This window comes from Nipponia nippon, unplaced genomic scaffold (genome assembly GCF_047370975.1).
Source record: "Nipponia nippon isolate SJK-2023a ecotype South Korea unplaced genomic scaffold, ASM4737097v1 scaffold_27, whole genome shotgun sequence".
NCBI lineage: Eukaryota > Metazoa > Chordata > Aves > Pelecaniformes > Threskiornithidae > Nipponia > Nipponia nippon.
Genome location: NW_028262344.1, coordinates 75577 through 202039, shown reverse-complemented (window position 1 = coordinate 202039; position 126463 = coordinate 75577). Strand labels below are relative to the sequence as shown.

Here is a 126463-nt window from a genome sequence, read left to right as displayed (position 1 = left end):
ATTGTGCTTTTAGGTTTACTCTTCCTTCCTGGAAATGTTCAGAGTGAAGTTTAAAGTCGTAGTGAACTTACCTTGACTGGGAGAATTTTCACTTTTCAGTTACCTATATTTAAATTATTTCTGTGGCTTAGTTATAGGTAGTTATTATAATGCCTCTATTATTTGATCAACTAAGATACTGTTTCTGCTGTAAAATTATGGCTGGGTTAGAGGTTGTTAACAAGACTGCTATTGCAACCATACTTTAATTTCTTTAAGTCCTCGTGCAGTGGTTTGAAAATGTAAAAATTCTAATATTTATTAGATCTGGTTCTCTTAAATACAGCATTTGTCTTGTAACATGCATGCCTGACCATGAGCCTTTGTAAGGGTTTTACCTTTTTTTTTTTTTCTTCTTCACCTGTTAGCCTTGTAAAAAATTTAACTGCCCCAGGGACAGCAACTGTTTTCCAATGGGTGAATACACTAGTAGGCCCTACTCCTACTCACATAGCATGTGACTAATTTTACTCAAATGACTATACTTGCTCATAGTTAAGGAAGCAACTTGTTGAGTGACGTTAATCATGTGTATAGGTGCTCACAGGATCGGGGCCAAGGTTTTTCCTTATCGCAAGGGCAAAGAGGTAATCAGACGCTGCTTTTGCATCAGAGCTGGTACGGTTCATCTCCATTTCGCGAAGAACGGTATAGGTTGAACGACTGCTATTTGGGGAAGATTGAGGGTCGTGGTGTCAAGACTGCTGCTCTTGTCTGTATCTGTATATCCCGAATGATGCACTGAATACCGGAACAGTTGCTTAGCACAGACACAAAAGGATGTGAAGACGACACAGGACTGAACAGGTAGATTTCACATAGAACAAAGTGCAGCCTCCTAGCAATACTACATTCAAGCGAAACTGCCTCTCGGACCTCAGCTGTGCATGTTGGGATGGATTCAGGGGTTTCAAAGCTAGTCCTGGGAAAGGTTTTTGGTTTTGTCAGTAGCGGTGATCCCTGGCGTGTCATCTGAGGTTTAATTTATCCTCACCAAAACCAGCTACTGACTTTGGTGTCATACTATCCAACTAGATAATTCTCTAAGCACACTGTCCATTGACATATGCTGTAAATCTTATATTTTATTAATAAAAGTATGCATAGAATACCTTTTGTCAGGTTGCTTTTTATCTTTCCTGTCCCTCTCCTTTTCTTTATTTACAGGTATTTTTGCAATTGCTGATCTCTATCCCTACCGCACATTGAACGACACCCCACTCTGCCAGCTTCTGCGTTGCGATTTCGGGGCCTTATCCTAGGCAGCCTGCCAGGCAGGGTGGCTGTTGGGGTAGTTCTGCCCTCCACCAACACACAGACTCACAGAAAAGCAGCCGCTCCGTTCCAGCGGTCTCTTCCAGTGCCCAGTGAAACCAATGCAAATTCTCAATTCTCAGTCCTCGAATGCTGGACTAAATACGCAAGAGGAGTTCTGTTCTCTCGTGTCTTGTCTTGAAGCCAGTGATGCTACCTAAATGCCAACAACCACCGCTTACGGGGTTAGTATCTGCCAAATTACAACGGTACTCTAAACCACAGCGATACTATTGCCAACAATTAATGTTCAGTGTAAGTTCGTTATCCGACCGGTACAATGCTGAGGTGTAGGCAAGTTCTGTGGCTGAAGGCCCTTCACCATTTTCCTGCTGAGAAGTGGCTGCTGCCTTGAAAACGTTGAATATGCAGCAACACCCTACTTGCCTCTCTTACTATTTAAATACATATTCTTTTATTCTCAGCCTAATTGGAAAAAGCTCAGTGCTGATAAGCAGAAACCTGTACTTTTCCCCCTCTTGGATGCTGGCATACTAATGTTTTTACATTTTCTTTTATTGGCAGCTCTGGAATTGGGTGGTGTTAGGCAGGACATCGCTAGGAAGTAATTTCCTGCGCACTGGTCTTCAGCTCTTCATCTCGGGCTGTAGAGAAGGTGTAGTCTCCCCGCTCACAATGTACACTTCTGACTGTAACTGAAGAAGAGGAGATGTTTCCTTTTGCCTGCCCTTTCCCATGTAATGGGCTGTTGTACGTGGAAGCACTGGTGTATTGAATCGGGGTGGGGAGAGGTGTGCTGGAAGTGAGGTTGCTGTGTAATGGCTATCGGCGTCTTGAGTGGTTTGTCTATGTTTGCTCTTCAACCTGGTATAGAAAGGTTTGGGCTCGTAAAAATGAGCGGTGGAAGAAAGCGATAGCAGTGGCTGGAATAAAAACAGTAAGCGTTTCTTTCTTCTGTGATACAGCCGAGAAACTAAGAAACAGCGTCAATTCCATTGCGCTACACAATTTACCCTTGAATTTTAATAATCTCAACCTTTTGCAAAAAATTCATCTTTTGCTTCTCTTCTAGAAGAGAACAGCACTCACAGTTTTTTCTGCCGCAGGTTTTTCTGTGTCGGTGCTCTCCACTAGGAGGCAAAATGTTACCAAAGAGAGGCGGGGGCTTCAGAAACGCAAGGGATCAAGGTTAGATGTGACTGTCCCTCGAAGTCCTCTTGGGAATCGCTAGTTGGCTGCAAGGACTGTGTGTTTGATCAGTTGTTGCTAAATACAAGATACAAGAAAAACATTTCCAGTACACATCATCACTACCTCCTGCATAAAGAAACCAACTGAGGTGCGTAGGGAAAAGACTGCCTTTGTGGGTGCTGGGGTGGCATCCATCTTAGCAACAGGTTAGCATTTTTTTCAGACTTGGGCCATAGAAGTACTAAATGAAGAAAAGTAATCGCAGCATATTTAAGATTTTAGGTCATCCTTTACTCGAATTGCTTCAAACATGAGAACACCTTGGAACCATGAGAATAAACCAGTGGGATTAGCTTGGTTCAGCTCTTTGACATAAATCGGGTGGCTTGTTACTTGTTTGATTTCAATCAACTTCAAGGCTTCCTATGACTTTCTAGAAGCAAAACCTTTTTAGTGCACTTCAGTACAAAAGGCCTTTCCCAGGAGTTTACAGCCATTGTTTCTCTTCTATTAACGTGGTTTTCTGTCCCTCCAACCTTGCTATTGTCATAGCATTTTCCATCCGACGATTCAAATTACTTTACTAACATTAATTACATCATTCAACTCCCTTAAGGAACCTGCGTAGTGGTTAGAGCACAGGGCTGAAAGTCAGGACTTGTGAATGCTATTTCTGGCTCTGCACTGACTCACTCTATAATCTTGATCAATTTATTTCTGACTCACAAATTTTAATAGTCCCACTTTACTGATAAATATTCATGCCACAAGTATTATGGCCAATGCTTCCTGAATGATGGAGGTGACAAATGCTCATGATGCTAGCCTGGGAGTGTTAGGGTTGCAAAGTAGGATAGGGTTTCCTAGGCAGGTTTTCTGTTCAAAATCATACGTAGCTCATTGTTCTGATTCCAGTCCAGAATGTATCTGCGGCCCTTCTACCTGTAAACAGCTATTTTATTAAATTATTGAAATTACTGCTTTCTTTTTACTACACGTAGCTAATTCTGTTCCAGTGATATCCGAGGGACATCCAGATTTTCCACAAGATTAGACGTTTGATACAGTCATGCAGGGTATGCAGTCAATTTGGTAGGAAAGGTCAGCGTTACAAAAGGCGCATTTCGAATGTCGGCGCTTCGGTATTTGGACACTTGTCAACATAGCAAAGATGAACAGAAGATTTCAAACTGGTATTCTAGTATGGGACGATTGTGACAGTTGTACGTACAGGCTTTTTCTCTAGCTAGAAATAGTTCTGACGCAAACAGAAAAAAAGCCGTTTCTTTGCATGTGTAATGGGGAGGTAACAAAAGAAAGAACACGAATGGTAATGTATCAGTGTGACTTCAGTCTCTGATGGTATTACTGTTACTGAACTCCTACTACGGGTACAGTAATGTGAAAAGTCACAATTTATATTCTCATGGCTGCTGATGGGAGGGGTTTATGATATAAAAGGCTCCTTTACTGCTGTTGGGAAACAGAATGCTTATATATATGAGATGGGACTTCAGTTACAAAGTTCCACCAAAAAGACTCTAGGCCTCAAAGTAAACCTCGAAGTTTAAGTCATGTCAGATGGAGTGAAGTTAGTAAAGTTGATTTCTCAAGCTGTGAAGGTGAATTAAATAATCATCTGTCAGGAAGTTAGTCTCGCTGGTTCTTTTTGTTAGAGAATGTCAGTGAAAAAGGAGATTAGGAACAGAAGAATCCTAGTAAAAGTTTTGCTGATAGCCATACCAAGTATCTATGAAAACTTGCTCTGCCTTGAGGAACTGGCTCGCTTGATTTTATCTTGAAATTACTGATTTAGAAGAACCTTATTTTCTAGATGTTATCATTTCAGGAAAGCTACTTAGAATAGATAATTGGTACAGAAGCTACTCATGTTACGACTGAAGAAACCTCAGCAGGGTAAGGCAGATGTCTGCATCTGCATCCCACTGCATTTGAAAGTCTCTTCCATGGAAATTCAGTGTTGCTCCCGTTCTCAGGACTGCAGTATGTGCATAAATAGCCTGAGGTTGCTTCTGCATTTTCATATGGAAAGGAAACTGTGGCGCACACTAATAATTTCACTTTTTATAGCTATGCTTTTGCGTCCCAGTTAAGAACGAGTCCAATTTTGTTGTAGATGCCATCTTCTCTAACTGTCTGCCAATAATTAAAAAAAATTGCCACGCACGAGGTTGGTTTGTTTGCTAAACACTATCATTTCAGACGGGTATTACTTTTAATCTTAAAAACCATTAGTTCTTTCAAAGTGTCTTAACGTGGACCTACTACTTGGCTTAAAATTATCTGAGGCAAAAACAAGACTGATGAGAGGGGAAAGAAGCGTTCAGAGACGCGCACCATTGCGCCATGCAGGTTTGACAGGTTGCCTCACACCCGTTGCGCTTAGGAAGGAGGATTTGCTGCAATGGCTCATGTGGAAACTCGTCTGAGCTGGAGGCTCGATGGGTACCGCGATATGGGTTTGACAGCACAGAGCTGTGAATGCCGATCTTGTTCGTCCTGGAAGCGGAACAGGATCCATGGCCTGGAAAACGGCTGCGGGCCCTGGGGCTGAGCCTCCAGGCAGGGCGAGGGAACGCGATCAGCTGTCTCTCCTGGGAGGGCGGTGATGTCGGACGGCTCCGGAGAGCCGCTGGGGAGGGCCGGGCCGCTGCAGCTCGCCTTTCCCGCCGGCTCCCGCGCCTTTCCCTCACAGCCCGCCCGGCCCCGGCGCAGGCGCGGCGGCAGCGGCGGGACGTGCGCGAGCCTGGTGAGCGCCATGGTGCGCGGCACGCGCCGCGGGGCGCGCGGCGCCTGCGCAGCGGCGGAGGGCGGGAGCGGCGCGGCCCGCGCCTGCGCAGTGCGAGGAGGCGGGGTGGCCGGGCCCGGAGCGGAGTCCGGGTTTGTTGTTGTTGTCCCAACCCCAGCGGCTCCTCAGTCGCCTCAGCCGCCGCTCCCGCGCCGCCATGTCCAGCCCTCAGGAGCCGCCGCAGCACAACAACAACAACAACCCGCCGGCTGAGGGGACGCACACCGAGCCGGGCCTCAACAGTGAGTGCGGCCGCCGACAGCGCGCGGAAGGGGGCGCAGATGGGGCGGGGGGGCCCGGGGGGGCCGCGACCCCCTTCCCCCCTTCTCTGGGCCGCGATTGGCGGAGGACGGGGCCGCGCGAGCCGCCGGGGGCCAATCGGCGGCGCCCGCCGGGGGGGGCTGTGAGGAAGAGGCGGGTGGTGAGGCCTGAGGGGGCCCGGGCGGGGGGAGGCAGCGCTTCGGCGGGGGCTGCGCGGCGGGAGCGGGGCCGGGAGAGGGGTGCCGGGGCGTCCGCGGAGCCCGGGGCGCTGAGGGCAGCGGGGGCCGCTGGATGCGGGGCTGGGAAGGCGGAGGGGGCTGCGGGGAAGGAAGGGGGGCTGCGCGCCAAAAGTGGGGCGAGCGCTCGGGGTGCTGCGGGGAGGGCCGTGGCCGGTGGGCTGCGGGGCCGGACTGCTCCTCACGGAGCGCTGGTGGCTGAGGCGGCAGCCGGCCCGGCTGAGGTGAATCGGCCGCGGCGAGCGCAGCCGGAGGAGGGAGGTAGCGCCGTGGCTCGCTGCGAGCCGTGGAGAGCAGGAGCGGGTTTGTGTCGTGGTTAAACTGAGTTTATTCGGTGGCTGGGCTTAACAGCTAAGATGGGGATACAGCAGGGTAGGGGGAGGAGCGTGACTGTGGGAATGAGTTTATTCAGTGGCTGAGTCAATACCACTGACGTGAGCTATTTTCCTCTATATCCGGCATCGATGTCAGCTGCTCTGCTGCATCCTTTTGTTCCTAGGATAACACTAGTAAGGCACGTCGGTGGTTTTTATGTAGGCTCTCGTACTTACTTGGCAGATGCTTTTCCCTCCTTTCAAACAGCTACTTCAATGTGTCCTTTCTTTTGTAATTATTAAGGATACTGCAGTTGAAGAAGTGAATAAATTGCATTAATCGTTAACTGTTACCTTCGTGGTTTACAATGAAGTCGAACTGACAACGAACTATATTGGTTGGTTGATCTCCTGTAATTCAATGTGAATTGTATTAAAGAAGAATAAACTATGCCCATTTCATAACACTGCTATTGTGTTACGGTAACATTACACCGTGTGATAACGATGGCAGTTTACGACAATATTCACCTGAGTCAAACAGGTATTTTAGCAAACTATTCAGGGCTGTTAGCGTACTTAAATAACAATTATGCTGTCTTGAAGTTGCGACATGCCTAGTACCTAACTCGATGCTTACTTTAGAAATTGCGATCTTTGATGCTTCTATGGTTTAATATTTCCTTTTTGTTTTCTGTTAGCATGTTAACTTACTCTGTGGGACACGTTGTAAGATAGGAGCAACAAGGGATGAGTGCACAGTAAGCCTGTGCAGGATCTGCCCACGTAGCTCTTATCGCTGGATCAGCACATAAAGGCTTAGCAAAATCAATGTGATTACTGAAGGTGGTGAGCACAAGGTATGAGAAGAAATGTTTGATGGTCTGTGCTCCGTGAACAAAACAAATGCAACCAATCAGCTCCACGTAGGCTTAGGACTGCATTCAGATGTTCAGCTGCTCCACAATGCTTTGGTGTTATAGGTACATTTTCTGCCATTATAGAAGCTTTTCAGTGAATCTTTTCAGGCTAATGAGCTTAGACACTTACTCATTTTGTTCTGTATGTCATTTGTGCATGTTTAGGGCCTTTCATTCAAAGATCCCTTAGCACTTGAATCAAAGGTCAGAAGACCTGAGAATAAAACTGGTAACTGAACCTATGCTTTGTTGGGTTCACAAAAAAAAAAAAGGCTTGCTTGCTTGCTCTGGGAATTCTCGATGCTTCCTATATTTTAATTATTATAAAGCTCTGTTACATATTGACAAAAAGAAGAAATCCCACCTTAGGCAGGAACACATCTAGCTCTGCCATGGAAAATCTCCTTAATAATTACCATTATGGGAATCTGAACAGCTTTCTTGTCTTCTCTCTCTTTTTATCTTTTTTTTTTTTTTTTTGGTTAATGGTGTACTTCGTTGTAAAAGTGATATTTCTTAGTTTATTCAAGTTGACCATGGCTCAGACTTTTTGTGAGCTACTAGTTTGGAGTATTTTTATATGTATAAAATGTATATATGTATATAATTTATGTATTGTCCTTGATATTTCCCCACCCAGCCACCCAAATGAAATCACAGAGTGAATAAATAAAATGAGACCCCTCTTCCCCCACATGTTTAGCTACCGTTGTTTAAACTAGTTATGGAAAAAAACATGTAATTAAAATCAGTGTATATCAGTTCATAGTGAAATAATTTGCCTTAGCACGTGGCCAATATTCAAACAGTTTTGGAGAAAAGTACCATTCATATAAACAGTTGTGGGTTTTGTTTTTTTCCCCCAAAGCGTGTGTTATGTGATTTGTGAAGGGAGGACAATTCTACCACTCTTAATTCTACCATATTTCCTGTTTTATTGTCAAATTGGAAATATGGTAAAATTAAAAGTTCTCATGTGGGTGATTAATGTAACTTCCTTAGTTTTGAAGAAAGCTTGGGGCAAAAAGCACTCTCTATTACTTGCGCAGTTTATTCTCAAATACATTCCTGTGCATCTTTTGAAAGAAGCAGAGCTTTACGTCCCTCTAATCGGTCTTTGAAACTACTAGGCCTCTCTGGCTCCCTCTCCCAAACCGACTGTGAGTGCCAGTGGGAGTAAGTAGCATGTTTTAGCTTGATGTCAGATTACGCTTCCTTGAATGTATTTTGACTCATTAAAAGTGAGGTCAGATGGAGAACGTGCTGCTTGTCATGTAAAGTATTGCTCGACTTGTTGGGACTCTTTACTCACAGTTTAATTTGAGTGTTCTTCCTAGTATGGCCACAACACGTTTTAGATAAACGGCAAGTTTTGTCAGTCCGGGATAAACATTAATAAAGATTTTATTTGTGCATAATCTTAAGTGCTGTGGAGGTGTGTTTAGTAGCTGCATACTAGAGCAACCAGTTCTGATCATCTTCCGCTGGGCTTTTCCCTGCCCGTGCCTGGTGTCAGAGGAAGACGTCCCCTTGCATCTTCGCCCTCTGTTCTTTTCACATTGTTTGTCACTCACTGCTGATTTTTTAATAATAGATGTCTTTGCAGATCCTGACCATTGTAATTCTCCCAATAGATGGTCTCTACTCCAAAATGGTTACTGGGGGACGTGTAGCTTTCTGGCCTAACTGTCTTCTAAATGCAGTTGCCGCGTGCTTTTCTGCAGGTGCGGCCTCTTGCTGTAAAGGTGTTGCTACAAGGCAAATCTACCTTCCTGATGTAGCGCTTACAATGTGACCTTTTTATTTTGAAATTTAGACGCCAACAGTCATAAATCCGAAATAATACAGTCTCTCTGTCTCATGCTGACTAGTCTGAGCAAAGGCTGCCTTTTCCCGGTTAACACTTCATTATCTGAAAAGCCCCGCATGTAGTACAGAGTTGGTGTCCATCGTGTGATTGTGCACAAGAGCTCTGTGCGCACCCTGAATTCCTTGTTTGTGAATACAGCTTGGGGAAACCAGACCGTAAGCCACCAGGACTCTTAAGAGTATGATGCTTACACGGTCATCAGTATAATGGCGTAGTTAATAATTGGTACTAAGGATAAACTCTGTTTCAGCTTCGCAAGATCAAGTTGAAAATAGGTGAACTCGTTATGACGTACATCCCTTCCTGTGTCACGGATACAGTTCCCAGAGCCAAAACTTCGCTGTAAAAATAAATAAGTGCAGGCACTCTGAGGTGCGTTTCAGAAGTCAAGAAATCAGTGTTAAAACTTAGAACCTGTACAAATAATGTTTAGAAAGTAGTTTTGGCTGTTGTATTTGTAACTTTAGGCTTTCTTTTCTTCAATATTTTTACCTCGGTGGTGAAGATGTCAAAACTTTAAAAAATAAAAAAAATCAATGAAACACAAAAAACCTGAAAGTGCTCACCTTCAGGTGTCATAAGTTAAATTACAAAGGAGTTGTGATGACATAATATACATGTGTGAAATCATTATCTGACTGATAATGGGAAATAATGTTGCATTGAAAACAGTACGTTTTTGAGAAATTGGAGATTTTTCCCTCCGTAATCATGGCTAATAAAGTAGCTGTATGGTCAAATGATTCTTCTTATATGTCTTAAGGAGAAGGCTGGAATTGCAATTGGATAGGGAATGTATTTGGAACACATAGATCGGTAGAAGTCTGTTCTATCTTTACCACTCAGGACATTAAAAGGTACGTTTATGAATTAAGAATATTTCCCAAACCTGTTTATTTCCAATTGTTTCCAGTTGAAACATGTCACTAATGAACATACCAGTAAATACTGGTTTGTATTTAGTTAATCTGCACATAAAGTACAAGTGAAGACATTTAAAAATAAAATAAAAATCCTCAACCTAACTACAGAGTATATGAACTTTTTAGCAGATGCTTTTATCATTCATGATACACTCTTGCTCTTTTGTCAAATCTCAGTGCACACGTGGATATCCCATAGGTATAACTACAAAAAAAAAGGGGGGGGGGAAACCAGTAAATCTCAACTTGTAGGCTATACAGCCTTCCCTGGCTAAGGAAAGAAAAAAAAGTGGGGGGGGAGAGGCCGAAGTGATGGCACTGAAATTATTAACTCATTACATGTGAGGACTCTGCATTTCTCATGCTACTTAGTTCTTTATTTTGGCTTATTAGCAGTGAAATCTTTTAATCTAACTGCAGCGAAATGTATGTTAACATGGTACTTCAGCCGTGTAAGGAAACATAATGCCTGCCTCAAGCCTCTGCTAGTTTGAATTGTGGTATGACCCATTAAGGTTATGGTGGGATAGGAGAGGTGGCAGATGGCGTCGAATGGGAGATGTTTGTTAGAGGGCCAGGGCAAAGAAAGTTGAATGAGGCCCGAGAATGGCAGCCTGCCTGATGTATATAAAAATCAGGGTTTGATTCGGGGCCTTTGGAAGTAGAGGGAAGAAGGAGAATATAAAATCACAGGTCGGGGAGTTGTGTAATAGAGGGCTAGGGGATGAAAATTTTGTTTCAAAAAGGATCGTAAAAGTAGAACAGGGAAGCGGAGTGACTAATTGCGTGATACATAGATAATTGAAGCTTCAAACTGCAGAGAGAAATGTGGCCTATTAAAGTACTAATAGTTGAAGAGAGAGGGGACACTTCATTTGACTAGTTTAGGAAGCAGGTAGCAACAAAACATATCTTTTCAGGGGTTTTTTTGTTGATGGAAGAGGAAGAAACATGTCACTCTTGTCTGCAGGACGTGTTTGTGAGCTTTCTCCCAGCAGCAGCATATGTTATCTGAATTCACCATATTCATGTTTTTTTTCTGTGTGTAATTGATAAACTTGAGATGGGTTTTAGTTCCACTCCTTTTAATGAAGTGACATCTGGCTGGCCCAACAGGTTCCTGGGTGGAGTTACAGATGAACGGCAATGGCAATAGCAATGATAATGGCAATGGGAAAAACGGAGGTCTGGAACATGTCCCTTCGTCATCCTCCATCCACAATGGAGACATGGAAAAAATTCTCCTGGACGCCCAGCACGAATCAGGACAGAGCAGTTCAAGAGGTAGTTCCCACTGTGACAGGTAAAGAAACGTTTGCTGTCCTGCACGCAATTTATTGCAGTTTTTATCCAATGTAGATGTTAACGGAGGGGTGAAGCTTTTTCTCAGGCTTAAGGTTGTCATGCTCCAGTATTTGGAGCACTTGCTGGCTCATGATAACTGGCTATCAAATAAGACAACTGACTTGAAAAATACATTGTTGCTACAGAAAGCGAAGGAATCCAGGAGCGGGAAAGTCGCATCAACACCGCAGTTAAATCTCACATTGTCATAAATCACATATGGTATAAAAATTTTCTAGTTTTACTGGTTCATTAATAATAATGTTATGTACATCTGCTTTATATTTAGTCAAGCATAATAAAATATATATCTGGACTTAACAGAAAAAAAGATTCTCAGAATTTGTACTCCTTGCTTTCAGTATTGTACTCTTTTTTTCTGTGAAGGCAAAATATTTCTTACCTAACAATATAATCCTTCGAGGCACATGTGAGCATTATGATATTCTTATGTGTTCATTATACCTTTTTTCTAGGAAGTTTTGGGGCAATTTTGGAAATACTTGAGCAGTTTCTATATATAATTTTAGCTGTCCTTCTTCTTATGCCTCCTTTGGTTTTGCTGGGTGAATGCTGTGTAACTGTTGTGTCTACTCTGTAGCTTATATAAGTGGTTGATTAGATATAAAAGCTATTTAAAATTAGTTAGGCCTGATCTAATTACTGAATGTAGTAGACTGTTTGAAAATAATCCATAGGAGTATTTCAAATAGAATGGTTACGTTTATAGAAAATAAAGTTTGTTACATCTATGTTGCTAAGAAACGAGCTGTCAGTAGTTCAGTACTTGCCAGTCTAACCAGAAATGTTTGCTAGGTGATGGTTGTCTAGTTTCTTTTACTAGCATACGATTATTTTAATAATTACCCACGTTTTAAGTGAATGAAGACAGGTTCCTCTTTTTTCTTTTATATTTTTTTTTTCTTTTAAACTTAATTTTTCACTTGTTAACTTTTTGGTAATTCTTTTCCCCTTTTGACAGTTGAAGTAACATACAAGAAAGGGGAGGTACTTTGATATTTTGTATTCTTTTCTAAAAGTTCTGAACAGTAAGTTGCTCTTAAATGTGGTGGTTTGGGGTTTTTTTGGATATTTCTAAAACATACCTTTTTCGTGAAAGCTTAAGGAACGTTAAAAAGATGCCCTTAGTGTTTTAATGAGAGACACCTGCGTTGGTACATCATACGGCATTTTGTATTGTTCCTGACTTATATTCTCTAGCATTTCCTTGGTTGAGGTGCGATAGTTGATTAATTTCTCAAGTAGATTACCAAATTTTTAATATTCAAAGTGAGGCTAACAAGGGGAATATGTATTCTTGCCCAGCATTAAAAGGTGTTTTGATGTGCAATGTTTCCACTTTTAATGATACAAAAAGAGGTATAATTCACAATACTGGCAGTGTTATCTAAAAGAAGGAAGGGATCTACGTCTTCTGTGTAGCAGTTGTAGTTTTGGGCAATGATTTCTTTGCTTCAGTGGGAGAACGGTCAACCCTGTTGAGAAAGGTAGGATTATAAATGGGGAAAAAATTGAAAAGATGAGGGGTTTTGGAAGACTGTTTTAATGGTATTTGTGATCTGAAGGGTAGCGTAGTCAGTAACTCATCTGAATAGTGTGCAGAAGTGCATGTGGAAATGATTCAGCTGAGATGCTATTTACACTAATGATTCTTTAGGTGACAGAGTGTAGTGTGACAAAATGACATAATGAAATCAATTTTTCTTTAGCCCTTCACCTCAAGAAGATGGACAGATAACATTTGATGTGGAAATGCACACAAGTAAAGACAGTAGTTCTCAGGTATTTTCTTCATTAACCTTTAAAATACATTAACTTTTAAAAAATATATTTTAAAGTTGTGGATATTGTATATAGATCATATATTTATATAGATCAGTACTGGGAGTACTTGAGGGGTAGAGCAAGCTCTCTGTCATGTCGAAAGGTCTAAAATGTTATGTATTTTACGTATCAAAAAAATTGCGTTAAACTACTGCTTGCTAGCCATTTTTTTTTTCATTCTGAGACCCCAAACTTGCCTGTTAGCTGCAGTACAAGCAAATGAATTCTATAAACCTTATTTATTCAAAATTTGGAGGTGTCCCTTAGTCATTTGGGTAAGGCTGCTTGCTTGTCTTGTACTTTGTTCTTGCAAGTTTTTACTCAATCTTTTTTATTAGAACTTTATATAGTACCTCCCTGTAAATAGGTACAGTGAATAATTTTTGTGCACTCAAGCTTATGTCAGTTTAACTAAATTATCTTTTCTTTTAAGGGGTTGTTTTCAGAATAAAGTTTTATTAAATGAAAACACATTCCAGAACAATTATTTTTTAACAACGAGGCAGGGTTAGTAAACTCTGTTTAGGCTTACATTCTGTATTAATTGAAATCTGACTTGTAGAGATTAATCGCTTTGGAGTGAGGGGAAAAATGAGGCCCCATCTCTAAAGCTGAGAAATGGCCTGTTTAGTAGCAGTCATATTATTGTTTAACACTCTGCTTGCACTGTGTGTGTCGAACCTGTTTTGTGTTTGAAATGTTTATATTTCTGCACAAGATTTCAGGGTGTTCAGTTTATTGCTCTACAGATAGTCAGCTCACATGATAGTGAGTAATCTCCATAATACAAACTGAGAGGAGACTAATGCTGAACTCTTAGTTTGATCATTTAATAGAATTTGCTGTCTTCAGCAGTATAAATAAAAAGCATTCCTGGAAGAATGAAACCTTGCATTTAATTTTGTCAAAGACCTGGCGGAACAGTAGGGCTGTTGCAGTTCTGCCCTATGGAGCCAGAATGATCTGAATGAAGTTGTTGGTTAGGTTTGCCGTCTCACTTTTGTTACTGTCCTATTTGATTACTTCTGGTTTTGGTATGGTTCCTACTTTAATGCTGTAAGTGGTTTATCTTATTTTACTAGGGGTTACGTAGGAAATTGTTTTAATACTAAGGAGGAGTTTGTACCAAAGTCAGTGGTGTTGTCTAGTCTTTCTATTTTGTTTTTTTCCTATATGGTAACATTTGCATCTAATGATGTAATGTTAAATCTTTGGATCAAGACAATTGTAGTGAGTGCTTGCCTTTCCCTACTGCATCTGGGACGCACCCAGTAGAAGCTTCTAGCTGCAAGTAATATAAATTTTAAATGACTAATAACACCTTTTAAAAAGTCAAAATACTGTTTTTGAAACCTTTTTATTTGGCTCTCTTTCCGTGCTTTAGCCAGATTCCGTACACTTTAAATCGAATGCCATCAACTTACTTTTTGCCGTTTGTAAAAAATTTGTTTAATATTTTTTTGCATAATGCTGGTTTATTACATTTAGGATTAAAATAGTCCTTTTTTTTGTTAGTTTTAAAAAACCAAACAAACAACTTGCAATGATGTGGAAGTCCTGGATATAGTAATAAAATTTGTGGTGTACTGAGTTCTGGAGATCCTCCTGTTAGCGTAATAAAATCTCTTCTCAATAGTCAGTAGGCCAAGAACACTCGCTCGTTTATCAGGTGCCACCATTCGGTGCTTATCTTTTTACCGCTGTTATTGTCGCTCTCAATTTAACACCATAAGGAGGAGCTAATTGAGTGTTATAAGGCTTGTCCCCTCTGTATTTTCAGTCTGAAGAAGAAGCAGTAGAAGGAGAGAAAGAGTTGGAAGTTTTGAAGAAAAGTGCTGACTGGGTGTCAGACTGGTCAAGTAGGCCCGAAAACATTCCTCCCAAGTGAGTTAAACTCTTTTTTTAATGAATATTCCTTTATGTGAAGGAGAGAAGAATCATAAGTCGCAGCTGCATGGAATTACTCTGGCTCTCCAAATAAGATCATCTTAGAAAAAGATAGATTTCTCTTTGGGGAGGCTACAAAAAGTCAAACCAATGAAGTATAAAAATCTTAACAGCAACAAAATTACCTTTTCATTGAAAGTAATATAAATCCACAGCAAGCAGATTACAAGGTTGCTTGACAAAATTATAATTATTGGGAGAGCTGGGTACTTGGAGCTGGGATTCATGGGATTTAGTTTTGGCTTATTGAATGGAATAGTGTTGAGCAAGTCTCCTAAATTCTCTGTACCTTTTTTTCTTTCTATGTAAAATATGTAATGTTCATCCACGGAAGGGGAAACGTTGAGATCCTTGAATGCAAAGCATTTTTATTAAAATAGAGGATGCTGTCTAAATCTGGCAGACTTCTGTATCTCTGTTTGGAACAAAAAATGAGGCTCTTGCTAACAAATCACATCCTGAAATTCCCTCTCTCGGACCTACCTCTCTCTTCAGCTACTGCTCCCTTTGTCTCTATACTGTCTGTGTAAGTGGTCTCTCCACAATACCTCCTATTATTCTCTTTGATTCCTTACTCTATGTAAGGGATCTTTTGCTTTGATCTCTAGCTCTTTGTACTTTTAAAAAAAAATGTTCCTACAGAGATCTGTGCATTTGTGTGGGGGAAAAAAAAAAAAGAAACCAAAAAATCTTGTTGAATTTTTCCCCCCTCCCCCTCTTCTTTCAGGGAATTTCATTTCAGACATCCTAAACGTTCAGTGTCTTTAAGTATGAGAAAAAGTGGAGCAATGAAAAAAGGTGGCATTTTCTCTGCAGAATTTCTTAAGGTTTTCATTCCATCTCTGTTCATATCTCATGTTTTGGCTTTGGGACTAGGGTAAGTATTAATCTAATTCTCACTTCAACTTTTGCATCTGGCTTTGCTTTTCCACTTTACTTGTGTGTCAGGTGCCTGTTGAAAAGGGCTTTATCTAGAATAACTAGAGTATTGTTGCACCTTGCCCAAGACGGACTTGGTGCACTTTTTGAAATGCAGGAGAACTTTGCAGCAATTCAAACTTTGCAGCCATTAATATGTTTTATTTCTAGAATAGATCAAGTTTCTTGTATTGAAAATGCATGGATTATAACGGATTTGCAAATAACCTTTGCAGTTATAACGTGTGCCATTTGATTATCCACGCCTTCTACTTAAATGCTTCAGGTTATAATGTAGGGAAAGTAAGAATAGGATAGGTGGAAAACTACTGTAACTTTTGCTAACCATTACAAAAACACATTGTACAAATAATGATGCTGAAGTTCTGTGTGTATGGCACATACTCTGTAATTTTCAATTTCTAATGCTGCAGTTGTGTGATATTACTGGAAGTCAAGGTTTGAATACTTAAAGAAAGATACATGAAATGCTGGATGTGTCCTGCAAGGTCAGCTACGACTGCTCAGCAATGTTTTCATTGCCGGCGTTATCCAACATAATCTGTCAGCTTGCTTAAGTCCTTCCTTACGTTATGTTTATCTATCTTACGTTCTTCTGTGATGGGGGCAAAGACATGTACTCAAAATATGTTTTTATTTAGCTTCGTATTTGTTTCTAGGGATGTAGTTCAAGTGTCTCTTTAAATTCTTGTAAACTATCAAGTAAATTAGGAGGATGGAATATATGAGAATATATTGTAAGATATTTGTACTATAGCAAAATTGTGTATTTCTGCAGCAAATTAAATCTTGTCTGGATTTATTTGTTAGAGGTCAGCGTTTGCGTAGATCCTCAATGCTCAGTGTTTTAAAGCTCACCCCCTCCCTTTATAGACAGTACTTTATTTGTTTTACCAGAATAATCTGGGAGTGTTGCTCGGCTGTTCAAGAGCCCCTGTGTCAGGTACTCTACAAACAACACAAAAGCTTTTGGACTGGGGTTTTCAAATGAGCTTGGGACCTGAAGAAACCCACTTTTACTGAACGTGGATAGCATCGGTCCTTCTAGGCTCATCTGAAAATCTCCCTCTTTAAGTAATTTTATAGAAGGAACGTGAAGTCCTTGGAAGAATCTCATCTGACTTACTTGAAAGACAAATTAGAATAGCTGAGTACGTGAGGACTGTTTGGAAAACAGGGAGTATTTCTGTGAAATACGATATGCCTTATACTTTTTATTTCAGCATCTACATTGGAAAACGACTGACCACACCTTCAGCCAGCACTTACTGAAAGATGGAGTGCAAAACCTGGAAATCCACGTGACCTGTGAAGGTGTTACTGTCTCATTTAGTACATTTGACTTGAGACCATTTTAAGCATGACCCTGACTTCACCCTTTCCTTCCATATCCAGGTTTTCGCTAACTCTGGAATTCAGTATTGTGTTGGAACTCTGTTGAGGTGTTTCGCTATCCACATTCTTTCCCTCTCTCCTCCCATTCCCCTGCCTCTTGGCCTGCAAGACACGTCAGAGTTGCTGAACGGAGTTTACAACTGTCTATATGTTGCAAGGGCTTCTCTCAATGCAAAACGCCACCAGCAAGTTTTAATTTTATCAGTGATGCTGTTGCCTCCTTAAGTGCAACCTGACTTAAATTGCAGTTGTGCATGGTATAAATGTTGACTGTATTATGGTGATAAAATTAACAGTCTCTTTGGAAGAAAATTATTGATTGGAGTAAAAATGAATTTTTCTTTTGAAAAACAAGCTGGTTGTGAAATAAAGTACGAAATCACTGGCAATAAAAAACACTTTAAATCAGCTTTTGGGGGACTTTACTTGGCCCCTTGTATTGGCTAACACCATTTGATTTGCAGGAGGCAAAGACTGCATAAATTTTAAAGTAAGATAACTAAATCCATCAGCATATTTTAATATTAGGTAACTGTTGTAATCTTGTCTTTTCTATGAAGTCAGCTCCTTATTCCTTGTAGGAAAACCTCTCTGATGCCTAGAAAATATTAGAAAAGTTGCATTGTTTGCATGTGAAGAAGCTTTTCTTTTCCTTACCTGTTTTCTTAAGGGAAAATTTTAAATGTGAAATTTTCCTCTTAAAAGTAGTTTTAAATTAAGGAAAAACCCAACAGCTGTAGGTGTAGTTAGACTCTGTATAAAAGGATGTGATTCTGTTTGTTGTGGAAGCATTTACACTTACGATGATACGGCAGTTTCAGAAAGTAAAGCGTTTGACTTATCTTTAAGGGGGACAATCTTGCAGGTGCGTAAAGATTCAGAAGTTGTAAAGCTCTGAAATGTCTTCTGCAAATGAGTTTTCAATATTCCTATCTCTCATTGTTTACTGTACAATCTCCTTTGGGGATACATGGAATCTGAAAGTCACTCGTGATGTCTCATGTTAGATAGACTTCTCACTAATGTTGTTGAACTTTTATCTTAGGGAACATTAAGCCTTGTCCTCCTTCAGTGACACTTCTTTTCAAAATGTGAAGCTTTAGTACCAAATTGTTACAAAGCATTGGGACAGTCATGTCCTTAAATAGATTTTATTGGATTTCAGAACATGTAGCATGACTCTGAAGGGTAGAATACTCTTTTTTTTATATATATATGAATATATAAAAAAAAATATGGTATAGATTTTAATACTAAGTATTTAGGGAACCAATGCTAATTTTAAGACTAGCAAAATCTCATTTAAATAAAAACTTTAGTCGGCTGGCTTGTAGAAAATGATAAGAAAATATAGTCAGCCAGTTTGGAGAGAACAGCTACCTATAGTTGTTTGCTTGCATCAGACTTTATAAAGTTGATTATTTGATACAGCAGTGATCGCTTGAAACAGTTGGTGCATAGAAGCTAAATCCCAATTGAGATTTGGTTTAAAAGAACTTACTTAGCTCCCAGAAAGTAAAAAAGTTAAGTATAAATTCACTGCTAAACTGTATTTATTTTTATTCTCTACTTCTGAATGCTGTTAGAGAATGCTTTCAGGGTGAAAGGGCAGTCTAACAAAAAATCCTCTTGAAGACATCTGCTTTTTTTCTTTTAGTTGTGAATACTAGTGGCACTTGAGTTGCCTACAACTGCATATTTGCTTCAAGCGTGGATATTGGGTTTCACCCAAAGGTGGGGGAGGGAAGGGGGAAGTGGTGAAGGGTGTTTTAGATAGTATCAAGTACATCATTTTACAGTCCTGAAAACTGAGGGGACGGGAGAAAGGCTGAAACACTTTCAGTTTTAATTACAGCACCTTGTTTTGTATGGAAATTGGAATAGTGGAAAAATAGATTTTTACTAAGTAGGGAGTACTTTTTTCAAAAAAAAAAAAAAATTACCCCTTTCTAAATTAGAAGGTAATTCTTCTTCAGAATATCTGATAAATAATATTGCAAGCTTGTGGCTAGAGTATCAACACAGCTTAAAATATTTCAAGGAGCCGGGAAATAAAAATTGTGAAAACTATAGATGAGGAATGGATACATGATCACTGTAACACTTGCTATGATACAATGCAGTATTTATTGATACCCTACTATAAGCTTTGGATGAAAGTCTACAACTTCTAGTTTTACAATGAACAGAAACAGATTGTTGTATAATTTGAAAAGGGGTTTCAACTATTGATAGTTGAAGTTTTGTTAAGATAAACGTTGTTTAAAAAGCTTTATACCTGTTTACAGTTTTGGAAAAAAAATGCAGGCTTCATTTTTCTTACATTCAGTGAAAACTGGCCTAGAATATTTGTAAATAGGATCAAGAAAAAAATGCATAAACTCGCACATTAAAAATGCAGCAGGCTAACTTAACTGCAGCAAATGCATATTTACTTACTGTTTTAAAAAGTGAAAGCTGAAGATTGTTAGAAATTCAAATTTTTAATTGACGTTTGTTGAAATATTGGAGTTAACTGAGCCAAAGTGATTATGCATTCTTCATAAATTAGTTAGCACTTTGTAACATATACAGTTTACAGTACATGTATAAGTTGTAGCTTATGAACATTTTGTGCCATTAAAGCTCTCACAAAACTGGTTGTCTGAAATTACTTCATGCTGCGTCTCTCTTTTCTTTTTCTTTCTTCCATTTTCTTTTTTTTACAGGACTGCTTTGTATAATGTTTTATGAAACTATTGTGAAACTATATGAATATTGAAGCTGCTGTTTATAGACTGGAATAATTTTTTGAAAGATTGCTTGTGGTTTTGGTTTTTTTTTTAGTGACTTGGGATCATCCACTTCTTTTCCTGAAGCACTTAATAAACGTATTTCCATTGTCAGCATTGTGTACCTGCGCCAAGTCCTCCAGCACCTTGTCAAGGAAAACTTTTAAAGCAAAGTAATGTAGTGGCATACGAAACACAAAGTAGAATTAATGAGATTTTGTATAATTGGTCAACTCTGTTGTACTCCTTGTATTTCTCTTCTGTTTCCTAATTCTGTTAAATTTGCAGATTAAAGAATAAGGGACATAAACCCTAATTGTTAATCTGCCTCCATATTCTTGGTTCAAGAGCACTGGTTATTTCTAGGAGTATCATGTGGAGAGTTGTTCATTCTAAGCGTGAAATGTCATCGTTCTGATACTGTTACTGCCCATTTTAGCTACTTGGTGAAAATGGGATTTATTTATTTTTTCGGAGGAATAAGATAAAATTATAAATCCTACTTTCAGAAAGTTTAGATGTCTGGGACTTACAGCAAAACTTGGGCTTGAAGCTTTGAATTACTACGACTTGGAAACTGCTTTGGAGAGCAGGGTTGTGAGGGTTTTGAGCAGATTGTTTCTCTGCAGCCGACTGAGATAAACACATTTATTTAGTAGGTGTGGCAGGAAAAAAAACCTCATTGTGTGCGTCAAAACTTTTTCAGTTGTAATGCAATGCCTTGCACCAGAATAAATGCAAGATAATATTGCATAAAGCAGCAGTATCTTTGCGCTAAGATTATTCTGGTATAAATCACATTTTGATGGAGTTTGAGGACTGTCTTCAAGTTTCTTTTCATTCGAGTACGAGAGCGTTCAAGTAAAGACTGAAGAGAAGGGATTTATTTGCGTTCTTAATTTAGAGCAGCATAGTGATATTGCTTACCTGTTCAACTAAATGCAATGTAGCTAGACAAACGAGCTGCGTAGTGTCTTGCGTTCCTCTGTAATCAGCACCAAGAAGTGTTTCGCGTTACGTCCTGGGAAGGTTACCTTCTACCTTTACTTAACTACCATGCAGCTAGAGATTTAGCTAGCTTAGCTATTCCCATGAGGCTGACAAGCGATGTTGAGTCCTACTTCCACTCTGTTTTCAAACTTAACTGTATATATATGAAAAGATTAGAATTTACTTTGAATTCTGTGTTTTATGAAAAAGTTCTATATAAAAATGTTATTTATACATCTGTGTGTGTGCATACATGTAAAAATTCTGTCTAAAAATGAAATCCTGATTCTCTTGCAAGTGTTTGTAGGATCTTTGCCTTGTACTTAGTTACAGATGAAGACTCCTTTGTGGTTTGGGTCTTGAAGACCAAATAAAATGCTAGGACTCTTGAACTATGCTGTATAGTTCAATCATCACTTTAAAAACAAAACTAAAACTTTAAGATACTCCTGGAAAAATCTCGTGCCGCCTACAGCTTCCACATGAAAAAGAAAAAGCTAAATTAATTTCCGTTTCATTAAATCAGTCTTTGTGTCCTGCACTGTATGTCAGCTTGGCTAAGCGCAGCTGAATCAGCCAAACTTCTGCTTGCAGTACTTAAAGCATGATTAGTCTTGACATTAGGGGGAGAGCGAGTGGTGGTTTTCCATTAAGAAAAGTAAACATGATTTAACTTTCTGAGCTGGTGCCAGAAAATTGAGAGTATGGAAACTAGCGTTTTCTATTTTAAACTGTTTCCTGATGCTTTTCTGATAAGATTGTGGAGTTTGTTTAGAGAGACTTTTTTTTTTTCTTCCATGTGTACAGTTTGTTTAACTTGCAGTTTGTTCTCTAAAGACAAATTAATGAATTTTAAGGCCAGAAAATACCATAAGTGCTTATTCTGGTGTATATAATGAAAGGGAAGAATAGTGAGTCCTGCAACTGTTTGTTACAGTTAAGGTATATAATTTAGGTCACAGAAGGATGCATATATCCTTGCAAAGATTTCAGCGTATGGAGTTGTGCTGGGCCTCCCACCTGATTCAGCTGTTATGGCCTTTAACTTACATCTTACTTCGGACCGAAGTTTAAATTTCAGCCACTGGATCCCGGAATGCCTCTCTGGTGTAGATGAAGGAGCCTTTGCCTCTCAGGTGCATACACCTTATAGACTGTGTCTCCTAAATAAGCGTTTTAATGAAAATCTCTGTATTTTAAGACAGATCTTTTCTGGGAATTTTCACAGCCTTTTACTACTGACGTGTAACATGCATGTAAATACATGCTGGGAGACAATCATTTATCTGTGACCAATAGAAAAATGATGTGTGCAAAATCTTCAGTGAAACATACTTGTTACCCCTCCTTTCCTAAAAAAACCCAAACAAACAAACAAACAAAAAAACCCCAAAATATTCCTCATTTACTTTAAAAATGTTACATGAGCTTTTGACCAAACAAAATATAAAAGGTGCATGTGTGGCATTTCAAATGGAAGCCACAGTCGTCATTCTTCCAGATTATTTTGTGAACAGGAGCCATTTGCTTGTCTTTCACATGTAAAGAGCCTTTCTGAGGCCATTCCGACAGATCTGCAGCTGGAACAACATGTCTCCTCTGCAGCTTACTATTGACTGAAAACCTCTTGCTTCTGCTTTTCCATTATTCACCATAAAGTTCATTGCTTGCATGCTTCTGTTCTCATCTTGCTTCATTGCACTCCTCTTTCCTGTCGTCTGCCCAGTCTTCTCTGTTGAGTGTTCCTTCCGTTTCCTTCATTTGCTTGTGTTTTCATGCTGCTTCTCATTTCTGGTCAAATACCATGAGCGAGCACAGTCTCTTTGTGTACCCACCTATTTCATGAAGAGGTTCAGTTATTGAGACAAAACATTGCCTTGTTTTGTGGTGTGTTTCCTGGTTCCATGAGATCTGCAATGTCTTCAGGTGGGTACGTGGTCACTTAGATCTTGCACTCCGTTAATCTGTGGTTGATCTGTGTGACTGGATCTGGTAAAGCCCAGGAGGGTGCGTGTTCAAGAGTCACTGTTTTGCTTTCACCTCAAAGGAAGTAGTTTATAAAGAAAGTAGTCTGTCGTGTTTCTAGGTAAGAGGGTGATGCGGGCTTTAATAAGTAAGCTAAATTGGGATTCAGCTCCAAACTTGGAATCATCTTCTGGACTTCTCTGTCTGAGAAGTCCTCCTGAAGGCCTGGAGGATGCTTTGTGATCAGTGTTCGCTTCCAGTGGTGCTGGATAAAACATAATTGCTTACAGCTCTGAATTTCATACAGAAGGGAGCCTGCAGAAGTAGGTCGCTATATCTGCCAGTGTTTTGTTTGTCATTGGAGATGAGATGAAGAAGCGGCTATAGCTGCCAATATTTGAGTTTTGTAAAGACTAGTTAGGTGTTGGTGAGAGGGTAGTGAATCAAGCAGTGTCCTGGTTTCAGCTGGGATAGAGTATATTTTCTTCTTAGTAGCTGGCATAGTGCTGTGTTTTGGATTTAGGATGAGAATAATGTTGATAACACACTGATGTTTTGGTTCTTGCTGACTAGAGTTTACACTAGGCAAGGACTTTTCAGCTTCTCGTGTTCTGCCAGGTGCACAAGAAGCTGGGAGGGGGCACAGCCAGGACGGCTGACCCAGACTGGCCAAGGGGCTATTCCATACCATACGGCGTCATGCCCAGTATGTAAGCTGGGGGAAGAAGGAAAGGGAGGACGTTTGGCGTGATGGCGTTTGTCTTCCCAAGTAACCGTTACGCGTGATGGAGCCCTGCTTTCCTGGGGATGGCTGAACACCTGCCCGCTGATGGGAAGTAGCGAATGAATTCCTTGCTTTGCTTTGCTTGTGCGCGCAGCTTTTGCTTTACCTATTGAACTGTCTTTATCTCAACCCATGAGTTTTCTCAGTTTTACTCTTCCGATTCTCTCCCCCATCCCACCGGGGGGGGAGTGAGCGAGCGGCTGTGTGGTGCTTAGTTGCCGGCTGGGGTTAAACCATGAAAAGCAGGCACTGACAAAAGTCCCGGTCATCTGCCCGGTGCTCTGCAGTCAGCTTCAGATGGGCAGAGGTCCATAATAATCCCTGCCCGTACCTAGCAGTGTAGCGGAACGGCCGAGGTCTGCACAAGCTGCAGAAGGTGGCCTCCTGTGCAGCGTGGCAGGGTTTGGTGCGGCTGTGCTGCCCCAGCGCTGGGAAAGCACAGAGCCTTCCTTTTCCTGGCGTTATCTAGGCAGCTCTAGTTGCAGGATTCTGTTTTTTTAAAAATACGGATGTTTTTATAAATACTGATAAGGTGGGAACAAATGTTCATATTGGAGTCAACAAGAGCAAGATGGATACCGGAGTTGGATTTTTCAGCTTGATCTTTGCATACTCGCAAGTAAAGCCGTGTAGTGTGTGTGACTCTGCTCTCCGGACTTGGAGCAGTGCTCAAATATTTTTGCAGTGAGTGCGACATAAAAATCTGTTGGTACTCATAGGCTTTTTAGGTGCTGCTGAGTTACGTGGGTTTAAAGCTGTGTGCCTAGAGTACAGCCTAGTCGTCTTTTGAATTCTCCCAGAGAGGGCCTGGTTTTTTTCCTCTTACATGAGTAGTCTGCACCAGAACCAAAAGACGATACAGAGTTGCTTACTTGATGTACCAATGGTCATTTTATTTCTGAGTGAGAAGCAGTTGACAATTACAGCTGCTTCTTTAAGAGCACTGGCTGAGAGGTAGAAGAGATCTCCGGAGTTCCTACCAATTATTTTAATACTTGCTTCATCCTGTGACAATATTATGTGCCAATTCCCTATTTCTCCTCCTAGATGGCAGCTGCAGTGAAGTACCTCTGGTGTAAACACAGCATGCACTTGCAAGCCTCAGGTTGCAGCATTGCAATTTACCCATATCTGATGTTGGGCTTTGCTTCTGTGTGCTAAGAAGTAGGTCTTGTCCAGCTAAATTAACAGAGATATCTGGGGAAAGTGAGAACATAACCCTAGCTTTAAATTCTCTGCTGTCTTTTCACAGGGTTACAGGCGTGATTGGGCTATCTGGCTGGAGGTGAATTGCTTTTAATATATTTGGGATCGAAATACAAAGACTGTTAGCTGCACAGTGTCGTAACAATGAGTTAAAATGATCAGTGACTTGGAAGAGGAAGCTCCTTCCTCCCACTGAAATTGCTGAACAAAACCAAGAATCTCCAGAACCAGCGGGAAGTTCTTCTGTGAATCACTGCCAAAAGCCTAATACTCAGAAACGGATTTTTGCTACGCGTTGTTGTTTTGCCTCTGCTGTGTTCTCTGTGTGTGTATGTGCATGTGTGTGCGTATGCACGCTGGAGTGGGAAGGGGAAAAAGAGGAGGTGTGGCAAGATAAGCATCAACAATAAGAGTGAGTCCTTTCCCAGCGCTGTAACATTTTCCTATAGGCTTCCCTGCTAGGTGAGAAATAACGGCTGCATGAGAAACCTCCTCAATTGGCTGGTACCATAGTGGTATGATAAGTGATGTCACCACGGCAGGCCCATTCACGAGATTGTCTTCTGGCACTTTTCAGGCTTGGGCTTTTATTTCTCAGCAGAAATGTGTATGAGCAAAAGAGAGACTGGTGCTGAACAGTGCTCTGTTCCACCTCCTTCTGCAAAAGTGAGAGTCGCTTATAAATCATTGCTGTTCCACTTGGGAGTGCAGTCAGAGCAAAGCTAATGTAAAATTAGTTGGGGGGGGGGGGTGTTAGATTTCAGTACTTCTGCGCAAGAGTTGCGGGTTTCCGAAGAGTAGGCAAAGAGCTGCCAGAAATACTTAGGCTGATGAATGCAGGAGGAGGACAAACGCGGCGGCACTGAAAGTATTAAGTCAGTCATGAGCATTTATGAATAGGTAATTGGATGAGTGTAACAAAAAAGAAGGAGAAAAGGCACAACAGAAGAGATTTTCTTCCCAGCCTGTCTCTCTCTTAACCCTCTGACTCAGGTTTTGTGATTCTACAAACATGGGAAGATGTCTTCTTTTGCCCCAAAGTGCTTGTGTGTTGTTCTTGATGTACACACCTAGTTGAGCGTGCAAATTTGCGTGCATAATTGACACATCCACTGAAAGCCAGAACAGTACAAGCTATACAACCTCACTGTTTACACCTTTTTCTTACCAGTTTATTTTACTATTTACCCATTCTGGTGAATTTGACCGTTTCTTTTTTTTTTTAATGTGGTTTACTTTGAATTTGTTCTCCAAGCGCTAAGGTTAGTTTTATTTTTATTGGGCTAGAAACATGAACTGTGGGTTTGTTTTCCAGTATGAGTACTTAAAGGAGCAGCCTTCTTTATGCCACTGACTTAATATGGGCTCTAGGAAAGTCTTTGTGACTCGGTCCTCATCTGTAAAATGGAAATATTAACTTACCATAGAAAGGTGTTAATGTCGTCATTTAAAAGCAAAAGATTTCTATAGTCCTTTTCTGTAAAGATCTCAAACACCAATGATATTTTTTCCAGATTCTCAGCCAGTGTGGATAATTTTAGTGTCAGCAAATTGTATGCTGATGTGCGCTCTCTGACCTGTTCTGGTTTGATTAGTTTTTGAAGTAGATTATATGGTATGTCTGTCTTTGCTTATAAGGCCAGATTTGATGACCCATGAAGCAATTACTAAATTTCTATTCCTATGGAAGAATATTCCTATGAGATTCAAATGTGCGTGGAACTCGATTTTTGGTGAGCTGTTTTTGTGGGCCATATCTTAGTGAAGTAATGAGATGATGGTCTTTAATCTTAAATTACTGATCTGAACTGGACTTGCATGTTAGCTTGCTGAGTCAGTAAGAGTATTTTTAATCTCTGGTTTTGATAGATAAAGTGTAATGTGAATATTTCACATTCATACACACCACAACACTGTACTTGTTCAGTGTGATCAGGCAATGTGATTGCCGCATGAACTGTACCATGAGGGTCAGGATCTGAAAATCTATCGCCTTGTTTCTGCAATTAATTAATGCACGTGGAGCCTCGCTGCGTAGTAGCGGTCCGTGTTTGGTGTCTGTGGATATCAGCTTATTTGTGTGAACCAAACTGGGGCATTATGGCAAATTCTGTCGTGCAGCATAGCTGAAGCCTATAGACATGCTTGTGCATCAGAATGTAGATGGTACGAAGTGGGATGACTGATGCTGTCATGTTAAGATCCTTTCTCTTTCAGTGCATACACAGAGCCTGTTATATAATCTATTCCCTACCGTTTTTATCGGCGAGGAAATCTGCATTGTTCCCGAGGCAGAATCCAGCGGCCTTCCCAGACCTCCTATGGGGAGCGATGAAAACCTCATTGGTAAGCCTGAAATGCTTTTATCACATGCAGTGGGGCAGCGAGCCAGAAACCTAATGATGATCTCTAGAGGTTAGGCAGAGCGATTAGAATATTGGCTGGACAGAATAATTTAAACTTCCTGAAGGCTTTTATCCAAGGCACCGCTAAATATCTTCTTATTTTGACTTTAAGAGAAATGGGGCTTGATTAACATTCAAATGTACTATGCTGGCACCACTGGTTTTTTCCATACAACTATGATTATATTCAATCATCAGCCGCTTTTTTCCTTTCCTGAAGTAAGTTTCTATGTCTTTTTGGTCAAGCTTCTAAAAGCTGCTTAAACATATTTGATTTTATCATCTCTGCCTGAATTTGCTAGCAACCTGGAACAACAGCTTTCAGACTGATGAACTGGCCCGTGCAGGACTGTGTTGGCTGCAAGACCTGCTCTCTAGAGTCTGACGTCGTCGTGCTGTCAGAGGGCTCGGCGTGACAGATCGTATGCTAGAGCTGGGTCACGCACCCGAGCTGCTGGGGGGAAGCTGCGGCAAAGAGGGTCGGGGTGGGGAAGCTTCCTGCAAGGGTCCTGGAGGAGCAGTGGGTGCTACCCAGTGTCCTTGCACCTGTCAAAAGAGGACTGGTCTAAAGTATGGGGAAGAGAGGCCGAGGCTTCTAGGCAGGCTGGGCACTAGGTTAGAGTTACAGTAACCCAAGTTTGTGCTACGCCTCATCCTTCACTGGGAATTGTAGATTTCAACAGGGTCAAGCAAAGGCTTATTTTCTGAGGAATGGCTGTATGCAATACAAGCAGCTCTGATTCATCAGCTGTGCTGATAAGAGACATGGGTCAAGTTCCTCATGTACAGGCCGCCTTTTGTGGGACATAAGTGCTGCCCAGGCCTCACGCCAGATCTCTGCTCAGAAGCGAACCTCACTCAGACCTCTTGTGAAGCAAATGCAAAGCTCTTCTCCAGTGTTGCGACCTCCCAGGCGATTCTGGGTTGCCATGGCCACGCAGCGTATTGGCGGCAGAGAGCCTGATTCAAAGCCAGAGTGAGTCTTCCCACTGGCTTCTGCAGGCTTCAGAGTGAGGGACAGAGCATAGGAGTCTCAACTGACAGCTATTCCTTCTGGCGTCTTGTTAAAGTCATCTGCATTGCCCAGCCCAAAGCAGAGATTTAGCAGTGGTCTGGCACTCGGGAGCCAGCATGCTAACACGCTTCTTTCTGTGAGCTCTTACGCTGCATTGGCTTCAATTCTGTCTCCAGATGCTCTCTGCACAGCACTCGAACATGCTGTGCTGCAATTAGTCTAGCAGGTGCCCAGCACTACAGTTTATTATTAGTCATCCCTAATACCATGCTGCAGATGCACATGATGCTTTGCAAAGAGAGGGATGGAGATTCCTTGCCCCAAGCACCCGTTTGCCTTTTGTTCCTGAAACCTCTACTCCCTAGCAACTCGGTGCCCCGCAATGATTTCTTCCCCACCCCATGTGTATTCTGAGAGATAATTAACCTTTCAGCAGCTTGATTAACCAAGAACTCCGGCAACCTACCCTTCCTGGTAAAGCAACAACTTCCCTAGAAAACCACACTTGATTTTAAAAAAAAAAAATTAAATCAATGGACGCTGATTCTTTGTCATGTGGCCTTTGTGTGTGTTGGTCCTGTGTAACATCTGAAGGAAACTCAACATCTGGCTCTTGGCTGGAGCAGATTGTAATTCTGAAAGGTTTAAAAAAACCAGTCACCTATAACCTGGGTAAAACTGACACCATATTTTCTCACAACTGTAAAGATACTTTACTATTTTGAATAGTTAAAAGGAAATGTGCAGTCTTGTTTTTATTTTATTTTCCCCCTCTTGAGTGGGGGGATACTTCTTTGAGATAAAAGAAAAAGTTTCACTTGATGCATAAATTACATTGTGTTTCTCTTTGAGGATAAGTACAAGGAGATTTGGCCCAAGATTAAGGCGAATAAAATGAGTAAAATCTGTATCTATTTGAATGGTCATATGAGCAAAGAAGAAGGTGTGATACACATTTGTAGTATTAGGATCAGACAGGGAAATAAGGAATAGGATTTAGCCTAACGGTGCTTCTGTAAAGCATTTAATCACAGCAGCCTGGATGGCCTTATGTTTTACTTGTTGGGTCGTATTTTTTCTCTCTGTGTGTATTTTTCCTCTAAACATATCAGGGTGGGATAACACGAATTTTTATAAGGCCTTTTATACATAAGTTGAGTATAAAGCTTGTAACAGCTGTCCCTGTGCTGAGCTGTAGTCTCTCACAGAGTACTGGTGGATGCATAATTTTGGATTAACCTGACGAGAAAGCAATGGCCAGCCTAATTGCAGGCGTAAGTGAAGGTAGGCTTTCTTTAGAAATTGTCTAGCTTGTCAGATGAATCGGATCCAAGCAGGTTCACAAAGCAGTCTGCAGAGGGAGGGCTAGCCGCTAGGAAGCGGCTGGTGTCTCGGTGCGGGCAATGGCTGGTAAAACCACAGTACAAATGAGGTTGAGTTTCTGTTCTGCTTGCCAGTCCACTGGGGAGCCTTTGTTTTCTTCCCTTCAGCCAGTTTCTTGGTAACCATTTAAATACGGGGACATGTGTTGCCACTGCCCTCCCTTTCTTTTTGCTTGGCCAGGTAGCAATCAAGCAACGTGTGGGTATTGCAAAAGAAATCACTGTTGTCTTGCCTGAGTTGCAGCTGTATTTATCCTGCCACCCCCGTTGCTCCAAGCACCTGCATTGTTCTGTCCCTTCCAAGAGGGACATAGAGTTGCCTGGATTTAAGCAATAAGCAGCTTTTTCTGTGTGCTTTCACAGATGCTTGCAAACAGCTCCAGCCTGAACAGCATCACGTAACTATTCTGTGTCAATTAATGCCCTGATCTTGCTGTAGGCTGTTCTTTCACTGGTTGACTACTAAAATAGCTCTGATTCAGAAAGGTAGTTTTCTAAGAACTTTATAGGAAAAGTTATAAATAGATTCCCATAGATTACAGGCTGTTGTACCATAGGTAGTAATTTTAGGGCACCTTGGGTTTACTGAAGAAGCTAAACTCTTTCAGAGGGCTGTTGTAAAACTAGGCTATGTGCATTGCTAGCACACATGCTCCTCTCTGCTTTCTGTCCTGGCAAAGCAATACAGACTCTCACCACCATTTAAGGTTGTCTCCAGGGCTTTAAAGCTCCCTGCAGCTGAGGCCCCTGTTTAGTGGCCTCCTCCTGCCTCTTTCAGGGTCTCTGTCTGACAAATGAAGGGGGTGAGGAAATAAATAAATGAAAATAAAAATGCAATGCCTTCTTCCTTCCCTGATTCTCAGCTCTATTTCCTTGCCATGGAAACATTTAAGAAGCATTTGGACAACGCCCTCAGACATAATGGTGTGATCTTTGGGGTTGTCCTATGCAGGGACAGGAGTTGGACTCGATGATCCTTGTGGGTCCCTTCCAACCAAGGACGTTCTATGAGAAGATCTCTCGGTTCCCGTGTGCCAGGAAATCTGATGCACAGTTTGCTGGAGGCAGGCACACTAATAGTCTAGGCCTCTGTAAGACATCTCAGGTTGGGAATCTTAATTGCTAAGCACTTTTGAAATCCTTGCTGTAAACCGTTTAGGGTTTTTCATGTCAGGATGGGCGTCTGGCCAGTGGGTTTCTATTCTGCACCCTCCCTTTAACATCAGGATCTTCAGAAGAGCTGTTCATGACAACAGTGTTGAGTGTTGGGCTGCTCCCAGCTGTTATTTCTAGGATCAGCTGCCTGACTTTCCTGATTCAGAAATCATAAGAAAAACAAACACCATGGCAAGAAGTTGCTGCCCTCCAGCACTGCAGCCTGCCTGTCAGACCCAATATTTCCCGAGTGTCACCGTAGATCCACCCATTCTGGTATGTGGGTCTGTTTGCACTAGCTTGCTCGTTCTGCTATGCGCTCCTTGATCAGACTTGTGCCTGGTACTGCGCTCTTGTTGAATTTATTGGTGCTTATGTGTTAATTCAGGGGTGAAGGATTTTTTTGTTCAACTCTATGCAGAACCCCATGGAAGTATTAAGAACTGCAGGTTTCAATGCCTCCCCATCTCATATGACAGGGATGAGCTGACAGAAGGACTTGTCCAGCTGAGAGCCTCTCCTTTGCCTGTGTCTGAGTGAGCAAAGGGAAGGAGGGCAGTACAGAATGAGTCATAGACTGGATGAATTGTTCTGGCAGGGCCTGACCCTGATGTATTCAGACGTATCCAGGCATAGCTGAATGAAATATAATGGTCTGAAGTTCTGTGATGATCTTTGCCTAAATTAGGGTGGCTTTTTTCTCAGTGGAAGTCTGATATTTAAGTCCTTTCTGTTTCTGTACTCCATCCAAGGCTTACTCCCCTCCTGCCCCCCATGTTTTAAGGTTAGGTGGCCATGCAGGTGCTGTCTTGTCCTCCGGCAAGAAAAGAAACCTGCACGTTTGCTACATCCAGAAAGATACCAGGCAAATCTGATGTATCCCGGAGCTGTCCCTGTGGAGTTCAGTAAAGAACAGTGACCCCCAGAGTATTTTGGAAATATGTTGTGAGGAGTGTAAAGGTCTTAAGTGATTTCAAAGGGTTGCTTAGGATTTCCCCACCACCACCACCACTAGAAGTGAAACACCATTTGGCACTAAGGTGGAAGAAATTCTGTTTTCCTCACAGAAAACAGGAGGAAACGGGGCTCCTGTAGGAAGCCTAGTTCATTTTGTTAGTTCTAAGATAAAGGAAGACATTTCTTTCTCTCAGCTCTGGGGAGTAAATAGCAAAGTCTGGCCATTTCCAGTAGTTCCTCTTTCAGGATGACTTCCAAGTGTTTTATGATGCCATGGGGGAGAGAGGGGCAACTTGAGTTAGAGGGAACATGCAAGAAGGTCAGAAGCTTCAGTGGGCTAAAGTAGGAGGAGAGACTTAGTGTCCATCGAGGTCAGCATAGCAGTAGGAGATAGTCTGAGGAAAAAGCCAAGTCGAAACAGCAGAAACTTCTGGAGCTCTGTCAGCAATGGCAATTTTGTGTATTGAAGCAAATGATAGTTTTAGGTCATGAAGAGTTTGGAGCAGGCTCAGTCTGACTGTAGGGACTCTCTAGCACCCAGTGCAATAGGTTTGCACTTCACAACTAGAATACAAGCAATTGCAATTAAAATGTTAATATCAAACTGGTAGTAGCACGGACAGCTCAGCAACGTTCAGTTTTGGTAAAGAAGATCACACAACAGGAACAAAGCGTGGCCAGCAGCCATGTTATACCACCCGGCCTGCAACTGTCCTGGGGAAGAGAGGTCCCTCGTTGTGCCTGGGGGCCAGTCATCCAAAAGGGGCGATTTGTGATGCTGAGGAAAGTGGGGGGGGAAGGACTCTGGCGAGTGTGATAAGTGTGTAAGAATGATCATAAGCTGGGCCCTTTGGATAATTGATTAATTACTCTCACTTTATTAAGCAATGTATTAAGTAGGGTTCAGTGCGCTAAAAACTCATTAACTAGGGCAATCAGGGACAAGCACAACGAGCACATGCAATCTGATTTTCACACGGGTTGCAAAACACCCTCACGTCTACACAAAACCCCTTTGAAGTCCCAAATCATCACATCCTGCAACCTGGAAGAGCAGCACAGCTAAGCTGCTCCACCTAGTACTGGATGTCTGGCAGAAGGCCTGTCAGGACGCTATCTTTGGAAGTTATTGGGAGTTTTTGCTTTGACATCTCTATGGTCAAAACTAAAAGCTTCTTGTAAACTTTGCTTTAAAACTGTAGTGAAAGGAAGGCAGCTGTGTACATGTGAGGAGAGCTGTGGGAAGAGTTCGGAATCACTCTGTGTGATTTAGCCTGTATGCTCCATGTGGAGGAGCAGGTTCGTTGTTTGGGTGAATGTAGCAAATGGGCACGAGTCCATAATCCCTGCCTGGCTTGGAATAAAGTGCTGCCAAACTGAATTTGAAGGTTCTGACAGGGTCTGGGTGGCGGATAACACCAGAGTCAACTCCCTAAGCAAGCCACACCAATACACATCCTCCCAGCTCTTTTTCGTGTACGGCAGAGCACTGCCTGATGCACCCACAAACCAAAATGGGAGCTGGACCTTAAGTCCTCTTGGCAAATCTTTGGCTGTATTCTCAGTAATTGGGTTGGCAGTCTGTTGTCAACCTTGAATATTTTGTGGAGATTGGGACCGCTTTTGTTATCATAATGGAACTCATAATGAAAATGTAGTTTATTTTAGTGTGCAGTATGGCTCAGCGGACCATTTACCATGGCCTCATAGACATTAGCGCTTTGTAGTTGGAGAACCATTGACTTAATGCAGTGCTGAAAGGTAATTTTGCTGTTATGGTGATGGATACAGCACAGTAACAAGGGTAGAAAATAGTGTCTATTTATAGGGCTCTCATCGAGATATATGAACTATAGAATGAAACATTTTCTCAGCGACAATCTGAAGAATCGTGTGAGAACTGCTGACAGCTTGGACTACGGCCGGTGGTGGTGAGGTTCAGAGAAGCAGGAAAGATGGATACAGCAATTACAATGAAGGCAAAGTCAGCTGACAAATTGGCCGTTTCCTTTTTTCCATTCGGTTAGGAGTGACAAATGGTTTAATTTATATTACTTCCTTACATTAAACTACAGCATGGCCAACTGCCTGGAGATTAACACAGTCTGTGGATCTTGCAGATCGTATTTATTTTAGTATGTTTTCTTTTTAAAGGTTCATAGTGAATTTTGCTTTTAGTTCTAGTCTGTTAGGTCCCTGAAATGTAGTGTTTGCAAGAAACCTAGCTGAAAGGATTACAGTGCAATTAAAATTCCTTGTCCTTTTTCTTTTTCCTTTCTGGCAGTCCTGTGTGTAGAGTGGATTGTTTCTGTCTGGAGGATCTAATTAAGTTTGCAACACTGAAAGAGATGGTGAAGAGTTAGAGGTGGCCTTTTCAATTCAATATAGGTGGAGCATGAGAGCTGCATGATATCTTATTTATTTCATGTTCTTGTACAATTGGCACTTGATGTGACAATTTGAAATACCATAAACATAGATAGGAATGGTTGTTTAATGGAGTCATGTTGATTTACACTGCTAAGAATGTGGCCTGTACTTTCCAAAAATGGGATTAACCGAATCTAAGTTGCTCTCTACGCAGAAGAATGCAGAGATGTTTCTCAGTATGTATTAACATTTTAGTGGACTCTGAATCAATTCTCCCAGCCAGTGCTAAAAAATAAAATCGGATATTATTTTTAACCGTGTAACAGTGGATGCAGAAAATAGCTAGTTTCTAGGAACAGGAGAATAGTTAACAGAAACAGTAAGCATTGTTTTCATTGGATTTGGCTTCATTTTCTTCTTTGGATTTATCCACTGACACATCAAAGTTTCTCTCGATGTATCTGTTTATCAAAAGCAGGCACTGATTAATCTCTCTGGGTAAATTTTGGTCTGTGCTGTATTGATGAGTCTTCAGCACTCTTAATCCAAGCTGGTTTGAGTGCATACGCCAAATACAACCCCCCGCCCCCTGTCTAGGGCCTGTGTTTAGCCTTCAAATCTGACTTACGTGCTTTTTTGAGTAGGTTGAAATAATGCATAGGCCTAAAGTCGGCTCCTGGACAGAACAGAAATCACGTGTCAGCAGTTACCTGTTGAGGAAGAGGAGGCTGCTCACAGACGGGGAGGCTGATCTTGTGGATCTGGTGCCGGGCGAGGACTGAGCAGATGTGGTTTCAAAACGGGCTCAAGTGAGGGATACAGGCTGTATGAAGTGACCGAATGTGTGCCCCGGCTAAGGATCTCTAAGCGGTGGCTACAGCCTTGTCGCTTCTTGCCTTTGTCCTTCACTTTGCAAACCCATCTGCTGCGCTCTTTAGAAATCCTGCCTCTGAGCTTCCATTCTTCCTCTGTAAAATGGGTATAACGGGATTTCTTTCCTCCCGTGCCTTCGTTGGACTATGAAGATTGGGGCTTTGTGTGGCAGGGACTGCCAAGGGCTTTCGGCACACGCAGCACCAGCGATGTCCCAGTTTCAGTTCTGTCTCGCCGCCGCTGCTAATTGACAGCAGAGAGAGTGCCAGCTCCTCAGGACGTAGGCTGAGCGTATTTTGCTGTGAAACCTACTTGCGTAGTCGTTGTGGCTAAACTAATATAGCGGTGTGTCCTCTGCTGCTGTTTTTGTTATTTCTCACTGACCTTGTGATTTATGCAAGGCCTCATGAATGATGCGCATCAGAGGGCATTTCCCTCAGGTTTTTTTATTTATTTAATTTATTCATTTAAGTCCAGCTTTCTGCTGCGCTGCCTGAGAGCAGAAATCTCTCGGTAGGACGAAAAACAGGACAAAACCAAGGCGAAGGTAGATTTCGACAGAGCTTGCAAAGGCCCAGGCTTGATGATTGGTAACCAAGGCAACGAGGCCTCTTTTGAAATAAGTGCTTGCTGCAGACCCCCATTTTGTGCGGAGAACTGGTCAGCATTAAAAATTAGAGAAGACAAGGTAAGATCTATTAGGCAAACAAAGCCGTCAGACAGGCAATCAGAAGTGCCTGCCATCTAGCTGACTAAATTAAAGCAGGCACCACGTGGGGACGAATGTTCGCTGCTGGTTTGATCGTTGCCTTGCGAATGGTTAAAGAGGGTGGTACTGCTAATAAAAAAATGAAAATATAGATTGCAAGGAAAAGTTTTTATGTAAAAGTGGCCGCAGTCTGCTCTTTTTTTACACTGTAGATCTGTGGCAGAACTCAAGACAGCAACTTTTGTAATAGAGGGTGCAAATGTAGCCCAACGCTTTCACTGAATGGGAAAATTCCTACAGGTCTGATTTTAATTGCTCGATTTGACATGGGGATAAACAGGAGGGAGACACAAGTGACTGTTCTAAGCCACTTTTGTGCTCCCATCATCTGTTAAAAGACCCAGGGGTTAACAGGTATTATGGGTGCTTTAATTTACATTCATAATGTAATGGTCTTTGGCTGATAGTCTCTTTATTTTCACTTAATAGCCCTTCAACATGCCCTGCATCTCTCCTGGTCAATATTTAAGTTGTGATTTTAGTCTTTTAGAAAATGATCTGTGGTGTAGGGAGAGGGTCTTGTATGGATGCATCTGAACCAGCCCTGTGTTGCGGGGCTGCCTGCAGTTGCAGAGGGCTGGTCTCTGTCCCAGTCAGTCCTTCTGGTCCAGTATTCCCCAGGTCTTTTCTGCGTTTTTGTCCAGACAATTGGATCTGCTAAGAGATGAGCTTAGTTTTGCCTCAGCACGTATGGAAACTTTGATCCCTAGAGCTGAACCAACAACATTGTATTCATTTCAGATGAGCCACATCCAGTACTCATGTGCTGCTTAAGCCTTACTTGTGCCGAATCCTCTTGTAGGGGCTCAGTCAGCCACTGAGTCCAGCTCTGCAGGTAAACTTATGGCAAGGTTTGAATCTGATTCTGAACATCTGTGCTGCAGAATCCCTTGCGATGCACTTGTCACGGTGCTGGCCAGCGTGATCACATCCATCCACCAGCAAAACTTTAACGTGTTGGAAGTGGGCAAATCTGTTCCAAAGCTATAATGCGTGATAAACTGTCTGAACAAAGGCAGTAGTGGAGGGGTCTGTAGCCACAGATGTTTTTAATGCCCAGTGCTTTTTGTCATATAAAGTGAGCCCAGGCTTTTTATTGTGCAGCCATGGGTTACTTTTTGGCTGCTTTTGGCACCTGGAGAGTAAGTGGGTGGATGGTTGTCTTTTGTCTTCAGCTGGGCCTCATTTGAGTGTTGCTTAAGCTGTTGAAGCTAAAATTCAGTGATCTACAGTAAGCATTATATAGAGAGGGGGGTGTATTGGCAAGCTGGAGCTGATCTGTGTTTGGCAGCCCCGAAGGATGAGGAGAACAGACCCCTGCATTTCTTTAAGAGCTCTTCCTGCCCTCTGAAGAGCACCCATGCCGCATTCTGTTGCCATTGCTATAGTAACTTTCTGCCTCCTGATTTTGTTATGAATGGCAATGGGAAAAGCCTCCATGCAGGCTCCAGCTGATACCCTGCTGTTTCAAACATCCTTAAGACTTGCTTTCATTTTTAACCCATGAATGAATGGTGCTTTTTAGCTGGGGGTTCCTTTGTGAGCCTGCGTTTTCTTCCTTTTGTCTCTGCATTCAACAACACGCCATATGTCGATTGTATACAAAGAGGAGAAATTTGGAGCAAGCAGCTTTATACGGGTCTGGATCTTTGGAGGAGGGAGTGCTGGGCATTTTTGGGAGGTGGCAGTTTATAGTGGTGTTTTTGTGAGATGAACGAGGGCCAGTGGGGTTCAGCAGCTACCAGTGCTGGGCTCTGAAGGCTGACTTTGTCTTCCTTTATCACGATCCAGGCATCCCCTCTCCAGACACAATGCAGCTCTTTTCCTTCTGCCAGCAGGCTCTCCCTCTGGGACTTGCTGCTACCATGGAAAACAGCATAAAGCACGGGTGAATCTATTCTTTAACCAATTGTGAGCAGCAGGTCAATATTATTGCTGCCATTTAACAAATGTGTAGATGGATCCCACAGAAGGGAAGTGGCTTCCTCAGGTCAAAAGAACGAACATCAGAACCGGGGAAAGAGCTCAGGAATTTGGGGATGCTGGCACGTTAACAAATTTTCTTTAGAACGGTACTGAAACGACATGACCCTGAAAATGACCTAGCGCTAGAGGCTATACATATATGGGTAGCTACCAAAAAAAAGGATGTTGGAGGAGAGAGAGTCACAGGTGAGAGAGAGACTGAATCATTATCTCCAATGAGGAGAGGGGTTTCCAGAGACAGAGTTCCTTGTGTTCTCGTACAGGAATCAAATCCACTTCCCAACTTATTGTTCCTAGAGATAGTGGTAACCATCTCCTCCCAGCACCCTGCAATTTATCCTCAGTTAGAGCATCGTTTCTGCATGACCAAAAAATTTATTGCCCCATGCTGCCCAAGGTGCTGTGGAAATGTTTTTCAAGATTTGCCTTAACTTGAATTTTGCTGTTGCTTGTTAAAGTTCTAGGGTGTGAATACATTTTAGGCTTACAGAATCTGTCCTACCTTGAATTGAAAGAGATCCTTTGAAAAATGATGTGCTTTAAAATCCTGCTCCTCCGAACTGACTGGACTTTCAGATGATGTGTATACTGTTTGTGCCAAGTCAGGCACAGGTTCTTATTAGAAAATAACTGCTTACCTTAACACTAAAATTTCTCAAACCTGTTTTTTGAGATGCTGATTAATTAGCGTATAATGCAGTAGACCTCTTAAGTAATTTCATTTTGTGACTGAGGTTTTTTGTTCTTTAATCCCCACATCTGAAATAATTTGCTACTCACTAAAGAATTAATGAATCTATCATCTTTGCAGATAATTAGTATTAGAATCATAGAATCGTTTGGGTTGGAAAAGACCCTTAAGATCATCGAGTCCAACCGTTAACCCAGCACTGCCAAGCCCACCACTAAACCATGTCCCTAAGCACCACATCTGCCCATCTTTTAAATACCTCCAGGGATGGGGACCCAACCACTACCCTGGGCAGCCTGTGCCAGTGCTTGACAACCCTTTCGATGAAGAAATTTTTCCTAATATCTGACCTAAATCTCCACTGCCAAAACCTGAGGCCATTTCCTCTTGTCCTATCACTTGTTACTTGGGAGAAGAGACCGACCCCCACCTCGCTACAGCCTCCTTTCAGGGAGTTGTAGAGAGCAATAAGGTCTCCCCTCAGCCTCCTCTTCTCCAGACTAAACAACCCCAGCTCCCTCAGCCGCTCCTCATGAGACTTGTGCTCCAGACCCTTCACCAACTTCGTTGCCCTCCTCTGGACACGCTCCAGCACCTTGATGTCCTTCTTGTAGTGAGGGGCCCAAAACTGAACACAGGATTTGAGGTGCAGCCTCCCCAGTGCCGAGTACAGGGGGATGATCACTACCCTGGTCCTGCTGGCCACACTATTTCTGATACAAGCCAGCTTGCCATTGGCCCTCTTGGCCACCTGGGCACGCTGCTGCCTGATATTCATCTGGCTGTTGACCAACACCCCCAGGTCCTTTTCTGCCAGGCAGCTCTCCAGCCACTCCTCCCCCAGCCTGTAGCATTGCATGGGGTTGTCGTGACCCAAGTGCAGGACCCGGCACTCAGCCTTGTTGAACCTCATACCGTTGGCCTTGGCCCATTGATCCAGCCTGCCCAGGTCCCTCTGCAGGGCCTTCCTGCCCTCCAGCAGATCGACGCTTCCACCCAACTTGGTGTCATCTGCAAACTTACTGAGGGTGCCCTTGATCCCCTCATCCAGATCATCAATGAAGATATTGAACAAGGACCAGCCCCAGTGCTGAGCCCTGGGGAACACCACTTGTGACTGACTGCCAACTGGATTTGACTCCATTCACCACCACTCTTTGGGCTCAGCCATCCAACCAGTTTTTTATTGCCACTTAGTAGGCGCAGGTGAACGCAGTGACATGCCGAAGGTCACCAAGCGAGTCAGTTGCAGAGCCAAGTGAGGAGCCTCAGTTTTCATTCCCCCTCTGGTATAGCAGACAACTGACAATGCTGCTTCTCTTGACAGGTTTTGGTATGCAGTGTAGAACAGAGAAGTAAGCGTGCTAAAGTAGGAGGGTTTGCTTGTAAAGACTCACACAAGTATGTGTATTTATCTCACTGCATACCTAGCCAAAGAAGCCTTGCAGATTAGAGCCCTCCGCCTAACTCTTACATTTGCACACATTAGCAAAGCGAACAGGAAATTGTAGAGCAGCCAATGCATATTTCCCACTGTAATGCTAATTTGTTGGCTTCTGTTTGGGAAAGAAAATGGTGACTAATTTGAGGGAGATTGTTTGTTTGTTTTTCCTCTGTAAGACTGGAAAAACTGCTCCAGATTAAAAACTATTTGGGCGCTATTGAACCTGGGGAGAATTCTGCCATATTCTGGGGCTCAGACTTCAAAGTATGGAGCACTGAATTCTGCAAAACACCTTAATCGTAGCATAAATCTCAGTGGGAGAATTGCTCTACCAGTACTGCTGAGGCCATCGCGTGTTTCTGAATCTGGGCTGGCTGTTTGCAAGGAGATGCACAGATCAGTCAGGAGATGTAGGTGTGATCCATTTTCTTTCGCATCTCAGTTTCAGTATTGAAGCTGCTGAAGAGTAACGTGTGTCTTCCTTAGAGCACTGTTGTCAGATACTGAAGCCATGCTCGTTGTTTGGAAATGTTCTTACACTTGCAGTGGGACAGTGTTGGCAATGCCGGGATCCCCGGGGCATTCCCTGACTCTGTGTCTTCCAGATGTTAGCTCAGCTAAATTTGCTTGGGCCTGGGCATTGTCCATGCTAGAGATTTGTCGTGGTTACAGTGTGAGGCCTTTGTGAATATTCTTTATCCAAATATGTGAAGTGAGTATCAAATCTGTCTATCGAGCCACGCTTAAAATGGATTTGAACGCTTCATCAAATTGTTTGAGAGAGAATTCCTTTCCTTTTTTTCCTCTTTAAAGGGTTAACATATTCATGCTGGTTCTTGAAAAACTGCAGTTCTTCATTTTGAAGTCAGAATGTCTTTCTATGCAAACATTTCCTTTGATCCTACGAAAAGTACAACTCGAGCTTAAAAAAAAACCTGTTTAACCCCCAAATGAGATGTTTCATATCAGGTGGAAGGCAGGTCAGTCTGAAATGTTACATTTTGATTCACTGAAGTTTGTTTAACAAATGGCTTCATGTTGACCTCAGATCATTAAAACAAAATCCCAGCATACAAGGGGGAGGAAAGGCTGTTTTGCAGAGAGTGTAACACAGAGCCTGACCTCTTGGTACTGCTCTTCTGGAAGAGTTAGTAATACCCTGCATTTTCACTGAATTACAACAGGCTCTTGGGATGGATGATTTTAAACAAGTATTTCCATATACACAGCCCATATTGGAGGGTATGCAACTTGTACTCTTTTTGAAACACCAGTACCAAATTTATGTGGATGTTAAAGCAGCTTCTTAGATGCTCCCATCCTCCCTTACTGTTTAAAAGAGAGTATGCATTTCACCGGTGGGGGAAACCATCGCCCTGTGTGTCACGCCTCATCCTGCCCACGGAAAGTGGGGTGCGACACTGGCATATGTCTCTGGCTGTGCAGGGATACCCTGGCCGAGGAGGATGAGGGGTCTCCATGGGCTGGTGACACATTACTGTTCCTTTCAAAAGCAGCAGCTGGCAGCCCTCTGATTAGTATGCTACAGATGGCAGCAAGATGCAAAGGGCCTCTCCCACCCCCTCACTGGAGCGCCCGCCATGCTGTCACCTCCCTCCCTAATTCAAGGGAACCCGTTGCTGCTTGCTGGGGTTTCCCGTCCTGACAGTCGCAGCTGCAAAGCAACGAGCTGCATCTAGGGCTTTGGCCTGTAACGCATCCAAAGTGCTCTGAGCCTGTTCTGGTCCTTGGGAGCTAGGTAATCGGCAGGGATGATAGTTTTGTCAGGAGTGCCTTCTGCAAGCTATGGGGAGGAAAAGCATAGTCCACTCAGGAGTTAATTCTCTGGGTGATCTGGGAGGCACACAGATTTATGAAATAAAAGCTTGTAATGCAGTTTAATAAGATTAGATTTATTTAATAAGCGCAACATGAGGACGTTGGTTCATGTTAGCAGCAACTGCAACGCCCCCAGACTTAATGGGTTCTGCAGAGCAGCACAAAGAGGTCTGGTTTTTGCATTGCTTCTTTCTTACTATTACTGTTACTCCTGGCTTTTGCCTGCTTCTGCCCCTGCCTAGAAAGAAGGGCTGAAAACTATGGAGGCAGAGTGAACAGAGCAGTGGTGGTGGCTAGGAGGATCCCCAAATAGGGCTGACTACAGACAAACAAGAGCCTGGACCAGTGTCTTGCTATTGCTCCATGCGACAGGCTGCTTCTGTGGTTTTAGGTGGGTCATTTGAATTTCTATGCCTCATTTCCCATGTGTACAGTGAGGCTAATAATGCTGCCTTTGTCTGTCCTGTCTATTTAAAATGTAATGAGATGAGATTTTCAAAAATGACAAATGATTTTCGGTGCCTCGTATGAGTGCTTAGCTGAAGGCGTCTTCAGAAGTAACTGAACTCTCTCCTGCTGGGCAGTATGGCCTGGTGAGGTTTTCAAGCTGTGTCAGCAAAATGAAGAAACTGAGCAGTACAGAGACAGCCCAGTGCAGGTTTCTGCTTGAAGCTTTTTCTTCTTAGCTTAACTTTTAAATTCAGGAACACTAATGCTTCTTAACAGTTAGCATTGGTTCTCCCAGACATCACACTTGGAGAGAAGAGAAACCTTTGTAAAAACAAGGAAGAAAAGTGAAGTTTTTCTTTTTCTCGCCTTCCAAATTGTGGGGTTTGATGACTTGACTTGATTTTTGCTTTGGAATTTCCAGCATGAAATTTTTGTTTAACTATTTGCCTTTCACGTTCTTCTTTCTGCCGTTGAACCAAATCCCAGTTCAGCATGTCCCTTGAAACACTGGTCATCAAGAAAACCTCTGCTTGAGACCTTTGGAAAAGACCGCGTCTTTTGTGTATGTTTATAATACTATATAGCACAGGACATGCTGCGGTAGTAATATTGAGCATATTGGGAAGTTTTAGTTCTATCTGTTTCACTTGAAAGTGTTGCACTACTTGGAAATCTGTGTGCTTTAGTAGGGTTATTCCTTGTCTTTGCAGTTGGAAATGGTATCGACCTGGTACGATGGCCCAGCTTAGCTATAATGTTCATTAGCTTTCCAGTGTAGTGATTCTCTCTTCTGTATTATTGTCTCTGGTTGGCATTTTTATTGCAGAATAAAGCATGATAGTCTATTTACCTTTATCAATGGACTTTCCCTTTCTCTCTCCTTGGGTTCACCAAGTAAGTCACTGCATGTGTGTAAGCAGGATTAGCAGTGTATTCAGAGCTGTATCCTAAATGTCCACCTGTGCAGACTGGTGCGCTGTGTTCAAAATAGGCTCCAAAGCCATCACCAAACACAGAGGGGTGAGATGCTTTTGTGCTATGAGCTGGCAGAGCTTTCCTCCCGTGATGTTGGTAAACAGAACCATCAGCATAAGTCACATCTTCTTCTGAACTCACCTGGGCATTTTCATCCAGCATCCCTTCTTTACCTGGACCCTGGATGTGCCCTCCCTCTCTTTTCTTTTAACTTGTGTAGCTCAGATCTCTGCAGTGAAAAGTCTTGAGATAAGGGATAGGGGAAACATGTCTCTGCTCGTGGGACATGCGTGTGTGCACGCATGTGTAATGAATATTTGAAGCACAGTTCTGATCCAAGTGTTGATTACATCGCTGCCTGTGAGTGTAGAAAACTGGTTTCAGTGTCCAAGGAAGCCTTCTCTGAGCCCATCATCCTGTATGGTGGCCCATCATCCTATATTATGAGTGCAACACAGCAGATGATGCCCCAGGATATTCTGTAAAGTGTTTCCATTCCAGTAAATGGGGAGGCAGTTCCACTTAGTGGGAAGTGCTACAGGAATTGCCATGAAATAGCAGGGACAGGAGAGAGCAATTCTAGAGCAGTTGAAAGGGAAGGTGAAGCTGGACTGCATCTTCGATGTAGTAGCAGCATGTTAAGCCAAGTAGTATGTGTTAATCGTGAGTCTGGGATACTTCTCATGTCGAGTTTACTGCTGACTTTTATTTTTAGTGCTATTGTGTCCTGTCTTAAAGGAAACCAGAGAGCTGTAACACTCAAAGTCAAATGAGTGAATCATTCATAGAGCATGATATGCTTTATGACCCTTACTATTATTGTTGCCATCATTATTTATTAACATAGTCCTTAGGAGGTGCGTGAAGCCATGTGGATCACAGCTCTGGCATGCTTGCAATGGAAAGATTTTATCTGGAGAGATAGAGAGCAGTCTAAGAGACCCCGGTGACAGGACATAAACAGTAATATTCACCCATTCTTCTCCTTCACTTTTTGACCAGAGCTCCCTGACTTAGAAGGTCTCTATTTTAAGCCATGCTGCAATAGTAAAGATTGTCATTGTCCATTTTGGGTCCTTTTCCTGGGAAAACGCTGGCAAAATTTTAAATAATTTCCAGTCCACAAATCAATAGCTATTTCCTGTTGAGTCCCAGTCCCATACAGATTTTAATGGTGGTAAGCCAGTAGCTCTCATATTCTTAGAGAGGTGTTCAGAGGAAATGTTAATATTTAATGATACTTTTTTGCGGTTAGACGGGTGAGTTCTCTTAATGACACTGTCTGGAAGAAGCATACCTCAACCCTCAGCTGTAATCAATCCACACAACCTATTACAAGGCTTCGAAATGTCACAGGACATTTACGGACCTTAATGAAATCAGCAGTTTTGCTGGAACTTTTGTCTTAAATACTGAACACTTCAGAGACATTCCTATTGCTTCTATCCATGATTATCATCCTGGGAATAGCTGAAAAATGTCTCTTTTCAGAGCAGGCTGGTACCTTTCACATGCTTTTATTTTGTAAAGACTGAATTAGTAAGAAGAGGTTTTGAAGGCGGTGGGGCTCTCCACTCCCTCTGGAAGTCAACGGGAGTTGTGTGCCTGATTTCCATTTGTGCCTTTGGAAAATCCCCTTCTAATTGACTAAATATTTGTACTATTGGCTGTGGGCACAGTGGCACAATGTGGCTTTCAAACCATCTGTTTTCATGGACTAAAACCCACTGGCAACAAACCTTGATTGGCAGAAATTCACCAGGGCTGGTTTACATTAGTTGAGGTTGCTGAGGACAAAACCATAAAGGAAAAGAGAGGCATAGGATAAGCAGAAATGAAAAGGACCATGGAAATAAATGAGCTTTGTTTCAGCACTTGAATGGACTTTACTCGTTTATCAAAAGACTTTCTTCTGGTCCTTAATGTTTCTGAAATAATGTGTCTTGTCTTTGAGTGCTCAAGGCCAAGAAAAGCTGTCAACCACTCCAGCAATTATCATATCCCGAAGGGAAGCTGGTTAATGATTTCTCTGTAGACAACTTGGTCTTTCAGTTTTTGTGCTATGCCAGAACAATTCCAACCCAATGAAGCATTTTAGGATTTGGTTTGATTCTTAATATTCAAGGAATATTCTGGAGATATAGTTATTCACTGCCACCTCTTGATACTGAGCCTGCACCTTAGGAAATGAAAATCACAGGGTCAGATGCAGGGATCAGCAATAGGTAAGGCAACAACTAGAGAGAGGAACGATGGCTTTCCCAGCTTGTGGTCAGGCAGGGAAAGTCACTGGCAGTGGCACGTGCAACAAGTTGGTATTTTTAGGGGCTGCACAATTTTGTAAGCAATGACAGTTGCAGAGGTCAGCACAGGCTATCAAGTCCTTGCTCTGAGCATCCTTGAAATTTGGTTGTGGAATTATATTCAAGCTTTGTTCAGCTTCTCTTTGAAAATCACTTGCTAGTGTATATAAGAGTGGTCATTTGATCTCTGCTTTTAGCCCCATGCTGCCAGGCATCATGAAGATTTTCCTCTACGTTCAGTAAAAGCAATTAGCTAACTTCACCGTGGAGTCTCCTCTCAGTGGACCCAGCTGAAAACACGATATCAACTTGATTTAATTCTGAGGACAAAACTATATTCTTAAATTGTGACCCAATGAATTTTAATTGAAGGACTGCCATTGACTTAAAAATGTCTACTTTTTCACTTGAATTTGCTCCTGAGTGTGAAAGCCAGCTGCGCTTCAGCTACCATAAGCCCATGCTTTGGCACAAACACCTAATTCATTTGTATGTGTAGCTGCAGCTTCCTCTGGTAAGGTTTTGACCTGTGCTCCTTAGGGCCACTGTTCAGATGTTGAAGGCATTGAGCATGGTACCTCTGCAGCCAGGGACAGGTAAATCTGCCCTGGGCAGAGGGGTTTGTTACGTTCATGATTATCTGCCAGGTATCTGGCCTGGCTAGATCTTAGGGGCCCTGTCCTACGGAGGGCCCAGGCTAGAGTTCTTTAAGTCATGGTGGCTCATACCGGTCTCTTTCTTTGCTCATTTTCACTGGAGAATGTAGGTTTTCTGGAGTTCTGCTTTTGCAAATATCCAAATTTCAATGGGATCCTGCCTTGCATGATAAATTTTGCACCCACTGGTAGTATTAATAATTAATTATTTGCAATAGGAAGAGCCCCAGATTTGGAAGTAGTTGCTGTCATTTATTTTAATAATGGCAATTTAATGGCAGAATATACTGCTGTAATTTCTGGCTGGGTTCTTAATCTTGAAATAATGAAGAAAATTCTGGATTTGCAGCAATTGTCTCACCTAAGGATGGTAGGCAAATAAAGCAACGTAGAGCTCAGACTGCATTGTTTCTAATTCAAATCAAGTTTGATTGTTCAGCCTTACCCTGCATGTGTAAGTAACTATGGCAATGAAACGTGATAAAGCATCATTCGTCATTTCATGCATGAGAAGTAAGTTGGCACGTCTTGGCCAGACAGAATAGGAGATCAGAAATCGCTAGAGCCATTGATGCAACGCAGGTTAGTGAAGGAGTCCTATGCTCCTGAGTTTTTCTAGGCAGGCCACAGATACCAGGGCACTGTAGCACAGAGGGAGTATTAGTATGTAAGTAGAGAGACCTAATTTTCCACTTGTTTGACGAGGAGCCTGCCTCCTTCATATCTTTGTGCTCACATCTTCCCCTCTATATCATTGTAAAACTCTTTTGCAAAAGGATCCTTGTGAAATCCTCGTGCTCTTCCTGCGGTCCTTTTTCTTGTCTTTGCCAGGGCGAATCCCCAGGCAGGGATTATCTTTTGTCATGTGGTACTGCAATGCTTAAGGTAGTGAGTACTTATGTCACTTAGGACTTCTGTGCAGTAGCATAAAAGAATCTTAAATTAAGCCAGTTCTGCCACCGCTTTCCTCTGCAGTTTCAGGCAGGCCATGCAAGCTCTCTATTCATCACTTTACTTTTTTGCGGTGTTGAGATATTGCTACTAGAAGTCACTTTCCCAGAAGTGTCCAGCGTGTTATGATGTTGAGAAAACCTGATGTTGCGATTCCCCTCAGTTTCCCTCTTTTGTTCCTTTTATTATATGGTGTGTGGATAATATTAACTGATAAAATTAACTAATTTTTCATGTATTGCTAAATAGTTTATCTGCAAATACGTGTCCAAGTTAATTATTCTACTCTGCATACCTGTATCACTCTGATATTGCAAGAACCAATTAATACTCATTACAGGATTGGAATATGGAATCTGCTGCATGGAGACTGAAGGCTACCAGTGTAACTCCAACTGGCCTGATTCGTTTCTCAGGTTGTGTTTATGCCACTCTTCAGTGTTTCTCCACCTTTGTTGACAGTAGGGCTAAGTATGAGCTGTTATCTGAGGAATTTTTCTTATTGATGCTGGGTTTATGAAATTCAGATGAGGGTCAGTGTCATTTTCAAAGTAATTTATGTGGTTCAGAGTGAAAATAGATGCCCTATGGGATTATTAAGCACACATTGATTATCAGCATCTGGTGATTTTTCAGCAAAATTTGGTTATTTCCATGCTTAGAGCATGGGCATATCCAGTTGCTGGTTTAATATATTACCACCCAGAAGTTGTGCCATGCTAACTAGCTGTAAACAAACTCAAATGTAAGTTGCATCAGCCTATGCTTTTTTTATGATAACAAAGTTGGTAAGGAATCTCATATATCTGGCTGGGAATTCTGGGATCTTAAACAAGACCTGGATGTCAGACATTATAGAGGCTCAATGGGACTTAGGCAGACAATAAGTTTCCATGGCTGGTCCCAAAGTCAGAGTGATTTTGGGGGTCTAAGTCCCCAGTGAACTGGCTCGTCGAGCTATACTCAGGACAGCACTCTTCCTGTAGGAAAAGGAATATCCTAGGAATAAAGCTGTGGGGTCATGTAGGTGTATCAAAATGTTTCTGTTCAAGTATAACAAAAAGAATGAGTAGAATTTGCTACAACTGGACATTTCTCAAGATCTGATACTTGAGTTTCACAGGTTGGAATAAAAACTTGAAATTACCCCAGTATTTTTCAGTGTCCATAAAAGGGCCATAAAGACAGAGAGAGTACTGCACAAACACCCTATGAAATATCCAAAAAGGAGAATACAGTCAAAGGAGGTTCCTTTTAGTAGTTCAGTGATTCTTTTGGAGTGCCTGAGTTTCCACATGGGTGACTGAAATCATCTTTGGTTTGATATGTGAGGCCAACCAGAGACTCAGCAGATCAGCCCGCGGTAAGGTGTCTTTGATAGACTGCCCGTGAGCACAACTGGAGCTGAACACAAAATAACTGCAGACGCTGCTGAGAGCGTCCACAGGTGCCTGTGGAAAGGGGAAATACTTGGAGATGGCTGTTCTATATGTGATTGTTGTCCGTGTTTTGAGGGTTTATTGGAAAAGAGAGTCAGATCTGTATGGTTGGAAACCTCAGCTTTTGGGAGCGACCTTTATCAGGTCTGAAACATTTGGAAGTTGTGGTCTTGTCTGCAGGATTTCAATCTTGTCTCAGTCCCTTCACAGCCTCTAGGCTAGCTTATTGGCAGACGGTTCTCTTTCCATCCCTCCACAGAGACCTGTGTCCGTGGCCATCTGAGCATCTTCCAAGGATGTGCCAAGTGATGAATGAGCTTTATTTAAGGCTATCCCTGAAAGCCACTGCATACCTTCCAGCAAACGGCAGAACGTGTCAACACAATCGCTTCAAGGCTTTCAGTTTGCTGGAGCCTCTGTCAGCACTCTCTGCAGCTTCTGTGGACTGCCTGATCAGCAATGCTATGACTATTAATATTTATAAAGCTTAAATAATACAGGACTTCAGTGTACCTGAGAGACCATATGTTTGTTGGCCTCCAATCCCCGACAAAGCACCTGAGATCAGTGTGGCTACAGCCCTGGCTGATCCACGGTTACGGTCCCAGAAGGGGAAGGAGGTGGAGCTCTTCCCCTGGAGGGCCTCTGTCTTTGGATTTCTCCCTCCTTCATTAGTTACCAGAGCACATCATCTTCATCCTTCAGGGCCAAGCTGCAGGCTGATTTCTTTCCTTTTAGTCTGGAGTCTTTTATCACTGTGCTGTGCATTTATTACAGGGCTTCACTTGGTTGTGACCTTGGTGTTGGGTTTTTTTCCACCTTTTAGTAAAAATGCATTGATTTGCGTGTGGCTCGCAGGGAGAAACGGCTCTGAGATTATTATTATTATTATTTATTTATTTTTTGCTTTTGGTGTTTTTTTTGCCTGAATCTTATGAAGGTGCTTGGTAACCATTTGGACACAGATGCCTTTAAATTAACATTTAATGTATGCATGTGCAAAGATGCCTATCGATGAATAATGCATAGTAATAAACAGCTTGGTGATTGGGTTTGGTTCAGAGCAATATTGCATATGGATTAGCCTTAAGGACCCAGATCAACGGTGTTAATAACATGTATCAGGTGGAGAGAGCCAAGCTAAACCTATTGTGTGCCACACCACTTACCTTTGTGATAAAAATGTCTCTCCTCCCACGTACACAGCCCCAGCCGGACTCACAGAGCCATTCGGTGTACTCCACCGAAACAAGCCCTTCGGAAATGACTAAGGCAACCCTCCCTCCGCATCGCCAGCCGCTGGAGCGGTTTATTTCGGCACAAACCCCAGAGAATAAGTAAAAAAAAAAAAAAAGAAAAAAAAAAAAGGATCCCTGACACATGCAGCTGTAGCAGCCACGGGGAGCGGGGGGGGTGTTAGAGCCCAGCAGCTCATGCAAGGCGCTGCGTGGCGGAAAGGGGCTGGGGTGGGGTGCGAGGGCCTGCGGCCGGCTCCGATCCCCCCCCACTCCGGGGCCGGCTCTGACCCCCCTCCGGGGCTGGCTCCGAGCTCCCCGGGCCGGCTCTGACCCCCCTGCCCCGGGCCGTCTCTGACCCCCTCCCCGGGCCGGCTCTGACCCCCCCGGGCCGGCTCTCACTCCCCCCTCGGGGCCGGCTCTGACCCCCCTCCGGGGCCGGTTCCGAGCCCCTCGGGCTGGCTCTGACCCCCCTCCGGGGCCGGCTCTGACTCCCCCCTCGGGGCCGGCTCTGACCCCCCCCCCGGGCCGGCTCTGACCCCCCTCCGGGGCCGGCTCCGAGCCCCCGGGCGGCCGGCGGGGCGGGCAGGGCGGCGGGTGGTGCTGAAGGGACAGCGCCGGCGGCGCGGCCCGGCCCGGGGGGGCCCGCCCGGCCCCTGCTCCCCGGCCCCTCTGCCCCTCGCCTTCTCGCTCTCTGCCGCCTTGCCTCCGTCTCCCAGCGCAGGGACGCTGTCAGCATGGGCGAGAGCGGGGAGGCAAGGGGCTGCCGCTCTGCCTCCTCCTCTAAAAACCTGCATTCAGCCGGAGCCGCCTTTGGCTGCCTCCCCTGATCCCCCGCAGGGAGGGACTGGGGGCTGCTGGCATTGCAGAGGCTTAATTGACTAGCAAGGTCACTAATTTCGGCTCCTGGAGGTAAGTCCTGGTTAACGGCTCATTTTCCTCTCTCCCTCGGTTCTCACACCCCTCTCCCATCTGTCTCTCCTTCCCATTCTCTCTCCAGTGCCATCAATCAACCCTTTTCCCCCCTGCGGAGGGTCTACCCGAGTCGCGGCACCAGCGATGCCCCAAAACCCAGAAAGATGAGTCAGCATTTTGCCTCCCACTAACCCAACCGCGATCTCATCTGCTCCCCGCCCTCCGACTCCGCTGCTTTGAGAAAAGTGAGGAACAATAGGATTCCCGGAGCACTCCCTGACTCCACCATTTCGGGGCTAGGGGAGGAAGGGGAAGGGTGGTGGGAGGAAGGAAAATCCTTTCTCCCCTGCCTTGGGAACACGCCTCCAGAGCAGCCGGAGGTGAGTGGGGTGCCCAGTCCCCATCAGCCTCTGTGCAACTCGTAGCAATGGCAGCAGGCCGGGGAAGGGGAGGGGGGAAAGGGTGTGTGCGATGGGGGCTGTTGCTCCAACCTGATCGAGTCCATTTGCCAATTCACCGGTCGCATCACTTCCGGATCAGTCCTCAGTTTCTGCTGCAGAGTGAGGGTTTTTTTTTTTTTCCTCTCTCTCCTTTTCCCTCCCTCCCCATCTGGATGCTGGGAACTTGAAACCTCCTCCCTTGATTGCAGCAGGATCTGCCCCAACCTTCCCTCAACTTTGCACTGCATCAAAGAAAACAGAGCGAGCCACAGGCTATATTGTACTGATGGGGGCAGGGGATCTGCCAGGCACAGCCCTTTGCAGTTGATGTTGCCGTATCTCTAGGACCCAGAGCTCTCTCTCTCCCCCCCCCTTTTTTCCCCCCCTTCTCCTCTTTTCGTGTGTGTGCGTGTGTGTGAAGGATCCTCCTGGTTACCGCTGTTATTATTTTCCCTTAGCAGGGAGACCACCCAAGCCATGGCTGAGAGGAAGCAGTCTGGCCGGCAGGGCGAGGAAGAAGAAGTGCCGGCCTTCTTCAAAAACCTGGGCTCAGGCAGTCCCAAGCCCCGGCAGAAATTCTGTGGCATGTTCTGCCCGGTGGAAGGCTCTCTGGAGAACAAGACCATCGACTTCGACTCCCTCTCGGTGGGCCGCGGATCTAACAAAGTCGTGGCAAAGCAGAAGGACGTTGCCCACCTGGGTCCGGATGCTCAGTCCGTCTATTCCAGGCAGAGCGGGAAGGGAGGGGAACCATCTGTTGATTTCGGGAGAAAGGTGGAGATCAGGAGTGCCACTGGGAAGGAGGCGCTGCAGAACCTGAATGACAAGGTGGGTACATATATGTGTGTGTGTGTGTGTGCGTGTGAGAGATGCAATCTGAACAGGCGATAGGCTGCAGAAGGGATGTATCCTTTCCACCCTGCAGTCTCTTGCTTTTATGTCACTTGCATGTATGTGGCAGTCGTTGTCTTCCTCTAAGAAGCAGCACCTCTCCTAGAGCCTTCTTGCCAGACCTCTAATGTTATCCGTGTGCTCTCTGCAGGTGTGTGTGTATGTGCACAGGGAGGAGGGCAGAAGAAGAAAGGAGCCCCCACACCCACAAACACACTCCCTTTCCCCACCTTGCCTTCCTATTTGGTGATAGAGACCGACTTTTGTGTTTCTTAGGCGATTCCCCCCAGCACAACGGTAGCAAAATGCCCCACCCAGCTAGTGAATGCAGCTCATGGGAACAGAAACGCAATTGTTAGCAAAAGAGCATCAAAGAACCTCCACCTACAGGGATCAAATCCCTGCAGGCTTCTGCCAGGGGAAACTCCTACCCCCTCCTCCCAGGGGAGGACAGACCAGTGACCCCTGGGAGCTGTATTTCAATACCAAATTTGATCAAGGCCTTTGGCTACAGTGGGAATTTTTGCCTCGGGAAGATCTGGGACTTTCACAGGAATGTGGTGTTCTCTTAGAAACCCACCGAACTCCTCCCAGTCTTTTAAGACTCCTGAAGCTATTTTCTCGCTCTCTGTGTGTGTCAGGGTGTAATAAAGCCTATCCTCTTCCTGAGGCAAAACCCATTCAACCCATAGGTCTAGCTGACCATGCACATTTGTTTTTCTCGATAAATAGATTTAAGCAAGCTTTATTCAGATCTGAGCCATAAAATACGCTGCGCATTTCTCTGACAATGCTGGCTCCTATGCATAGGCTGGAACAGCGGAAATGAATGAAGCATCGACCAGCAAACTGATAAACTTTTAGCATACTGGGAAAGAGTTTCTGTGAGTAGCCCCCCCAGCGGGTTTACAGAGCAGTCCGTCCTTCTGGAAACTGTTTCTGGGATGCGCCTCCTGATTTTTACTAGTGGTATGGATTTGTATATACAGGGCAGAAGTCTGCCTGGAATTCATAATATGGGCTCGTTCGCCACTTTCTCCTGCTTTGAGAAATGGGAAATACTACTAGGAGTATTACTGGGGGCTCCTCCTCCCCAAATCAGACCCTACTTTGCTTTTTCCTACTACAGTAACCTAAGGGCTCCATCCAGCCATATTTACATGTGCGAACAACTGCCGGTTACGGTGAGATCACGAAGGTAGGCCCTGATTTTCAGCAGTGCTACGCACCAACCTTTAATTAGGAGTGGGATATGCTCCATGCTGCTTCAAACCTGATTTGCCAAACCCAAACAAAAGTTTGCCACTACAAGTGCCTATGGTTTCATTTGACCATGTTGAAGTGCCTACTTGCCATGATTAACTTTCTGTGATTAATTAGTCTTGTTGGACTAACCAAAGTGCATCTCGGGATCAAAGGGTACACACCTTTTCAGCTTTGTGAGTCAAAGGTTTTGCAATTCAGGACATTTTCAGAACTAATTTCGGACAATTTGATGCAGTGATGTCCTGCAGGACATAAGTATAAACAGGTGATATGTTAATTCTGAAAAGATGAATTATTTTGTGATTGAAGGGTACCAGTGCAATAAACCGTAAGCACAATATGGTGAAAAATCAGAAGTCCACACAAAATACGAATCGCTTTTTTTAAAAAGTGTGCTTTTTGGTTCTGTTTTTAAAGATTGTCATATTAATGTTAACTGAGGGTATGAAATAATGGGATAGCGCAAAACATTTGAGTTGTTTCTCATTACCTTTACATAACACCGATGCCAATGGATTGTGTTGTGAGGGGTTGTGCGCATTTGGGTAAGTGCAGTCTTTTATTTTAAATGTCTTGCTATGGATTGGCACTTTATTGCAGGAGCGTTTTAGCTTTGATGGTTTTCCAGCTGACTGCATCGACAGCTTGAATCAATGGTTAGATCCTCAGCAGGTAAAACTGGCTTTACTTCAGTGTTGTTAGTAGAAATGCGTTTATGATGATAATCAAAGCTCAAGGTATTAAAAAAAAAAGGTGAAGAAAAATAATGTTGCAGGAAGTGGCATTAAAGGAAACAGTGCATTAAAATAATTTGAGATAGGAGTCAAAAGGCTTCTGAGGTTTTGCAACTGAATTTGGCCCATTATTTTCAAACCTCTGTCTTAAGCATTTAATAACACATCTGAAATAAGTTCTCCCTGGATAGACTGTACACTATTTCCATGTGATAGGAGTCTAAATTATCACGGAAAGGAAAAACATGCTAATTTATAGGATCTTGAATTTACAACTTGCATAAATTATTTCACAATAGGCTAGAAATGTTACTGCTTTTTCTTTAGCTTGAGGCTGACAATAGTTGCGATTTTTATCAGTTCATGTAACAGTCAACATACAGGAGGGTCCATGCTCTGTTTCAGCAACCAGAGGAACATGTCGTGAGCTGATGGGAATGGGTGCCGATCAGCTGGAAGCAATGGAGATAGGTGGAAGTATTTTAGCCAGTGACTGGATCCACAGTGGGTTTAAAACACAATCATCCTTTCTACCACTGTGTAGAAAGATCTTGTATTAATCTCCACTGAAATAATTAACAAAGCAAGATGGACAAGCTATTTCTTATTTTTCTGAGGTCTTAAGTGTCCAGAGGATAAAAAAAGGAACGTAATTATTCCACATTAAATTGCAATATATTGTTCTGCAGGCAAAGATAAGGGTAATCAAATCTCTTTGTGTCTGTCCTGTCTAGAGTATTCTATAGGCATCTATCATGGCCTTGCTTTATTGCCTCTGGGCCATGCTGCCTCATAATTCAGGGTTAAGATCATCTCTAGAGGCACCAGGAAGGCTGTCTATCTTAGTTTAAGCAGCTCTTTACAGTTAGGCCTCTGGAGGCAGTGTGACCTATTCAACAGGTCTGCAACTCAGCAGATCTGAGGCAAGCTCTGCTACTTCCCAGCTGTCCAGCCTTGGAGAATTAACTGTGCTTCTATTTCCCATCTTAAACTTTGTCATCTTCCCCGTTTAGGCCGTTCATGCCTGGTCCTGGAGCTACTTGTTCAATGTCTGAGCACTGCTTAATGCTTTGAGGCCCTGACCTCATCTGGGCCACCACTGCAGTCCAACAAGAATGCCATGTTCAAACCAGGATTTTTTGAATGAGACAATAAACACGTGGCCTGCCTTTCATGAATTGCTATGCTCGTGCAAGCCTATTTTCTACAGTGGGATTTGGTATTCAGAGAGCATCCGGGCAGGCACCTGTGGAACTTACTCATACCACTGCTTTGTAGTAGTCGGCGCAGAGGCTGCAAGCTTCCTTGTCTCAGAGCAGGGGGACTGATAAAATGGCTTCCCAGGGCATTAGTCCTCTGCTCCTTAGATGAACAGTCTTGAGACCCATGCATTCATCTGGGTTTTGAAAAACCTTGGTCATTGCTTGCTTGACCTGGGTCATTCCTCTGTGTGTATTTCCCACATTTCCCGTGTGTATAATTGGCATTCCTTCTGTCTTGTTCATCTGTTGAGATTCTTCAGGACAGAGATGGTCTTTTAGGGAATGTCTATAGGGAAAAGCAAGGTTTGATTGCAAGAGGGATCAGCAAGCTGGGGCTTGCTTTGATCTAGTTTGCACAGAGAGCCTGAGAAGATGCTAAGACACTTCAACATAAGTACAAGCCCTGGGATCCCAGATCTCTTCTTCACTTGCTGGCTAAAGTTCCCATCGCCATCTTGTCGTTACTCCAGTGATTCAGGTGGTTCCCCTGTGCAACAAACAGTCACCTTTATATGCCATTTTTGCATCCCTTAGAAACAGTTCATGGACCTTTGGGAAGTGCAGAGTACTGGGTGTAAACTACTGGTCTAAACCAACAAAGCTATGTCCTATTGTAATAAGATAAGTAACAATAATGAATAAACAGAGACTAGGAAAATATTTTTATTTTAGAATTGACAGGAGAGGAATCACTTGCAAAACACAGTTTCATGAAGCTTTTGACATGACTTGCCTTTTTGCTAAAACCTCAAAGCTCTCAAGATCATGGTGGTTCATTCCTGGAGAGAAATAATGAGTAGCAGGACGTTGTTGAGAGCTCAAATAATCATAGGCTCTGAAACATTAATGGAGCTGTTGTGTAAAACAAAGAAGCTGTTCCAGACAGTTGGAAATGCAGTTCTGAGTTTAATTTGTTATGATGCCTGTAATTTTTCTAGCCTTGTTTCGATGATCATTGCTTGCAAAATAATCATACAGGAGGATGACTTGCATGTTCTTCTCACGGATCATAATAGTTTGTCTGACTACTGAAAAAGAAAAAAAACAGAGAGAAACTAACAGTGATAAGCACAAATGCCAAATTCCTCTTAACTTCTTAGATCCCTCTCAAAGCCATCAATCTGCATAGCTGAAATGTGATATACATCCCATGGGCATCTTGTGGTGTGGTCTGTTAGTGTTCTGTCAGGAATTTACCAATACCACTCTCTCATGCAGAAATGAGCAAGGGGCTTTGATAAGGGCCAACTTATTATTTGGGCTAAAGACTGCAGGGGAAACTTAAACACCTGGGGCCAGATCTCCCCACCCAGTTTGGAGCTGAGCCAATTCAGAGGTCTGGTCTTTCAGCAGCACCTTGTGATGCAGGCTTTATCTCGGGGGATAGGCAGAGTATCTGGCACAATGAGACTGGCAGCTTTGCGTGCCGCCCTTATGCCCGTGCTATGGCCATCATTTGACATGAGCCATCTGTTTTTGGAAGGTGCTGAGCAGCTGTTTAGGTCTGCCTGAAATTTGTTACCTGCAGGACTATGTCTAACTCCCCATATCACTTGTCTGTCTTATGGCACATTAAATCTGAGTCTATCTTCTGTGGTATTGTTACAAAGCTGGGAAATGATGTAGGCAGCAAAGCTCATGTGAAGCTGATGTGTGTGTTCTGCATGAACTCTCTTACCCTAAAAAGGGACGGCATCTGGGAGCAGAGCTGTAGGAAATCTACCCAAAATCAAACCTCTTTGCACTTCTGTGTGATTCTTACAGTAATGTCCTGTTCTTTGGTCAACTCCCGGAGATCTGGAAGGAATCTCAGGGTGGGAGAATAGAGGTCTGAATTTCCTTTTCTCATTGTCTGGAGTAATGATTGTCCTGTACATCAGAGGTAGGCAAAGCTGGCTGACACAAGCAATGACAGCAATTGCTGAGGGCCTGATGCTTTGCCCTGTAGGTTTTTGGGGAAGGAGAAGAGATTATAATGTTAAGAAACAGTGCAAATCACTGTGAAAATAGCCATTTCTTAGACCCTACCCATGGTTTCCATGGGCCTGGAGCTGCTAAACTCCCTCCACTGGATGAAAGGGAGGAGCAATGACAAGGATGCCCAAATGTCCCATGTTCTAGAAATGCTGTATTTAACTATAGTGAAGGTCACAGCATGACTGCAGGCTGTAAGCTGTTTAGAGAGGAGAGCGCATTTTTGCTATGTATTGTACTACCCATGACAGAGCAATCTCTGTCTAGAACCCTGAAGGGGGCTGTCTCTTTCCTGATAACATGACGTGATAGTAAATTAACTGCGGCGCAGCAGCTCGGGCTGAGCTCTACCCAAAATGCTCAGGACAGTTCCTCTAAGAAACACACTATAACAGTAACAGTCTTCTTGGAAGGTTATTTCTGAACTTTCTCAAGGTTTCCTGGGATTTTAAAGGAAACAAAATCAATTGGAAGGTTAATTTTAATTTCCCGATCAAATGTACATTTTTATTGACCTGTTTGTGTGGCTAGAAAGTGAATCTCCCCCCTCACAATCTCAGTCGGTATTCAAAAAAATTAGGCTATTTCTCTGAGAAGTTGTATGATTTTACCTCCTCATAGTAGCACTTTTGACCTCTACGGTCATTTCCATATCATGACACTTAATTTTCATTTTCTCCTCTAAGATAATAAAACAAACCAAAGATGCCCATTGGCAGTATAATTCCCCTCTGTAATTTAATTTATAGTGATTAATAATGGACAGTTCTTTCATCATCTTTTGGGAAGGACAGATGTACTCCTTCTGCCATGTATCAGTCTGTATTTAATCCTCCCAACGCTTCATAGGATGCAGGGGATTGCTGGATCCATGGGAAACTCCTTTCGAGTCATTGAGACTTGGAGCTGATGCAGCAGTTGGCATGGGCAGAATCACGACAGAAAATTAGGGCCTGATCAGTGAACTCATGAAAGCTCTTTTGGCCCAGTCCTGCTGCCTCTGATTGCAATAACAAGACCCTCGCCGACTTTGGCAGGGGGTGATTCCCCAAGAGGGAGTGGGGATTATTAGCATCTAACAAGCCTAAAGGGAAGAGCTTGTTGATACTGTATGGTAGAATTTCAGATACTTCCAGGAATGCTTTCAATCCATCTCTGATCCCTCTTTTCATTACATTTTTAAATGTATATTTCCACTTGCAGGTTTTCTAATTTCATAGCAAAATGTCCTTGTGGATAAACCTTTAAGAATTTAGTAGGAGTAGGAGTAAAAGTTATTGGGTGTTGCAGAAATTCTGTGGGGTTTGTTGCAATTCCACTAAAATTCCACAGAGAAAGAGAGTCTTCCGATAGTGTTTTCCCAACCATCCAGTAACTCCACAGCAGGAATAAAATTCGCTGCTAAGCGCATTATGGTAGTTCACAGAATCTGTAAAGTTAAGATTCAGAGCTGATGTAAATTGATTTTCACTGATGCCTGTGATGATTTATTTTAGCATAGATTATCACTGTACAGAGATTCTCATATTCTTGTGCCATTTTCCCTCTAGACCTTTCCAGAAGACAAATTTAGACATAGACATTCCTTTACCATGAAATGTGTTTCTGCTGCAAAGAGCCTGCACAAGATGTCCTACACCAGCTGATATCTGTGCAGAAATGGCTGGCAGCAATCTTGTGTACCCACTGGCCAATACACCCCCCAACTACCCGAAGCCTAAGGAGGGCCCAGAGACACTCGGCCAGTGGAGAGCACAGCTCTGGATGGGGCTGGGCTAGAGGCTGGCAGTGCTAATGTGGGTGTAATGCTCACTTTTGTGCATTTCCTCCCCTGTCCTGCCATTTGGGGAATGTTGTCAAGGTCTTCAGAAGTGCTGATGTAGCATAATTAAAGATATTTTTGTCCTTTTGCTGTTCCTCTACCGCTGGTGTGACTTGGCTGCAGCAACCTTGCCGATCCTGCCGTAGAGGCTGCAGTCAGGCAGCTGGGTTGGGCTGGCCAGCCATCCCTCATCACTTGCCTTCAGTAACGTTTGGCAAGGAAGATGCGGCAGTGCTCGTTCTCTGTAGCACCTTCTAATTTTAGCCTGCTCAGCCTGCCGTATGCATTAATAGACCTATGGAAGACAAAATGCATCAACGTTATCTAGCAATCCCATCACTACCTACCTTGGCCGGTCACGGCACCACCATTTGACAGCTGGACTGGATACAAACCTGCACGGATTTAAGAAGTGAGTTCAACTCTCTTCTTTTAACCTAGGACCTGACTCCTGCCCCTGACATTTCATAAGTAGTTATCTTTCTTCATTTAACTTACAGGGCAATTTATACATAAACTATAGCTTTACCAGGAGAATGAACCAGCTTTTGTAAAAGAAACGTAGGCGTACGTCTCAGTATTTTCTGACTCTGTTCCCCACTTGTTCTCATCCCAGCGTTGCCCTTTAGCTTCAATAGCTCGTCTCCTTCCTTCCTGATCACCTCCCCTCATGTGTGTTTATACAACAGATAATATCCATTCCCTGCCTTTGTTTAGCAAGGCTAAATAAGCCGGTTTGCAACTACATTAATAATTTTTTAATCATTTATTTTGACAACCTTTTAGCTCATTGCTAAAAGGAAAGAAAATTGGGCCATATTGGCGACTGGTATAATGGAGCTAGAAGGTACACCTGGGAGCTCAGTTCTGGTCCTTTGGGTACACACTAAATCACATGGAAGTTTTTAAAATCTGGTGCTGTGTAGATGTTGAATATTGAACGACCATGTTTTCCAGCCCTTTAATCTCTTCATTTATTTTATTCTGTACTACTTAGGTTCTTGCAACATGGTGATGGGAAGGAAAAGCTAAGTGTCATCTGAACCTAGTCACTATTGGATTCAAGTTATGGAATGTATTTGAAGTTCAAGAACTGCTGTTCTGAACTAGGCCCATGTGCAGTAAGGATTGCTTTTTAAAAAAAGTGTTTTAAATAGCTATCTTTGAGCAGATGAGAATAGCTTTAGAAATATTAGTGTGCTGATGACATCACCCCCTTAAAGGTGCTTCTATTTCTTCTACCAGTGCTGCTGTTCCACAGCTTTTAGCATAACATGGAGCAGTGACCTGCCCAAGGTCAGCAAGGCAGTGTTGGCGATGTACGCTTTCCTGCGCCCGCGTTTGTGGCCGCTCCTCTGTAATCATGTTGCTGCTGCCAGGGCGGGATCTTCAAATGGTAGCTGGACTTAGCACATCTCCGCTCAGCTGCCCAAGGGCCTTGATGCTATCTCCCAAACCCTTAGGCCGCGTTTGTTTCCTCTTTGATAGCTGAAGACCCTCTTTTACATGGCAAGCAAAGGCAAGAAACCATTCAGATAGAAAACTGAGGAGGAAAGCTAGCATTAAAGAGAAAAAAGGAACAGTTGTGCTGTCTAAATTTAGAAATCTGATGTAGATGCTTTCTTCCATGTTCTGAGCAAAAATATGCTGAGGTTTCAAAACTTCTTCCAGCACAGATCAGAGAGGGGCAGGATAACTCATTTAGTATTGTCTATTCTAACCATTAAATCAAAATAAACCCCTACAGGCTAACAATCAATCATTTTGCTGCTGTCATGAGCCACTTTTTCATTTGCTACTAATTGGATATTAACTGATCGGCATATTAGCTACTTAAATGTTGCCTGATGCCCTACCTATACCCAGGAAAAGCTCTTTTACTCTTTTCCTTATAGCCTTCTGTGAACTGATGTACATAAAAGGTCTTGATAGTCATCTGTTTGAACAGATGTTGCCTTTATAATGATTTACTAGAGTAATATACTGAAGGTTTTAATTTCTTACTGGCTGTGCACAGTGTGTTTCATGGAACTATTTGGGTATATAAAGATCACTACATTTTGTGACAGGAGAAGCTTGCGGTTTGTTTTGCGTGACGTGAAAGTCGCCCACGATTGAGGGAAGAAGGTAAGTCTTTGTCGGTCATTAATTGCCTCTTCTAACCTCCAGGCAGAAGTGGATTTGTGCTATTTATGAGTTCTCCAAAAGGTGTCTTACATCAGTTGCTCTGGAGGAAGGTGTAAGAGGAACTGGTGTAAACAGATGTATTTGGAATGGTTATCCCACACTCTGGCCATGAATCCCATCTCTCTTCATTGCACTGGGGCAAGTGCACTGTAAATAACGAGGAAACATTTATGCCGTTTAATGCATTTCTTTCCTTGAAGTACCAGCTGATGGAGTTCAGGGACTGAGAAATTTAGGACTCCAAGTGTGAGTGAAACACTGAACGTGGAGTTTGCAACACTGGATGAGTCAGAAATGGCCAGAGTGACTGGAGAGGACCACCATGCCCGTACGCGTAGCTCTGATCCCAGGTTTCCCTGGCACTAAAGCTTCAGGTTAGTGACCGCAGGAGCAGGGACTTGAATCTGGGCTGTATTTTCTGGACGAGGAGGTGTGGGAGAAGGGATTTAGAAAGCATGTCTGACGTGCTGGGAAATCAAAGCGCCGGCAGTGGCTTCCACCTTATTCTCCCCCCCCCGCAATTTGCTAATGCTTCCCAACAGCTTGCTGCTAGCGCCAGGAAGGGCGGGGTGGGACAAAGAAGATGGAGGGAGGCGCGTTTCCCAGCGCACCGGCTCCGCGGGCCGCCTCCTCCTCTCCCGTTGGGCTCGCAGCCCCGCCGGGGGTCGGAGGCGGCTGTCCGCAGCCCCCCACGGGGGGGGCGTTTCGCAGCAGCCCCGCGTCCCCCCCCCCCCCCCGATCGGCGCAGCAGCTCCTCTCCCCCGCCGCTTTGCAGCAGCCTGGCCCGCGGCCGCGCGGGGGAACGGGCGGCGGCGGGGGGCGTCCGGTTCCCCCGCGCCTCCGCAGCACCCGCAGCCGCCGCCGCCGCCCGGAGCCCGCGGCCCCGCGCCCGCAGTGACGTCCCCACTGCGCCACTTTGCATATCAGCGCCTTCGCCTCTCCCCATTGCACGGCGGCCGCCTCTCATTTGCATCCCCGCCAGGCGCTCAGCCAATGGCGCCCCGAGCTGCGCCCCCCCCCCCCCGCCCGCCGGGGAGAGGGACGGGAGCGGCCCGCGGCGCATGCGCCGCCGCTCCGTCGCCGCTGTTGTTGCTGGCGGCGCTCGCCCCCTCCCTGCGCGGCCGGGGCTGGGCCGGGCTGGGCTGGGCCGGGCTGGGCTAGGCTGGGCCGGGCTAGGCTAGGCTGGGCTGGGCTGGGCTCCGGGCAGAGGGAAGAAAGGGAGACGCGCAGGGGTGGCCGCTTCTCCCCTTCCTGCCATTGCGGAGAGCAGGGCTCGCCTCTCCGCCGCGCCGCGCCCTCCCCGGCGGACCCCCCGCTCCCCCTGCTTGTGATCGCATTGATTTGGGCTCGGGAGATTTATTTTTATTCTTCTTTTTTGGTTTTTTTTTTTTTTTTTTTTTTTCCGGTGGAGGGGAGGTCGGGGAGCAGTTGCTGCACGGGAGACAATAGCGATACAGCAGCCGCCCCGCTTCTCCAAAAACAAACAAACAAAAAAATCATTAAATAAATAAATCGGGGAGTGATTTCCCAAGATGTCTTATCAGGGGAAGAAAAATATTCCACGGATCACGGTGAGTGGAGTGCACGGGAATAAACGCGGGGGAGGGGGAGGGGTGGGGGGGATTAAGCCCTTTGTGTGCCGGGAGGGCGATGGCAGGGGTTTGCGGCCGGGTAATGAGATCAGGCTCCGGCGCAGCGCCTCCTGCGCTGCGGCGCGGCCGGGCGCCCGGGGGGGGGGGGGGGGGGGGGGCACAGGGGGGGGGCCGCCGCTTTCGGCGGGGTCGGGAGCGGCGGGATGCTGAGCGGGCGGTGGGCGGCGGAGCGGGGGCCGCGTTTCATCAGCATCGCCCGCCGGGTGTCAGCGGCACCTCCGGGCGGGGGGGGGGGGGGGCTGCGCTGGCTGCCGGCTGTGTGCCCGGGCTGGGGGGTGGATGGGGGTAGAGGTGTCGTGTCCCCCCCCCACCCCGTCGCCTTCCTGCCCCAGCCCGGCAAAGGGCGGCTCCGGGGCGGGGTGGGGATCGGCCGGAGCCCCCCGCCCCGGCGGGCTCCGCTGGGGATGGAGCCGGGTTTCCTCTCCTTCCCCAAGAAGCTTCTCGCAACGCGCACGTTTCAGTCCGCTCCTCGGTGCAATCCTGGGGGAAAAGGGAAGGAGCCGTTATATAAACCCCTCCCTTCCTTTCCTTATTGTGGGAGCCGATTTAGGGCAGGTATCGCAGATCCGAGGATATTAACTTTTCATTACGTAAGGCAAGATATTCGCATCTAACGGACTGTTACAGCCATTTTTTTTTTTTTTTTGACACTGAGTTTTTCATTACTGGCAGCGGCTCCTTCTCGCAGCCCCACGGACACACCCATCCAAGTCCTCCTCCCTCGGCCTCGCAGGCAGAAAAGTGAGCTCGGAAATAGAGCTTTGAAGTGTGACATTTCTGCGGGAGCCGCTGGGCTGTACGGTTATGTTTTAAACGATGTTTAGGAAATGCAGGGGATGCACAAAATTGGTATGTGATAAATGCAGCATCCTCTTTTTTTTTGGGGGGGGGGAATAGTTTCCCTCCAAGAGTCCAATGGTAGAGAATTTAAAAAGATGCCGACGTTTAAATAACGATGAAGGTTACTGCTGAATTGCTGTCATGGGCCAAAAGTAGTATGACGCATTTTTCTTACGACTGAACGCTCTGATTTACGGTGTGTGCACCCAATGCACACGTCTCTTGTAAAGATAAGGGATAGAAAAAATCAGATTCTGATCTTATTTGCTGTTATATAAACGCAGAATTGATCTACCGAGACTAAGGCTTGAAGAAGAAGGATAATTAATGTCTAGCTGTCCTGTTTTGACTGCCTCGGTAGGGTAAATAGATAGAGCTTTAGTGGCAGGCCCTCGCACGGTTGCAAACTGCGTGCGCTTTTGTCTCCAAGGTGGTTGAAAGGAGCAGAAGGATTCGCACTGATTTCAGAGCCTGCCGTTCGGCTGCAGCAGGAGACCTGTTTACTAGCAGGAGCGTTCAGAGCATCATTAAAATGGTCCAGGCTGCATTTTTGTTGCTCACTATATATATATGTATATTTTTTTCTTCTTTCCTAATTGATGCCCCGTGCATTAGGGGCTGTCAGTGACATCGATGGCCAAACTAACCAATTTCAATAGTAGCCGGCTTTTTTAATAGCAGAAGGGATCTGCACTAGAGGTGGGCATAAATACTGCAGCGTTTCTGGAAATGGTAAACATGTAGGACAGTTTGCTGTAGAGGCTGGCATTGAAAGACAAGTGGGTTTTTCACGCCCCAAGTTAAGTCATTCAGGCTTATTGGCATTCACAGCAGATCCTAAATTTAAATCTTGGGGTTTTCTTTCTTTGTTTTTTAAATTGGTGGCATTATTCAGGGAAACTTTCCATTGCAACAGTAGGAGGAAGGAGAAGGAAAAAAAGGAGGGGGAAGGAGAGACACTTAACATCTCATAGATGTTTAGCAGTTATATCAAAGATGGGTATAATGGTGTAAATCAGTAGCTGATGCAACTCATGTAGCCCTTTTGGCATTAAAAGAGGCATGTCAGCTTGTGTCAGTGGAGAATCGGGTGCTCCAACTCTTCAGTTTTATTACAAGCTCTTTGGGAAAATGCCTGATTTCTTCTGATGGACCAGCGGAGTCCCAGCTCGAAATAAGGGCCCTGAGCATCATGGTCACTGTCCTATATGTATTTGCTATAAGTTCAAGGCACCGCCAAGTTAAAGTCCGGCTTTCTACCCCTTTTTGAATTCAGCATTTGGCTTCACCAGCCTGGCTATGCTGCTCTGGTATAGCTTTGTTCTCTTGCAAAGCCGTTTTTGGGAGGAGGAAAGAGAATCAGAGTAAGTACATGTGAAGATGTAAGGGCCAAGGTGTATGTGGTTTAAACCGAACGCTGCATAACGTGTATGTGCTTTGCTTGAAATGTATGCATCTGTCATGTAGGGAATGAAGGAACCAGGGGAACATAGCAGTCACGTTTAACTTTCCTCCCCATCCAGAGCTCTGTAGAGTGTGTTTCACTCTTGTTTATGACCACTGCAAAAAAAAGAGAAATCTGGTTTTGACTAAAATCTCGCAAAAGCGAGATGTAACCTGGGCTGCGATAAAAGCACGTCGCTTGATAGCTGCCTCCTTACAATGACCTTTCTGTTCCTGCCAAACTGTCTTCTAATTGGAGGGAATTTTAATAACCGTTTTTTAAATCCTTCTCTTAAACTTAATTTGCTAATGTGTGCTTATTTCCATCTGATTATGCAGTAGTGCTCCGGAAAGGCAGTAAAAGTATTCACCGCATCGAAACATCACCAAGTTGGACAAAATGAGTTTGTTTGTGTTGTGTAAGCCCTGGCAACAGACTTTTGGTCCATTTCCCTGACAGCCGGTGACTCACAGCTAGCCAAGGAGTGACTCCAGTCTGTGGGTGCATATAGGAAATTTTGCATACGACCAAGGCAGAAAAAATAGAGACGCGGCTCTTACGCATCCCTCGGAGTATTATTTAATGCTTTTGCTGTAGGTGATGGTGGCAGACTGCAGGTATGAGGGAAGCTGCCAACTAGACAAGCCCGCTGGAAATCAACTCCTTTTCCGTTCTGATTTTTTTTTTTTTTGGATCATCGGTGTGATGAAAGGACTTGCAGCTGAAATAAAATATTTTATCTTTCCAGTTGAAAGTGCAGCAATTGACTCGCGTTTTGACATGCGCTTTTGAATAATGCAGAGGTTGTTTCCGTCTCTACTCTTTTATCTCTGAAGTGACACTGCAGACTGTCAGCCTTCTCACAGAATAATTATCTATTCCTGTATGCTTCTTTGTTGCAGAGTGATCGTCTTTTGATCAAAGGTGGTAAAATAGTTAATGACGACCAGTCTTTTTATGCAGACATTTACATGGAAGATGGATTGATAAAGTAAGTGAAGCCTGATACCGTGTTGTGATTGGAAATGTACAGAAATGTACTGTAGATTAGCAAGGAATAACTTAGTCTCAGTGCGCTGCATTAAATTGCAATGAAAAATTAATGTTTCACCTATATCCTGGTGTTGGATGGAGGAACTTTAAAAACCAGGTGTTGAATTAAATAAACAAATGGGCCAAAACCCCACTGTTATTAAAGCGTGGGTCAAAGGAGGTACTTACATGTGCTTAATTTTAGCCATGTGAATAGCCCCATGCTGAGATGACACATATGTTTGAAGTTATCTGTGTTGTAACATTTTACTGAGTTATGACTTAAGATACTTCGAATCCAGAGTTCAGCATCCTAATACAGTTAATTCTGGTTTAGGGTAGGAGGCTGGACTTACGTGACCTCTTGAGGTCTCTTGCAGCGATGTCTTCTGTGATTCTATGATACCAGGAGCAATCTAAACCCCCTTAAAGTTAATAATGCTCCTGTAGTTTAAGGATTGAGGTTCAGGTCTCTTTCCAGCGTGCTTCTGTGTTTTCAGTCCTGAAACATGCGTTTCTGGCACATTAAATATATTACAGATTTCTCTGGAAAATTACTCTTAGGAAAAAATGGATGAGCCCGAGGTTACAAACAAGGAATTTTCCTGTTCTGGCTAAACGGTCAGCACATGTGCTTTGTTAATCAAGGTTAAAAGTTAAAGGAGCCAGGCAAAGACAGCTAATTAATTGCAATGTGTCAGCCACTATTGCATTTTTAAAAATACCTCTGTGAAGAACTAGACTGGAGAGGGCTTTGGGGATCTCGTCAGGAATTTGGTAACCGGTATCTGCATGGGTTTATATTTGTGCAGGGATTACATGATATTTATGCGTGAAAGAAAAGCAGACAATATAGAGGCAAAAATCCTTCCAGTGTTCCCAGAACAATACTAACATCTAAATAGCTGTTAGATAGCTAGAATCAAGTGTCCAACTGCCACTTGGCAACCTCAGTCCGGTCCCAGTAAAGCTGTTCGCAAGGCTCTTGCTGTGTTTGGTGCAGCCATCATCTGATGATTGGCATGGTCCCTTCTCCAGCTGTCTGCCGGCATGGCTCCTTCTTTTCCTTCCTGTTAAGTCTAACATCGCCCCGAGGTCCTGAAGTAATTGCACACTTTGCTCTCAATTATGGAGCTGCTTCAAGGGGAAGCATAAAATATTATCAGCTTGGCATGCTGATCCTGTATATGGCTTTATAAGGAAAAAGAAGACACTAGCCAGGTTAAGTAGCACAAGGCTGTGTGTTTACAGGCTGTTTGCCTTGTCTGATGTTTGTGTCTGACTTGCTATTTGAAATGCTTTTACCCAGGCAAATAGGAGAGAATCTGATTGTGCCAGGGGGAGTGAAAACTATTGAAGCCCATGGCAGGATGGTGATTCCTGGAGGGATTGACGTTCACACCCGCTTCCAGATGCCGGAACAGGGGATGACATCTGCTGATGACTTCTTCCAAGGGACCAAGGCTGCACTGGCTGGGGGCACCACCATGATCAGTAAGCTGGCTGCTTTTTCTCTACCACGAAAGCTTTACTTTTTTTCTTTCTCAGATAAGTACAGAGACTGTGGGCTGTATAAGTCACGTGATATTTGGGACCAGGTATTGGCAGTGGAGGATTTCTGATGTCTGTCCAGGTTGCTGAGAAAAGCTTGTGCAGCGGTGGGAAAAGGCTTGGAAAATCCAAGACCCCAGGTTTTCCAAAACTTGCAGCTGTCCGTCATTTCACTCTTGTCTTCTCTGTTGGCAGGATTTACCTTGCTACTTGTGTGACTTTGCCAGATTCTTGGGTCTGCTCCTAATGAAACCAGTGTCACTTTGACCTCTGGTTCCAGTATGAGCAGCAGATTCTCCACATCCCTGTGCCTCGCTTCCCTTTCTCTGTGATGTCTGTGACTCCGAGAGGCTTGTACTCTTTCATCTATAGAGTTCAACCTTTCTGGAACAGCGGTTGCTGCATGTACGGAGAGAGGAAGAAGAGGTACTTCATACAGGGTTGTCTGGGGATGGATAGATGTCCATCGTATGGTTCACACCCAGAAGCTTGATGCCATTGTACTATGTGTCTTTGAAAACTGGGCCGCTTATTTAAGAATTTGCACGTGTCCACTTATGTACGCAGCTTTAGCACAGGATTTTTGTTAACATTGTTCCTTCTGTGCTCATATCCTCTTTTGGAGAAAGAGAGAAATCGGGAAATGAAAATATCTCAAAATAAACCGACAGACTGACTGACGGACTGTTCTGCTGACACCAGGATTAGACACCCATGGTGTTCCACTCTGGCTCTAAAATGCCTCATCAATGACTTCCAGGCTGTCTGTCCCCGCTGGCATTGGCTACAGATGCTTGGCTTGTCAGAGCCAGGACCTCAAAACTCCATAAGTGAGTCATTGTTGTTAACCTTGTTTGAGCTAGAGAAAAAAACTAAAAACCTCGGTTGCAGTGCAGCTGATCACGTGTAAACTGTAACACGGCGCCCCGGAGTCTGTTGCTGCATATGGGAATCAAGGATAAAGGTGTAAAGTGATACAATATCTGAGCATCTTGCATTCTTTCATGTACTCTGAGGGGCTGCCATTTCACAGGAGGGGAGTTAAGGTACAGAGAAATAAAAGAGCATGGTTCAGAGCAGGTACTAGCGTCTGTTGTCCAATCCAGGGATACAGAGAGATCTTAGGCACAGCCAGGAATCGGCCTAACTCTCCTCAGTTCAAACATAGCTCCTTATGGAGTAGAACATCCTCATCTCTTAGAAGATGGTTATGAGCAATCTTTGATCCCTGGCCTGGTGGGTGGACTCGGATTGATTGACATGGAGGTTAGGAGTGGGAGCCAGTGGTCCAACACAGCTAGACTGTCTGTGTTTCAGAAACAAATCTTTTTCTGGGTCTGGACCTTGCAAATAGGTTGTGTCTGGCCTATGAGCTTGGTCTAATGCTTCAAATAAATAACCATAAAAGAAGCTGGGAAAGTATTTTTCATAATGTTATCACTTTAGAGTATGAAGTTTGTGTATGAAGATAACCTCACACATACAGAGAATGTAAAGCGAGAGTGTAGCTGTGGATGATCTCAGTGTGCATAATAATATCCAGTTTTTCTTCAAATCTTTGCTGTCAAGTTAATAACACTGAAATGGTATTTGCTTTTCAGCTTTAGTTCATTGACTTTGTTTCATTGGTTGTTCCCTTGTTATTAGTACACCTGGTTCACACTTGAATTACCATTTTGTTCTTCCTTGAATTAGATCAAAATAACATTCTCTGTCATCTGTATCTGGGCTTTTACCAGCATTATTTCCCCCAATGGCACTTTTTAAAACATTTTAAGCAGAAATTGCTTAGGCAAAATTTTCTAAAGTAGCCCTTTACTTTGGTTGCCTAATTTTACCTATGCAGGGCCTCGTGCTTCAGAAGTGCTTGGACTTTTCTGTGTATGTGTAGATGTATATCACCTTTATGACTGTAGTATCTGAATATCTCACTAATGGTGTTCATAACACATCTCTGAGTTAGGGAAATTGGACGACAGTCCCCCGTTTTATAACTTCTCATTTTACAGCTGTGAAAAATCAGCACAATGTAGATTGTGACGGTGGGCAAACCATGTAGAGGATGCTGGTGGCTAAACTTGACCTTACTGCCTTCCTGATCGTCTGGGATTAGGATACCAAAATACACAATCATCTCTGAACAAAAAACATCTTCCTAAAGCGTAGCAGCAAGGACAGTAATTGGGCTGCTTAGGATGATGGAGAGACATTTCTGATGGGCGGGCATCAGCAACTGGAGCTGAACAGTGGAAAGCAGGATAAATAATCCAACTAGACTTCAAAGCTTTGGCGACTCTGCTCTGTGTCAGCTCAGCTGTTCTCCTCTTAGCAAAATTATACCATTTGCAAAAATGTTTTTCCATAAGGAAGCATGCAGAACTGCCCTCGTGAACATGCTCTTGGTGGGTGGCCTTTGGTTTCTGCCAAAGCAGGTGGGAGTCGTGGTTGATTGCAGCATTTTTTCTTTTTATGATAAATAGGACAATGTTTAGTGAGCTAGATTCATAATATCACAGACAAATTGCAGCCTGAAAATGACACGCTAATGTTTATGTTGTATATTTTAAATGCCGGGCCTGGGACTTTTCAAAAGAGAATATTCTCCTCTCGTGGAAATGTGTCTAGCTGTGTGCCTCCATTCTTCAGGCTTTTTTGGAAAAGCTAGCATCGTGGATGTGAGCTTTGTGGAAAAAAACACCCATGTTCCTTCATTTGTGCTTTAAGCAGACTTTGTATTATTTATTTACAAATACGTTTACTCCATCCGTTTTTCTTTTTTATACATAGCCCTCATTTTGGGCAAGAAAACTGATTAGTCGGCTTCATGCTTCAATTTGTTTCACATTTTCATGCAGGAGGGCACTTTAAGGCTGTTTACTTTACAATCATTGTAGGGAAATACTTGTTTTATGTACATTTTTCGGTGAAATCAAAACAAGAATCTTGGAGAGGTTTCTATTGATGGTCGGTTTTATAAAATCTGTGGGTGAAATCCTGGCTTTGGCAAAGTAACGGAGAGTTTTGTCATTGACCTCAGCAGTGCCAGGAATTCACCCTGTATGTCTGGTTTGGTTTCAGTGAACTTCATTTTCAGCTCAGATCAAATTCAATGTTGTTCCTTTAATTCTCATGGCAAACACATCCAAGGGAAGCACACAGGAGTTCAAGAATGTAACCTATTGTTTCCAAGCCCTGTTCTCGTTTACGTCCGTTCCCCTTTAAAGTAAATTCACTACTACAGCATCAGAGATAGGAGAATCCGACTCTCCACTGGTATCAAATGGAGTAGCCCCATTTTCTGTGCGGAACCAATGGAGATTTATCCTGGTGGGAAGCAGATGTGGCTCCAATCCTGTGCTTCTCAACTCATCCACTGGTCAGCTGGAATGAGGGAGAGTGGCTGGCGGTGATGATCTGAATTAGCCCTTTTCTGCTCTCCATCAGCTCTGTTCCCATAGGGCTCTCCAGTCCTTGCTTTCCTGAGCCCTCCTCTAGGTTGCTTCACTCAGGAGTTAGGGCTGATTTCTTTTTCTAGCTGCTCGTTCCACGGCAGCCATTTGAACGGGAATTCCAGCTATGATCCTTCTGTCTCTACCCTCTTCAGTGCCAAAGGCAAGACTCCAGCTGACTCTGCTAACGTATGAAAAAATATAGTTGGTCTTGCTGTGCAGAGCTGAAAGGTGAAATGACATATCGTGATATGATTGTTTTTCTGAAACAGCAATTTTCATGATCCTTTCTCTGTCTCTACCTTCAAACAGTATTAGTGTGGGTATGTCAACCGAGGGTGAACAGCACTGCGCATGGTATAGGATAACATTACTCTGGAAAAAACTTGGATTTTCACCCTTTTAAAATGTCAGAATGCAGCGTTTGGGTGTTAAGTTGAAGGGAGGATTCCAGGATGATCTGCAGAAGACTTTGGAGGAGAGAGGAGTACTAGATAGGCTCCAACTTGTTCAGGGTAGCTTCCCTAAGCTCCCCTGTATTCCATGGAAAGAGAACAGTCCTTCTGGAGTTTTGGAAAAGGACTCCATCTGAAGTTGTCCTTTACAAGAGGCTCTTTCTCATCCATGGAGCCTATGGAGCCACGGTTTTGTTGAGCTAAAGATGGCATTTTTGAGCCCTTATTGTCCCAACTTGAGATAGGTTGATGCCGTAGGATATAAAACAGTCCCTGACGCTGTTAGAGAAGGAAGATACCACTGCTAAGAACAAGGTGGTCTTTCCAAGTCTTGTGATGGTTTGGTTGCTTGTTAACTGTGATGGGTGAAATCCCTGTCAAAATCAATGGTAAAACTCCCCCTGATTTCAGTCGAGGCAGGATTGCCTTTCTCTGCTCCTAACCCTTCAGAAAGGGTGAAGCTAAGCTGTGTATATTTACTGGCTCTCTGATTCTATAGCCTGTTTAATGTCCTGAGAACTGCATCTATTCAGGCCAGCTCCCACACACATTTCACCTCCCCCCCTCACCGAAGACCGTGCTTCTTCCTGGGTATCTGCTGTCCTGGGGTAAAATCGCTTGCTGACATTGCCTGTGTTGACTCAGTCAACCACTGTTATAATCATAGCGAGAAATTACAGTGAGAGAAATTATAGCTCTTTCTGGCTTGGTGACTTGGAAGCCAGCTGCCTTTTGAACTTGACTAGCAGTTATCCTAATAACATGGAGAATGTAGGCTAGGGATATGAGCCTTTGTGTCTTGGGAGGTTCAGAAAATGAAGGGGAACTTCGAATGGGCTGCAATCTGCTTCCTAATGCTTTACCCGGCTGTTAAAGAGCTCGTGTGCAGGGTGGCAGGGGTTTTCAGGAGTGTGTTAGCTGCTTAGTGCCGATCAAATTTGTGGTGAGTTGACACCAGGTCTCCCAGGTCATCCTGAAGATCACCACCTTGCTAGAAGGAAATGCTTCCAATCTAGTGTTCTTCTTCGCCTCTCAGTTTTTGAACTGAGCATGACTTGAGAGATTGGAGGTGCCCTAAAGGAGATCAGAGTCTAAACTGCAACATGAGCTTAGATTAGAGTTTAGGAAAGGGCTAGGCAGTGTTCTGGGGCAAGGGCAACTTGGCATGGGGTGGTATTTAGACCCACTAGTGAAGACTGGATCATATTCTACCCTACTGGGTGCTGCTCTTTTATATTATCAGGGTTAGCCCTATCCTGAAAGACAGCAAGAGTCTAAATGGTGGGCAGAGGAGGAGGATGGAAACAGAGACGCATAAGGAGGTGGCACAGCAGTGGTTGTGCAGTAACTTGTGGCCGAGCTGGAAGTATAAAACCAAGCGTTTTGAGTCCCAGGGCAGTGACCACAGAGCTGCAGTGTCTCACCAAGTCTCTGTGGCTGTGTGTGCACAGCACTGCATTGTTCCGCAGACACCAGCCTGAATTTTGTTTCTTTTTGCACCCAGTAGCAGAGATAAAAGAGGAACTGTGTGGCTGGGGGCTGGCGCTTCAGATGGGCTGCATTGGGGTGCATGGCTTGTTTCACTTTCTAGCAGCTGGCGGTGCTTCTTCTGCACCAAAGAAATGTTTAATTCTCTAGAAATATAATGAAAATGTCCACTTGCTTGTATAAAAGATTATTGGTGATTTATATGGGTAGAGGCTTCCTTGAACTCTGTTATTAAGAGAATGACATTACCACACAGGAGTGCAGAGTCCCTCCGGCCCTTTCTCTCCTCTCCCCAGCTCCCCTCGGTGCCTTTTATTACCCCCACACTCTTCAGCCTCTGCACTGATTCACGCTAAATCTTGTTTGCTTCGCTGACTCCCAGCTTCCTGCTGATGTGTTTGTTGCTTTCATTCAGAGCGGGCTTAAAATCATTAATGAGAAAGTCAGTCCGTAAACAGAGATGGGCACTCCCCCATTGCGAGCTACTCTTCTCAAGCTTTTAAAGCCCTCTAAGTCCATTAGGCATCTCTGCCTGCAGTAGTGTGTGCAGCTACTGTACGGACGACAGCCTGCCTTGCTGGGGCCGGCTCTGCTTCCAGCCATCCCTGCGATGCTGACTTTCTGCTGGATGGGATCTCCTCTATTGTTCTGATGGAGTTTCCAAAGGGGTCTTGTTGGAAGTGAACGTACCAAGGCTGCCAAGCCCTTGATGTCTCTTGCCAGTTAGCGCAGAAGGAAACAGCTGTTCAGTCCTGAACATACGTTGTGCGTTATTGTGTGCATTTTCTTTTTTTTTTTTTTTCCTTTGGGCTGCAGCTATTGTTTGTCATCTCTTTGCTGCTGGGAGAATAGGCTCCTGTGAGGAATAAATGAGGATTTTAGGAGCCGTGTAGCTTTGCCTGAGGTTATGCAGGAGGCCTGTGGTGCGATAGTGTCTTTAACCCTGGCTGTCAGATATTCAGGCTGATGACTGCCTGCCAGCTGGGCCATCTTTCCTTCTTAGTGCTGAAAGGTGAAATCAGCAGCGTCTGGTTTTGGACTGGAGTCCTGTGAAACCACGGCAGTCCAGTGTGGCTTGTGTGTAAGTCAATCGGTAGACTTTTTCCTATTTTCCCATCTTCTGCCTTCCCCGGAGCTGCTGTGGATCCTGGCCCTTGCTCCTCTCCCAGCCTTCTGTCTCTTTGGCAACACTGATTTTTTTCAAAAGCAGGTGAGTGGGGCACTTGCTCCATTTCTGTTTTGCCCCGTTCTGCTCTGGACACGCTCCACCCCTGTCACTGCAGAGGAAGGAGTGAATGGAGACTGTTCCACACGTGCTGGAGACTCTGATTTAGTTATGAACAAATGAAGGTTGAAATGGCAACACCACTGACAGTGCGGTCGTCTTCCTGCAGATGTGACTGACCCAGATTTTTCCATGCATCCAAAAAGAGGGATTTGGCACTCACTCAGGAGAAATAACCAGTGTTGTCTGTTTATGCAATAGCACTTAATACCTCTTATTCCATATAATGGTTGGGATCAGTAGTGCTGCTTTCCCACTGCATGGAGAAGAGTTCATGTTCTTTCATTTGAAGAGCCGTTTTTAAATGCTTTTCTTGCTTTCACGTGTCCAATGCCCTCATCCCCAAGTCCCATGCCTTATGGATGACACACAGGAGAAGTAAAGAGCTAACAGATATCACCAATGTGGTGTGTCTTACACAGCCCCTTACATCAATGGAAAATGTATGTGATACTTTGAAGGGTGCAGGTGTAAAAGTTGGGTCCTCCAGCTAAAGCCTGTCTACAGTAGATGGAAAAGCAATCTTAAAAAAATAAAATACAATTATCCACCTCCGTTAATGTAACACCATTAGCTGTCTGTGATAGGTTTTCAGGGCATGTGTGTTAAATCTTGCTAGGTAACCTGTGTTAATCACCTTCAAGTTGAGACAAGGTCTTAAAAGAAACTGCAGGAAATGGTGCCTCCAGCTCTTTTCTTACCTCGTTTTTCTGGGCACGTATTTTTCCCTTCCTACCAGCGTTCAATCCCTTGGCTTCTTTTACCTTCCCCTGAGCTTGACTCAGCAGAAACCATCCTTGTCAGACAGGAACTTTTAACTTTCCACATGGGGAATTAGCCTTGCGTGTCGGGGGAAGGAAGCGAGCGATGCCTGAAAGAAGTGATGGCTAAAACTAAACGCGATATTTCTCACTTGGAGTGAATTTGGGCAAGCGCTGTCTGTAGAGTGAAATTTGACGTCTTGGGTCAGCAGAGTCTCTTTCCATCTTTCCTTCAGTCACTATGCCTTCAGTTCATAGATTCCATCTGTTTCTTAGAAACTGTTTTTTTTTTTTAATCTTTCTGGTGAGAGGGAGAAATGTTTAAGGAATACAAATTAGCTCCTCCTGTCTAGCATACTTTAATCATGCTTATAAATTGCCAGTTGTTACCAACTTGGGGCTGTGCCTGCATCTTTGCACAACCCTAACTCCCATGGAAGCCATGCGCACTTAAAAGGAATGCGGCGATGGGCACTTCAGAGTTACGGCTTCTGGGAAAACTCTTTTCTTCCCTTGATACACTACAGCTAGTGTTAGGACTACCTCTGTGACAATGGGTATGTCATTTAATTTCTCCATGCTTGTTGCTAGCTGTCCATAATGGGAGGTGGCTTTGTTGCTGAGGGGTTGTAAGCTTTAATTCAAATGAGTTAAGTACACCTAGACCCTCATATTATAAGTACAAAGTGATTATTTTTATGTAGAGCTGCCTGAGAGCCTGACACGTGAAACACTGGATGCCACCGAGCAATGAGATAGTCCCTGTCCCTCCCAGCTGGGATCCATGCAGATGCAGACACCCAGTCCCTGCAGCTCATGATGCCCAGCTCTGGTTACTGTCAGGATACGAATAAAAGGAAAAACCCTGTGTGAGGGAGAGACCTAGCTGAGCCCTGTGTGTGTAAGGATCTTTTGGCTTCCTGGGTCCTGAAAGCCTATTTTAAGTAATAGGAGGAATGGTTAGGCTTTAACATGCAAATGTTAACTGGGAAATCTCTTATGAATTTTCAAAGCCCATGAAAAAGGGCCGTGCTTTTGGAAGTTCCCCTTCCTGACCACTTCTAGGGCGTATTTTCACCAGATTGCTTTGTTCCTAAAAGCAGTTACATATGTGCAGCGTGTATATTTTTGGAATCTGGCGGACTTTGTGGTGTTTTACATATGAATGAAATTCCCTGGCACAGCCTACAGGCAAAGTGAGCTGGTAAAGGAGTTCCTTGAGAACGATCCTGTGTTATTACACAGCACTGCTTTTGTGCAAAGGAGAAGGGGGCAAGTTCCCAAAGCATAGCACAGCAAGAGATAGTGTAACCCAATATTGCTTCAAAAATCTCATTCCAGAAATGCATGCCAGTTAATGATACTTCCCAACAGACTTTTCTTTATTTCAGCTAAGATTTCTCAGGATTTGTATTAGTGTCCAAAGAGAAGAGTTCAGCTGCTGATGGGGTACAAAGTACTTTTCAGACTGATGTGCAGAGACTCTTTATCCCCTGTGAATTGAAAAAAGTTTTGTAAAGTCTTTGTAGCACAACGGTAGCTGTACACGTGCAGGATGTTCGTACGTGAAGTCGAATTAGGCCATGGTACCAAGACCAGAGTTTGCTTCTGCTGCTTTGCGAAGCAGTTTGTCCTTTTGCTATGCAAACGCTCTATAAGAGGGGAAAATGGCAGCTGTATGGAAATGACTCACACCGAGCTGGCCCGCAGCATGGATCCAGGGGTAATTCAGGCTGTTGATCGGTCTGGCTTTCGTGTTTGAGACAGGAAATTAAGCTGAGCTCTAGAATGTAAGAGTTGCCTGTAAAAGCATAGCGCATGGAAAAAAGAAAAGGCGGCGTCTTGTTTGTATGAGTTTTCCTAACCAGTTTGCTGTAGGGGTCCTGGATTGGAAGAGCCACAGGCTTAGTGTCTACCTTTGGGATGGCCAGATCAGGTGATGCCCAGGAGTGCATCCTTCTCTACTGCAAACATGGGGCTTTGTGCCCCCAAACAAGGGGGGGTTTCATGGGCCTGGGAAGATAGCAGACTGCTGCAGAGGCCGGACAGGGCTATTTCACACTGGGAGGAAGGAAATTCGGCAGTTGGGGACTGTGTCACAGAATTCCTATTTAAACTAAGGATGATCTAGTTAGGGTCTCCTACAGGTTATTATTGCAGCAATTTCAATAGCTATTTTTGCAGGCAATATTAGCCTTACAAAGTTGATAGAAAACTAGCAGATGGCTAGGTGTAGTCAGAAAATTGACATGCGAATGTGCTGCTTGATCTCTGTCCTACAACAGGTTTGTTAGAAAATAGGTTCTGCTGCACCTCCGCATCAGATCCCACTAGTTTTCTCTGCGGACACATGGACATTTGGGTCTGATTCAGTCCTTGCTTCCTTGTCTATAGTTCTGTTTGACAGTCATCAAAGTCAGTGGTGTAACTGAGAACAGAATGGGGACTCTCAGTGTCTTTCCAGCAGTGGAAGTGGCATGATGGTGATTGACGAAAACCCCTTCCTCAAAGCGCGATGTCACTTCATCACAGCCACGAGAAGAGGAAATGTCTGGTCCTTGTCCAGCGAGGGGAGATGTTTATACGGCAAGTACACAGAGGGAAAGGACAGGTTCGCCAAGCAGATCTTCCCCCTCCCCCCCCGCCCCTTTCCCTCACAAGTTGTTAAAAAAAGTGATTCTGTAGAATTAGAACTCTTTGCATTTAGTTTATTTTGTTGGGGAAAAAATTAATCTTTCTAGTCCTGAAGACGTAAAGCCCTCTCAGAACCATCACAAACTTCCGTTGTAAAAAATCCCGTCCTGCAGTTGTGTTCCTCTTCATCTCCAACCCCCCCCGAGACAACCATGGACAACAAAATGAAGCTGAGAAGCCAGAATCTGGTCTTGGTGACAATGATGCAGATCCAGAATTGTTGCAGCTTCCCGACTAGTGGAAAAAGCCCGACGGGCAGCATATATCTCCACTGACCTGACAGGGACAAAACTGGCTTACAGCACTTGATCTTTTGTCCTCTTGTTTCTGATCAAACTTTTGCCCCTTGGATGTGTTACTATAGTTGTGTTTTGCCTTGACTTGAAATCCATGGCTACAAACAGACGTTTTCTCAGTCCCATTCCCTCAAGGTTTACAGGCCAATTTATATGGAAGTCTTTGAAGTCCTGTGTACTTTTTTTCGTGGGCTTCAAGTGTGGAATATGCCTAAAAGAAAGAATAAATCTTGGAATCACTTAAATATCTCTTTTGAACTTGGCTCCCCACCTCCTCTGTCACGGTGACCTCCTGAGGTACAGGCATAGCTTGGATGTACAATAAACCTGGACTGTAAAGAAATGGAGCCTTATTTGATCTGATCTAAATATGTAGTCATTTCAGCTGTTGAAGAGGGTTATTAATTACTGTTTGGACATACAGACCCCTATTCTTTACATTTGTGTCCAGCTGGCATGAAATTATTAATCAGATTTTGGATCTAATCGGTGGAAAAGACAAGTGAAATATCTATATGACATCAGTGAGGGAATAACAGAACATTGCAGTCTGAAAATGTAATCAGTGTAGCACGGATATGTCTAATTCTTCTGAGCCTGGTCCAGCTTCTGATTCTCTGCTTGGAGTCTAATAAACTGGATCTAAACTGACAGAAAACAACGTGCAATGTCATTTAGCCTGCCTTTTCTTCTATTAGTTTGGCAGACACATACAAGCGAACAGTCCTTGTGTAGTTGTATTAGCATGGTAAATGCTATTTTGTGCAGAGCGTTGTTATTTTCAGAACGATACCTATATTTCAGTATCTTTTCTTGGGGAAAAAAGCCCAACAACAATAAAATAATGCGGGAATAAATCCCCAGAAATATACAAAGCTGAAATCTGATTCCTGGATCCAGGATGTTAAGAAAATTCTTCATTTGACTTTTCATTACCTTCAAGAGTACCAGCTTAGGTACGTCAGATACATGAAATGGTAACCTTAAAAGCAATCTTGTAGCTATCCTTTCTTGTCCTAGATCAAAAACATGACCTGGAGTGTGGTTTAGAAGAAGAACTGGGTATGAAATCAGAACATATGAGATGTGAGGCTCTTTTAGGTTACTTGATTTGGGATTTTTGAGCTCAGAAGAAATGCTGAGGTCTCTCTCTAGCCTAAATTGATGCAGAGCCGGTGAGCTGGCAGCTGTGTTTCAATACTTCAAGCAGAAGTCTTGTTGCTGGGAGGCTTGACTTTCGAACAACTTTGTTACTGGACAAGGCAGTTTTGGTAGCTCAATTTCTTGACACGTAAAAGGGTCATAATGGTATAACCAATAGTAGAAGGGATTGCGGTATTTTACTAGCTGAGAGTTTGAAGTCTCTGGATGAAATAAGGTCTGTGATTATGGGATAATCTTGTGTGAAGCTTCTTGGGTCGGTCAAGGGCCTGACTTTCAGTTCACATATATTGCTTTTATTCCACTCACTTTCATAGCATTACTCCCAGTTCACACCAGGGCCAGGAGAATACTACTGCAGCCATAGACTAGCAACAACTCCAGACTTCTAAGCAGGGAGCTGTGCAATTACCAGGGCTGAATTTAATTACAACCTCTCAATAAAATGGCTTGTGACAGAATGTACAACTCAATAAATTCACCAGATTTCATCACATGCAGTTGCTGTGAAGATTAAGTAGTGTTAAAAAGGCAGATGTGTTTATAGTGATCAAGCTGCTATTTAAAGTTTTGGGTAGGGGAAATCTGCCTGCTAACAGTTAAGCTTAAATGTTAAGGATTTTCACCTTATAAACTCCTCTTAAACAATAGGCACATTTAATGCTAGTAGGAGCAGGAAATAATGTGTAAAACTGCAGTTTATAATAGCAACTGGAGCCCTGCATACATGGTTTTATTACATACACAAGTTTTGTAACATCTGACCCTAATTCATGTTTATATTGTCCATATCAAATAGCTTTTCTCTTTCCTGGTAGTGGTGTTCGTTAGCTGAAGATCAAGAAAATCTTCATGCGTGCTTTAGATGACATGTAATTAAACCAGCTGAAAAAAACCTTTACAGGGGAAAGCTGGAACGAAGGGCTATTAATAGAAACTGGAGGAAGGGGCTGTTAGCAAGCCAAGGCCTGCTCAAACGAAGCAGGATGCAAAAAAGAAAAAAATTGAACATGCCACAATACCAGGAAGCTATAAAACCCATTAATCCCCACCCATGAGGACATCCATCCAAAAAGTAAAGTTTTGTTTTCAAGGCAAGGCTAATAGCTGAATTCGGCTCTCCCACTGAAGCAATAATTTCTCTTGAGCTTAGCGAGGGGTCAAAAATATAAAGGCATGGCTCTTAAACTGCATTTTTTGGAGAGCTTCAAAGTGCCAGAGGGAGATTATATGGGATTTTTTATGGCCTCAGTCTCAAAGCATCCTGCAGGCTGTTGGTTAAATTCCCCAGTCTTCTGTGTGTGATCCCTCTTGCCCGTGCAGAATAGCTACCTCCCTTCTCAAACCGGGCACTTGTTCAGGGCCTGAGCGAGAGCCGCAGATATCCCCCTGCTTCAGAAAAGCTCTTAAGGACCAGAAAGCCACAGTGTATCCGAGTTTGTAAAAGGAAGCCAAGGTGTGATGCAACACTTTCTAAAGCCACTGTTTAAAGCTGAGATCGGCACCATTTTAAGTGTGCTGTGCAGCTAGAGGGTTGATGTGGTTTTAAAGTGAGAAGATACAGCAGCTGAATAAAGAGCAAAAATATCTTTAAAGCCAACCACTAATAAGCGCACTGACCAGTAATGTGATTAGTAAATGCTAGTGCTTTATAAACTGATGCTGTCACTCCTCCTACCCTACTTAGATTTTTTCGTGCTTACATTAAAACAATACTATGTTTTCCCCATACTTGGAAAGTTCCCTTTAAATCAATTCCTCTAAGTTTTTGCCTTCCCCTTTCATTTCACACTGAGTGCCTGATGGTGGTTGTTATCTCTCCCCCACAGCCTTCAACCATTTCGGCTCATAGGATGCATAACATCTCTGTGGCTGAATGCCAGCTCTGGTATATTAAAGCCACACAGATAAGCTAACAGTGGTTTGTGTTGTTGTCTCACTTCGGCTTATTGTCTTCCTTAAATCTTGAGCCAATTAATCTGTCCAAGGACGAGCGAAGGATCATGAGCGAGACAGGCAGAAAAACAGCCGTGGATGATGGGTGGGTGGGAGCTGAAATACTTGGAAGTAAGAGCAGATGCACCTTGTAAGCGATGTGAAACTACGTAATGACGGGAGAGCAAAACCAGGCGCATCGGAGAGGTAATTAAGAGTCTTGGTGATTGTGGCTGGAACAGTCATGGCATGTTGGGTTCACAGGTGCTCAAATCCTGCTGTCTTCCAAAGGGAGGTGAACGCTCAGTTTGTCTGGGATAAAGACAAACAGACCAGCCAGTAATTTTGGAATCTTGTCAGTATTTTACCAAGGGAAAAAATAGATGATTTGTAAAATACAAAATCCTTTTTAATTTTTTTTTTTAAAAGCAGTTACTGTGCTGATGTAAACAGGTTTGCTTGCGTCTAAGCCATAGGCTGTTGCATTTTGGATTCTTCATCTTGGAAGGTTAAAAGATAAGTCTACAGAATATTTTCTGTTCATAGCTGAGAAACCACTGTAATCCTAACCTTGGCTTTGCCATGTAGCTTGCTGAGAGTGCATGTTAAATAAAGAGAACCATTAGGATTAGGCCTGAAATTCACTCTGATTCAGGGAGCCGCTACAAGGACCACAAGCTATTTAATGCCTCCTTTGAAGGTCTCAGTACTGATGAAGTGATACTTAAACGATCTTTTCCTTTTCTCTCTTTTCCTTTGTTTTGTTTCTGTTTTTGGAGCAAGCTTTGAGCTTAAATTGAGCTGGCAACTTCCTTTTCAGACCTCAGCGGCTGACATCATTTCTACAGCAGTAATCAACAACAGGAAGAAAACATCTGGGCTTGGAAGCACGAAGAGATCAAGGCTGTAGTGGTCTAGAGAATAAAGGGGTGACAACAGTCTATGTTGCAACAGTTTGTCTTGACTGTGTCCTGCAGACGTGAGGCCACTCCAGCGGCTGCAGGAATTGAACATTCCTGGTTTCCGAGATGAAGGAACGAAAGATGGGACAGTAAGCTGTCGGGTTCCCTAGAGAGAAGTGGTTCAGTGAGGTCAGGACAACACACTGCTTTTCACATGGGAAGCCTCCAGGGTAATCTCCACGGCAGGGTTTGCTGCGTGCTCTGGTGGGTCAGAAGACCTTGTGTCCGTGGTTCTGCAGCAGATCATACCCAAGGGTCATCTTGGGAACCTAGGGCTGTGGGAATGCAGCGGATGGAGCTTTCATCAGCTGCTTTGTACTGCTCTGAAGCACAGGGACCTTAAAGAAGAAGCTTTTTGTTTTACTCTGAGCTGTGCCTGAGGACTAGAAGAACTTCCTCTGAGCTGCATGTGGGCGATTCCTATCCATACCGATAGGCAGAAGTAGTTGTAATGCTCCATTCTTTTAACAGCAGGAAAAGAATCAATCTTGACTCTTCTCCTTTAAAAGGTCTAGGCTCATTCTTACTTATTTTGGCCCCCCAAAACTCCAACCCTAGCATGTAGGGATGTAGGCCGTGAACTTGCAATGTAGTTGGTGCCTTCCATTGTAACAAGGGATGGTAAAACGGAGGAGATATTTGCATTTGTGTCTGAACTATCTCTAGACTAGCACTTAGGGTTTCATCCACCTTCCTCATGTCTTACGTGCAGCATCTACTGCTTCTGCCACCTTGCCTGCGGCAGCACAGCTTCCTTCCTGCTCCAGGATGCCGTGTGTCGGGCATCCCATGGTATGCTCTACCATGTTGCTTCTTGGCTGAGTCTCGTTGGACTAGTTAAATCACAGGGTTTTGAAGGCTGTTGGCTTACTTTGCACATTCAGGCTGCCTTCGTGCTGACTCCTTCCACGTGAATGTAACAAAGTGGTTGATCAGTAATATTTGCCTGGCAGAGAGCTGCTATGGAAACAAACTGTATTCTGTTTTGATGGGGATGATGGGTGATTTGGCTATCGGTGAGCTCAAGGGAGCTGCTATGAGATGCGTCGGCAGCACAGCTTCCATATGAGATATCCCTAATCCCCAGAGCTGACTTTCATGCACATATGCACCACTACCTCCATCCCTTATCCTTATTGCAACCAGCTGTGGTTTGACTTTGTCAAAGATCTGATAGAGCTCCCTTACCCCCTCTCCTACTCCCTCCACAAACTCCCATTAGTCATACTTGGGCAGTGTATGAAATAAGATGGTGATAAAGCTCTGATCTGAGACACCAGAATCATTCCTAGGGGCTCCGTGCTGGGCTGTGAAGACTCCACTGTGTTAACCCCTTGGTGCCTCCAGGAAGAATTTCTTAATGCCCATACGCCATGTATCATCTCAGGGTTGACAGAGCTCTTAGGGCGCCTTTCATCTAAGTAGAGGTGGATTTATTACTGTGGTGTGTTTAGAGATTAAATGGGCTTTTTTGGCTTTTCAATTAGTCAGTGGGCTGAGGAAGACAGCTCTTGTGTTAAGGCACTGGCCATTTGTGAAAACTCGGCTCTTCTCTCTATTCCATTGGTAATGCAGAGAGAATGTTATTTTTCTCCTTGTTGTTCATACTACTTAAGCTAAAGATTAACTTTGGCAGAGTGACAAGAGGCTATGTACTGGCCAAGAAACAATTCAGTCTGCAAGTTAGTGGAAGGTTTCTGACCACTGGGGAGGAGGACCTCGTGGAACAGATATTGGATTATTTTTTTTAAAAACAGGACAGTTGATCAGCTGGTTAAATTTGGGTTGCTTTTCCCAAGGGTGGTGAAAAGCACATCCTTGATCTGATGCCAGCCACCAGGCACATTTCAGAGCTTTCACTCATAACGTAGATTTCTCTAGTGGGCAGGACACTGCTGTCTGAGCAGACGAAGGCCACCAGCCACTCCTGAACCCCTAAGCCACTGCTGTACTGCCGATGTATCAGCAAAGAACTGTACATCACATCCTTCCCTTTGCAGGCTAGTGTGATACTTCGAGGGACAAATACAAGCCTTTTGGAAAAGCACAAGCATTTGAACTGCCGCTTTGCTATCCATCACGTAGCCAAAAGGGAGAGAGGGTGGGCAGAGCTTTGAGGAAAGGATGGTTGTTTTGGGTAATCCTCTCAGCTTTCTACAGTGTGTGCACATCTCAAACATTAGAGATGTCATTACCAGCTCGGGTGGCTGAAGCTCGTGGGTCATTCAGGAGAGCAGTACTGCTTTTGCAGCGGGTCGAGAGCTCCCGGTGTAAATCCAGTTCTTAAGGCAGTGCAAAACCAGTAAATCTAGGCTGACACATCTGCATGGGGGCGAAGCAAAGCTTTGTACTTCAGTGAGAGCAAGTAGGGCCCAAGGACTTTATCTCTTATCCCAGTTGTGATTTAGAGCTAACTGCTGAGCTGATTGCAGCCCAGATACTCACCAGTAAAGTTAAAAATAAACTGCTTGAATTTCTGTGCTGATAATTGAAGCAACTTTTTATTTTTTCATGTGATTTGATGTAAAATCAAGACAGGGCTCTCTCCTCCTCCTCAACAGTGCCTGCCCAGTTTGTGACCCCTGAAGTCCCGCAGGCTTTTCCTACTCTCTCAGCAGCAGTTCAAGTTCTGAGATGCTGGCTTGCTTCTTTTATTTCAGTGTCCAGTGAAGATCTTAGAGATCCCCTGTGTTCAAATAAAAATTTGAATGCTATTCAGATTACTGGGAGGAACACTAAACTTTCAGATCCAAATCTCTTTTGTTACCCTTTGAGGCTGTTCTGCATCTGTAGCACTGGTGGAGTATCCTGTAGCTGCCTATGAACCCGGTTGCTGCTGGACCTAATGTGTTAGGCTAGAACGAGGATCAGACTGAGCAGATGCCAGAGGCAAGCAGGACCATCTTGTTGTCAGCAGGTGTCTCTCCAGCCATGACAGGCTGTTGGTCCTGCTTCTTCCAGTCCTCACGCGTACACTGTCTCTGGAAGGTGCCCTAATCTGGGATGTGTAGCACAAAGCAGCCCTGATCCATGTGTGGAGTCCTTGGTCGTCACTGTGTACGTGCCAGAAGCAATACATCTTTGCACTCTTTGGACACCTTTTCTAGCATGTCCAGAGGCACAAAGTCACTGCTTGAACATGAGGTGCTGAGTACTGAAAGTTGCTGACTGATGCTCACAGGGGATCTTGCCTGTGTCATTGTTTATTTGTCACCAAACAGGGGAGCGGTGTTTATAGAGCTCTCTGCAGTGGTTTGTGTTTGCTGCCCTAAGAATTTCATTTGCTCCATTCATGAACAATTGCAGTAAACAAGCTGTAGTAATTGGACTATTTCCTTCGGCTTTGGCTCCGTAATCAGCTTCCTGGCTGCATTCTCAGATGTGGGGCTTTAGAAACCAGGTCTTTCAAACTCAAATATTTTAAGGGGAAGGGGATGTCTTGTTTTTGCAGCAGCCTCTGCAAAGCATGCTTTTTATCTTGGACATCCAGGAAAGCTACTGCACCAGCCATTTACCGATACTTTCATTGTCTTTCCCAGTTGATCATGTGGTTCCTGAGCCAGGGACCAGTTTGCTGACTGCGTTTGACCAGTGGCGAGAATGGGCAGACAGCAAATCCTGCTGTGACTACTCTCTGCATGTGGATATCACCGAGTGGCATAAAGGTGTCCAGGAGGAGATGGAAGCCCTGGTTAAAGATCATGGTAAGTTCAGTTACTGAAAGCTCAGAGGAGCCTTTTCCCTCTATTTTTTAGGACTGGCTCACCTGTTCTTTAGGACTGGCTCCGGTAAAATACTTTATTCTTACGTCTCAATAAAGCTGTTCTGGGCCCTGACATTAACTTGCCCCATTCTGGCTTCTTGTGGAGGTTTGGGCAGTCACTGTTGTAGAGGGCTCAGGGGGATGGTACACACTGGTGTTGCTGCAATGTGTTAGGTGGGTGAGCGTTGATTTTGAAGAGGTGAATCTCTTGCTGCGGCCATGCAGAGGAGCACCTTTGTTCCATGAAGGTCCTTTGATTTTCCTTAGTGCAGGTAGGTGATAGGTTCAGCCATTAAACTGTTGTAAACAAGGGAAAAATCAGGCCCAGAAGGAACAATCCAGCACTGCTTGCTAAAGGTGGAGAAGAGCTGAATAAAATGACCTCATAGGTTTTTCCCCTCTTTAATTTCCTTGACGTTTCATCCTTAGGCTAGAGTAATTTTCCATCCTGTTTGTAGTTTAAAAAAACAACCTTTTACATCCTAATGAGTGCTTTCCCACACATGCTGGGTAAGAGCTTTTGCTGGTTCAGAAGGCAGGAGAGGGAAAGCAAACTTAGGAGCACTCCCTGTGTCTTGGTCAATATGAACAGAGTGGAGGAGGGCATGCTTACGGACCCAGATTCCCCATCGCTCTCGCAGGAGGGAGTGGGGGATCGGGCAGCCAGGCCCAGTCTCTGCTTTTGCGTGTGATGCATTTTGCTTATTTTTTTACTCAGCCTCCTACAGTGCTGAATCCACAGAATTATTCTTATTTCAGTGTTAAGTGGAAGCCTAGGGGTTTAGCTGTCCCCACGGCTGGAGCACAGGCTCCTCCGTTCTCATCAGTTGTGTTAATAGAAGCCACATGGCTGAGGAGATCCTGGCTCTACACTGTGATCTGTCGAGAGTGCGTGTGCCTGTGTGCACGCACATGTGTGTACACATTTCACAGCAGATTAAAGTAATTTATTTGTCTACCCATCATTACTGCTTGCGGGGGGGCTGATTGAGGGCGACATCTTCTCTCTATGAGGAACGGTGTGTTTCGTAGCTTTGTCTGTGCCTTCAATTTGTATGTCAAAGGTAATTCCTTTGCTCTCTTTCTACCAGGTGTGAACTCCTTCTTGGTTTACATGGCTTTCAAAGATCGCTTTCAGCTAACTGATTCTCAGGTAGGAAGGCTTAATGTTCACATGCTTCTGTCACTGCAAGGTGTGCATTAGTCTCTTACAGGGGTTTAATTTCAAGACACTTGGATCTGATATTCTCTTTTGGTTTCAATCTTTGTATGCATAACAGTACCCAAGATCTGCGACAGTACCCAGAGCTCTGGTTTGAAGATTATTTTTTTAAATAAAAAAACCCAACAACAAACCCTGAAAGACTTGGCTGGGGCAAGCAATGGCAAAACCCTCATTTTGAGAGATCTAAGGTTTTATTCCAGCTCCTTTGGTGTGGAAGTAGCGGCAGTTTTATAAATTGCTGCTTTATGCCTAGGCGCAGAGCAGGACAGTGAGATCTCTGGCATAACTATGTGTTTATAAGCTGAAAGTGATCCTAGTCCAGAAGTGGGTTTCTGGCTTTAGCATTGGAATAGCTGGGACCTTAAAAAGGAATTGCCCTCCTGTTTGCTGTTCTAGTGGATACGTTTGGGTACATTTAATTGTTGAGATGGGCAGTTTGTATTTCTAAATGTGGTGGGAGGAGAGGAATGCCTGGGAGTCGTTTGGAACAGTGTAGGAGGCAGTGGTGTATGGCAGTTATCTCTAAGGACTCTGGTAAGCATTTTAATGAGTGACCATTGATGGAGCTGGCGTCAGTTGTGGGTTACTCAACCTGAGCCCTCTCAAACCGGTTGCTGGAGTGGGAAATCACACTGCTCCTATCCTAGGCAGTGAGAGAAGTGGGTGCAGGTTCTCCATGAAAATCAAACATAGGGGGTTTTTTTCATGCCAGGCAACAGTAAATGAAGGCATGAAACAGGTACAACTCTGTGCACTCCTTAAAATCACTCCAGATGTAAGCCTGCACAGTTGATGTTTCTTTCTCCAGTGTGGTAAATATACCCAAACCTGGCTTTTGAATAGTGCTTCTTTGCCACGTCAGTAGCATCTGACTATACAGATTGGGAAGTGTAGTTGTAGGCAGGAAAATGGATCATATCTATCCAGCAAACCACATCTTGTATTTCTTAATGCTTCTCTTTCTTTTTTTCATTCTGCAAAATTCTGTATGCTGAAGGAGTCTGGAGCGTATACTATATGATAGGTGCATACCTGAGTGTGCACTCGGGGTATATATATTGTACTGTGTGTTTTCTGTCTTCCAGATATATGAGGTCCTGAGTGTAATCCGGGATATTGGTGCGACAGCTCAAGTGCATGCTGAGAACGGTGACATCATTGCTGAGGTATGTTATGTTTATTCTGTGGATTATTAACTTCAAAATGCTGGGAGGGATTTAAATTCTAAATCCTTCTTTGCAAACAGAAAATCACGAAGGCTTTGAAAAGCATGGCATAGCTGCATCAAGGATGCAAGCAGAGCTGTGCATCAAATCTCATCCCCTTCGTGGTCACTGATAAAGCAAGTTTTCATGGCAGTTTTCAGTTTGTGGTGGCTATCAGCCATCTCTGCCTTTCTCCCCATAAGTGAAAGACTGTGTCTGAGTGTGACTGTCACTGCATACGATAAAATGTTCTGTGGTAACTAAGACCAGGGGGAGCGGGAAGGGAAATAGCTTCATACAGTACCTGGGATGCTGATGTTTGGGATCTGTTCATCCTTTAAACAGCAACAAAGAAGAAATGTTAATAATGTATTTGGATTTAATCTGATCTCCAGCTCATTTTATACATTATGTCTCAAGCATGCAACACTTGATGTTGCAGAGGATTTCTGCATTGTCTGACTGGGGAAGAGCCCACCTGAGTCCTTGAGCCCAGTCACCTGCAGTTGCAGGATGATTTTTTCATGAGACTGTTTTGCCACATCTTAGAGATTATTTTATAGACGCAAATGAGTAGTGAAAGTCGAGGGCCTATGAACCCAGTGTGAAGCAAATCAAAATAAAAGGTTTCCCTGACCTCCTGTGAACAAATCAGCAAGGGTTTTTGCGAGCTCTGGTTATTCTCAACAAGGGAAGTTGGACAGGACTCTGGTTGTAAGGCCCTTATGTAAAGCACCATGTGATTATTAGGTAGCACAGATGCCTAGGATCTCACTTGTACCTCTTTCAAACAGCTGTGTTTGCTGCAAGAAAAAATGCATGTTGCTTTAAATCTTTTTCCTGCTCTTTTTTCTCTCTGCTATAGGAGCAGCAAAGGATCCTGGAACTGGGGATCACAGGCCCTGAAGGGCATGTGTTGAGCAGACCTGAAGAGGTGAGGACTTTACTGCCTTTGCATTTATTCCCCCAATTTATAACATCTCTGCATTGCCCTCAAGTACTTCATATTGGGATGAATGTGCTGAAAACATGGATTTCATCCTGGCTGTAAACATTATTGCTTCATGGGGTAAGGGAAGAAGCTAAGACAGTTCTAGGGACTAACTAGTAACTAGTCACTTCTGGAGACTAACTGCTGTGGGTACTTATGAGGACTTGAGGAGCCCCCTCAGCTGCTGTACTGGAGAAGGGGACATCTCCAGGGACTAATTCATCCAGCCTAAGATTTGATTCACCCTCTGGAAAAGCTCATCTCTTTCTGTTGATTATCAGAGATAGTCTATAAAGACTCTGGTCACACGTCAGGTATCTAAAGTGAGGTGAGATGTGTTTGAACCACAGAGCCCCTAATAAGCACTCAGGGCACAGAGAGCTGTTGGTACTTAGCACGTCTTCAGTTCAGCCCTTTCATAGCCCAAACTGGAATCCTACATTAGGAGATGTAGAAAATGTTGAACCTGAAGCACAGGTAGAGCACAGCCTACCTGAATCACCAATTCCTTGATTCAGCCGCTGCACAGGAACACTTTAAGATGGAGTCCCTGAAGGATTACATGTTATGATGATGTTGGTCTTTACAGAGCTAGACCCTGAAGTTCTTGTAGTTTCCCATCACTTTCAGTCAAGTTTTGCATGAGTAGACTTCAGAATTCGGCTTTGTGTAGGCAGGATTCTGCCACTAGCTTTTCTAGATCCCATTTCTTGGGCTTCTCTCTCAGTCCTTATTTTATCAAGACTTCCACTGAATGAGCAGAAATTTTTAATGCATGCCTAAATCCTGACATTCTGTCATAGGCACTTGCATAGCTTCCATGCCATAATATTTGATCATTTGATGAACATTTTACTGATGATGGATTTTTTACACTAAGGGACTAAGTGGTTTGCTGAAGGCACAGAAAATGTGTACCAGAGAGGGGAGCTAATTCTCAAATCCTAGTCCAGCACTTTACTATAGTTAACCTCCATACTTCTCCATGGATTTCTCTACGGTCAAGCACTCCAATCCCTCTCACTCTCTCTAAGTCTTTAAAATAAATCTCAAGAGTAAGAAAGAATCTTAGCACTTGGCTTTTCAGGTTGGTTCCCATTGCATTCTTTGTTTCCAGTCTTTCGGTATCTCTAAGCTAGACATCTCACCGTGGCATTCTGGGTTTGTGAAGTCCATCTGTTATGTACAAGCAGTTCTTTTTGTTCCTCCAAGATATTGGGGCTTTGCTGACTGCCAGATGTGGCAGCTGGAAGCTGGGTGTGTGAGATCATCCACACGTGCCCCTCATGCTCCCTCTCTATTTCCTCCCCTTGCTTCAGACAAACAGCATCCAGAGACATTTCAGTAGGAATATAAATCATTCAGTTGCTTCATGCAGAAGGGTAAAAAAATGCTTGACTTGGGCAGTATGTGAATCCTCACAGAATTTGTGTTTGGCTCTGGGAGCTTGGATTTTTTGCTTCCTGGAAGTTGTGAGCAAACATTTGCACTAAGCCTTCCACCCACCCACCCCTGCATTTCTTTTTTTACATATTTTTTGGCTTGCATCAGGAGAACAGGAACAGATGCTGACATGGCACTTGGGGCTCATTTGTGGAGCACCCCTAAACTTTTGTTGACTTCAAAGGAAGGCTGCTCCTTACCTTAAAAGATCTGGCTGTCAAACTAGCCAAGTTTTGTCTGGCTACTTCAAAGCTCATCCTTAGTGGAGCAGGAACTTTAAAGTGTGAACTGTGTGGCTCCCTGGCTTGGTTGATTTGTTACATCTGTCTCCTGCACTTTGCAGAAATGTGTTCTTTCTCAGTATTGCAAGGAAGGCTTCCTGAGGACACGTGGCTGCCTCAAATGAGGATCAGTAGAGCCCTTTCCCAGTGTCACTGGGCAGCCTCTGTGCAGCTGCACTCAGCTGTGCTGTCTGCCCAGAGTGGAAGCAATTGGTCCGAAATTCTCCTCCTTGAATGTCATAGGAAACAGAGCAGGAAACAATGTCATCTGGTTCCCTCCCCTCCTTTTCTCCAACACGGGAGTAACTTTGTGTTTTTAAAAACATACAACTGCCTTTAAGCTGGCTGACCACAAAGGCCAGATTCTGAGGGTGGGAGCCGATCCATAATTCCTGTTGACTTCAGTAGGAGTGGATGTTTCTTGGTATCCCTCTGGGGTGCTGTTAAGGCTAGAATTGGCTTTTCATGCCACCCCTTAAGGAGTGTAAAGCCCGTCCTAAGGACTTCACGATGGTTGTCATCTTACTGAAGAGCTGCTTAATTCAGACCTCCATCTACAGCAAACTAGCAGGAGTTGTTGAACAAGTCTAAAATATTTATTAAATCAAAACTCCCACTCAGTTCAGTGAGAGCCTTCATCAGAGTGAAGCATTCAGGGTCTGGCCATGTGCATTTGTGTCTTACTTGGAGCATACGCATCTTCTGAATTCCCAGGTTGAGCAGAAGGCATGAATTAAGGCTTAAGTTTCACTGCTGACTCATGCGTTTAGCTTGCTCACCTCAGTAACCTGGGTTGAGCCAAGGTGACGGTATTCAGCATGTTGTTCCAACCAGCAAAGGGAGCCTTAATTAAGACATCACCGTCCCAAGTCAGCATCACCCATCACTTTCTGGAAAACTCTCCCCTCCATAGCTCAGATCATTCTGTGATGACTTTTCGGAGCCATCCATCATTTTTTGTTTTTGTTTTAGCCACAAAAACGCTGAAAGCACGAGCAGTCCAAGTGCTCCAGGAAATGTCTGTCTTTTTTTCCAAGAGAACTGCTGTGCTAGGGCTTCTAATGCATACTGGTAATTGCAAACATTCCCCTTTAGACTAGTCGTTGGGTTATTGTTATGTGCCTGTCACCATAGCATCTGGGCACAAGGCATGAATTCAGCAGCCTTGTTCTCTTCTGTGCAGAAAATATTCTCTTCCTGCTTAGCAGTTGCTCAAATGTCTTTTGGTCAAAAGTCTGGAGATGCGTGTCGTTTTATCCCTGCTTTGCAAGTGGGGAAACTAAGGCACACTGTGGAAACGTGACCTCCAAGTGCTGCAGTGACAGAGCTGTGCGCAGGCCTGCTTTAAACGGGCGGTTTGCAAACCGATGCCATTGCCTGGAAGCATTCGCCCGTCTGAGTTCTCTCCTTGTCTCTCAGGAGGGACAAGTATGCTTTTCTTGGCTCTTCCTTTCAGCCTCCATCTTCCTTGCAAGTGCTGCTGGCTGTGGCATACTCGAGTGAAATGTTCTGGAATAAACACCCTTCCTTGCAGCCTTTTCCATTTGCGTGGGGCAGCTGGGCCAGAAAATGTCCCCTTCTGTACATCACCCTGCCTGGGGAGGGTTAGTCACAAGCCCTGGCGTGGTGACAGCCTAGGGCTTTAACCCTTTTGGCACTAGAGACCAACCTGCTCGCTCTGGGGGGCTGGTTTTCTTTTAAAAACTCCCAGCTGTTGTCGTGTTGTTTTTCTTGAGCAGTCCAGCTGCAGACAGAGCAGTGTTACAGGCGGTGGCTTTGTCAGAGCTGTTCTGGGCACTTGGACATCAGTGTGGCGAACACACCTTTTCCTAAGCTGGTGGGTCCTTGATTTCAGGTACTTCTTTCAGTGGGCCAAGCGCGGTGCTAGGAGCCAGCAGTCAATGCATTCTGATTCTGGGACTGATGATGATTTACAGTGCTTGGCCTGCGATAAGTCACTGTAGAGCAGATTTTCAAAAGTGCTGAGGATGTGCCAATCCCACTGGAGTCCACGGGAGGTGCTGGTAGCCTCTTGCATTTGGGAATCAGGTGGCTGATTGCTCTGGGTTTCAGTTTCCTCTGTTGTTTGCTTGGAAAATGTCTGTGGTATTGCAGGCTCAGTTCTCCATGGTAGTAGGCACTATCAGCATTACCCTGTTGTTAAATCTGTCATCTGGACTGCTTTGATTAGGACGTGTGATCTATAAAAGTCTGCAGAGTGATTATGTTCATTCTAAGACTGTAGTTATAAAGCGACCCTCAGTCTTGCTGAGGTTATCTCCCTACACACGCAAGAAAAAGTAGTTGATTTATGGGGTGGTTCACACTCTGTCAGATCCCAAGCCAGATATTGTAGTGGAGGGTACAATTTAGGAGCCTTGTTTGCAAACGTGGCTTACCAGAGTATGTGGCTACAGCATCTCTCTTCCACGTGGGCTGGAACATGAATAGTTTTGTTGAGTCAACATTTAGTTGCTTATTTTTGTCTAGGTTAAAGAAGGGGCTTAATCATTCTGACCTTGAGCACCTGGAGTGTTATTTTAGGACTTAGCCTGCTTGCAGAGAAACTTTGAAGCAGCCTGGGTTAAAAGGTAGTAATGAGAGGGGACTACAGCTTGATGTCATTTTAATTATCGTGATTACACGGTACATTTTTCTGGCTCAGAATCGGAGAGGTGGAAAGTCTCTCATCTCGGCCCTGCACACTCTGTTTTCCCGTGAAAGCAGAGGCTGTGACCCTCTGAAGGTGAATGGGATATGCTAACATGTGGGGATGCCACTAACTTGCTGCTGACTTTGTTTCTCAGGTGGAGGCGGAGGCTGTGAACCGGGCAATAACCATTGCCAACCAAACCAACTGCCCCCTTTATATCACCAAGGTGATGAGCAAAAGTGCCGCTGATGTCATTGCTCAAGCCAGGAAAAAGGGTAAGTTATTTCCCTTGGACGGAAGCACCCTATTAGCTCATACAGTTCAACTCCTTGCCAACATAGGCTTCATCCCTCCAGGAGAGGTTTCTTTTTCCAGTGTTATTGTCCAGGCTCTTTTTTAAAAGGTCCCAAGCAACTGCTTCTGTCTCATCTCCCACAGACAAGTATTCAGTGATCGTATCAGTGCCAGGAGTCGTTTCTTCTGCTCAGCCTAGAGCCTCTCTCTTCACACTCATCCTACCACATTGAGGCATGTGCCTTCATGTTTTTGCAGAGTAATATCATGCTGTCTCCATTTAATGAATCCCCCTGGAGACTGCAAGCTGTGTCCTCCTTCCAGCTGCTTTCGTCTTTCCTTGGTGCTTTCTGCTGAGCTGCTTCCTGGGGTCAGAAGTGATTCCAAGGGTCCTGACGGAGGTCTCTAACTCATGAGCCCTGTTGGATTTAGTTGGAGTAGCCAAAGAGGTTACCGATTCCAGCTATCCACTGTGCTCCTTGTTTGGGACATAGATAGTCCTCGTGTGCTCTAACTCACAGCGTGGCATCCAAACAGGAATTGGGACCGATACTCTGGGTTAGGCTGGGAACTGCAATCGCCTCTGATAATTCTGCCTGAGGATGCTGCAAGAAGCAAGACTCAGACCTGTGGTGGATGCTGCTGCCCTGTGTCTCCTCTCTCTAACCGAGGTCTGTGAGGGAGCTGAGCTGCTCTGAGTGATGCAGTAGCTTCTCCTGAGTCCTGACCCTGCTGTCTTGCCACCAAGGAGCAAGGGTTACAAAGCACAGTGAGTGCCTGTCTCCCTGCTTTATTCTGTGACTAAACCCTTCATTTCTATTTAAAGCGTCTCTGGGTGGGTGAGTAAGCAGGAGGGATGATTTTCCCCCTTCTTTCCTCAGAAAGGTTGGATTTAATTTTATGCCGTCTAAATAAGCCTGAATGGATATACAAATGACATCACTTTCCATCTGGGTGTTTGGTGTGAGAAGAGCTAATTTCCTACCGCAGCAAACAGATTGGTGTTTGTGTATTGGCTCAGAAGTATTTTGGTCCCATGATTCCTGTTAAACGAGTTCAGAGCTGGTGAGGAGGACTGATTTCCAAGACATCTCTTTCTGTTTGTGGCATGGAAGCAGCTCGAACTGTTTGGGATAAACCTTCCTCTCCTAGCTCCATTAGTGGAGATCATGCTGAAATGAGAAGATGTGTTGACGTGCAAAAGTGTCTGCACGTTGCATTACCCCAGAAAACAACTTGATGTGGCTGCGCAACTCAATCCTATAAGCCAGGGAAGCATCCCTTCCTTTTTCTAGGTAAAGTACTGGAGACATATGCACCACAGAGGTGCAGCATCAACATAAACACCCTCTTGTTATGCTCACTGTCCCCTGTGATGACTAACTGGCAAGTAGATAGGAGTATTGGGATGAGGGACCGTACACGTGCATCGCAGAAGACATAAAACACAGCCTGACTTGGGTGGATGTTACCTTGCCTGTGAAAGGTGCTGGGTTGTCCCAGATGAATGATCCACAGAACTCACTTTACTGAGCCTCCTGAGTGAACTAGCGTACGCAGTTTTCATTCAGATTGCATTTTCTCCTTATAAGGAGAATTTGGGGTATAAATGGCACACCATTCTGTTCCTTTATTTAAATAATTCAATTTAAATGCTGTGCAGTTACCCAACTGGCTAACCCAGGAGGGCCACACACACTAGTCTTGCCCTCCCAAGCAACAGAGGAAACATAACTGAAGACTATCCAAGGCGAAAACAAAACAGAATTGATTTGCTAAATGGAAAAGAATGCATGTTATTTAAAGCCAGATGTTCCCAGTGGCATTTGTATGGAGGAGATTCCCTGCAGACTCTGTCGTTGGCAGATCTGGGAGCTCAAAACATCGCTCCCTGCAGAACAATCCTCCCAATGTATTGGCCTACAACAGGCCTCCCATTAATAGCCAGCGTGTGTTTTGCCTTGTTCTGATTTCATAACCCTATTTGTGGCAAGTGATGTCAGACGGCCTCTTCCGCTGCTGGTGGATCCCCTCTGACAAAGGCTGTTCCTACACCTCCTGTTCCAGTGTGGTCCTGGAAGCAGCATGAAGCCAGTTAATGCATCGTTCTGCCTCAGCTAATGCACTCTTTCCCAGCTAGCTTGAGAGGCTCTAGGCGTAACAGTAGCTCAGACAATATGGTGAAAGAAAGGTCATGGTTTTTTACTCTGCATGGTGGGGTGTGTAAGACCCTGCTGACCAGTTCTGGGGTTGCCTTTGCCAGTCTTTTCCAACTGAAGTATTTAGTATTTTAACTACCCACGTCTTTTGCAGGCAGATACAAATACATGAGGTGTCTGGGCTCAGAAGCCAGATGGATAGGCATTTTACGGAGATTTCGGGAAGGTTGCATTTGGTGAGCAGATCTGTGGGGCTGCCAGCTTGCACTGCTTTTGAAGTTGCAGCATCTTGCATCTGCTTGGTGTGCAGATGTTGCTGGTGCATTCCAGCTTGCAAAGTATCGTGGCCTTAAGGATCCGCTGTTCCTTCAAGTGGTTCCAGAAATGTTAATGAAGAGGAAGGATGCACTGGTGGTTAGTGCACTGGACAAAGAGTCAGAAGATCCAATTTAATTTCCTAGTTCTGCCACAGATTTACTGTGTACCCTTGGGGAGTCACTTGGTTTCCCTGAGCTGCATTTGTGAACCAGAAACACCGATACTTCCTCTGTGATGTGCTTTCTCTGTAGGCAGGAAACTTTCCTGATAGGGGTTTTCTCTTATCCGATCTATGCACAGAGCCTGCTCCAATAAACCCAGCCTTGTTAGACCCTTAATACATACACATTTATAAAAACATTGCAGGCACTATTTTTTTCGTTCTTTTTCTTCCACATCCCTTCTGGATCGGACTGGATCTCCTCACGCCTTTACAGTTCCCCTCAGCCTCTTTCAGAAGGTTCTTGGCCCTGGATATAATACAGTGAATCCTTACAGTAACCCTTTCAAGCGCAATTAATCATCACTGACCTCAGCAATTGTGTAATGGCATTGTGCACATTTTGCTGCTCCATGCTCTTACCAGTAACAGTATCTTTATTATTAACTCAGATATTTAGAGGTTTGGATACTTATTCCAAGGGACTGATTTTTGGAGAATGCTCAGTGTTCCTTCAGAAATCTCAAGATAGGCATACAAAATTAAGAGCTTGCTTGTGAAAACATGTCCTTAGTAACATGATATAGTTTCAGAGGAGCATGGAAGAGGCCTGGAGTTTAATGGTGTCTGATCATCTGGTTGTGCAGGCCAGTGAATTCAATCCAATGTTGTGTCTCTGTGATCACATACTTAAGAGGAAGTACCAAGAAACCAAGAATGCGTGCGTACTCAACTCATCCTATTTCAGAAGGATGCTTTAGGCCTGGAAGCCAGGCTGGAGATGCATGTTGCATGGTGCTCACAGTGGATTTCCCTGTCCTATAGGCACTGTGGTGTATGGAGAGCCCATCACAGCCAGCCTGGGTACCGATGGATCTCATTACTGGAGCAAAAATTGGGCTAAGGCGGCAGCTTTTGTTACTTCCCCACCACTGAGTCCTGACCCAACCACTCCTGATTTTCTCAACTCACTACTGTCCTGGTGAGTAGAGTTCTTTGTGTTCATACAGCATGCGGTTCATCATGAGACAAGTGGGTGATAAAAATAATAGCTGTTGTTGCCAGCAAGCGAAAGGCTCTTTTATCTTTTAAGAGTAAACCTGTGACAATAAAATATCTTAAATACCTATCGTTGTCTTTTCCAGTGGAGACCTCCAAGTTACTGGCAGTGCCCACTGCACCTTCAACACTGCTCAGAAAGCTGTTGGGAAGGACAACTTTACCCTGATCCCTGAAGGAACCAATGGGACTGAAGAGAGGATGTCCATCATCTGGGATAAGGCTGTGGTATGTCCCATGTGTCATAGGCTTAGGCTGCAACTAGACATTCAGAGCTGAAAGAGCTGCAGCAGTGTGGTATTATCTCCCCCCCAGATGCTTGTTTTGGCCCTTCCACTTCAGGTTTTTGCTCCTATAGAGATCATTGGAAATCGGCTGTGCTGTCAGCTATTTGCTTTTCGGAGTGGTCCCCACCTGGCTAATGCAGTGACTCCTTTTGTCTTTCCCCAGGTGACTGGCAAGATGGATGAGAACCAGTTTGTCGCTGTGACCAGCACAAATGCAGCTAAAATCTTTAACCTGTACCCACGGAAAGGCCGTATTGCAGTGGGCTCGGATGCTGATCTGGTTATCTGGGATCCTGACAGTGTCAAGACAATCTCCGCCAAGACTCATAACATAGTAAGGGTATTTTCTACGGTGTGAGCTCTGCTGCTCATTTCCTTCTCTCTTCCTTCAGTGCCAGACTGTGCTGCCAAGAACTAGAGCTCATGAGAACTCAGGGCTTTGTTTTCTCGATGCCCCAAGCCCTCTCTGGTCTTACACCCAGTACAGCTCAGTTGTGTGAGCAGAAGGGAAGACGATTGAGTCCAAATCTGAAATCACATGAATACCCAGAGATTCCCCTCGGAGCAAAGAGATTGTCTGCTCTGAGTGTTGAATGCTTGGATCTGAGCACACAGAAAGCTCTTTAAATCTTCTAAAATATCAAAAGGCCTCTTATCACAGTGTGGCATTTATGACCTTCTGGCTTGCTAGCAGTGGGAATGTGAACTGCCCATTTTCTAGTTGGGGTCAGTGAAGCTTATCAGCTCGTGGACATCTTCGCTGGAGATCTGATCCAGATCAATGAGTCTGAGTGGATTTACACGACATTCTGATCTGGCATAGGTGTGTGGAGTCATACTTAGACATGATTTTACTGGTGATCATCCCCATGTTACTTGGCCCAGGGAGGCACAAGAACGCACCCAGACTAACCAGACCTTCCCCTTCTTTCTTCTGTGGCTTTGTGGTGGCATTGTTAGAGGCACTGTTTGCTTGTGGGCCGCAGCTGTGTCCCATGTCTTATACCTGGCTCCTACAGTGAAAAAGCTGTCCTGCCCTGTGGGAAACTGCAGAATGGTCCCAGTGCAAAGGGCTGGTTGGAGTCTCCCTGTGACATTCGAGCACTGCCTCAGAGAAAGCAACCACTGTTTGCATTTGTTGACGACTTGTTTCACTGCTGGCGATGAACCTATGGAATGTTTCCCTGGAAAAAAACTCCTTGTTCTTTTTTCCGTGAATGCTTTCATTCACTCTGGAGCTGTAGGAGCAAAATTTTCTTCCACACTTGAATCCCTGGGCACATTCACAAAGAAATTTTTTTTAAAGGTTTGGTTAACTTCTCTGTGACTTAACTCTGTGTCAGAATTGGTCACAGATGGCCTGGATTCATCCTGCCTGTGCTTAGACTTCTAACAGAGGCATCCCGACTCAGAAGTCTGGTCGCTTCAATCACCTTAGAGGTGCTTCCAGACTCATCACACCTCCAGTCTGGAGAGGAATGACTTAGAGAAGGGAGCCCAGGGACATACCGCGATTAGGTGCCAAATTCAGTGGTCTGAACCTGGGTTTGTGCTTATGAATGGCTCAGAGAGCTGGAAGTAGCTTGCCGGATGGAGGATTTGAAAGTCATTGCCATTTAATGGCTGTTGTCTTTAGGAAATGAATTGGACTCTTTGAATTTCCTAACACAAAATTCAGAGACTTTATCTTTTGTGGATAGGCTCCAGTACAATCACAGAATCATAGAATCACAGAATCGTTAAGGTTGGAAAAGACCCTTAAGATCATCAAGTCCAACCGATAACCTAGCACTGCCAAGTCCACCACTAAACCATGTCCTCAAGCACCGTGTGTACCCTTCTTTTAAATACCTCCAGGGACGGAGACTCAACCACTGCCCTGGGCAGCCTGTGCCAGGGCCTGACTACCCTCTCGGTGAAGAAGTTTTTCCTAATATCCAACCTAAACCTCCCCTGGCGCAGCTTGAGGCAGTTTCCTCTCATCCTATCACTTGTTACTTGGGAGAAGAGACCGACCCCCACGTCGCTACAACCTCTCTCCAGCTGTAGAGAGCAATAGGGTCTCCCCTCAGCCTCCTCTTCTCCAGACTAAACAACCCCAGCTCCCTCAGCCACTCCTCCTAAGACTTGTGCTCTAGACCCTTCACATCAGGACTGACTCCATGATTTTGCCATAGATCTGGGCTAGGCTGAAGGAGAACCAGATCTGCTATGAAGCAACCATTCAAAAATACTTTATATGCTAAGGATTGCAGATCCCCCTGAAACTCTTGCACCATGTAAGAGGCCTCGGCACTCAATGATCAGCTATTACCAAAGTCTGCATCTTTAGGTTGTGCCAAGACTATGGAGGATGAAGAGCTTTCTTTTTCAAGTGGTTTGTTTGAAGCTTGAAGGGCTGTCTAAGAAATCGCAGCTGTTTTTCTTACATGTCCCGCTCTAACCTCTTCCCCTGTCGTTGCATTGCCTGTTATACCTGGCATTACACCTGTTGGGGTATTTTTTTGTGTCTCACACTGCACGTGTGCCTTGTGTTAGAGGAGAAATGGATACGAGGGATGCCTTTAGGCTCAAGGCATCCTAGTTTGGTCAAGTATAAAACAAAAGCCCCTTTGAAAGTCAGGCGGAGCAGTTGCTGTGACACAGGGAGACGTAGTGATTATGTGGCATCAGATGATTGTTACTTTTTTAAAAGCTAGAGCAACATACGGATATTTTCCAAGAATTCACACTGCCCTTGCCACTGTCTGGCAAGAAAACATTTGGAGCTAGAGCGAGAGATAGTGTTGTTCTTGGAACCAGCCTAATTCATAAGCTTCTAACCGAGCCTCCTCCTTTGCCACCACTTTTTTTCAGGGTGGACCCGGTTCAGTGTCGGTTTAACCGCCATTCTAGCTAATTGTAAATCTTCAGTCAAGCCTACCCATGCTTATAACACACTTCAAGAGCAAACTCTGTTATTAACTCAGTAAAAAAGACCTGGATTTGTCTCAGAGATGGTCACTAGAGTAACAGTCCCCAAATAAAATGGTTGTAGTGCATCTCATTCCAGGATGCTTCATGGGTGGGACATTTACCAGTGATTCCTTTAAAACCTGTCTTTTTTCCGTGGTGTAATGTTCCCAATCCTGTTAATTAAGGATGAGCAATCCCATTAGAGTAAAACAAGATTGTCCTGGTCCCTGACCCATCAACACTAGTTTGAAATACAGCTTTTCAAAATTACCATTATTTTTAGTATGAAACTCAGATAAAGCTTTATTTGGCTCCTAAATCCCCCACAATTCAGAAGAGATAGGAGCCTAAATGTATTTAAACAGCTAGGCTTTGAGATATTCTCATTTGAAACTGTATTTCCTCTTTAAGAATCTTGTTGCAATGAAAATTTTGCATGAGTAAATCCTTAATAAATTTAGACAGATAATAAAGACCAGCCTTTGTATTAAACCGCAGCATAGATAACTCAGGTAAATGCTGTTGAGTTTGCTTCCATCTGTCCTTAAAATTTTGGCAATTAGCATGACTGGTGATTGCTAATTAAAGCACAGCAGGCTCTGCCGGGATGAATATGTTTGCCTCATGTTGTCGTTTTGTTTGTTCTAGTCTCTGGAGTACAATATCTTTGAAGGCATGGAGTGCCGTGGATCTCCCCTGGTGGTTATCAGCCAGGGGAAGATCGTGCTGGAGGATGGGAACCTCCATGTCACCGAGGGATCTGGACGGTATATCCCCAGGAAACCATTCCCTGACTTTGTTTACAAGCGCATCAAAGCAAGGAGCAGGGTGAGTGTAAATGGCTGGATACACATTTGTTCTCTCACTGGAACTCCTGAGTTAAAGTGGGTGGAAAACAGATGCTATCCCCTGGCTTGCAGACACACACTTCTGCAACAGAAAATGTTCCCTGGATAGCAGCCATATTTATCTCATTCCTCTTTCATTTTTGCTATTCACTTGAGTCATTACAGGACTATGCTTTGGCTTGAGCTTGGGTTTTCTGCAAATTTTATTTTTCTGCTCTTTAATTCTTCTCTGTCTTGGGACACCTAGACAGACCATGTGTCCAGTAACTGTCCGGTTTGGACAGGAGTCAATCTGCAAATAACCTGGCAGGCTTCTCCTGTCACAGAAGTACCAAGAGAAGTTATTGATGGCATTCATATATCAAACCTTTCAGCAACAATTTCGAATTCTAATTTATTGTTATAGATACATTATGCTGCTTTCCCTTCTGTCAGATCTGATCAGATGCTCTTGTCTGGTGACTGGTGAGTCACAGGCACAGCCTACTGACTCTTTAAAAGTGAGAATTTTCTATTTTTAAGAGGCTAAATTTGTTGGAAAAGTGTTTTTGTAAAATACACCCATTCAAAACAGAAACTGCCTTTTGATATGCCTTTAGTTGGTAAAAACTGACAGAGAAGATGACACTGAACTCAGCTGCAACTTAGCTGCTGAGGATTTAAGAAGTTTATTTCTAGATGAAGTCAGATTTCTGAGGAGAAAAGTATTTTGATGTTTGAAGTGTTGCCCTCTCCTGGACAAAACCAGAGCTGTGTTAGTTCTGCTGACCATAGGTAATCTTCACATTCCTTGCAAATGACCTTTCCTTAATTGTTCTTTTGAAGAAATTGCGAGTTATCAAAATTACAACCTCAAATAATTTAGCACCGCAGAGTGCTTCTGTTTGGTTTCTGTGGTGGTCTGGTCTCCCACAGAAATACGTGTCTGACCTATAAATCCAATTGGGCAGCATCTCAACTGGAATAATTGCATTTGACCCAATCTAAAGCTCCCAAGCCGGCGATGTGAAGCTAGCCTGGCTCCTCTTTATGCAGACCTGCCTCTGTCTCAGTGTTGCTTTGCTTTTTGGGGATGAGTAATAAGTTTCATTTGAGAGTTGTCAGGAGCCTTTAATACAACAGCAGGTAGGTTGAGATCATTAAAGGACAGAACCTGCGGTGCAGGGGACAGACTGGCTGTCTTCTGTAGCCTGCTCACACCAGGTAACAACTAACTGGAGCCACAGCAGTCCAGAGCGCGTTTCATTTTATCCGTGCTGCTTCAGGGCGCAGCTGCCACCCGAGGATCAGCACGGAGGAGATGATGTACGCTTTCAAATCCTCTTACCAAAGACAAATCTTGAAATGTGTGTCTTTGGCTTAGCAACATCTGGCGGGCTGTTTAGTTCTGTTTTGAAGGCTGTTTTGACCCTGAAGACTGCCTGCTTCTGTGTTTTGCAGCTGGCTGAGCTGCGGGGTGTGCCTCGAGGCCTCTACGACGGACCCGTCTGTGAAGTGTCAGTGACACCGAAGACCGTCACACCAGCATCTTCAGCTAAGACATCTCCTGCCAAACAGCAGGCCCCACCCGTGAGGAACCTGCACCAGTCTGGATTCAGCTTGTCTGGTACATACTTCTATGGGGCTAAATTGCTTTGAAATTACGGCTTGTTTACGCTCCCATACTCTGAATTAATTCTGCTGAAATTGGAAGGCAATGAGAGAGACTGTGATGTGTTTTTAGCTTGGAGGTTATCCCTTTAGAAAGGAGGAAGAGCAGTATAGGAGCTATCATAAAGTCCTGCTTATTTTCATGCCGTGGGATGAATGATGAGTACTCCATTGCGTTCTGGGCTCGGTCCTCAGCCGGGTGTCTGAAGAGGGCAGATGGCGGAGCATTGCCAGCTGAGACCAGCTGTGGATCTGGTATGTGGCAGATTTGATTTCTCAGTGTGCTGTTTCAGTGCAATAAGGGAAAACTATAAAAAGGAGTGAAAAGGCTCGCTAAGGGAAAACCATTTAGCCATCTCTTACCTGTGCAGGGCTGGGTGGCTCAGCTGTTTTGTGCGGAGATATTAATGCAGAACAGATTTCAGCAGAATGAAGGCATAGGAGGCCAGTAAGGGCTTTTCCTCCGAAGATGATGCATTTTGGTGCACACAGTTGGAGCCTGGCTTAAGAGGAGTTGATGGGTTTCAATGCAGCTGTGCTCTCCCAACTCCCTTGTCCCACAGCTCGCTCTTCTCAAACTCTGGCTGGCCCAGGGGACCTGACATTGCTTCTCTCTCCCGCAGGGGCACAGATCGATGACAACATCCCACGCCGCACGACTCAGCGCATCGTGGCACCGCCCGGCGGACGTGCCAACATCACCAGCTTGGGCTAAGGACCGACCCCTTCTGTGCCCGCCTAGCGGACCAGGGGACAGGGGCACCTGGAGACCCTTTTTGATTCTTTTAGAGCCTGTGACAGTTACTGCGGGCAACCAGTGAGGGGGGGCTGAAGTAAGGCACCTCCTTCAGTCCCCTCAGATTCCCTCCTCATCTTCACCAACCCCTCTCACTTCCCCCCTCAGCCCCTACACATTTAAAGAAATAAACCCTGTTTTGACACCTCTGACATGCAAAAGTAAATGTAAAGAGGGTGTTTGAGATATGTGGCCTCTGTCCCATTCAGCATCTTTCTTTTAATAAAGGAAGGACAAAGTGAATTTCCCTGGAGCTGCCTTTAAGACACACACAAAAAAGGAATAAATAAATAATAAATGGAAAAAATAGCGCTTTTTTTTTTTTTTAAATGTCGAGCAGAAGAGTAGTTCAAGGGTTTGAAACTGGATATTCTGTAGGGTTCTGTGTTCCAGCAGAAAAGCTAGGCAAGCATGGAGGGACACGAATCCCAGCCTGTCTGTAACCATTCCCCACCACCGCCTTTGAGGTCACTGAATAGCTGTCTGCTGCCAAGAGAGAGAAACAGGACCCAGCGCTAGGAATTGACAAAGCGCATCGCACCCAGCCATCGGGTGAGCTAGAATCATTGGGGACTTTGGTTCTGTTTGTTTGTTTTTTCATTTATTTTTTTTTTCCTTCTGGATTTTGCTGCAAATTAGGTCCTTGAGGAAACTTTTTTTTATGTTTGTGTGTGTGATTTTAATATGTTTGTATCATTGTGTTTACGAAGCCTTATCTGAGAACTGGGGATCTCCCTGTTCTTCCTTCCCGAACCTCATTCAAGTTACAGGCTCCCGCCAGAGTCACTGCCACCGCCACCCTGATACTTCAGGTGTTCCTAGGTTGCGTCATTCCAGCCAACGCTTGCCACTTAGCTGCAATAGGAGGTCGCAGAGCAGGTTCATAAGCTATGATCTTCACTTCAGTGTGCTAGGTCTTGAGCTGGTGCAAACAAAGGGGCTGGATACCAGCTGAGGAGCTGGGACAGAGTGTCTTGAGAAGTTTTTAGTAGTTAGTTTGTCTTGTGTTCCTGGAGGTGGAAATCAATAAGCAAGGGGCCATGGGCAAAGAGCAACATGTTGCTTGAAGGATTTCTGTAGCAACCACGTTCCCCCTTCCTGGCCATCAATGAGTGGTTATTTAAAGCTTTATGAGAGCTTATCTTTAGCTCTCATCGAAAGGCCAGTCAGTTGAGTGTGTGCCTGAGCACCTGTGGCAATTCCAGTTTGAGTCCAGATGCCCAGCTGTTGTAACTGGGAGCCTCAGAGCAGCTCAATGGGTCAACAGCAGCTGAGAATCTCTCGTACACGGTGTGAATTTCACAGTCACTCGTTCCTTCAGGAATCTGCCTTTGTGCAAATGTTCCTGAGAAAGCCTGTTGGTTCCCCACCCTTCCTCAGATGCCTGCTGCTTCAGATTTGAGAAACCACAGGCCATGCGTGCTCCTTGAATGAATTTAGGAGCCCCAGCTTCTATGGCAGTCAGCGGGATCTGGGCATTTAACTATCTTCTGGGATTGAAGGTCTTTTAGCCCTAGTATTAGAGGCTCATTATCTTCAGGACATGGAGAATAAATCTGCACCATTAGATTCCCACTTAAACTTAGCTGGAGGGCTTGGCGGTCCCAAGGACTTGGCCTGTCTCTTAGCACAGAGAGCTTTTCTACCCGCAGTTAACACAGCGTTACCTCCACTATCTGTATGCCCTGGCACTTGGCTGCATCTTCTGCTTTCTCTTCTATTTGTACTTTGCCACGTACATTGATGTTGTTTTTCCATATTTGTGAGTTTTTTCTTAAATGGTGTTTACAGGTTCTTTTAGGGAAAAAACTATATATATGAAGGCTTTTAAGAAACAAGTACCAAATCTGTTGTTATGAAGTATCAATGCTGGGATTTGCAAAGGATCTGGAAGCTATGTAGGTACCCAAACCTTCCCAGCTTCAGCACCTAATTCCTTTAGGCCTCTTTGAACACAAAAGTTAAGAAAAACATTGCCATATTCATCCATGCATTTTGCATTTAGGTTTAACTCTTGGGTCTTCTAGTTTTGCATAAAAGAGTTTGCACTTTGTTTGTTAAGTAATCCGTGAACTTAATATATATTGCAGCTATTTTCATTTTTTTTCACCTGTATGTTAAAATCAATTTGAACGAGTTGGGGAGAAAAAAAAAGAATTGCAGATCCGTTTCAATTCTACGAAACACTTGCGGCTCTTCAGTATTCACTTAAGTCTTCCTTTTTTTTTTTCCTTCACTGACTCATGATGACTTTTTAGTTTTAATTTGTTCTTCAAAAGGAAAAAAAAATCACAAAAAAAGATTTTTGCAGGCTATGTAAGCATGTTTTTTCCTGTGAGAGCTCGTCCGCTTTGTGTCTGTTTAATGAATGTCATATGTAAATGCTTAAAGAAAAAAAAAAGACGATGACTTAATTAATTAATTAACCGCAGTGACTTGAAGCTCTAAAAATAAAAAAAAGTAGGATTTAATACTAGCTGGATTTAACCCTTGGATTTGTGATTGTGAACCATGAGTGGAGGAGCTGTAAGTGCTAAAGCTGATCATGTGTGTAGACAAAAAGAAGTACTGATATTTGACCAATGTCTCAATGGCAAAAAACCCCACCCCAACCCCAAGTCTTGTGTTTTATTCCTTAAGAACTCTGTGTTATATTACCATGGGAACTCCTAATAAAGACAAAATGTTGTTGTTTCACTAGGTGCATCTGTGTCTCAAGGCGATACGTGTTCTGTGTAACTGTGTACCTTGGTTGGTGCCTTCAACAGATAAAAACTGACTGAGCCCTGAAATCGGTGCTAATGTAGGCTGATGGTAGTCGTGTGCAGGAGTGAGATGTACAGTAGCCGTGGTTCCTTGGAAGATGGTGATGGTAAAGAGGAATCAATGATCCACAGTGTCATTTCCTTAGAGAAAAGCAAGCCTCTTCTCAGGGCAGTTGTCTGTTTAAGGCAGTATTTGGCAAAGCAGAGAGATTTGCCTGAAAACTCCTGGCTCCGCATTGCAGAGATCACTGATGAAATGTGAGCAAAAGAAGCTAAAACTATTGGCATAGCCTTCAGCCCTCCAATGTGTTTCTACTTGGACCCTCGTAACAGCGATGGAGGAGGGGAGAGAAAGTACAGCCATAAATAGAAGCCACACACAGATAACTGAATGGGAAGTGTTAGAGCTGGCTGGAAAAATGCCAGTGAAACTTTCAGTGGTGGTGGTTGGGTTTTACTGTGTCGCAGAGATGCTGTGGGTGAGATTGCACCGGACCATGGGAAGGGCTCAGAAAGAGCCAGCATCGCTGTCAGCCACTCAGACTGTTGGTTGCTGCATCCCTACATCCACCAGATCAACCCTCTTGGTGGTCTTCCCCCAAATCCGAGCACAGCTGGAGTTTGCAACTGACTTTGCAATGATGTTTAGCTCTTGTTCCTCATCTGAACAAAACCAAATGTTGAAGCACTCTGTGAAATGCAATTAGCTTTCACCACACAACTTTAAACCCGGCACCCCTATCCAGTGGGAGGTTTTAAGGGAGTTTCCTTTTTATCTGTTGAGAACGGGCAATGGTCATCCACTAATAAAAAGACTTCTGGTTAATGTGGAGATCCTGGCTCTTTCACCAATGATGTGCAGTTATTTGGCTATTGGCAGCTTAAATTAGATATCAGCGTATATGCAATCAAATCCCATAGAACAGGGTTGGTGGGTAGTTGTGTGTAAGATTTATTAGCTTGTCCCAACAGTAATATCCCAGTGAAAGACACATTCAGCCTAAAGCACTAGTGTTTAGTTAATACACATCTGCAGAGCCTCCATTTGTTTTTATTCTATCATTATTTCTTCCTCTGGCGTCTAAATTGGAAAGAAAGAAACTTCTTCCCCAGGAAATCAATTCCAGGGACTCCGTGAACCTGGTCCGTGTTGGAACAGGCCAAAAAATATCAACTGAAGCGTACGGAAGTTTTTGAGGTCAGGAAGAAGTCATCAACAGCCAGATCTAAACGTAACGTGTACCGAGGAAGCAAGCCAGTGAGAAATCTCAGGAAGATATTCAGGTCAGTGGGGCAGTGCTGGTTTGCTGCTACAGAAGAGCACAAGAATAGCTGTATTTTGTCAACCCGTTAATCCAGGTAATTCCTTATGCTGGCAGCAATGAGGCCTAGCTCACGCCTTGTTACGGATGCACTGATTTGGTTCTCTGCAGGCCTCCCATTGACTGGTCTGTGGCCACGCACGTAAGACCCAATATAGATTTAATCTGATCTTAACATTAATACAGAATTAGTGGTTAAAAGGAGAAGAAAGAAAGCAGACAATGAATTTGACTCAGTGACCTGGAACACTGGCTGTCAGCTCCTGAGGAGAGGTAGGTTGTCAGGGCTGAGGACAACATGGCTTGATTTATTCCTTAGTGGCAGGGTGTTGGGAGCAATAATTGTCACTAGTCCTTCCATCTCAGCTGTCCTGCTTCAGCATCTGTAGAGACCTTGCACAGGATTTTTGAAGGCAAGGCTTCTGTGACCTAGGACTCATATCTGTAGCTATATGTATATTCTATATACATATATAGAAGCATATGTATGTACCTCTCTCCAACCCAGCCAGTTTTGCAGCAAAGTTAATTTGCACCGTTTTGCATTTCCTGCAGGTTAAAATCAGTGTTTCTGCAGCTTCATACCTTCCACCGCAGTCATTTGAGGGTGTCTGAGTGCCTGGGTCCCTTGGCAATATGGACCTAGTTGCTTTGCGCTTCCATAAAACCCACTGTTGGGTAACCCTTAGTGTGGGCTACCGGGACCGACACCTTCACATGGGCTGGAAACATGGTATCACGCCCCTAACTAAGGTACTATATATGACTCTAGGTAGCTTGTGCACGACAAAAATCCTATTAATTAATACTAAGTTTAATTAACTTAAATTTCCCCAAATTTTTATGACTCTAAAAATTAAAGCATTTAGTACTTTTAGCTGCTTGCTCTACACGGATGGAAGCTTCAGAACCGGTTTTCTCCCCCTTTTTAGCACAAAAGGTGGAGGTTGAGCTCACCACCATTAGGTGGCAGCAGGACATGCAGAAATGGAAATGACAAACTCCCTTGAGGCACATGGATCATCTTAAGAACGATGTAGGATGTAATAAATGTAGACCATGCACAGGGCTTATGATTACTGTGACAGAGAGATGACATACACATATATCCTCTCTATTATAAGAATATATTGGATAGTATTTCAATGTTAAAAAGATATGAACCAACTGAGTGTATTCTGTTATAGTTTAAGCCAAACAAGACACCGTCCTATAATAAAATACAGAGCAAGCCATAAACTTCATCTATCAATTCAGTTACAGGGAAAAAAAAAACAAACCCAAACATTCTTTTTTTAAACATATTTTGGCTTTTCTTCATGAAAGTATGGTGTCCAAGAGCAGAGGTAAGGTAGATCTGAAGAAATGGTGGGGTTTTCCTTCCTCTGAACTGGTTCTGTTTCTTCCCTGCCATTTCCTCCCCCTCTTCTGTGGTTAACAAATTTTTTGGCTTTTGGCTTGGTGCAGCCGTTCCCTGCTTAAGAAGCTACTGGTGGAGGGGGGAAAAGAGGGAAAGAATGAACAATTATTCGGTTTATCATATTAGTTGTTCCACTCATTTCTCATTGAGAAAATAGTAAAAAATAGAACTACAGAAAAACCCTAATGATTCTTCCTCTCTAACCTGGAAAATACGCAGATTTTTCGCTCTGTGTTGTTTTTACCAGTAGCAGGAAAAGTTTTCCCTTAAAAGAACCCCACACTCAGAGAAAACCAAATCATTTTCTTTCTTGAAAATAATAAAAACTAATTCTGTTCAGCATTATAGCTGTGCCACCATCTCTTTCCAAGAGCTAGCTGCTGGCTAATATCTTCAGGAGAATCATTTCCCTCTTTGCTACTGCTACTCCTATTCCTCTTTCTTCTTGTAAAACTGCAAACTTTTCCAGCTGACTGCTCTATGATAAGAAGAGATTATCTATTTTTTCTCCCATGTAACACAGGCCAGAGAAGTTGCCCTCTCCTGATGCCGGTAAGTTGTGACTGACTTAGAGCCTTGGCACTCTCACTGTGGATTTACCACTACGTACTTGAGCATGTTGTTCTTTCCACAAGCGTTTTCTTCAGCTATTAACCAATACAACTTGGCAGCTGCGTTACAGTGAGTCTTTCAGTGCTGACTTGCGAAGCCTCAAATGGCAGAAAATCCCTTGGTTATTTATTCCATGGATTAATCATCTTCCTGGTTAATTTTTTTCCCTGCTTCTGATTTGAATTGGCCTGCCTTTCATTTCTCGCCAGTGCTTCTTGTTATGCCTTCCCACAGTAGAGGAAAGATCCCGTGTGGGACTGTCTCTGGGGTGGTAGCACTGTTTGAAACGGGGTGGCTCAGCTGCTGAGCCACACGCACGGCTCTGGCTGTCTTCCACCCCACATCCCGCCTCGTCCTGCTGCCGAGATGCAGCGTGTCCCATGGACTGATGAGAGCCATAGATCTACAACCAACATCACACAATATTTATAAGCTTAGCCAGCTAATGTGTGCTGATGAAGGCTGTGATGCCTTCCCCTCGCTGACCCTTTGCTATTCATCTGAGTTACTGTCCAGCTAGCCTCAACTGATGAAAGACTACATTACTAGAGAGGATTCATAACACCATCTAAAACTGCGGGAAGATCTGACCCGACGAGCCTGCATTCTGCGGGTTTCAGCTATGGATGTGGATTCCTGTTGCCGGTATATGTAAGAGCATATAGAAAATGAAGAACCTCTTTTTGCAGCAGTCCTTTTTTTTAAGTTGCAAATAAGGCCAATATTTGCTTCCACTAAGTGCACTTTAAAAGTAGTAATGCTTATTGGTCAAAAATGTCTTAAATTGCTCATTTTTCCCATGTAAACTGTGAGTACAAGAGTAATCACATTTAAGCAATAGTGTCGACTTGTTAGGATTGGAATGTAGAGGATGATAAGAAATCCATGCAAGCCAGACCCCATACAACAATTGAGGGCATTTATATTTAATGTCTGTCATGCAAAACATTCCTAAGATTAAAAAGTAGCACAAATGCAAGAATAAATAAAGTAGGTCACAGGTCAGTGTTACCTAGACAGTTTTGTCAGATGGTAGCTTGTTCTGCTTTCTGAATTTCAATGCCCGAACATGATGATTACTACCCTTTTTTTCTGCTTTGTTTCATTCAGATTTCAGAGACAAGTGTCGAGAAACTTTACTTAAGCTCACACACTGAAATTTCAATTTCATTTGTGTAACAGCCACATCTCGTCCTCTGCCAGTCCCTAAAATAGGAGCAAGTAGAATACAGTGTTCCAATACAAACTGTTGTTTACTAACGGTTAGGTGATACGGGAATGGGGTGTGATTATTACAACTACTCAAATAATATGTAGAATCATCTCAGTTGTTAGCCCCAAAAATCACATAGTAGTTTTTTGGAAAATGATTAGTTAAATTGCTAACTGAGCTCTAGTTTCTATCATTCTTAGTCTTATTCTAAGTCCAAAAAGTGATCCTTACCCCAGAGACTTTTCTGCTCCTTAAACCCACCGGCTACTTGTGCCTTTCCTCCGAAGTGGCTCCTTTCCACCGGAGGGCACCAGATACACGTGTTTAAACTGCATTTCTATTCGTTTCATGAGGCTAGTTCTCCCTCCTAATCAGACTACTTCCTCCACAACAGATACACAAATACACAAGCCTTGGCATTTGTATATCTATTATGCTTTTCAACACCAAAACCTGCCATATTTTACTTTGTTCTAGAGTAGATAGATGGTTCATACACAACTGAAATAATCTTTTTTTTTTTTTTTTCCAAATCAAAATTGGCTGTAACTGTAATAGGGAATAATCTGGTTTTCATTGCATTTTTTAATTCATACACACAATTCTGCAGAAAAGCTATAGTTTTACTAGTGATTTCCCGCAAGTGCCATCAGAGTCACCCCACAGGCTTCTTCTACAGATTCTTCATTTCTGTTACAAGTCAGTCAACGTATGATGAAAACTGCTGCACCTCTCTCCCTCAATGACATCAACTAAGTAGGAAAATGTCCTGGTTTATTTATGCATCTCTTTGTAGCTTTTTTTCTCCTATAGGACAAAGACGAATGTAGCATGGGAGAGGTAGAGAGGCTTGGAGGTGGATGTCACCTTGGTGGAGCGTTGCATTTCTGGGATAGGGAGGGGAAGTCTGTTGCCAAGTCAAACAGCAATTGGGGGTTGGACTGGGACTAGATGACATTCAAATGTCACAGCTCATCAGCTACGCTCAGGCTTCTGGCTCCAAATGCTGGACAATTCCCAGGAATGGCTTGCTTTGTGTGATACTTTAAAGAGCAGGCACATCATGAGATTTAATGTGGCCTTCCTTTCTGGGCCATTTCATATTACCTCTTGGTCAGCGAGAAACGTGAAGTCCCAGAAGACTCAGGCCAGCTGGACATTTCAAGGCTGAGACCCAAATTATCTGAAGATTGACCGAAGCTCTACAGAAGACCCTGTGGTTTGCTCCCCTTTGCTCTCCTACCCTCTCTAAAGCTTGTCTGGTGATAGGACCAAGCTTTCCCAGGCTCTGGGCCAATTCTGTAATGAACTACCATCCCACATTTTTGCTTAAAGCCAGTTGTATTTTGGCCTTTCCTCTAACAAGCTTGCAGCAGCCGCACTGCTGAGTGCAGGAAAGGCCCTGCAGAGGCTAAGGGGGCTCCACTGTGACCAGGGCTTAGCAGCCAGTTTGAAGTCTCCTGAGATTTTATATTTTAAGAAACACAGGGAAAAAACTCTCCCTCTCATAGGATATCAGGGTAGGCATGGAAATGAGCCCTTCCTGACTCTGCTAGCATGGAGGCTTGGAGGAATCAGCATTAATTTTTCAGCCTCCTGCGAACCTCAGTCCTATAATTAGATCCACATATTGTGCCCACGTAGAGACATAACTGGGGCTGGAAGGCTTCTTCTGCTCATCTCCAGATGTGTCTCCTGCCTCAGCTGAGGCAAATGTTAGGATTAACAGCTCCTAACAGGCAAGGTCATTGAAGACATCCACTGCCCCAAACAGCCACAGCAATGGTACAATTGCTTTGCCTCGCTCATGGGTATCACTGAGGTTGTGCTCATGCAGATGACATTTTTTATCCTTCCAGTATGCTAAGGAGGAATTTGTTTGTTTGCAGTAGACTGTTTTTACTGCACCTGAATTCATTAATCTCTCCAAAAATAACGTTGAAGACACATGCATAAAAAAGCGTATTTTCAGCTTGCCACGGATAGAACTAGACACCCCCAGTGAGCGCTTTCCTGATGGCATTGATTTAGTATTTTTGCATGCATGCAAAATCAAATGCCAGAAAAGCACAAGTGAGTAAACTTTATCTGAAAAGGGGGGGGGGGGGAAGGACCTCTTTTCCCTGAGCTACCATTGATTTACTGTGATGAGAGTTTTAATCAAGTCCTTGTACCTTTAAGCCATAAGTTATTAGAGGAGAGCAGGGACAGTCTTTCTGAGGACTTGCTGACACCCTGAGCTTTAAAGATTATTAATCAAAAATGTGGTATCAGAGAGGGGGTTTTTTGGGTTTTGGGTATTTTTTTTTGCAGGCACCACTAAACTGCCAAATAATGTCAGATGGTAGAGAACAATGTGAATCCCCCATGGAGATCTATAAATAATAGCTATAAATGTGCTTCATAAATTAGTCAAGGGTTTATTTTCTCCTACTTGCATTCCCTCCGTCATGTTCAAATTCAATTTTATTCATCCGGTTCCTCACCCTGCGCTGCTGTGTGGGAAGCTTGGGTAGAAATCTCTAAATGGACAAGGCTGGAGCTCTGCAGGGGAGATTTCCACTGTAACAGGCACAAGCCAGTCCTGCAGAGAGACTCCCAACCTAATGCCACAGCCGGTCCCCTTGTCATATATCCCCCAAAGATGCCATACACCCTGCATAGTGTCTTGATTCACCCACAGACTAGGTTTTGTACCTGAAATGAAATACAAACCATAATGGGCCTGAGTCACGCTCCACAGAGAAAACCCATGGCGTGACAAGGTTTTTTCCCCCCTGAACAATGTACTGGTTTTGTGAAGATCCTGGAGGGAGGGAGTATTTCTGGTTTAGGCTTTTGAGGAGCACAGACAGAAGGTTTAAGATATGCAAAACACCAGCTAAACAGTGACAATGGAGTGGAAAGGTCCTACCCAGCATCCCAAAATAACTCAGTGGGACAGCCAGAAATACAGAGAGACTGTCTTCATTAAACAGTGTTGTTTCAAGAGGCATAAACGAGTCCAATGGGAGGAGCAAGACACAGATGGTAGATGCTGTGTACATCTGTGTGCGTGTGTGTATGCGTAATACCTTAGAAAGGGCAATTATTGTCCACCCGTGCCTAAGCCAAGGTAACCACTGGCGTAGCCGCATGTGGTTTAAAGTGGTCTCTGCTTATATGTAAACATTGCCACGTATAAAAATGATTAATTGGCAGATTAGAAATGTGACCCCAAAAGGTATTGTTCTCTGTGATGAAAGACGAGCCTGGCCAAGGATTTACAGCCCAAGTGTCTTATTGCCATAGTAGGGCTGTGCTTGCAGGCGAGGTTATTATGGTGAATGTTAATGATGACTGCATCTGGGTAAAAGCCTCTCCATCACCTCTCGCTGTCGATGCCTCTTCCGTAGCTATGGAAATGGCACCTTCTGTTCAGCTGCTGCTTCTGATTAAAATTCAAGTGGAGAGGGATGGGGAAAGAAAAGCCAGGGGACAAACACAGCCGATGAGCCAAGCAGCATGGAGAGGAGGGAGGCTGCAACGTACCTGTTCAGCTTCTCAGAGACAGAGAGGGTGCTGGGCTTAGTTACTCTTACGACGGCAATTTAGGATGAGAGCCACTGTCCCGTTTGCCCAGCATAAAGTCTAGATTAAGAAAGAGTCCCTGCCATGAGGAACTTGCACTTGGAGTACCCATAGGAATGGCAAACACAAAGGGAAGGTGCTTTGCCCCGGACATCACCAGCCCTCTCCCTTGCAGAGGCAGGTAAAGAGACGGGGTTTCCTGGCTGCTGCGTTGCTTCCCGTGGTTTTGGCTGCTGATTAAAATCCTTCAGTAGTTTTTGTCTCTTTAAGTCTGTAAACACATTTGCAAGAACAATAGCAGCTTAATGGCAGATTTCAAAGGTCTGTCATACATCATCTTCTAATGCAGATTTTGTGTAACTGCCTCTGGCTTCAAAAATTGGAATAAAGAAAAGGGCTCCTGCAGTATGTGTAGGAAAAGAACCATAACTTGGTTATTATAAATTCATGCTATTGTGACTATGACACAGTGGTAGTAGAGGAGCATTCAGCCAAAACTGGGGCTCTGCATTGTCTGAGGCAAACACGACTGTGCAGAGCATTAATATGAAAGATGGATAAAGGAGGTGTGTTATTGCTTATGATGCTCTCCATTTTAAAGCTGGAGAACAGAGGCCCAGAGAGCTGACGTGAGTCATCCCGAGTTATGCAGGAATCCTGTGGCAGAACCCGGAGATGAGTTAATCTGCTGATCCCAGCCCCGCACTGGGCTGCACAGTATAGGTAAAGTGGCTGCTACAACATTTAGGGCTGACTCCTCAGCCTAACCCTGGCTCCTTAGCCTCGTCTCCTGGAGCCTCACTGAACCACAAGGTCAAAGGCACACTCGGCAGCCTGAGGTTGGAGGGCTACTGGGAGCTTTGACGTTTTGAATGGGGCAGCATCTGCTCACTGAGCAATTTACAGAGTCAACACTTCGTTTTGACAAATTCACCACAAAGAATTAGAATTTGGAGCTGTTCCATGGCCCTGCTGTGCCATCTTGGATCTCATCCTCCAAAAGCTTTTAAGGTATAACAACATTCTTTTACTGTTGAAATCCTGTGTAAATATTGAATTATCTGCCTGGTCTCAGCACAAGTCGATTCCCTGTGTTTGAAAGCAGCATATGCTACCAGCGTTGTGCTATCATTATCATCCTCTACCAGTGCACAGCCTCCTGGGGTCAGGCGTGCTGTCCCTGGAGGACTGCCTTGCTAGCTTCCTTGTAATCTTATTGCTCAGGCATAGGTCTGGAGCAGGGTTTGAGCTCAGAGACACCTGGATCAACACACAAATTAAAGGTCCAGCTCTATTAATTTGCAGATAATGCAACAGGCCATGCCCTAGCCACTACAGGGCAACCATGGATCCCAGTGGGGTAATTCAAGTTAGCATGAATGATATTGCAGAAATACTGAGTCTCTTTACCATTCAGTGAAGGTAGTAGGTATAGATAACAGACCATCAGTGTTTTCTAGGAGACACCATGCCGAGGCTGCATTCTGGGACTATAAAAACACCTGTGCCGGAAACTGCCCTATAAAATTAATTATGAGCATAAACTTTATTCTGACCTGCCCCTTCCCAGTGCAGTGCTCTGACACTTGTGGCTTGGTATTGTTGACCCTGTGCTCAGGGTTCAGCCTTGGGGGGCCTGACCCTTACTGGAGAAGCCTATCCCACCTCCATCAGGTGTCTTCAGAGAAAGCACAGGTTTGACTCTACATTGATTCTTGTGTTCGCAAGACATGATGTATCACTTCACTGCTCCCCAAAGTGCTAGAATCAATATTTCAGGAAGCCTAAAGCAGGCTTATCTTCCCTTCTTTAAATGTAAATACAGTACTGGTAACAGATTCTCCAGTCCTTGGGATGTCATTAAGGCATTTGCTTACCATCACTAGATTGCACCAGCACAGACTGTGTGATCTATGGATTTGACCAACTGCTTAGATTTGAAAGATTTTGTGTTGTAACAAGCTTTGTCCCAAAAGGGATAATTCAGATCTATTTAATCTGTATAAATCTTTCTATTTTATTTCAGCAGAGCTACTCTGAAGTCATATCAAATTTTGATCCTAGTTTTATTGTTGTGACTCTTACTGTTTTCACAACGTTCCTGCATATCCATACTGGGTTTGGAGCTGAGGTTAGGACATACAAATCATCCTTGGCATGGAAAGAGTTAGAATGAGCTTGATAGGTTGGTAATTAAGATCAGATTCTGGCTTATAGCATCTCTTCCCTCCCTCTCTCTCCAGCTCTGGCTAAACAATTGTGCTGGGAACTTCAGCTAGAACAAATCAGCTCAAAATAATTCTGAACAGTTTGTTTTTTCAATTAGACAGTGCAGACAGAGAGAGAGACATCCCTATGAAAAATTATGGATCTTTTCCCTGCTAAAATCATCACTTTCGCTCCTCCAGATTTCACTCATCTCCACATTAGTGCCCAGAACATTACCTGCTTTAGTGGACAGCAATGACTCAGCCCGGCAAGGGAGTACGTGTTCCTCACAGCGTGGCAGCCCCGCAGGTCAGAAAATGAAGCAGTAGTTGATACAGAGGGAACATTGTGCCTTCCTGAGGACTGGATCTAAATGGGAGGTGAGCTATTATTAGCATCAGTGTAGGTGCTTTTAGAAACGTGCCAGGCTGTGGCTACAAAATCAAGAGGGGAAACAACGTGCCATGGCAAAGGTGCCTCTGGTAGTTCTTGCAGGCGATGCTTTTCAGTTCACCCCACACTGCAGCCACGCATCTGGCTTTGGACCATTGCTTTATTCTGCATTGCTTTACACGCACTGATTTTAAAGTGCCTGTAGGACCACTTTAGGTTCCATTTGTAAGAGTGGAAAGAATATATTTTGGCATTCACATTATTGTACAAACAACTTAGCCAGCATCTTGTTGCCTCAATAGAAAGAATAAGGAAAACAGCCCCAAAGGTGCTACTTAGAGCTCAAATACAATCCTAGTGCCGCTTTGTGATTCTGAATGTTCAACTATGATTTAAAGCCTTTTCCCGCACAGATCAGGCAAGGGGGAAAGGTTTCTCCCCCTGGACAAGCTACAATAAGTCTAAGAGTGCTTCTTTCCCAGTACTGAGTAGCAAGAGTCTCTACTCTTCCAACTCAATGGGGGATACCTGCAATGAAGATGCTTGAAATTGGTGCCATGCTGACGTCTGCTTCTGGTTTTGGGGCTGGCTTCGTGCCTCAGTTTACCTTCTGTAAAACAGAAATACAATTCTGACCACCTTTATAAGCAGCTTGGAGTTCTCCCAATAAAAGCCGTCACATAGAAACTGTATTATTAAACTAAATATGGTTAGGCTTATTCTTATGCCAGAGCAATAAATCACATTCTCAGAAGCAAAAGCCCCCTTGGGCTCAAAATTTTTCAGCTCAGATCCATTTTCCTTTCGCTTCTGACAGTCTAGTGTTGATTTCAACAACAAAGACCGTGTCCTTCGCGACCGAACTGCTCTGCCTTTCACCAACATAAAAAAAAATCACTGAGTAGAGCAGAGTTCCCTTAACCCTGACAAGGCCTAGAAAACTCTCAGAGCATCTCTGACCAAATCCCAGGGCTGCAGTGGGAGGAACCCAGCTGCAACGGGGGCCCTACGGTCTTTTGGGCAACTATCTTTGTGGTTTACCGGCAATCAGTCTTTATTAAATGCGCACATGTGGATGGTGTTGAGTTTTATTGGGCACTGCCTTTTGATCTGGTGAACAACGGAGAACTCATTAGCACAGCTCTGAAAAATCCTCCTTCAATCCCCCTTCGTGCAGCTGAACAGATCAAAATCTGGAAACATCAGAGAGGAAAAAAAATAGAAAACTGTTTTTGCCCTTCTTGCTCTTATGGGCTACTCTAGTGTTAACAGACATTCATTCTCTGTTACTGCGGACTTCACCCTTCCCAGCACAGTGAGGCTGGCTGATGTTTTTTTGTTCTAATCCAGCTCTAAAGCAGTTTCTCCTGGTAGTTTATTTCTAGAGTGAGCAACAGCCACCAGAGGGCAAGAGTCCCCCATCTGGGCTAGAGAAATCTCTCCCAGTGCAGCCATCCCATATTAAAAACAGGCTGATCCAAACTCACTTAAATCAATGAGAGTATTTCCATCCACTTCAGTGGTCTTTGGATTGGGTCCTAGAGTTCTTTTAGTATTAAAAAAACCCAACAAAACCAGCAAAAGATGTTTTATATAAACTTAGAAACAAAGTTTTATAAACTGAAAAAAGCCCCTGGCATTTATACACTTTGGGTTTCACTGTAACTTGTCACTTGGATGTTAAATGGTTCTTTTTATTTATAATAAGTTTATTTTTTAAATACTCATGTTATGAACAAGCCACAGCAACAGAGGGGAGGTAATCCAAAACCCTGCAACTTTTGTTTTAAATCTTCTTTGAAAAGCTGTGCCTGCCTGGTGTTGTAATGGGTCTAGCAGTGCTCACTAATACTCACACTCAAATCTAAGTGCCTGTAAGACAGTTTTAGGCCATAATTTAGCAGAGTATGTTGGCATGTGCTTGGCTATAGGCATGGTACCAGCTCGTTGGCTGCAATGGGAATTGATGAAGCCTGAGGTTTGAAATCCTACTTTGCCTCCCAGAGGAAAATCCACAGTTCTAATCCCAGACCCCATCCCAGGTGCTGTCTGCAGAGCTCCCGTAACCAGTCACAAAAAGACATGCAGAAGGGAGCGACGGACATAACCCCAGCCACACAATTCGCAGCTGGGGAGGAACATGAGGAGAACTGGATTAAATCTTCTCTCTTCTGTCTGAGTACATCTGAACCTATATTTTCCAGAAGCGTGAATACAAAGAGCTCCTGGGTTCAACACACTAAATCCCTCACTGACCCATTGTATGATTCAGGGCAAAGCCACATTTTCTAATTTTACAGCTGAAGAAATGGACATTAAATACCTTTAATAAGGCTGAGACAGCATCTCAAAAGGTGCCTAGCTCCCCAGGCTGCCCCAGGGAAGGAAAGCAGGAATTGTATGCTGCCTTCAGTGGGAGAAGAGCTTTGGCCAATGCAAAATACTTAGAAAAAAAGTCTCCCCAATAAAGTTTATAAAGCCATTTCACGTTCTCTGATGAAAGATGCTATTGAAGTACATAGTGTTTGCTGGAAGTTTTCCCTCCCACCTACTGCACTGTTTCTAGGCAAATATCTTGCCCTTTTGAATAATACAGTGTGGAGGGAAAAGATAAACTCCTGTAATTATCCTTTCCGTTAGCGTGGCTGTGCTGAAAAGACAAACTACCTTCTTCAGCATTACTGCTCACAGAAAAATTGGAGCTGAAGCATACATGGCAAGATTAGACTGACTGTAAAACATCTTTCCTCACACCCTGGTTCTTGAGGATGCTACAGGAGGGTCCAAAAACAGTTCAGAAAAGACCTGGGGTCCACCAAGACCTCATTTCCACAGGGAAAGTCATCATCTTCAAGCTGTAGCAGAGGCGAGGAGGAGTCCAGGGGTGGAGGAGGAATTGCTGCCAGTTTATCAAGAAAGCAGGAATGAGGAATGTGCCCAAACTCTAACACAAAGATCTGTGCCAAAGTCATAGCTTGAAGGAGGTTCTTCTGAGAGCCCAGACGGCCTCCCTGCTGCCTGATCCCCCTGGCCAACATACGTACGGTGGTCACCAAAGGGAAAGAGTTGGAAACACGTTGGTTACCCTGGCCACCCTCTGTTTTGTGTTGAGATTATTTCAGGCTTCAGGGCTGCCAAAACTTACACTGACACTAAACCCACTTCATTTGAGCACCAAAAGAGCTTAGGAGAAAGCTCAGGAACATCTGAGAAGATAATATTAGCACGTCTCCCAGTTTGGAAGTGCAGTTTTCTACCCAATATCAGGGGAGAGTGGAAACTCCTATTTTGAGACAAACCTCTTGGCATCAGGCCTGCCCTATGAGTTCAATTTAGAAATAAGGCAAATTGCAGATGCCATAGTCATAGATCTGGGCCAGAAATTATTCACCCACTGTCTTTGTGTTGCATGAAAATATTCCCAGTGACAAGCACTCACGATGGAAGGATGCAAGAATGACTTGCAGAGAAAATAATCTCAAGCCCAGAGGGAGGAAGGCAAGTGCTTCCTTTCTGGCTTGAACATGAGAGTTAATGAGCTAATGCGATACAGACCAAGGACATTGCACTGAAGAACCTTCAATAGAGACAGCGAGGACAGAAGTGTCGGTCTGAAAGCATAAGGAGATCCTACCAGGAAAGTGCTCTTCTCGTACTGCCTTCCTTCTCCAAAGAGATTTAATTCATTAGGTACAAGTAATGAGTTGTCAGGCTACATCCAGTCCTATTTCTGGTTGCTGTGGTTCCCTCTGTAACAATCTGCGGTTTAAGAATAAAGAGAAAAATAAAATGCTGCTTCTCATTAGAAGAGAAAGTCTGAAATAATGAAATTTCTGCCAGAAAAATGATCTGTGCCTTTGTGCACTTAGAAAGAAGACAAGCATTTGCAGTTTTGTAGTTGTCAAAGATGTTTAGATTCCTAAATATTAAGTCTTTATTTTAAACGATGATTCTTTGGTTAATTCCTTGATTTGTTCCAAGATCAGGCCCAAGAGTTTGAGGCTGAATTATCACATTCTTTAGACACTCATTTAGACTTATTAAAAGTCTTTCAGAGATGGAGAATTTGTCATGTTGCTTAGTAATGTATTGATGGTGATTTGCTCTCACTAATAAAAAAAAAATGCAACCAATTTCTGTTTTATTTTCCCAGACCCCAACTTTTCTAAATGAAGCAAAAAGAGAAAAATAGTCTCGCTTTCTTCAAAGAGATCTCAGTGGTCCCAGAGAGAATGGAAATCCCATTTCTATATCATGCTGCTTATTCTGAGGTGTTCTCAAGCTGCAGGGTTGGAAGCTGTTGGATAATATTACCAATACAGATCTGAAAGAGACAGATTTCTTTTTCTTTGGTTGCCTTAAAAAATGACTTCTCATTTTTTTTAAGTGTTAATTTTTTTTCTGTGGCTTGATTCTTTTGTCTTTGAATAATTCCAGCCTTGCCATTTACTGAGAAGTTCTCTCTTCTAAATTTAGATTAGTGCTACTTGCTTTCATAAGAAGTGCTAATATCCCTTAGGTTAAGAATAATTAGATGTTAATTTTCAAAACCTGAAAGGAAATTATACCTCTAATTCACCATTTAGCATAAAATAGCTGGTTTGAAAGGCATACATAGGTACATTAAACAAAGGTCTAGCCATTTTTTTCCTAAACAAAAATTAACCTCAATACAAATTAGGATGATATGATTCTAGTTAGATTAATGACACCAATTAGGCTAACACGGTTCTAAAGCTCCCAGAGTTCATGGGAGAAGGCGGCAGATCAGCAACTGCAAAGCAGCATAACTCCTCCAGCTGCGTATTGCTTTACCAGCTCTCACATCTCTAGAATTAACCCGTCTACAGCAGCTGAACCTGTACCCCACTGACAAGTTGCTCACAACCTGCTCTTCCCCAAAAAACCTTAGAGCAGGGTTTGCTCTGTTGGAGTAAGCAAAATTTACCCAAAAGGAACTGGGGAACCTTGGCTGTATAAAAAAAGGGTAAGAAGACTACATAGCTCGCTGTGGTGATCAAAAAGTTTCATGTGAAGGGTTAATTTTGCTGTGTCAGTCTTAACATTTCCTTGGTCTTCTCAGTTATTCGCAAACATTCTCTGCTGATGTTTCTGAGGCTGACGTTCTCCAAACCTACCTCCCTACTGACATCTGCCTGGCTTGCTCTGGCTTCTCCACCTTTGCAGAGTCACCCATTGCATGTTCTTATTCAGGATGAGCCTATAGATGCCTATATTAGCCTATACATGCCTCAAGCAGTTGCAAGGTAGATTTTTCCTCCCTGTACGTTGCCATTACTGCTAGTGGGATCAGAAATAACATCTGGCAGCAAAGTTCATGGCTCTGAACAGCCAGTGTAAATCCTTTGCCTCAGTGCAGACACAGTGGAGCAATATACTGGTGTAAAATGGGTGGGCAAACAGACTAGGGGCAATTCCCTGTCTCCCCTGACGTTTTTTCCATCTTCATGGGTTAGTGTAGCATCATTTTCTCTTTTCAACTGTGCTATCAGAGCCTCTTCTTACCCCAACTTTCCTCTCAAACTTGCAGACCTGAGTAGACCCCAAGATGGCAAGGCTGTACAGAACATGCCCAGAACAGCTACTGCGGACACAACGGCTGTTTATTGGCCAATTTGCTGTTCGCCACCTGCTTCGATAGATACTGAATTGTATTTTTATACATAGCTTCCAGCAAAACAAATGTCCCCAGTGATGTGAACACTGGGTTCTGGAGTGTTTAGGCATGATCCTTTTGCAGCACCAGGAAGGGGGTGTATGATTCTTATGAGTCCTCTGGAGCCTTTCAATATGCCCATATCCATATGTAAATATAGCTTGAGATGAGATTTATATTCAGATATTTCCCGGTGAAGCCAGCAGACACTCCAGGCATGTTACAAATGAAACAACAACCCAACCAAGCCTTGTAATTTAATTTAACTGCCTCTTTTTGGGTATGTGTCATGCATTCAGAATTAGACAACTGAATTCCCAATCAAATGTTCTTTGGATATAACAACATTGTGAAAGGCATAAAAGTGCCTTAAAATAGCTTGCTAGCAACCACATGGAACCTATTCTTTTGGCAAAAAGAGGAGGCAATTTATGGGTCTGGACTCAGTGCTCATAAATAAGTACATGTTCCTTTTTCTTTGCATTGGCACGTTTTTGGCTTTTCAGATTCACCATGCACTTTATAAATTCTCATATAACTATTCAGACAGTATATGGGAATGCACAGGCTTTTTTTGGGGACATGAATTTATCCCATCTGAACTGCCTGACACAAGTTCTCTGTTAACCTTGCAACGAAATTCCTTCTGGACTGGTTATTTGAAGTTTTCCTGCAAAGCCTTTTCTGTTTTAATATCCTGAGACCAAACAAGCTGCTTGTTTTACTGAACCTGCTCTAAATATTATTTTCATTATTGGGAGCAGCAGCGAGTTAAAGCCAACAGCAATTTTAGTTTGTTGCCTCCATGTTTTGTGATATTCGGTAACAACAAAATGCCTTTCTTGAAGTAGGTAAGTAATAGGGTTGAGTCTGGAGTGAAGGAAAGACAGGCAGAATGGCAGAAACACACGGAGTCTGGTGATTAAACGCAACTGTCTCAGTATAGGCCACCACGCAGTAGTACCTGAACTAAGTACTAAGAAAAACAGACTGAAGAGATCTTTTTCCCTGTGATTATGCTGTGATGGGATTCTGAATGAGGAATATTGACACTGGAAAAGAGAATCAGTTTTCTAAGAGTGTAGAGAAATGTAAGGCCAATGGAATAATAATAATAATAATAATAATAATAATAATAATAATAATAATAATAATAATAATAATAATAATAATAATAATAATATCATCCCCAAACCAAATAAACCCCATCCATCTCTGAAATGGATCTCTCTCAGGATTTTTGAGAAAACCTTATTTCTTAGAGGTCAGTTGACACACTGGATAACATAATATGTGATGAAAAAGCTGGTTTCTGTAAAAGATCCACAATATGTTAAAAAATCCGCAATGGGTGTGAGGACTTAAAAGCTTGAATACAAACAAAAAGCTGCAGGGTTTATGTGTGTTTTGGGAAAAGATTGCTCTTTATAGTGTTGGCTGTCTTCTCCCTGAATGCCAGAACATGTCTTTCAGAAATGCCAGTTTTCAGAAGGGGAAGCACCTCTCCATGAGATCACCTTTACATTATCCCTTTGGAGTTCAGTTATGGGATATTGCCAGACTGGGAATCCTCAGGCTATAAAAGCCGCTGAAAAAGGTTCTTCCCATTTCCAAAATAGCTGATTTTCTCTAATTCTTAGGATTAAAACTAAATAAATAAAATGTTAGGGGGGATTTGGTGTCTTTTACTTTTGGGGTGTGATTAGTGACACCTGGGTTTAACAATACTGCCTGTAATCAACAGATTTGGCTCATCATCCCTTTTACAAGTGCTCAAGGAAAGAAATGCTTTTAAAACCTAAGACTGCCTGGTAATACTCTTCCTGCATGCCCCCTCCTCCACTACATCTCCGGATATAGCACCATTAGTTTGAGATTTTTATGACTCTCAAGGGAAATGCAGAACATTCCTGAAACTGAAGTAGCATTTTGGAGTCCCTGAGCTGTTGTTCAGATAGCACAGTCTCTCTCAAGGATAAATCATGGGAGCTGCCAACATATGGGATATTTGGTTTAAGGGGCATGGGGCCAATAAACATCGACACTGTTACTTGATTCACTAATAAATAGTAAATGTTTCATCTCGAAGTAGCTCAGTGTGATTTCCAGCAGCAACTTGGTGATAAAGAAGCATCACAACTGACGGTAGGTAGTGTTAGCAAAAAACTAACTTGTCATGAAGGCTTCATTTGCTGCCAGCTGCTTCCATCTCAGCAGCTATAATGAGAAAAAAAAGACCAGTAAAGGAAGGAGCAGCAGCTCTTCAGCTTTATGTCAACACCAAACAATTGCAGTTGTGAATTTTAATAAAAAATACTACTTAATGGTTAAAAAAAACCCAACCAGTAAAACAAAAAACTCTAGTGTAGCAGAGCTTTAACGGGGCTGAAATACTGCCATGGATTTCATTGAGTGCAAGAGGAATTTCTCTGGTTTTCACCCCTGAGGACCTGATCTGTTATGGTTAAAAACTCAGGAGTATTTGAGAGATACTTGAGGGGAGGGAAATATTGTATAAGCCAAAGAATGTATTACTGTGTTCATATACACTTCAGTCCTCTAAGTTATTGCTCCTGGGTATGCTAACATGAAAACTGGACAGAAGCTGAATTCAGCATTCATCAGCATGCGTTGTTACGTCCCAGCTGTCAACTCCCTTTTCCACCATATAGGTTAGGAATAATACTATATATGTTATATATAACTAAGCCTGCTTAGCCCTAGATGCTCTCCTGGCAAATCCTGTTTTCTGTGAGCTTAAGCATGTGTGACTGATGAGGA

General features: G+C 43.8%; 2 protein-coding genes and 1 long non-coding RNA gene across 5 annotated transcripts; all 3 read left to right on the top strand.

Annotated features, from left to right (window-relative positions):
• Positions 1-5366: 5366 nt before the first annotated feature.
• BNIP3L (BCL2 interacting protein 3 like) lies at positions 5367-19947 on the top strand. The gene is made up of 6 exons (XM_087762642.1): positions 5367-5556; positions 10955-11141; positions 12913-12985; positions 14808-14911; positions 15702-15851; positions 17137-19947. Exons 1-6 carry the CDS (start codon positions 5472-5474, stop codon positions 17183-17185), a joined length of 648 nt encoding a protein of 215 aa, XP_087618768.1. The 5' UTR covers positions 5367-5471; the 3' UTR covers positions 17186-19947.
• Positions 19948-22537: 2590 nt separating this feature from the next.
• LOC148055013 (uncharacterized) lies at positions 22538-49398 on the top strand. Its single transcript, XR_015705895.1, has 3 exons — positions 22538-27370; positions 47586-47661; positions 48944-49398. It is a non-coding gene; the product is annotated as an uncharacterized LOC148055013 (long non-coding RNA).
• A 1241-nt stretch (positions 49399-50639) lies between these two features.
• On the top strand, positions 50640-107199 carry DPYSL2 (dihydropyrimidinase like 2). Of its 3 annotated transcripts, none has more exons than XM_087762709.1 (15): positions 50640-50831; positions 51733-52102; positions 66249-66337; positions 67688-67872; positions 85955-86119; positions 87270-87331; positions 88489-88569; positions 89474-89542; positions 94131-94251; positions 97733-97889; positions 98053-98194; positions 98417-98587; positions 101857-102036; positions 103497-103662; positions 104330-107199. In XM_087762709.1, exons 2-15 carry the CDS (start codon positions 51752-51754, stop codon positions 104419-104421), a joined length of 2031 nt encoding a protein of 676 aa, XP_087618835.1. In that variant the 5' UTR covers positions 50640-50831; positions 51733-51751; the 3' UTR covers positions 104422-107199. The 3 variants fall into 3 exon arrangements, with proteins under 3 accessions (XP_087618835.1, XP_087618836.1, XP_087618837.1); XM_087762710.1 differs by having other exon boundaries at positions 50819-50831; positions 51736-52102; XM_087762711.1 differs by lacking the exons at positions 50640-50831; positions 51733-52102 and adding an exon at positions 62577-62981.
• Positions 107200-126463: the final 19264 nt, after the last annotated feature.

What these genes read in the sequence shown, in the direction of transcription:
- BNIP3L (XM_087762642.1), top strand. Translation starts at nt 5,472, where the DNA reads ATGTCCAGCCCTCAGGAGCCGCCGCAGCACAACAACAACAACAACCCG. An exon ending in CACCGAGCCGGGCCTCAACA is followed by an intron (nt 5,557 to 10,954) that starts GTGAGTGCGGCC and finishes CTGGCCCAACAG; the next exon opens with GTTCCTGGGTGGAGTTACAG. An exon ending in CCCGAAAACATTCCTCCCAA is followed by an intron (nt 14,912 to 15,701) that starts GTGAGTTAAACT and finishes CTCTTCTTTCAG; the next exon opens with GGAATTTCATTTCAGACATC.
- DPYSL2 (XM_087762709.1), top strand. Translation starts at nt 51,752, where the DNA reads ATGGCTGAGAGGAAGCAGTCTGGCCGGCAGGGCGAGGAAGAAGAAGTG. An exon ending in TGCAGAACCTGAATGACAAG is followed by an intron (nt 52,103 to 66,248) that starts GTGGGTACATAT and finishes TCTTTGTTGCAG; the next exon opens with AGTGATCGTCTTTTGATCAA. An exon ending in TGGGGGCACCACCATGATCA is followed by an intron (nt 67,873 to 85,954) that starts GTAAGCTGGCTG and finishes TGTCTTTCCCAG; the next exon opens with TTGATCATGTGGTTCCTGAG.